Below are 120,734 nucleotides of genomic sequence, written 5' to 3' on the forward strand. Positions count from 1 at the left end.
AAAAATACATTCCTTCTACTCTTACAACACTTCTGACATCAAGTGTGTGAGTTTCCTACACCAAGTCATTCTCCACCTCTCTCGTAAACCAAAAATAAAATTCTAAGCCCCCTATCCAACTGAATAGATCCCCTCTTGGCCAAGAGGACCCCAGAGAAACCTGAAAAATGGAATTCCCAGCCATGACAGGAAGGGAAGTCAGACACACTTCATGATACCTTCACTCTTTTGGAGTTTAGGGCCAGCTGACCAGCATGAACATTAAAATAAAGATTATAAGGCTGAGAAAACAAACTATGGCAGTGAGATGCCAAATTCCAAGCTGACTGGCATAGCATGACATGACAGATGGCAAACCCTGAAGGAAATAAAAATATTTTCCTCCAAAGTACATGTCTTTGAATATTTTGAAATGGCCCTACAAAGCTGTCTTTTGGGGTGGGGGTGGGATTTGCATCTGCAGAGAATTTTCATTAATGTAGCCAGGCCTTCCCTTTCTAGGCTTTTCCTGGACCTAGGAAAGACTAAATGAGGGTCTTGACACCTTTAAGATCTGACAAAGACATTCACCATTTATTCTATCTGAGGGCTGCTACCTAGGAGGCTTCATCTACATAACAAGAACCTTGGCCTCCACAACCCACCTTATCTTAATGCAAGCATTTCTTTCTACTGAGACAAAGGTTAGCTCTTTCAACCAACTACCAATCAGAAAATCTTTGAACCTACCAATGACCTATAATAGAGTCCTCACTTCAAGACATCCCACCTCTTTAGTCTGTATACACTGATTTATGATTTTACCTAAAATTCCTGTCTCCCTAAAATTTATAAAACCAAACCATAACCCAACCACCTTGGGCACATTCTCAAGACTTTTTGAGACTGTTCCCCAAGCCATGGTCACTCGTATTGGCTCAGAATAAACCTCTTTTAATATTTTAGAGTTTGGTTTTTCTGTTAACACTCTGCATACAACTGGGTCTCCCACAATTTAATTCAATTTGACACTACCCAGAGTTAGGGGAGACCCCACAGGTTAGGAGCTTACTTCCCACAAGACTGACACCTCTTTAGATGATGATCACAAGTAGTCGGTCCCCAGGTGACCCACACTTCTGTCTGACATGGCTATAAATCAAGGGTTCCCCTAAGCCCCCTTCATGTTCAATAATTTGCTATAACAGCTCAGACAACTCAGGGAAACACTTTACTTATGTTTACCTGTTTACAAAGGATAACAGATAACAGGTAAATGTTAACTCTTGAATTCCTTCCTGTGCAAAGCCAAGAACTCACGTGGCCTCCTGGGCTGAACTCCATACTTATGTTTACAAAGGATACAAATGAACAGTGAGATGAAGAGGTACGCAGGGCAGAGGTCTCTAGAAGGGTCCCAATTGCAGGAGTGTTTGTCCCTGTGGAGTTTGGGGTGTGTCAACCTCCTGGTTCGTGGATGCATTCACCAACTCCTGACCTCCAGTTATCTGCCTGCCCCGATTGAGTTTGAGGTTTTTTATGGCAGCTTCATTACATAGGCATGCTTAAGGAAAGCATTGATCATGAGTGATTCACTACATCTCCAGCCCCTCTCCCTTCCCTGCAAGTCATGGGATGGAACTGAAAGCTTTAACCCTTTAATCATGCCTTGATCTTCCTAGTGATGGTATGATGTGGCTGTGTCCCCACCCAAATTTCATCTTGAATTGTAGTTTCCATAATCCCCACATGTCATGGGAGGCACCAGGTGGGAGATAATTTAATCCTGGTGGTGGTTACCCTCATGCTGTTCTCATGATAGTGAGTTCTCACGAGATCTGATGGTTGTAAGGGGCTCCCCTCGCATCCCCCTCACTCTCATTCTTCTCCTTCCTGCTGCCATGTGAAGAAGGATGTGTTTGCTTCCCCTTCTGCCATGACTATAAGTTTCACGAGGCCTCCCCAGCCCTGTGGAACTGTGAGTCAATTAAACCTCTTTCCTTTAGGCCAGGCATGGGGGGCCAAGGCAGGTGGATCACTTGAGGTCAGGAGTTCAAAACCAGCCTGACCAACATGGTGAAACTCTGTCTCTACTAAAAATACAAAAAAATTAGCCGGGCATGGTGTCAGGCACCTGTAATCCTGGCTACCTGGGATGCTGAGGCAGGAGAATTGCTTGAGCCTGGGAGGCAGAGGTTGCAGTGAGCCGAGATCGTACCACTGCACTCCAGCCTGGGTAAGAGAGGGAGACTCCATCTCAAAAACAAACAAACAAAAACCACCACCACCACCACCAACAAAATACCTCTTTCCTTTATATAAATTACCCAGTCTCAGGTATTTCTTCATAGCATCGTGGGAATGAGCTAACACAGGTGACTACTCACATGTGGCAAATGCAGATAAGGGCACTCTGTGCTATTGGGATGCTGAGGTGGGGGTGTGATAGGAGTTCGGCAGGACTTGTTTCCCAAGACATAGGTCACAAGGACCCGCCTGATAAAACAGGATGTGGTAAAGGAGCCAGCCAAAACCCACCAAAACCAAGATGGTGATGAAAGCGACCCCTGGTCCTCTCACCACTCATGATACACTAATCATAATCCATGATTTGTCCATGCTAAAGGAAACTCCCACCAGAACCATGACAGCTTATAAACATCATGGCAACATCCAGAGGTTACCCTATGTGGTCTAAAAAGGGGAGGAACTCTCGTTTCTGGGAATTCCCTGACCTTTTCCTGGAAAATTCATGAATAAGTCACCCTTGTTTAGCATATGAGCAAGAAACAAACATAAAAATAGCAACCTGCAACTCTTACGTCTGCTCTTCCGATGGCATAGCCACTCTTACACCTTTACTTTTAAAATAAACTTGCTTTCACTTTACTCTGTTAACTCTTGAATTCCTTCCTGTGCAAAGCCAAGAACTCACGTGGCCTCCTGCGCTGAACTCCAATGTGGGGGTTCACCCTGTGACAGGTGGATGGGCTTGAGTCCAGGAGTTCGGGTCCAGCCTAAGCAACATAGTGAGACCCTCATCTCTATTTTTTTCTCAGACAGTATAAGAGACAGATGAAGCCAAGTGCAAAAATGGCTGTGAGGAGCATGTGGTTTGTCAAAGCTGGAACTTAATTTACAAACAAGTTCCAGCATTATCTGAGTGGGTGCTGCTAACAATCATAGCGTGTTCGTTAAAACTGCAGACTGGGATTAGACGATTTGCCAAAAAGCCACTGAGTACACAAAAGCGAGAATTCTGATTTCTCAATTTATCTTCAGGTTTATCACTCCCTCCATCTGTGCCCTTCTCTGCATCTGCTGTGAGTGTGGAGAGTCCACACAATGTCAGTCTGCACCAGTGGTCTAGGTTTTTAACTACATCTCACTGGTCAAGCATGTTTGCATTCACAGAAGGAACCCTACCCCCATTTTTGTTTTCCTGTTTTATTTTTAGTACATTTTAGGCCTTAAGAATGTGGGTTTGTTGTTTTTTTTTTCCTGTGAGACGGGAGTCTTGCTCTATCACCCAGGCTGGAGTGCAGTGGCATGATCTCGGCTCACTGCAACCTCCCCCTCCCGGGTTCAAGTGATTCTCCTGCCTCAGCCTCCCACGTAGCTAGGAATACAGGCATGCACCACCATGTCTAGCTAATTTTTTTTAATTTTTTTTTTATTTTTAGTAGAGACGGGGTTTCACCATGTTGGCTAGGCTTGTTCTGAACTCCTGACCTCAGGTGATCCGCCCACCTTAGCCTCTCAAAATGCTGGGATTACAGGCATGAGCAACCGTGCCTCACCAAGAGTGTTTCATCATACAGAAATAGAAATTACAAAGCTCTCAGGAAGTTCTTTGGAAGTGCAGCTTTAAAGACATACTTTTTGACCCCCGCTGTTTTCTTTTGCCCAGCTTGGATATGTGTTCTGCCTTCATTATCTCTTCAAAGAGGCATTCACAGGCAGCAGAGCTCTTTTGTGGAGGAACTTTTATAACATTGTCAGTTGCTTTAAGCAGACGTTCTCAAGGCTGATCTGTAGGCTGGATCCAGTGGCTGACAAGGATTTTACTGATTTGTACAAAATGAGAAAAATAAGAACAATGCAATGAGTTTTTCATAAAGGAATTTTTTTTTTTTTTTTTTGAGATGGAGTTTCACTCTTGTCGCCCAGGCTGGAGTGCAGTGGCACAATCTTGGCTCACTGCAAACTCTACCTCCTGGGTTCAAGTGATTCTCCTGCCTCAGCCTCCTGAGTAGCTGGGATTATGGGTGCCCACCACCATGCCTGGCTAATTTTTGTATTTTTAGTATTGACGAGGTTTCACCATGTTGGCCAGGCTGGTCTCAAATTCCTGACGTCAGGTGATCAGCCCACCTCGGCCTCCCAAAGTGCTGGGATTACAGGTGTGAACCACCATGCCCAGCCTCATAAAGGAATTTATTTGTGTCACTTTGATGTATTCTGAGATTGCATGCCCTCTTCTTTTTGAGTTTAAATATCTTTTATAATAGTAGGATAATAAGGGATAGGTGTTAAAAAAAAAACTCATATGTATTTATTTAATAAAATTAACTCAAAGTTAATGCTTAAACATATTTGCAAATTTTGCTACTCTGTGAAATCCGAAAGTCCAGAGAACTACCATTTTAACGAATGCAACTTGAGATTTAATGTGATATAATGGATTTAATAAAATTTAATTAAATTCCATTCTGATGAGAAAGGTTTTAGATAATCCAGCTCTCCATATTCAGAAAAGTCAACCTACCAGCCCAATTTAATGCTTAGATCCACCACAGGGAAGCAGAAATCAGTCTGGATAATGAAGACCAGAGAGCCAGACTCTTAGACCTAAAGGAACTTTGGAGATCACTTCTCATTATACAGCTGAGAAAATAGACTTGATGGTTTGTATTCCTGGTCCTGCCATTTACTTGCCATTGCCTTGAGCTAGCTACTCACCACAACTGCAAAGGGTGCCTTCAGATCTGAAATTCTGAAATTTGAGGCTGGGCATGGTGGCTCACGCCTGTAATCCTAGCACTTTGGGAGGCTGAGGCAGGCAGATCGCTTGAGGTCAGGAGTTCCAGAACAGCCTGGCCAACATGGTGAAGCCTCGTCTCTACTAAAAATACAAAAAGTAGTCGGGCGTGGTGGTGCATGCCAGTAATTCCAGCTACTTGGGAGGCTGAGGCAGGAGAATCGCTTGAACCTGGGAGGCGACAGTTGCAGTGAGGTGAGATTGCACCACTGCACTCCAGCCCGGGTGACAGAGTGAAACTGTCTGAAAGAAAAACGAAAAAGAAAAAGAGATAGATCCTTATGGGTAAAGGGTAAAATCCAGGGAAATTCAAGCTGATGTAGAAAACAATAAAATACTCATTTTTTTCTTATTGCTCCAAATGGCCACGATTTATAAGGCTTTATTGTAGCTTGGTATTGAGGGGAAAACCAGATTCCTTATCCCACCCACCTACCTCTTATTTTCCTAATAAAGGTGTCACGGTATTTCAAGGCCTGTGGATCAGTGGATCCAAATGCGAACAGTTACTGCCCCCTAGTGGACTTATAGTATGGTGCTCATTTATAAATTCAGATTAAAGCTTGACTCCCCTGTTGCTGAAAGAATTCATCTTTGGCGGTGGAGGGACCTTAAGAAGCCACCTTCATTTTTATGTTTTAACATGTTTTAATGCCCTCATTCTGCAGATGGGGACACTGGTCCTCTAAGTCACATAGGTGCCCCAGGGCTTTTTGTTCCAAGTCCGGGGCCCACGCCACTGCACCACAGTTTCATTAGGCTGCAGGAGCTCCAACTATTTCTGGAGTTGCTGGGGAACTACCATGACCTGTCCTTCTGTGGCAGGGAAAGCAAGATACCACCTCATGTTTGGTTTGTCTTCCGCTGCAACTTTTGCTGTGGAGGACAACTCTGACACAGCTACGTGACCTAGTAAGGTGCACAGGGAGAACGCCGTGTGATCATGAATGCAGACTTTCAGCAAAACACCAGAGCCAGGCCAGTGTGGTGGCTCACGCCTATAATCCCAGCACTTTGGGAGGTGGAGGCTGGTGGATCACCTGAAGTCAGGAGTTCGAGACTAGCCTGACCAACATGGTGAAACCCCATGTACTACAAATACAAACATTAGCTGGGTATGGTGGCAGCACCTGTAATCCCAGCTACTTGGGAGACTGAGGCAGGAGAATCATTTGAACCCAGGAGATGGAGGTTGCAGTGAGCTAAAGATCGCGCCATTGCACTCCAGCCTGGGCGACAAGAGTGAAACTCCATCTCAAAAAAACCACAAAAATAACAACAACAAGACACCAGAAGCCACGACAGCTGCACCGAACAGATTCACTCTCATGGCTCTCAGAAGGGACTGACCCAACCAACACCCTGATCTCAGACTTCTGACTTCCACAATCGTGGGATTACACATTTCTGCAGTCTAAGCTGCTCTGTTTGTGACACTGTTACAGCAGCTTTAGCAAGTGAATACAGATTTTGCAGAGATTTATCCCCCAAACACTTTTCAGTGGTTACTTTGATTTTGCTGAACCAAATTAAGTTGACTTCCCCAAAGCAGCCAATAACTGGAAAACTTCAATTTGTAAGGGTATGTGAACTTCGAATCTCCAGTCCAGTGACTCATCCTGAGCAGGAATTCCTTATACAATGTCTTTGTCAGCCAGGGTAGAAAAGGGTGCTGTGCCCTTACAAAGAAAGTATGACAAAGAAACAGAAAGCTAGACTGCCCACAGCCGGACAAACTATTCTGTAATAGAAATTAGGCTGAGAATGCATGAAGAATTAATGTGCTCGACTACCTTCAATACTTGGAGCTACAGAGAGGTGCTCCTAATGAAGCTGGAAATGAGGAAAACAGAAAACAAAATTGTCACCTGGGAGCTCAACTCTGAGATCACTTATAAGGGATCAGAGCAGAGACACGCAAGGTCACCTGAGCGAAGCAAAAGGAAAGTCAGAGAGGCAAATGTTGGCATTTCCTATCCAAGGGCTGTATAAGGGAGAATGAGTTTCAGTCACCAAACCTGAAGTATCTTCTGTTCCAAAGGACAGGTTCTCCTTTTAGGTGGAGATAGATGCAGGGAGTTATGGCTGGAGGACTTCATGTATTTCTGATTCCATCGGCAAGACTCTCTCTGATATAAATGGAATGCACTAAGCTGTCATAGTTTGATGCCATTAACCATTCCTCCAATTGGCCTTCTTCCTTCATGATCACATGGCATTCTCCCTGTGTGCCTTACTAGGTCCTGGCTGTGTCTGAGGCATCCTCCATAGTTTGATGCCACTAGTCATTCCTCTAATTGGTAAATATTCCTCTGAACTATTAGCAAACTCATGCTAACTCCGTGAGTACTGACAACCTTCAGATTATCCGTGGCTTCCATTGTGCCTTAGAGAGAGAACACACTGGATTGCCCCCAGGTTAATTGGCTACTCAGGACAGTAATTCTTCATACTAAACCCTCAATAAAAGCCTCTGGCCAGGTGCAGTGGTTCACACCTAAAATCCCAGCACTTTGGTGGGCCAAGGCAGGAGGATTACTTGAGGCCAGTAGTTTGAGACCAGCCTGGGCAACATAGTGAGACCACATCTCTACAAAGAAGTAAAATATTACCTGGGTGTGATAGCATGTGCCTGTAGTTTCAGCTACTTGGGAGGCTGAGGCAGAGGACTGCCTGAGCTCCAGAGGCTGAGGCTGCAGTGAGCTATGATAATGCCACTGCACTCCAGCCTGGGAGCCAGATTGAGACCCTCTCTCTGGGAAAAAGAAAAAAAAAAAAAGGCTGATTATGATTTTCCTCATGTGCTCTGCTTATGAAAGAGACTGAACAATAATATGCACACAGACATTCTAGTCTGATGAAATTTTATTCTTTACTGCAAGTTGATAAAAGGCACTCTTTTATTAACCTTCCGTCTGCACTTTTTTTTTTTTTTGAGACTGAGTCCCGCTCTGTCACCCAGGCTGGAGTGCAGTGGCGCAATCTTGGCTCACTGCAACCTCTGCTTCCCAGGTTCAAATGATTCTCCTGCCTCAGCCTCCCAAGTAGCTGGGACTGCAGGCGTGTGCCACCATGCCTGGCTAATTTGTTGTATTTTTAGTAGAGACGGGGTTTCACCGTGTTAGCCAGGATGGTCTCAAACTCCTGACCTCGTGATCCGCCCGCCTCGGCCTCCCAAAGTGCTGGGATTACAGGCGTGAGCCACCGCGCCCGGCCAGATGCACATTTTTTAGTTAGTGTAAATGAGCCTCTCAGCCATCATCATCATCATAGGGCAACAACTAACAAGAGGGAGCCTTTGAGACTTCAACACACAGGCCCTCAAATAAAACAGCACGGGTGACTTCTGCTATCATCTATGACTGAGGAATTGGTACAGAATTAGCCTTCCCACCATAAACAACAGAAAAACTAGACAAAAAATATGAGGCAACTCTTCCAGGCACTGGATCACAGGAAGAGAAAGAGTGTAATTCTGGAAAGAAGAAAAACATCTAGGGTTTGAGACCAGCTTGGCCAACGTGGTGAAACCCTGCCTCTACTAAAAGTACAAAAATTAGTCCCGTGTGGTGGTGGGCGCCTGTAATCCCAGCTGGGAGGATGAGGCAGGAGAATCCCTTGAACCCGGGAGGCGGAGGTTGCAGTGAGCTGAGATTGCGCCATTGCACGCCAGCCTGGGTGACAGAGGGAGATTCCTTCTCAAAAAAAAAAAAAAAAGTCTTGTGGAGCTGAGGAGGCAAAAGATGCCAGATGCAAGAGCAGACCATAGGCTACATTATTATTATTATTATTTTGAGATGGAGTTTCACTCTGTCACCCAGGCTGGTGTGCAGTGGCGCGATCTTGACTCACGGCAACCTTCACCTCCCAGGTTCAAGTGATTCTCCTGCCTCAGCCTCCTGAGTAGGTGGGATTACAGGCGCCTGCCACCATGCCTAGCTAATTTTTGTATTTTTAGTAGAGATGGGGTTTCACCATGTTGGCCAAGCTGGTCTTGAACTCCTGACCTCAGGTCATCCACCCGTCTCGGCCTCCCAAAGTGCTGGGATTGCAGGCGTGAGCCACTGCGCCCGGTCTATTAGTATTAGTTTATTATTATTATTATATTTGGAGACGGAGTTTGACTCTTTCACCCAGGCTGGAGTGCAGTGGTGCAATCTCGGCTCACTGCAACCTCTGCCTCCCAGGTTCAAGTGATTCTCCTGTCTCAGCCTCCCAAGTAACTGGGACTACAAGGCGCGCCTGCCACCACGCCCGGCTAATTTTTGTATTTTTAGTAGGGACGGGGTTTCGCTAAGTTGGCCAGGCTGGTCTCGAACTCCTGATCTCAGGTGATCCACCCGCCTAGGCCTCCCAAAGTGCTGGGATTACAGGCGTGAGCCACTGCGCCCGGCCATAAGTATTATTTTAAAAGCAAAGTAAACTATAATGCTTAGGGATGCTGCTTGAATGGTAAAGCAATAATATGATTACCATATTTTTAATTTAAGGAGGGCGGGTATCGGGAGGGCTCAGGAGGCCTCTGGGAGGCTATGGAAGCTTTATTACTTGACCTGGGAGGTGGTTTTTCAGGAATATTTTTGATAGAGTAATAAGCTGCTTAACTGTTTTGTGCACTTTTTAAAAGATGTGTTCTATATTTCGCAATACAAATGGATTTTTTTTTTTTTTAATATAACAATAAAACTTCATTCGGGATAAGCTGGGGCTGTCCGAGAGAAGCCAGGACCCACTCCCAGGCGCACATCACCATCTGCAGCCCGACCCCCTCCTCAGACCGGCTGAGCGGCCTCGCGGGTCACCAGACTCCCAGAACGACGGCTGCAGGCCCCAGAGTCCACGAGGGTGGGTACAAATCCCCTGGGCACAAACAGCCCGGGATGGACACTATCCAGCTCTGCACCCCCTCTTCCCGCACTCCACAGGCAAACTCAGTAGCCTCGGACCGTCTGCGCCTGCGCGGACGACTCGACTGCGCATGCGCCCTCTGCCCCGCAGGAACTGTAGCAGTAGCTAGAGTTTAAAGAGAGGCTGGCTCTGGGGCTGGGACTGCAGTCATGTGTCCCTTGGACTGCGTTGCAGGTTCCTAAAGGGGCAACTATGTTCAGTTCTAGAAATGTTCTCTTTTTTAAATTTTTATTTTATTTTGTTTTGTTTTCTGAGACGGAGCCTTGCTCTGTCGCCCGGCCAAAATGCAGTGGCGCGATCTCGGCTCACTGCAACCTCCGCCTCCCAGGTTCAAGCGATTCTCTTGCCTCAGCCTCCCGAGTAGCTGGGATTACAGGCGCGCGCTACCACACCCGGCTAATTTTTGTATTTTTAGTAGAGACGGGGTTTCACCATGTTGGCCAGGATGGTCTTGATCTCTTGACCTCGTGATCTGCCCACCTCGGCCTCCCAAAGTGCTGGGATTACAGGCGTGAGCCACCGTGCCCGGCCCCCTTTTTTTTTTCTTTAGACGTATTCTTCCACTGTCACCCAGGCTGGAGTGCAGTGGTGCAATCTCGGTTTACTGCAGCCTCCTTCTCCTGGGTTCAAGTGATTCTCCTGCCTCAGCCTCCCGACTAGCTGGAATTACAGGTGCGCCATCACACCTGGCTAATTTTTGTATTTTTAGTAGAGACTTTCGCCATGTTGGGCAGGCTGGTTTCAAACTCCTAGCCTCAAGTGATTTGATGGCCTTGGCCTCCCAGAGTGCTGGGATTACAGGCGTGAGCCACTGCACCCTGCCAGTTCTAGAAGTGTTCTAGCACTGGGGTTAGCAGACCTCTGTAAAGGGTGAAATAGTAATTATTTTAGATTTTGTGGGCCAAGAGACAAAATCCAGGACATTTAAGAGAGAAAAAATTGCCACAATTTTTTAAATTGATGAAATTAAAAATATTATAATAGAGTACATATATTTTTAGTATAGGCCTACTATGAGAAGTATGGAATTCTTTTTTGGGAGTAGGGTATGGAGGATATTTTCCTTAATAGTGGCTCAAAGTTAATGTTCTCTAGCTCTAAAACACAAATTGATTGCAATGTTCATCTGTTAATACAGATTTACTGTGAGATTTTACCCACTTCATTTTTGAAATGTCCTTTACTGCCAAAAACTGGTATGGGGCCCCCAACAACTGACTTCAATTGATCATATTCATCGCCAGGATAGGAGGGAGGCATTTATAGAATTCTATTTGATTCTTCTCTTGATAGTTGCCTTTTTGCAGGTCATTATATTGCAGATTAATCACTGCCAATAGAAGGTTAGGTGGAAGTGCGGTACGAAGTGGAACTCCAGAGATGGGGCTTGGACACCAGACCTAATTGAGGACTAGTTAAAACAGGCATGGGGCAAAAGCACCACCCCATAAGACACATCCACCAGCAAAGGACATGAACAGACACTTCTCAAAAGAAGACATACCTGTGGCCAAAAATCATGAAAAAAAGCTGACTATCACTGATCATTAGTGAAATGCAAATGAAAATCACAATGAGCCATTCTCACACCAGTCAGAATGGCTATTATTAAAAAGTGAAAAAATAACAGACGCTGGTGAGGTTGTGGAGAAAAAGGAACATTTTTACACTGTTAGTGGGAGTGTAAATTAGTTCAACCATTGTGGAAGACAGTGTGGGTGTGGCAATTCCTCAAAGACCTGGAGACAGAATTACCATCTGACCCAGCAATCCCATTACTGGGTATATACCCAAAGGAATATAAATCATTCTGTTATAAAGACAAATGCACATGTATGTTCACTGCAGCACTTTTCACAACAGCAGACATGGAATCAACCTAAATGCTCATCAATAATAGACTAAAGAAAATGTAGTACATATACACCATGGAATACTCTGTAGCAATAAAAAGGAACAAGGTCATGTCCTTTGCAGGGACATGGATGGAGCTGAAGGCCATTATCCTTAGCAAACTAACGCAGGAACAGACAACCAAATACTGCATGTTCTCACTTGTAAGTGGGAGCTAAATGATAAGAACACATAGACACATGGAGGGGAATAACTCACACTGGGGCCTACCAGAGGATGGTGGGTGGGAGGAGGGAAAGGATCAGGAAAAATATCTAATAGATATTAGGCTTAATTCCTGGGTGATGAAATAATCTGTACATCTGTATTAGCCCGTTTTCACACTACTATAAAGAAATACCCAACACTGGGTAATTTATAAAGGAAAGAGTTCCACATGGCTGGGGAGGCCTCAAGAAACTTACAATCATGACAGAAAGTGAAGGGGAAACAAGCAGCTTCTTCACAAGGTGGCAGAAGAGAGAAGAGCGAAGGAGGAACTTCCAAACATTTGTAAAACCATTAGATCAGGTGAGAACTCACTCACTATCGTGAGAACAACATGGGGGAACCTCCCCCATGATCCAATCACCTCTCTCGCTGGACACAAGGGGATTACAGGTCCCTCCCTCAATACTGGGGGATTACAATTCGAGATGAGATTTGGGTGGGGACACAGAGCCAAACTATATTAACAGCAAAACCCCATGACACACATTTGCCTATGTAATAAACCTGCACATCCTGCACATTTACCCATAAAATTAAAATAAAAAGACATGCCCACCAGTGTGCCATGCCAGTTGACCATTGCCATGGCAACACCCCAAAGTTCCTGCCCTTTTCCGTGGCAGCAAGACAACTGGGAAGTTACCACCTTATTTCTAGAAATTTCTGCATAATCTGCCCCTTAATTTGCATATAAACAAAAGTGGTTGTAAGTATGACTGCAGAACTGCCTCTGAGCTGCTACTGTGGGTGTACTGCTTATGGGGTAGCCCTGCTCTGCACACTGCCGCTTCAATAAAACCTCTGGCTGGCCCTTGATTTGTTTCCTAGGCAAAGCCAAGAACTCTCCCAGGCTAAGCCTGCCCTGCAGTAGAAGCTCCTCAGTTGCACAGTTGACTGGAACTGTAGCTTAAATTTGAAAAATGTATCTGCTGTGAATTTGTGTGGGAATGGAGATTTTGATTCTTGTTTTGAGTTTTGACATCATAAGAACCATGTAAAGCAGTTTGACTTGTGATTCAAACAGTGTAGCCATCATAAAAATGACTTTACTGCAATATAAGTTTTGCATATTCGTGCTGTTTTGCCTGGTAATTTTAGGTTGAATTCATTAAGAAACATTACCAAGTCTATAGCAAAAGCTAATTTCCAAAGCCACTCAGTGTTCCTTAATAAGGGTTGAGGGCAGTTCTTATTCAGAAAAAATTCAGCTCTGAGCTTAAACAATCACTGTGAATCCCTTGAACTGCTGTGTAATAGGGCAAGCAAAGATATTCAGTTTCTATTTTGGACAAAAATTCGTGGAGCTGAAGATGGCTATGGCACAAGAGTGAATTAAATTTCCTGTTGAAACTACAGGTTCAATAACACATGATAGATTCAAATATTTTCAGGAAAGTACTGATATACAATATGATGAATAATCACAGGTTTTTAACACCTTATAGTGTCACAAGGTTTGTAAATTTGTCCAATTAACCTTTTATCTGCTCTATACATTTTTACCACCATCAATTATAACACTTCCTAGCAGATTCCACTACAGGTTGTACTGAATTAGTGTTTCCTCAACTTGTATGAAAATATTCCCTCCTATAATTATTCCATGCAGTATATTCAGAGGCTAACTCTGCAGTCATGCCAGCCCCAGCACTGACTCCTCAAGTAAAAAACAACTGAGAAGTATCAGTAACATCTGTCAATTCATGAAGAGCCAAGAAAAACTACCTAAAATCACTTGACTTGTTTTTTTAATTAACTACTGTGTTAGTTTCCCAGGGCTGCTATAACAAATTGCCACAAACGTGGTGGCTTAAAACGACATTCTTCTGGAGGCCAGACATCTGAATCTCATTGTGTTAGCAGGGTCACCCTCCCTCTGGAGGCTGGGAGGCAGAATTCTTCTTTGCCTCTTTCAGCTTCTGGTGGTTGCTCTTCTTCTCTAGGTCTCCTACAAGAAAACTTGTCATTGGATTTAGGACTTACTGAGGTTATCCAGGATGATCTCATCTCATGATCCTTAATTATATCTGCAAGGGTCATTTTTCCAAATAAGGTCACATTCACAGTTTCCAGGGATTTGAAGTGGATAAATTTGACATGAATATATATTTTTGAGGGCTTTTCTTTGGCCCACCACAACTATTGATATTGCTCCCAATGTCCTCAACTCTCTGAGCAACTGTTCTCACTGAAAGGCTAATAGTTTTATTTTTTTAGAGGCAAGGTCTTGCTCTGTCACCAAGGCTGGAGTGCAGTGGCATGATCATAGCTGACCACAGCCTCCTGGACCCAAGTGATCCTCCTGTCTCAGTCGCTCATGTAGCTGGGACTACAGGTGTGTACTACCATGCTCAGCTAATTTTACCATGATCAGTTTTATTTTTTGTAGAGATGGAGGTCTCACTTTGTTGCCCAGGCTGGTCTCAAACTCCTGGCTTCAGGTGATCCTCCCACCTTGGCCTTCCAAAGTGCTGGGATTACAAGTGTGAGCCATCTTGCCTGGCCTAGGCTAAGAGTTTATTTTCTCTGGACACATTACTTGGCTGCTGCAATCAAACACAATTTAATCAAATTACCTGCAGAAAACAGTTTTCCTTGCTTGGTTAACAAATGAGGCACTAGGAAACTTACTTTGGTTGCAGTCACATTTTCATTTTTTATTTCTGTGAAGAAATTTTACTCTGATGAGATATAATGTTTTGTATTTTATAATTTTTTGAACATTGCTTTCCTGTGAGTTGGGAATATTATAAGTGCTTAGTCTGATAATGCTGCTATATATCATATTCCTTTAGCACAGCTTACTATCATTGCCTAATAAACACACTGCTTTGCCATCTAATCAGATAAAATAATCCACACTCCACTATTCTTTAATAGCACAACATTCTAAATCCACTTTTTTGTTTTGTTTAGGCTGATGGGTTTGCACGGGTAATTTTAAAATACTGTAGTATGGCTGGGTGCAGTGGCTCACGCCTGTAATCCCAGCACTTTGGGAGGCCGAGGTGGACGGATCACAAGGTCAGGAGTTCGAGATCAGCCTGCCCAACATGGTGAAACCCCCTCTCTACTAAAAATACAAAAATTTACTGGGCGTGGTGGTGAGCGCCTGTAATCCCAGCTACTTGGAAGGCTGAGGCAAGAGAATTGCTTGAACCCAGGAGGCAGAGGTTGCAGTGAGCCGAGATTGTGTCATTGCACTCCAGCCTGGGTGACAGAGCAAGACTCTGTCTTGGAGAAAAATAAAAATAAAAATAAACAAAAAAAACCCCCGTGGTACGGTAATACGTGTGGCACTTGAAATGCTGTTGAATTATAACTATGCCACTGCAATTTGTAGTGCACCAAGCAGCAGTTCTAAATGATGAATACCAGAAATGGTCTTTACTGCACCTACTCAAAAGCAGCCATAGGTAGCACAGCTTTGTCTAATATTGGCTGTGTTCCAATAAAACTTTATTTATGGATGCTTAGAGTTTTCATCTGTCACAAAATATTTTTGTTTTGATTTTTTTTTTCAACCATTGAAAAATGTGAAAACCATTCTCAGCTTGTGGGCTATACAAAAACATGGTAAGCCAGATTTGACCTAACTGCTCTAATTTGTTGGCCCCTGGTTTAAGATCTAAACTAGGAAAAGAAATGTGTCAGTGTCTTAGCCTCTTTTCTGTTGCTTATGACAGAATACCTGAAAGAGGGTAATTTATAAAGAAAAGGAATTTATTTCTTGACGTTATAGAGACTGAGAAGTCCAAGGTCAAGGACCTGCACCTGGTGAGGGCTTTCTTGCTGATGGGGACTATCTGCAGAGTCCCAAGGTGGCACCGGGTATCATATGGCAAGGGGGCTTAGCACAATAGCTGAAGTCTCTCTTTCTCTTATAAAACCACCAATCCTACTCCCATGATAACCCATTAATCCATTAACCCATTGATCCATGCATATATGAATGGATTAATCCATTCACAGGGGTAAAGCCCCCTCATGACCCAGTCACCTCTTAAATACAGTCTGAGCTCAACTCCACTAACGCAAAGGTGGGAGTGCAGTGCTGCTATATATTGTACATAGGGTTTTTTGTTTGTTTTTGTTTTTTTTGAGATGGAGTCTCACTCTGTCACCCAGGCTGGAGTGCAGTGACACGATCTTGGCCCACTGGAACCTCTGCCTCCCGGGTTCAAGTGATTCTCCTGCCTCAGCCTCCTGAGTAGCTGGGATCACAAGCGCCTACCACCATGCCCGGCTAAATTTTGTATTTTTAATAGAGATGGGGTTTCACTATGTTGGCCAGGCTGGTCTCGAACTCCTGACCTCAAGTGATCCACCAGCCTCAGCCTCCCAAAATGCTGGGATTACAGGCGAGAGCCCCCGTGCCCGGTTGGGTTTTTAAGTGCTGGAGTAAGCTAATAGAAAAGTTCCGGAGCATATGAGGAGGGAGGTTGATCAATGGGACATGTGAATCGCATTGAGTTATTGCACACTTTGCAAAGGTTTTTCTCTGTGATTAGGCCATCTGTGTTTGTTCATCAGCACCCATTGAAGTGGGGCAGGGGTCCTTCCAGACTCTGGGAAATAGGGGTGCTATCTTTCTTGATGGTTATATTTCAAAGAGATGGTACCCATGTTTTTTTTAAAAAATCTTAACTTTTAGGTTCAGTGGTACACGTGCAGGTTTGTTATATAAGTAAATCGCATATCATAGGAGTTTGGTGTACAGATTATTTCATCACTCAGGTAATAAGCATAGTACCTGATAGGTCGTTTTTTGATTCTCTCCCTCCTCCCACACTCCAGTCTCAAGTGGGTCCTGGTATCTATTGTTCTCTTCTTTGTGTCCATGTGTTCTCAATGTTTAGTTCTCACTTATAAGTGAGAACATGCGGTATTTGGTTTTCTGCACCTGTGTTAGTTTTCTTAGGATAATGGTCTTCAGCTCCATCTATATTGCTACAAAGGGCATGATTTTGTTCTTTTTTATGGCAGCATAGTATTCCATGGTGTACATGTACCACATTTTCTTTATCCAGTCTACTGTTGATGGGCATTTAGGTTGATTCCACGTTTTTGCTATTGTGAATAGCGTTGTGATGAACATATGGGTGCATGCATCTTTACAGTAGAATTATTTATATTCCTTTGGGTATATACCTAGCAATGGCATTGCTGGGTTGACATCTCACACCAGGCACCCATGTTTTTGAGAAAGACATTCCTAGATTGTAAAACAGACAAGAGGCTTTTAAAATTATTTACATATCGAAGCAGCACAGAAAGAATCTACAGTTCTTTCTTTATAAAAGTTTTTTTTGTTCTTTTTTTAAACCGTATCTAGCTCTGTCACCCAGGCTAGAGTGCAGTGGCGCAATCTCTGCTCACAGCAACCTTGGCTCACTGCAACCTCTGCCTCTCCAGCTCAAGTGGTTCTCCCACCTCGGCCTCATGAGTAGCTGGTAGTACAGACACATGCCACCATGCCTGGCTAATTTTTTGTATTTTTTGTAGAGAGAAGGTTTCACCATGTTGCCCATGCTGGTCTGAAATTGCTGGGCTCAAGTGATCCACCCTCCTCAGCCTACCAAAGTGTTGGGATTACAGGCGTGAGCCATTGTGCCTGGCCCATGACTCTCACGGCCATTGATGGGACATTCTAAGTCCATAGGCTGTGCTGGGGACTCTCTAGCTTAAAGGTGGGGTGGCTCCGTGGCCCACGTACCAAGAGTCCAGTTAACACATTACCTACGTATTCTTTCTGGTCCTGGAAGTGTGTATCCTTCAGCCAGGTGCCACAGACAGTTTAACCAAGCCCAGAGGGAGGCGGACACAATTCTAGCCTGGTCTTCTGGTCTTACTTGGGCTTATGTGCTTGCTCAGGGCTATTCTCGGCTCAGTGGTCAGACAAAGCTTTGACTGTGGTGAACCTTTGCAGCTTTTACCCCAGAGGCCCTCAATGCAAGGGGAATGTTGCATGCAGTACACTGGTCTGCAAATCAAGAAATACGTCCCCCACTGGGGGTAGAAAGAAGACTTTGGGGAAAATAAAAGGAAAGTTTTAAGGGAGTCAATTTCATATTCTCTTAGGTGTGTCCTGTATGCACTTTTTCTTTTCTTTTCTTTTCTTTTCTTTTTTTTTGTATTTTCAGTAGAAATGGGGTTTTATCATGTTGGCCAGGCTGGTCTCGAATTCCTGATCTCGAGTGATCCGCCCGCCTCGGCCTCCCAAAGTGCTGGGATTACAGGCATGAGCCACTGCGCCCAGCCTGCACTGCACTTCTTCTTTTATCTGCTTGTGAATGTACCTGCCATCAGCTGGTTTTCCTTTTCCTCAGCCCCCCTCCTTTTTTTTTTTTCTTTCTTTTTTTTTGAGATGGAGTTTCATTCTTGTTGCCCAGGCTGGAGTACAATGGCACGATATCGGCTCACTGCAACCTCCGCCTCTCAGGTTCAAGCGATTCTCCTGCCTCAGCCTCCCAAGTAGCTGGGATCACAGGCATGTGCCACCATGCCTGGTTAATTTTGTATTTTTAGTAGAGACAGGGTTTCTCCATGTTGGTCAGGCTAGTCTTGAACTCCTGACCTCAGGTGATCCACCCACCTTGGCCTCCCAAAGGGCTGGGATTACAGGCGTGAGCCACCATGCCCGGCCCCCTCAGCCCCTTTTATAGTTGCTCTTCTCTCTCTTGAGAAAGACGGACCTTAATCCCCTTGGAAACTTGCTACAGTGCATTGCACAGGGTAGAAAACTCTCCGAGGGAACAATCAAATAAACAGTTTGAAATACTCATGTCAGAATTAATAAAGAGAATGATTAACGATTGGGTAACATATCCTTTTATGATTCAGCTGATTTCCAATTATTACATTCTTCAAAGAATAACTCAGAAATGTTTAGTTAATTTGCTCACAAATTATTTACTCACATATGATGGAGTCAGCTGGTAAACTGAGTAAAATAACAAAGGCAAAAGCAGAATTGATAAAGACAGGGAAGAAGGAGAGAGGAAAAATACTACAGAGGACCTGGGAACAGGGTAAACTATCTGTTGGTAGCTAATCGTGGATGTACAAATCTCTTCAAGACTTAACTGCCTTATTTTACAGGTAACAGCAACCTTGACTCACAGAGTAAAGTGACTTTGTCTAAAGCAGTTTCTCAACAGCAGCAATTCTGGTATCTGGGACCGGGTAATTCCTTGCTGTGGGGACTGCCCTATGCACTAGATAGTGTTTAGCAGCATCCCTGGCCTTTACCCACTAAATACCGCTAGCCCCTTCTCCCAAACCCAAATGAATTCACACACTGCCAAATGTGGGGGGCGGGGGTGGGGCAAAACCTCCTCTGGATGAGAACCACTGCTCTCAAGAAATGTCCAGTACCAGGGTAGGTGACCAAGGATTCTGTCGCCCAAGAGATGACAGAAGGCTCTAGATAAACGCGCACTCCGTTGCCATTCACAAGGCGTTTTGTTTTTACTTCTCAAAAGCGCCAGAGATTTTTTTTTTTTTGAAACGGAGTTTTCTGCTTTTTGTGGCCCAGACTGGAGTGCAATGGCGTGATCTCGGCTCACTGCAACCTCCGCCTTCCAGGTTCAAGCGATTCTCCTGTCTCAGCTTCCCCGGTAGCTGGGATTACAGGCGCAACTCACCACGCACGGCTAATTTTTTTGTATTTTAGTAGAGACAGGGTTTCACCGTGTTGCCCAGGCTGGTCTCGAACTCCTGAGCTCAGGCAATCCACCCGCCTCGGCCTCCCAAAGTGCTAGGATTACAGGCGTGAGCCACCGCGCCCGGCCAGAGATTCTTTATAGGACATATTAGTCCTTGTCTTTTTCCCCCCGATATTGGAAAGATGAACTAATTGAAATATGACTTAGTAAAAACATTGTGTCAACTTGAAATCTTGATTAAGTAAAAAATCTCAATGTTTAGATCCTTTGTCCAATGGTAGTATTTATCAGATGTATTCAGCTTGCTCAGAAAACCAAAACGGCATTACAACCACAAAAGCAAAGAAAAATAAGAAAACGTCCCATGTTTGGATCTTGTTCTAGTTGTAAAGATTAAATTGAAATGATTAGGCTTTTCGATTCATGAGCCAAATACCGTAACATCCTGGCCTTTGATGGGTTTGGATTTTTAACATTACTCGTGGGATTTCAGGAAGTGAGATTACAATTACACTCCTTATAGCTGCTAAGTGTGTTAAGTTGAATGTAAGGATGCATAATATTGTTTGAATTGAGCCCCACTACCAATTCTTTAACAAATGGCATGAATTCTTATACGTAAATGATTTGGCGGAACTATTCCATCATAATTTCTAAATTGTTTATATACCAAGGTAGCCTTAATTTGTATATGTTTCAGTACAATGAAATTTTACTCCCTCTGGGATGCTGTTTGGTTTGTATTTTGAGGAATGTTTTTCTCATGGGAAGAGGAACCTATGACTTCTGTACCTAGATAATTTGTTACATTAAAAAGCTGCTCTTTCAGCAATGTAAATATATACATACGTGTTTTTATGAGAAAAAAAAAAAAAGCAGCAGAGATCAGAAGACTGCCACCGTGCTTGGAGAAGAAAGGAAGCCGCGCGTGGCCTTCCCAGTGCTCGCCGGGACTCGTAGTTCCGGGTCTGCGGGCTCCTCCCAGGCGCGGGTCTACTTCCTCTCTCGGCCGCGGCCGGAGCTCCCGGAAGCTGAGGGGGCTTAAAGTCTTTCGCTTCCTTTCCCCGCCTCTTAGTCCCGCAGATTGCTAGTCGACATAGCCAATAGGAGGGCTGATTGGTACTTCCTGTTACTTGATTGGCTTAAAATTTTGCAACCGCCCGGACAAACTTGCCGAGGATTGGCTGAGCCTTCAGTTTTGAAAATCATAGATTTCGCCCGCGCTGCGCCGCCTGGTTGCTCCTCCGGTGAGGTGAGTCCCGAAGGCCCGGAGCCGAGTGGGTCTGGGCAAGCGGGGTCTCAGCTAGGGATACCACCGGACTTGGATCGGAGCAGCCTTCAGGGGACGTGGCGCAGTCGAGTGAGTGCGCGTGGGCGTGGGGATTGGGGGTTGGTTCGCGATTTTTCCCCCGGTCCTCTGCTCCGTCCCTGTCGACTCCGGACCAGGGTCGTGACTCCCCACCCCAACCTCTCGCTACCTGGGCATATGAGGGTCACCTCTTCCAAGTGGCGAGGTCGCCTGCTTTGGTTCTCGGGCCCGAGACGCCTCCCACCCCTTCCACCTAGGCCCTCAGCTTCCTAGAGCATAGCCCCGTCCCCTCGGCTCCCGGCTGCCCGGCACCTTGTTTTGTGCCTGCGAGGATTATTGTTGACTTGGACGCGCAGGAAGCCCGAAACCAACCCGGTTGTTTGGCGGAATGATGCCAGATGGCATTTCTGTGCAGTTAAACCCCTCTTTCAACGCCCCCGCCCCCAGCTGAGCAGCATTTTAAACTGACCATTTCCGGAGGCTGGGCCGTCCCTTGTCACTCCCCAAGCCTGTCAGCAGTTCAGTCTCGTTCAGCTGACATGGGTTGCTCGCGGAGTTGCCCAGCGCCAAGACTGGGCGCCTGCCTTTCGCAGGTTGATATGTAGAAGGCGGTATAGCCAGTGGTTAAGGGCACGGTTCAAAGGCGGTATAGCCAGTGGTTAAGGGCACGGTTCTATTTATGCCCCTGATTTACCGGCTGATTTTGACTTCTCTTTGCCTCAATTTCCTCATCTGCCCATGCATATCCTCAAGGTTGTGGTGAGAATTAAATGAGATGATGTCTGACTCGGGCATGGAGTAGGACTCAGTAAATGGGAGCAGCTGCTATGCGCTTTCTGCACAGAGGTGTGGTAGGCGCCCAGCTTACAGCACCCTGAAAAGGACAGGAGCCATAGAGGAGGACGATGGGGCCTTCAGTCTGGTGTATGGTGTGGAAGAAGTGTTGGAGAGGAGGAAGACTGGAGAGTGTCTCCCTCGGTGAGGTGTTGAGTGCTCTTTATCTGTGTGCAGGTGCTTACATGGGTTGAAGAAGAGATTTTTGCTGCTCTTCCAGGAGCCTGATTCTTGGTACACGATTCCTTCTTTTTCAAGGTCACCTCTGTTTTAACTTACGGTAACCTTTTTTAAATGGTTGCGCTAAGGTCTGCTAGAAGCAAACTTCCCTATGAAAGAAGTCCAATTGCTTTCATGGACTTTGTGAAAGAAGCTGTCATCCACGTTGTCCATTTGAACAAATACTTTTTAAAAAGTTAGCCAGTTGTTGCTTTTCTCTGCAAACCTTTGGCTTCCTTAAACAGTTTTCTCTTTTCTGGCCTGAGGTCCTGCGCTTTGCCAGGGCTGTGGTCTGGGTGCAGAAGGGTTAGGGGAAAGTGAGGGATGGCAGTGAAAAGGGCTTGCCCATGATTGGCTGGCTGCAGAGCCGAGGTTTCACCCCAAAGCCTGTACGATCCTGCCCATTTGGCCCTGCCCCGATTATTGCTGCCCTTGGCATCTAGGAACAGGCGTTTTGAACATGTGTTGGTCAGTTCTAACCTGTGCAGATTAAGTTTATTTGGTGCCCTTTGTGTGGTGGGATGAGCACCTATAGGATGTTTATTTCTAGGTGTAGAGTTGATGGGTGGATTAATTCATTTAACAAATATTCCTTGTTGCCAGGCACTGCTGTGCTCTGTGCATTCAACGATGAGCAAGATAGACAGGGGTTTGCCCTCAGAGAGCAATTGTTTAGTGGGCAGGGACAGGCAGTAAGCAACAGGTAAACAAGCACGCAAGTGCTCTGCAGAGAATTGCAATCAATGGATGGGATCGTGGCTGGGGCTACTTTAGATTGGTGTTCAGGTTTTCCTGAGGATCTGAGATCCAAGCCATGAGGAGTGAGCCATACAAAATGCAAGACAATGTTCCAGACGCAGGGCAGAGCTTGTTGAGGAACAAAGACTCTGTGTCCCTGAATCAAGCCTGAGGAAGTCCCATGAGACTGAAACCTGACCTGGTGCTACGCCCTGTGAGGGATCAAGGGGTCAGCGATTTATCCCTTCCTTCCAAGACCTTCCATTGTAGGTGGGAGGCTGAGAGCTGTGCATTCTTGTTTTTTTTTTTTTTTTTGAGAGGAAGTCTCCCTCTGTCGCCTAGGCTGGAGTGCAGTGGTGTGATCTTGGCTCACTGCAGCCTCTGCCTCCCAGGTTGAAGCAATTCTTCTGCGTCACCCTCCTGAGTAGCTGAGATTATAGGCGTGCACCACCACACACGGCTAATTTTTTTGTATCTCTAGTAGAGACTGGGTTTCACCACGTTGGCCAGGCTGGTCTTGAACTCCTGACCTCGTGATCTGCCCACTTCGGCCTCCCAAAGTGCTGGGATTACAGGCATGAGCCACCGTGCCCGGCCGGTTCTTGGTTTTAAAGAGGTAAATCAGGATGGTGGATCACTGCCATGACTTGAGGCATGCAGTCTGTTGTTATGGCTTATGACCACCACCCATTCATTTGTGCTTTCACTCATTCACCTGTCGGGATATTTAATGAGCTCCTGTTGTGATGTAGTAGAATACAGTTGTCTCTTGGAATCCTCAGGGGATTGGTTCCAGGACCTCCTTTGGATACCAAAATCCACAGATGTTCAAGTCCCTGATATAAAATGACATAGTGTTTGCATATAACCTACACACATCCTCCTGTATACTTTATATCTCTATATTACTTATAACACCTAATGTGATGTAAAAGCTGTGCAAGTAGTTGTTATACTCGATTATTAGGGAATAATGACAAGGGAAAAGAGTCTATGCATGTTCAGTACAGATGCAGCTCCTTTTCAAATATTTTCCACCAGTGGTTGATTGCATCCATGGATGTGGAACTCACAGATATGGAGGGCTGACTGTACTTCTTCCTTGCTTGAGGTTTTTGTAATGGCTATCAAGTTTTCTTTTTTTTTGAGACAGAGTCTCGCTGCAACGCCCAGGCTGGAGTGCAATGGCGTGATCTTGGCTCACTGCAACCTCCCCTTCCTCGGTTCAAGTGATTCTCCAGGCTCAGCCTCCCAAGTAGCTGGGATTACAGGCGCACACCACCACGACCGGCTAATTTTTTTTGTATTTCTAGTAGAGTCGGGGTTTCACCATGTTGGCCAGGCTGGTTTTGAACTCCTGTCCTCATGTGATCTATCTGCCTCGGCCTCCCAAAGTGCTGGGATTACAGGTGTGAGCCACTGCGCCCAGCTGGTTATCAAGTTTTAAGGAGGATACCTGAGCTGCTAGTTTTATAAGAAAGTGAGAAAAAACTGTTTTTGTGTTTTCTCTTGCTCAATGCTTGTAGGCAAGTTTTCTTAAAAGCAAGATATTGCTTACCGTTCCCTTCTTGTTCTATTTATGCTCCATTTGGAGGGCATTTCAGCTCAAGGGAGAGGGGTGTGGGAGGCCCCTTGAGGGCATGTCTCTGGATCACTACTTTCTCACTCATTTCTTTGGAACACAGAATCCCTTCTGCTCACTGGCCTCTTAAAGAGGCAGTTGGGTTCGATGTTCTTTGGCCTGATGTCTGGAGTCAGCTTGTATGTAGTGCAGGGTGGCTGTGTCTTAGCCCTTACTTAACCATTGAGTAGTAAGATGATGGCCTACTGGAGAGCGAGAGCAGGACTGTGTTTGGGCAGGGAGTGAGGGGCCCTGGGGTGGCCAGGAAGGCAGATGGCAGTGCCCTGTTGTCTTAAGCCCAGAAAAGGCCATTTATAAGGAGGACCGTCAATGTCAGAATTGGCTGGGAACTGTGGACTTATGGGGACAGTCATGCTGGCGGGGGGTGGGGACAGGGAGGTATTTGAAGAGTATGAATAGAAGGGCTTCTGTTCGTAGAAACGAGGCTAGGGGATGAGTGTTTGGAATTCTGCAGCTCTGGGGAGTGGCTGTGAGCAGAGAGGGGCCCTGGTTCGGGCACTGGGTGTTTGTGGTGGTTGTGGGTCGGGTGGGTATTGCAGCTTGGAGAAAGCCCCAGACCCCTACCCTGGGCCCCTAACTTGTGCCTCTTGTCCCTGCCTTCACCAGACAGAGCCACCATGGGGACGACAGCCCCAGGGCCCATTCACCTGCTGGAGCTATGTGACCAGAAGCTCATGGAGTTTCTCTGCAACATGGATAATAAGGACTTGGTGTGGCTTGAGGAGATCCAAGAGGAGGCCGAGCGCATGTTCACCAGGTGAAGGCAGGGGCACAGTGAGGGGCTGGGAACACCAGGGCCTGTCTGGGCTGCTTTGGTCTTGGGGACACAACAGCCCCTCGTCCCCACCTACCTGGCAAAACAGACAGCCTGTCAGGGCTCCCTGCTGTATACTCTGTGTGCAGTGTGCTAGGGGCCCGACCTAGTGTCATGGGAAGAGGCAGCAGGAGAGATCCAGTCCCTTGTTTGTTTGCCATCATTTCTGGCTGGACCTCTCAAGGTGTGGGGCAATGGACGTGCGCCTGGGAGCTTGCTTCCCTGCCGTGTCTGCAGGAGGAAGCCCTGAGTGCCCGCAGGTGACTTGCACATGGCCTTGGAGAGCTCGCTTGGTGCTGGACACCCCAGCTTGACCTGTCACTGCCAGGAAATGGGCATGGGCCAGGCTGGGTGGGAGAGGGGACCAGCGGTTCCCAGGCAGCCTCGAGTGACACCCTCCTTGTGCCAAACAGAGAGTTCAGCAAAGAGCCAGAGCTGATGCCCAAAACACCTTCTCAGAAGAACCGACGGAAGAAGAGACGGATTTCTTATGTTCAGGATGAAAACAGAGATCCCGTCAGGAGAAGGTAGGAGGGGTTGAGGGAGAGTGAGCTGAGCAGTGGGCTCAGCAGAGGCTTGGTGCCATCTGGGAGAGTTTGATTCTGAAGGTGTTGATTTGGAAGTAGCAGCCTGTAGGAGGGGTGGTGGGTACCACCGCGGGTACTGCGTGGGCCATGCTGAGAGGGGTTGGGATGCCACAGGGAACTATAGCTTGACCCAAGACCCCGGAGTCCAAATCTGTGGCTGTGTGTTGGGGGTGGGGGTGTTTGATCTGGGCCCTGGAGAATGGGAAAGATTTCCATAGGTGGGATGAAAAAGAGAAGCCGTCCTTCTGTTAGGTGAGTATGACCTGGGGTGTAGACCACGTGCCTTGTCCCAGCCCTCATATTGTCATGCTTGTTTTAGTCCCCCTCAGGAATGATTGGGGCTGCAGAGTGCTAGGGAAAGAGGCTGGGTCTTGGGGTTAGGCTTGGGTGTGAACCCCAGCTCTGCCCCTTAGCAGAGCAGTATGGCTTTGAATTGAATTTCTGCCTCTCTGAGCCTCTGTTCCTCATCCCTAAAATGGGGATAGTGGTCTCTACCTCTCAAGGGCGTGCTCTGGATTAAGGCACAGCGTGTGTAAGGCTTTCAGCAGGGGCTCGGTGCGGTGTAACTTCAGTCAGCTGGAGGTTTGGATGAATATAATCTTCCTAGCCAGTTCTGTGAGGACTGTGGCATGATCCCCAATTTACAGTCAGGAAGACTGAGGCTCTGACAAGAATGGCCTGGGGCCTCATGACTAGAGGTGGCAGAATCTGGGCTGGAACCCAGATCTTTTGCCCTCACATTCTCTCATCATACTCCATCCAAGCTGGTGGCTCTTGGAGAGACTGGGTGCCACCCTGTCCTGCTGCCCATCTCAGCCTCTGCCCTGCTGCCCCTGCCAGGTTATCCCGCAGAAAGTCTCGGACCAGCCAGCTGAGCTCCCGACGCCTCCGCAGCAAGGACAGTGTAGAGAAGCTGGCTACAATGGTGGGGGAGAATGGCTCTGTCCTGCGGCGTGTGACCCGTGCTGCGGCTGCTGCTGCCGCAGCCACCATGGCATTGGCTGCACCTTCTTCGCCCACCCCTGAGTCTCCCACGATGCTGACCAAGAAGCCCAAGGATAACCACACCCAGTGCCAGCTGGTGCCTGTGGTGGAGATCGGCATCAGTGAGCGCCAGAATGCTGAGCAGCATGTCACCCAGCTCGTGTCCGCCCAGCCTCTGCCCCACACTCTGTCCCCGACTCCGGCTTCAGCCACAGCTCCAGCCTCCCAGGGCATCCTGACATCAGATGAGGAATCAACACCTAAGAAGTCAAAGGCCAGGATACTGGAGTCCGTCACAGTGAGCTCCCTGATGGCTACACCCCAGGACCCCAAGGGTCGAGGGGTCGGGACGGAGCGGTCTGCGTCTAAGCTCAGGATTGCGCAGGTCTCCCCTGGCCCACGGGACTCGCCAGCCTCTCCAGACTCTCCATGGCAGGAGCGGGTGCTGGCTCCCATCCTGCCGGATAACTTCTCCACGCCCACGGGCTCTCGCATGGACTCTCAATCGGTGCGGCGTAGCCCGATCGCCCCGTCCTCCCCGAGTCCCCAAGTCTTAGCCCAGAAGTACTCTCTGGTGGCCAAACAGGAAAGTGTTGTCCGCAGGGCGAGCAGAAGGCTTGCCAAGAAGACTGCTGAAGAGCCAGCTGCCTCTGGCCGCATCATCTGTGAGTCTGGGGGCTTGGCAGTGGCGGGTGGTTTTTGGTGCCAGGCTCAGATGGAGGGTTTCTGAGGTATCATCTAGCAAGGAGCTGTCCAGAGAGCTTTCTGCAGTGAGGTAGATGTTCCACATCTGTGCTGTCCTGGGTGCTGGCCGCTAGCTGGCGTCATCTGGCGATTGTGTCCTCAAAATGTGGCTAGTCTGATTGAGGAACTGAATTTTAAATTGTATTGCATTTTACTTCTTTTAGATTTAAATAGTTACACGTAGCTAGTGGCTTCCACGTTCGATGGTGCAGATTGGACCCAACCTACTTGCTTTACAAGTGAGGAAACTGAGCTTCGGGGAGGTCGGCCACCGTGTGGCCGTGGTTACTGGCCATGTTGAGGCTGGCGCCTGGGCCTCTTCCACAGGGCCAGCTCATTCCTCCCAACCCTGTGCTGCAGAGGCCGCTTAAATTCACCGGGTTTGTGCGCCGCCTGTTAGCGACACTTTGATCTGGAGGAGGAAATTATGGCAGCAGGCTCCTTCTGGGAGATCAGATGACTGGGCATCTGATGGGAGCCAGGAGGGGGAACCATGCTGACTCTGGAGCTGGCCAGCCTGGGTCTGAGTGCCAACTCAGCCATTCACCCACCCTGCAGCCTGGGGCAGGTCCTGGAAACTTCACAGGCCTCCACTCCTTACCTGTCAACTGGGGCTAATCGCATCACTTCAAAGGGTCGTCATGAGGTTTTCTTTAGTCACCCACATGGAGTTTAGAAGGGTGCCTGGCATATAGGAAGGACTCGGTAATGTTAGCTGCTCTCTCAGATCTCAGCTTAGGGGGCCGTTGCCCACTGGAGCAGGTGTCTGGAGGGGCGGGCTGCCTGCATGAGGAGGTGAATCTGAGCTGGGAGGGTTTCGAAGGATGGCTGCGCTTTTACTGAGTGGAAAAAAATGCGAGGATATGTATTCTTGGCAGAGGGAACAGCTTGTACGAAGACCCTGATGCCTAAAGCAACAAGTGATGGGTATCTGGGGCTCGTGCTCACACAGGAGCTTGAACTTGACCCCACTGAAGCAAAGAAGTGGCCTGATGACGGGGAAGGGAGGAAAACAGGGAGACCAGATAGGAGGCCGCTGTAAGGATGCAGGCAGAGGACGGGCGAAGCAGCAGATTGGTGGCGAGGATAGGCCAGGATTTATCTTTTTTTTTTTTTTTGAGATGGAGTTTCACTCTTGTTGCTCAGGCTGGAGTGCAATGGCAGGATCTCGGCTCACTGCAACCTCTGCATCTCGGTTTCAAGCAATTCTCCTGCCTCTGCCTCCCAAGTAGCAGGGATTACAAGCGCCCGCCACCACACCAGGCTAATTTTTGTTTTTTTGTTTTTTAGTAGAGATGGGGTTTCACCATGTTGGCCAGGCTGGTTTCGAACTCCTGACCTCAAGTGATTCACCCGCCTGAGCCTCCCAAAGTGCCAGGATTACAAGTGTGAGTGAGCTATTGCGCCCAGCCCAGGTTTTATCTCAACACATATTAAATAGTAGCTGGCATCTGCCTGGCAGTTTAAGATTTATAAAAGGAAAGGTTATTTCATTTGGTCCTTACAGCAGCACTGTTAGCTTGTAAGGAATTTTTCACTTCACAGAGGAGGAAACTGAGGCTTAAGGAGGCCATGGAGTCTGTAAATCGGGAAGCTGGGGCTTGAGCACTGCATGTTTCATTCTGTCCAGAAAGTCAGGTGCTTGCAGAAGAGGCTTTGTGCAAGGCCCCAGGGCAGGGCCTGTCAGGCAGGGGAGGGCACCTCACCTTGGCAGCTTTCTTTCTGCCTGAGACACTGCCTGGGGACGGGCCTGCTCCAGGGTTTGGGGTGACACACACTGGGGCGTGTGCAGATGTGCAGTCTGGCACACTGTCTATTTCTGGATTCTCAGAAGGATCTAAATGGTTCTGATCTGTTTTGGAGATTTTCTCAGGCCTGGATCTGATCTTGGGAAGGGGCTCCAAGGGGGCAGGTGAGCCTGGACTTGTAAAGGGAGGGCCAAGGCAGGGTTGCAGAGAATCTCTGGAGACTTTTGGAGCAGACATACAGATCTGCAGCTCTCATGCCCTTCCATCACTCTTTCCTATCTACCCTTTCCCTGCCCATGAATGGGCTTCTGATTTGACTGGTGCATGTTACCTAGGTCTGTCTGACTCCCAGCCCAGCATCATCTCTCCTCTTGAGGTGGGTGGAAGAGAGAGAGGAGGATACAGGATCTAGGATCTGGAATCACACAGACCCTGGGTGACCTTGGGCGCACCCCTTCTCTCAACCTCAGTTTTTCTATGAAATGGTGATAACACTTGCTTTGAATGTGAATAGATAACTCATCTTAGTGCTTGGGTGTAGTGGATACTTAGTACATCTTATTTGAGTAAACTCACCAACGGCTGACGCTCAGTTTGGGTGTGACAAGGCCGACCCCTAGTGAGGAGCTGCAAGGGTGTCAGGCAGTGGGGCGGTGACAGGGGAGGAGGCTTCCCGGGGGGTCTTCCTGATACCAGGCTCTGGGAGAGGCTCTCGGGCAGCTCCGAAGTGGAGTCTTGGTTTGGGTTTTCCCCATGAGCAGCCCTTGACACAGGGATTTGAGTTCAATTTGTTAATTTTTGGGAAATTAACAAATTTAATTTCCCAAAAATTAAATTCGGGATGGGAAGGAAACACCTGCACCAGAGGAATGGAAAAATGAGATAGGAAAAAAAGCCAGCAGTCAGGGTGGGTGGAGGGGGCCTCTGGAAGCCAGAGTGTGGCCCCAGGGTGTGGAACTGCTGTGTGTCAGCAGGAATCCCCTGCCTCCTGGCCTGGTGCGCACCTGCCTGCGGGGCCCGTTGGGCAGCAGTTCTGAAGTGGATAGGAAGGGACAGGCCCACTGCCTCAGGGCTCCACCTTGGGGCGTTCAAGCCACCTCTGCATTGGAGAATAGCCCTTCCGTCCTTCTGCCAGTGCTTAGGCCACTTCCGTACCACCAGACCAGCTCTGAGGCCTGAATGGCGTGCAGATGGCACTTAGCATTCCAGAGAACACTTGTGCTGGTGGGAGAGCCATGTAGTCACATGGGCGTCTTCATCAGGGAGCACGTGAGCTGGGATGACATGGCATGGGGAGATGCGGGGGATGTATCTTCTGGGTATAGACCCCTTAAAATGGTGGTCATCACCACCCGCCACTGTCAGCCTGGCCCTGCAGCTGCTCCCACCACCTCCCCAAACCTGGCTACTATACCCAGGAAGGGTCCCGGCTTCCCTTCTCTGTGCCTGGCCTGTTGTCTTCCCTCTTTTCCTGAGACCCTGTGCACCCCAACCTCCCGCTGGCCACCTCCCAGCCTGAACTCTGGCCAAGCCCCCATGGCTCAGGATGTGCCAGCTCAGCTACCTTCTCTCTGTTCCCCAAAAAGCCTCTTTTTTTCCTGCCTTGTGGCCTTGGCCCTCCTTCTCCCTAGACCAGTGGCACTGGGAACAGGCAGCTGGGAAGAAGCCGGGGACATAAAGCTAGCAGCTGTGGTGAGGATACCAGAGTGAGTGCTGAGAGTGAGGGCCCCAGGCTTCCTGTTTTTAATGATTAAGCCTCAGCCTCAAAAAGCTTTTGATAGCCTGGACAACATGGCCAGACCCTATCTCTACCAAAATGGAAAAAATTAGCCAGGTATGGTGGCATGTGCCTGTAGTCCCAGCTACTCAGGAGGCTGAGGTGGGAGGATTGCTTGAACCCAGGAGGTCGAGGCTGCAATGAGCTGAGATTGCACCACTGCACTGCAGCCTAGGTGACAGAGTGAGACTCTGTTAAAAAAAAAAAAAGCTTTGATTATGAGGTTATATCTATTGATAGTTACTGTATTAGAAATTAAAACTGAGGAGTTTAAAAGTATTTTAAATATTAATATTTTTATATGAATATTTAGTACTTTAAAGATTTAAAAATATTGTTTAATATTTTAACATTATAAAATGCAAGTACCAAGCCTATCACCTGTTTACATTAAGACTTTTTATGAAAAAATAACTTTTCCAAAACAAAAATGTGCTGAAGAGACTGGCATTATTCTACATTTTGCAAATCTCTTTATTGTGTGACTTTAAGTAAGCCACATTCTGCGTTTGATCTGTTGTTGCATTGCGCTGTTTGGGTTAAAGTAACTGAAGAACTGGACGGGCACGGTGGCTCACACCTGTAATCCCAGCACATTGGGAGGCCGAGGTGGGCGGATCATGAGGTTAAGAGATTGAGACCATCTTGGCCAACATGGTGAAAACCTGTCTCTACTGAAAATACAAAAAATTATCTGGGCGTGGTGGTGCGTGCCTGTAGTCCCAGCTACTCAGGAGGCTGAGGCAGGAGGATTGCTTGAAACCGGGAGGTGGAGGTTGCAGTGAGCTGAATTCATGCCACTTCACGAGATTCTGTCTCAAAAAAAAAAAAAAAAAAAAAATGTAGCTGAAGAACATCTGGCCTCACACAGTGTGTATTGGGAAGAGGATAGTATACTTTTTCCAATAATTGTCAATTTTTTTTATCAGAGAAAAATGGTATTCTTAAAGTTTTTGGTGTGTGAAACTGAAATATGTTTGTGATTCACATGGGTCTACCTTGCACTTTTTTTTTTTTTTTTTTCTGTCGCCCAGGCTGGAGTGCAATGGTGCGATCTCGGCTCACTACAACCTCTGCCTCCCAGTTCAAGCGATTCTCTTGCCTCAGCCTCCGGAGTAACTGGGATTACAGGTGCCCACCGACGCCCAGATAATTTTTGTCTTTTCAGTAGAGACGGGGTTTCACCATGTTGCCAGGCTGGTCTCAAACTCCTGACCTCAAATCATCCGTCTGCCTTGGCGTCCCAAAGTGCTGGGATTACAGGCGTGAGCCACCACGCCTGGCCACTCTTTGAATGGATCTTTTAGATGTGTGTGATTTCATAACCACATACATCGATCATTTGGAAAATATTGTTTCACCAAGTTATGCACGTCTTCCAAGTGTTGACACCCTTCATTGTATAATATCCTAAAAAAGCACATTTGTTTTCTGACCTCATCAGAAAAGTCCTTAGGTATTAGGATGCTGGGACCTTGCTGGTGGTGGATACGTGCTTTTCAAAATTCTACTCTTGGATTCTTTTTGGCTCAATTTTTTTTTGAGACGGAGTCTCGCTCTGTTGCCCAGGCTGGAGTGCAGTGGCGCAATCTCGGCTCACTGCAAACTCCACCTCCCGGGTTCATGCCATTCTCCTGCCTCAGCCTCCCAAGTAGCTGGGACTACAGGCACCCGCCACTACGCCTGGCTAATTTTTTGTATTTTTAGTAGAGACGGGGTTTCACTGTGGTCTCAATCTCCTGACCTCATGATCCACCCGCCTCAGCCTCCCAAAGTGCTGGGATTACAGGCGTGAGCCACCGCGCCCGGGCTTGGCTCAATTTTTAAATTATTGTCAGCACATGGTGTTTTATTTTTGTGATGGATTCACTTCATTGACTTGTGAGAAAATGTCTTCCAGATACCCAAGATTGAATAACCATTGTTTGTCGGTCGTTCTTTTAATTAATAATAGTGTTCCAGGTGAAAAAGTGGCTAGTGCAGCTGGCAGCTTAGAGACGAGCGCTTTTCACGGAGAGTTGGGTTTGCAGCAACAGGCATTGTGCACACTTCTCACCTCAGCACACAGAAGAGTAGAATGGCATGTACTTGAGTTTAGATTTAGTAAAATTAGGACTTTTGCAGGCGCAGCGGCTCACGCCCATAATCCCGGCACTTTTGGGAGGCTGAGGCAGTTGGTTCACTTGAGGACGAGTTCAAGACCAGCCTGGCCAACATAGCGAAACCCTATCTCTACTAGAAATATAAAAAATTAGCTGGGTGTGGTGGTACGTGCCTGCAATTCCAGCTACTTGGGAGGCTGACGCACAAGAATCGCTTGAACCCAGGAGGTGGAGGTTGCAGTGAGCTGAGATTGCGCCACTGCATTCAGCCTGAGTGATAGAGTGAGAGTCTGTCTCAAAAAAAGAAAAAAAATTAGTACCTTTTACACCTTCATCAAGGACATTCCTCAGTGAAACTGGACATCTCTCCTTCCCGTGAGTGTGTGGTCCGAGGATAGTGTTTGATGCTCTGGCCTTGACTGGGTCTGAGGCTTCAGCAGCTTGTTCCTCATTGCTTTTGTGCCATCAGGGCAAATGTCAACATAGTGAAAGGGGAAAGTAACATTTTAGTATCATCATTTTAGTATCATGATTAGTTATGACCTCGTGGATCCCCCATGGGTCTCAAGGACGTCCAGAGGTCAGAGGATGCAAGCTGAGAACCACTGGCCTGGGCATCCTCCTCCTTTGTCTGTAAACTCCAGGCCAGCTCAGGTCCCCCCATCATAGGCTTTTAAAATTCTCTGCTCTGGACCAGGCGTGGTGGCTCATGCCTGTAATCCCAGCACTTTGGGAGGCTGAGGCAGGTGGATCACTTGAGGTCAAGAGTTTGAGACCAGCCTGGCCAACATGGTGAAACCCTATCTCTACTAAAAATACAAAAATTAGCCGGAAATCGCATGAACCCAGGAGGCAGTGGTTGCAGTGAGCTGAGATTGTTCCACTACACACCAGCCTGGGCAACAGAGCGAGACTCCGTGTCAAAAAAAAGAAAAAAAATTTCTCTGCTCTGTTCCATCATTGCCTGTGCCGGTGTTGTTGATAGGACTATTTGATGATTGTTATCTAGACCAGATAGTGGTTCTGTTTTGCTCACCATTGGGGCCCTGGGGCCTGGCCCAGGTCCCAGTACACTGTAGACACTTGATGAACATTTGTTGACAGAATAAGCTGCTTTGTGTTGGGCCCCATGCTGGGGGTTTGGGGCCTGGAGCTGCAACAGACATTGTCCCTCTTCTCAAGATATTCCCAGCCCAGTGAAGGTGCCCAGCCGTGCTCTCAGATGGGCATGGGAAGACCATCTGGGAAGCAGCAGGGGACATGAAGCCAGCAGCTCTGATGAGGACACTAGGATGTGTGCTGAGGGGAGGGTCCTGGGCATGGTGGGGGCTCTGCGGCTAGTGATGGGAGCAGTGGCCAGGCCCTTGCTGGAACCTGGTCCCTGGACCCCTTAGAGTGGGACCTGTGTGGTTTCTGATGAGATCTTTTGTGCCTTTCTTTTCCCCCTCAGGTCACAGTTACCTGGAGAGGCTCCTGAATGTTGAGATGCCCCAGAAAGTTGGGTGAGTTCAGTTCCAGGGCTTTGCAGGTGGGCAGGGCACACCAGGACAGGGAGCCAAGGTGAGCACCAGGCTGGAAGCAATTCCTGGGCTGAGTCTTCCCCACTGAGCCTTGACTGCCCAGGGGCTGCCCCTTTTCCCTGTCTGACCAGGCAGTGAGTGATGTGGGTGTTGGCCGCCTGGTCTCCTTGCAGCGCCCGTCAGTTTTGCTGGTTGCCTGGCCAGACCTGACCCTGGGGCGTGGGCTGCAGAGGTTGGGGGTGAGGCGGAGCTGCCAGGAAGAGCTACATTCAAACTGGCTGGGGTAGGATAGGGGTGCTCCAGGATTACACCCAGTGCTTCGGGCCAGGACACAGACTCCTTTTCCTGGAGGCTGTGTCCTGCCGTCACTAAAACCAGCCCCCTCCCTCCTTCCTGCAGAGCAGAGGGTTTGTTCTTGGGATGGGGAAACAGGGTGACTGGGCAGACCTGCTGGCCTTGCCAGCCCCGTGATGAATAGAGAACAGACCACAAAAGAGATGCAGCTCACCTGGGCCCAAGAGGTGGAGGCGGAGCTGAGGACAGGGCTCACATCCTGAGCCAGCTCTGTGGTGGGGTGCTGGGGAGATGAAGCCACATTCTGAAGCTGATATCCCTTGTCTGTCCATGGAGCCATTGCCTGGAGCTGCCATCCTGCCATCCCGCAGGGGGCTGTGGGTTGGTGGCCCTGGCCACGGCACTTTGTGTTGATCTCTTGGGTCCCCATCCCTGGAGTGGGAGAGGGACTCCCTAGGGGGAGGGCGTGGACTAGCTGGGCAGTCCCCTCAGAGTCCCCCTTCTGTTTTCAGTTCTGAGCAGAAGGAGCCCTCCGAGAAGGCTGAGCCTGTAGCGGCAGCTGAGCCAGAGGTAAGACGGCTGCCTGGGGAAGGGAGGACTCACCTCTGGGGCTCCCACTCTGCCCTGCGGCCATCCTGGGCCTTGGGTTCCAGGTCGAGACCCCTAAAGCCTTGGTTCTTTCCACAGGTCCCTGAGAACAACGGAAATAACTCGTGGCCCCGCAATGAAACGGAGATTGCCGACAGCACACCCAACCCGAAGCCTGCAGCCAGCAGCCCGGAAACACCCTCTGCAGGGCAGCAAGGTGAGGCTTCCTGACCTGCCGTGTGCAGTGCCCGGAGCCACAGCAGGCCTTGGCGGCCTCGGCCTGACCTTCTCTCTTGGGATAAGGAAGCCCCATTTTCTGGGCCAGTAGGCTAAAGAGAAATTAAACCTGGGGGTACAGAGATCCCTTTTGAGTCTGTAGGCTTCACCTCCCACCGCTGGGCTGGAGCCGTCAGTGAGTGCAGCATGGGGGGCTGTAGCTGGTTGGGACAGGAAGCAGCGGAAGGGGCTGCACTGGGGTATGGATATGAAGAGGCCAGGTCAAGGCCTTGACTTTGACTCCAGGGGCCAGTGGGAAGAGCCGTAGGCTGGGGATTGAACACCCACCTGGCCTCCTGCTTTGCCTCCCCCGTCAGCTCCTTTCTGACCTTTGTGTGTCCATCCTTGTCTAAAGAAGGCTGGAGAGCAGTAGGTTTGGGAGTGTCTCACATCTCCCTGAGAAGGGTACCTCTCTCTGGTGGAAAGTGCACTGTAGCTGTGAGATCTTGAACACAGCCCCCTCCTCTTTACGACATGGTCAGGGACAATGGTCATGCCAGCCCCACAGCCCCAAGGGCTGCTGCGAGGAACTTTTGGAGTAAGGTGCACCTTCTTCTAGCAGTGAAACAAAATAATACTGACCCTACACCCTGCATGTTGATCCTGCAGCAGGAGCTGCCCCCTCCTCCTGTCATGGCCACACCAGCTGCATGGCCCAGGAGGGATGGGATTTAGAAGCTGTGCAAGGGGCTTGGAGCTCCTGCTTCTACAAGGTGTCTACACACCGTTCTTAGTGTCAGAGGTGGGTGGGGCACGTCTGGAGCTGCCGCCTCAACAGGACCCTCCCGCCCTGCCTTGCCTACCATAGAGCCAGGCACTCGCGGGGAGGTGTTCATGAGCTGGGGGTAGCCAGGCCCTGGCATCTGTAGATTTGTATTTTTAGTAGAGGCGGGGTTTCACTATGTTGGCCAGGCTGGTGCTGAACTCCTGACCTCAAGGGATCTGCCCGCCTTGGCCTCCCAAAGTGCTTGTAGATTCCTCAAGGCTAGTCAGGGTTAAGGCTGATATGTCTGCGTTTGGCCACCCGGGAGCTGCCAGGAAGGGAGCCTTGCCCACTGCCAAGGCTGCTGCCCAGGGACCTCTTCCCCCTAGACCCCTATTCCCACCCTGCGGCCGCCATCATTTCTGCAGCCTTGCTGAAATTGCTATCTTCACAGAGGCCAAGATGGACCAAGCAGATGGACCCAGAGAGCCACCGCAGAGTGCCAGGTTTGCATCAGGGAAAGGGTGTGTGGGCAACTCTGAGGGCCCTGGAGGACATGGCCTTGTGTCCTTGCTCAGGGAAGGTGCATGTGTGCTCAGGGGCTTCAGAGCCTCTCTGCTGGGGTGTGGTCTGGTGTTGTGGCTTAACCAAGGAGGCGGCTCCATGCTGTGGATGAGCGCCAGCCTGTGAATAGGGCGACCCCGTCTTGGTGTGGTCTCCTGGCCGTGTGACCTTGGACTGTTCACCCCCCTTCCTCTGAGTGGGCAGCAGAGGGTTGCTTAGGCTCTGCAGCCTCTTTCAGTCTAGAGGCCTGTCGCCTGGGCCCGATATTGTTCACCGGGGTGACTTTTGATGGGGCGTGGCTGGGCTGTGGCGGGCTGCCCTGTGATGCCACTGCCCGTGCCTTGGCAGGAGGAAGCGCAGCTACAAGCAGGCGGTGAGTGAGCTGGACGAGGAGCAGCACCTGGAGGATGAGGAGCTGCAGCCCCCCAGGAGCAAGACCCCTTCCTCACCCTGCCGGGCCAGCAAGGTGAGCCAGGCGCCTGCCCTGTCCTGGAGCCCTGACCCCCTTCGGTACCCTGCCCCGCCTGCCCACTCCTGACCCTGGTCCTCGTCTGCAGGTGGTGCGGCCCCTCCGGACCTTTCTGCACACAGTGCAGAGGAACCAGATGCTCATGACCCCGACCTCAGCCCCCCGCAGCGTCATGAAGTCCTTTATTAAGCGCAACACTCCCCTGCGCATGGACCCCAAGGTGAGGGGCCTGTGCCCAGGTCGGGCTTTGTGGGAGCCGGGCAGTGTGGCTGAAGGTCCAGTCTGTCCCCTAAGATACTGGGAGTAGTGTGAGCCTGGGCGGAGGCAAGTATGGCCTGGCACTGTTAGGGGCCAGCTGAAGCCTCTGGGGCCACCGGCTGCCTTGACCTCTGGGGGCACTGTCCTGCACTTGACCTTGTGGGCTCTGGACTGCAGCCTGGAGGCTCAGCTGGCTCAGTGTGAGCCCTGGGGATCTGTGTGGTTAAGGTGAGGGGTACTTGTGGACACCTCCACCATTGGGGTGAGGGTTGGGTGACAGAAGAGGCGGTGGGGGTGCTGTTGGCAGGAGGGCAGGCCCCACGCAGGCTTGCTAGCACAGCTGGGCATGTGGCCTGCCTGGCAGGATGCCCCCCAGCCTGGCATTAACTCTTGCCTTTTCCCTTGTCTCCTCTCCACAGTGCAGCTTCGTCGTAAGTAAAGCCTTTTCCTGTCGGTAACCTCGCCCCACCTAGCACTCACCCGCTGTAGCCCCTTCCCTGCATAGCTGACAGCACCTGTAGATGCACTAACATTGTAAGTGGGAAGGGAGCCTTAGGAAGAGAGTGGGACGGTGAGGGGTGCACTGTCTGGAGGCGCCCAGCAGTTCTGGGCCCCAGCGTCCTTCTCTGCCCTCCCTGCCCTCGACTCTGCTCCTAGGAGGAAGCAAGAAGGTGCGGCTTTTCACCAGGGCTACAGCTTGATGTATTCCCCACAGCCACCTTCCCTCCCTCCTCCCCAGCACCAGGCCCTGTCAGGGTCTCTGGGTCTTTGAAGAGAACAGACAGGTTGTCTGTGGTCCCCAGAGCCACTGAGATTTATTGGTTCACAGACCTGAGCAGTAGCTTTGAGGCAGTGGGGTGATGGGAGAGGGCAAGTGTGGGTCTGAACTGAGGTGGAAATGCTGGGTCTTGCTGTGCTGGGTGACAGTAGAACAGTGGGTGGTAGCTTCTAGAAACAAGTCACAGAAGCTGTTCTCTTCTCAGACACCTCAGAGCTGAGCTGAGCCAGGCTGGCCCTGAGCAAGGACCCTCAGATGGGGACATGTTTAGCCCATAGCCTCAGCTCCCCATGCCATTTGCCAAGGCCACAGTCGCCTCATTCCTTTAGTTCCTGCAAGCCTTCTGAAGGGTCCTCTGCAGCCACACAGGGACACCTGTGACAGCTGGGAGGGCTTCTGCCTCCAGTTGAGGGCCTCGGCAGGTGAGAGGGGCTTCCCAGCAGCTGGCCAGGTGGGCCCTGAACCGGCTTCTCCTCATGGAGGCCTGTTCCCCTCTTGCTGGAGAGGGTGACTGACAGTATACCTTTCAGTGGCCTTACCACCGGTGCCGATTAGAGCCCTGCAGGTCTCACAGGGTGATAGAGAAGACCAGGAAGTGGTCCCCTTTCCTGCTTTCGGGATCCCAGGTCCCTGCACAGGGCATCTAGTGGGTGGGAACAGTCCATAGTTAGGAGACCAGGGGCCTACAGAGTCATTTTGGACTGCATCCTGAACATTATGCTATGAGCCTCTGGGTCTTGTTTAAATCTATGGACAATGTTGATATTGTCTCAGCATTGCAATTTAGCAGCAATTGACCTGGTTAGGTTTAGGCTCTAGGTTCCCATCTGCCTTCTGTGGACTGTGGTTCCAATGTTAGTCCCGATTTTGAAGATGGCAGTGCTGTTTGGACTTTTCCCGGATGTGTGCCAGTCAGCAGTCAGCCTGGGACTTGGTAGGTGGTCTGTTAGTTTGGTTCTCAGCCTTTGGTGTGATAATTAGGGTCAGATCCTAGCATCTGCAGCTTGGAGCTGAGCCTAGGTGTTCGTCAATAACCTGCAGTATCATTTTCCCGATCTCCCCTGGGGCTCCCCTTTCTGTCCTCCAGCCGGGAAGCTGGGGCTTCAGTTACCTTGTTCTGCTTGTTCTACAACCACGTCCAGGGCCACCTGCCAGGGGGACAGGGAAAGAACAACACACAGGATTTGGCCCACACTTTTGGGATCACAGCTCCTCCTCTGAGTTTTGACTTGGCAGCTTTCTCTGTCCAGGGTCACCTGGCAGGTGGACAGGCAGAAGAGCAACACACAGGGTTTGGCCCACACTTTTGGGATCACAGCTCCTCCCTCGAATTTTGACTTGGCAGCTTTTCTTGAACTGCTGCTGCCCCTGGTTGCCGTAGGACTGCTTGTGGGCTGGAGCACAAGGCAAAGAAGAAAAGAGAACAAACAAAAATGGGGTTTCTGCCTTCTCTGAGCATTAGATACTCCCTTTCTGCTGCTGGAGTCAGGACTAGAGGGCTTGTCCTGGAATTCTTTCTGTCCGTGCCCCAGTGACTCCTTTGGAGTTCCAGGCTGTGTTCAGTTAGGCTGGAGGAAAACAATGGGGAACTCACTGCTGGTTGGCTGGTGCTTCCAAGTCTGGTCTTCTTCCCTGTCTGCCTGCTCCTCTTTAGTTTTCAGAGGCCTCAAGTAGCTGCTCCTTGCATTCTGTCCAGGTTCTGTAGCTGCGTTCAGTGGGAGAGAGAGGTGGAGTGTGTCTGCTTCATCTTACCCGTTACTGGGACCCGTTCTCTCCGTCTTTGGGAGGATGGTATTACCTTGGAGCCAGATTTCTAGGTGAGAGTGCTCCTCCAGTTAGGCTCAGAAGCCAAGGAGAAATCGATAGTAACCAGTACAGGAAGAGGGGCAGCTATTGGACACTGTGCCCAAAGGTGGGAGTCTACTGGGAGCCAGGTTGGAGTGATGGGTGTGGAGCTTCACTCTGGGTCCCAGCCTCCACCCAGCCCCAGACTGTTCAAGGGGAAAGCACCAGCCTTGTCCTTGGCCAGGGAGGGTTTAGAGCCCCTGCCCATTCTTGCTGGCTGCCCATTGCTGTGGCTGTGCCCCTGGGGCTTTCTGTGTCTGCCCAGGAGGGGGTGCCAGCATCAGTCAGCTTTTCAGCCAACGAGTACTTTTTAAAAGTTGCCTTCAAAATGAACGTAGCCAGCTGGGCGTGGTGGCTCACGCCTGTAATCCCAGTGCTTTGGGAGGTCAAGGTGGGCGGATCCCTTGAGGTCAGGAGTTCAGCACCAGCCTGGCCAACATAGTGAAACCCCGCCTCTACTAGAAATACAAAAATTAGCTGGGTGTGGTGGCACACGCCTGTAGCTCCAGCTACTCGGGAGGCTGAGGCACGAGAATCTCTTGAACCTGGGAGGTGGAGGGTACGGTGAGCCGAGATCACGCCATTACACTCCAGCCTGGGTGACAGAGCAGACTCTGTCTCCAAAAAAAAAAAAAAAAGGTGCATAGCCATGTCACAGGAAGTTTGGAAAATAAAAGAAAAGTAATACCATCCCTAATCCATCTCACTAGACTATAGTAACATCTGTTAGCATTTGGCAATATTTCCTTTTTTTTTTCAACTATTATGAAATTGTTGATATACACAATAGAATATATGTATACATATAGTATGGATGTTACAAAACATGATAGTAGTAAGTTAACCCTTGCGTCTGCACCACCCCCTTACTAGAACATTCACCGTGACTGGGAGAGCTGCCTTTCTGCTCCTCACCCTTCCAAGCTCATCCTTCATCATTTTCTTTTTCAAAGCACAGTTCATGTAGTTGTCATCAGCACATAAATCCTATTTGGAGCCTGACTTTTGTGCTGCCCAAAACTTGGCAGGGCTCAGTGGAGGGCACTGTGGCTCAGGCCCTTGTGAGGTAGCTGAGTACTCCTGGGAGGAAAGATGGGAGCTGCGGGCCTTGGCTTGGGTGCTGTTGGGCCCACGCTGGGGATACCTCTGCCTAAGAAGCATTCTGATGCTGCCACCCACGTGGCTGCAGGATGCTGGGGACTGTGGGCAGCTTTTGGGGCTGGGTAGGGGGTCGTCCTTGCTCATGTCCCATCTCCCTCGTTCACTGCCACCCCAGGAGAAGGAGCGGCAGCGCCTGGAGAACCTGCGGCGGAAGGAGGAGGCCGAGCAGCTGCGCAGGCAGAAGGTGGAGGAGGACAAGCGGCGGCGGCTGAAGGAGGTGAAGCTGTAAGTGGCCTGGCTCTCTGGACTGTGGTCTGTCCCAGCCTTGGTGGGGCTCCCCATGACTGTCCTATGCCCCGCAGGAAGCGTGAGGAACGTCTCCGCAAGGTGCTGCAGGCCCGTGAGCGGGTGGAGCAGATGAAGGAGGAGAAGAAGAAGCAGATTGAGCAGAAGTTTGCTCAGATCGACGAGAAGACTGAGAAGGTGGGAGCCTGGGCTGTGGGGGCCCAGGCAATTCAGACTTGGACCAAGAGTTAGGACTGGACCCCTCAGGAAATTGCAGATTTGTCAGTGTACCCCTGTACCCATCTCCGGTCTGCCCCACGGGCCCTGGAGTCCACTCGGAGCTCAGCCAAGGGCTGACGCTCTCAGCTCTGGGTTTCCCTGGCAGCCCTTTGTGAGTGGGGTCTGACACTCAGGCAGGACTGGCTTCTGGTGTCCTCTCCCTGGGCGGTGGGAACAAGCCAGGTGTTCAAGGGCAGGTGGGGCCTGTCACGCAGAGTTCTGGGCCCCACTCTGCAGGATTGAATGTGGGTGCTCTAATGGGCACGTGTGGGTGGGCTCTGCAGGCCAAAGAAGAGCGGCTGGCGGAGGAGAAGGCCAAGAAAAAGGCGGCGGCCAAGAAGATGGAGGAGGTGGAGGCGCGCAGGAAGCAGGAGGAGGAGGCGCGTAGGCTCAGGTGGCTGCAGCAGGTGCGAGCGCAGGTGGGCCTCAGGGAGGAGGTGGGGGGGGGTGTGCGCTGTCTCAGCACCATGGGGCCCTACTGGGCGCACCCCACCTTGTGTGGTTGACCCAGACCATCTTGTTGCTTCATGCCAAGGAGGAGGTTTCCCAGAAGCCTCCAGGGCGGGGATGGTGACCAGAACCTGCCTCTCATCTTCTGTAGCAGCAGTAATTTGAGGGTTAAGTGGTCGTACTCGGAGCCAGACTGCCTAAGTCAGCTCTGCCATTTATTAGCTGTGTGACCTTCTGCAGGCTGTTTGACCTCTCTGCTTCCATGTGTTCAAGTAGCAGTGAGGGTTAAATGTGTTAATGTCTGTAAAATGCTCAGTAGTGTCTGATGCCTGCTAAGCATTCTATACAATTGCTGTTATGGTCCACCCCCTGACTGTTCTGTCTGTAAGAGTAAGGGCCCACCTCTTCCCAGTCAGTCTTAGGACTCTAGAGAAGGCAAATCCATCATTAGGGGTTATGTGACTAGTTACCAAGGTCAGTTATTTACTGTGTGCTAGGCCCTGTTCTAAGTGTGTTGTGCATATAAACCCAGCAACCTCATGAAGTGTAGGAATAACTGCGGTCTCCATTTTATAGACGAGGAAACAGGCCAGAGGGTTTAAATGCTTGCCCGTTGTTTCATAGCTAGCGAATTTGGCTCCGAGGTTCCTTTCTGGTAAATCTACAGCAGCAGCAGCTGTCACAAGATGCCTTTTCAGGCTGCTGCTGGTGGTTCTGGCAGAGCCTTGCTCGGGATGTCCCACGGTGCCCTTCCTGCGGTGTCCGTCGTGGTGGCTGATCTGAGGGGCACCTGGGCTTCGGGGGAGTAGGGCTGCTGTCCTGCCTCTCTGGCCCGGGCCTGGCCACAGCACCTGACCTTGCTCTCCGTTTCAGGAGGAGGAAGAGCGGCGGCACCAAGAGCTGCTGCAGAAGAAGAAGGAAGAGGAGCAGGAGCGGCTGCGGAAGGCGGCCGAGGCTAAGCGGCTGGCAGAGCAGCGGGAGCAGGAGCGGCGCGAGCAGGAGCGGCGGGAGCAGGAGCGGCGGGAGCAGGAGCGGCGGGAGCAGGAGCGGCAGCTGGCAGAGCAGGAGTGGCGGCGGGAACAGGAACGGCTCCAGGCCGAGAGGTGAGGGACCTGCTGGCCCGCCTGCCTGCCCTCCATGTGTGGAAGAGAGACGGTGTGAACCTTGCCTGGACACGGCCCCACCTGCATGTGACGGTTTGCAGGTGCTTTCCTTAGCACCAAACCCAGAGGCCTATAGCTAGTGGCCCACCTGAATACACTGCCCATTGGCTATGGGAGATCCAAGGAGTGGTAGGTGGGCTTGCTTAGGGCTTGGCTTGGTTCTGCCTCCAGCTGCATGTGCTGACCTCTTAGGTGTCTTTTTGTAACTGGCAGAGGTGTGGTGCTCAGAGGATGAGTTGATATTTCTCAGCAGGGCCACCATGGGCATTTTGGGCAGGAGAGATCTTTGTGTTACATTGCAGGATGTTTGGCATCCTTGGCCCCTGTCCCCACTAAATGCATGTCCCCTGGTGAGGACAATAACTCAGATTGCCCCCTACTGATATTTTCAGACTATTCCCCTGCCTTAGGAACCGTGGACCCAGGAGCCCTGGGATCTTCCAGCTCTGCAGATGCAGTGGTCTCTGTACAATAAGCAAGAGTTCCATGTTTAGTTTTACAGGCATTTGTCCTGGGCCTACCCTGTGCCTGGTTGTTCTGAGAGTCGTGGGGATGCCAAGGAGGAAAAGCCACACTCACTGTTGGTCATGAGATACGTGGGATCCCGTGTCTGTGCACACAGAAGTAGAGCACAAGGCCCGTGTGTGTGAGACATGCAGGCCCCGTAGCTGTTCCCTCTCCCGCTCTACCTCCTGGGAACCACCAGGCAGCACTTTTTTTCTGTGTCCATCTTTGTGGGTGGCTTCAGGTTTATCAGAGAAGTGAAGAGTCGCAGCCAGAGGGCCGCACTGCGTCAGGGCTGCTTGACGGGGACAAAGCTGTCCTTGGTCCTCTGAGCAGAGTCTAGGAAGGCGAGAAGGCGTAGGGTGCAGGTAATGTGCAGGGTGCTGGGCAGGGCAGGGGGCTTTGAGGGTGGCGGTGTGATAGTCATAGTGTCGGCAGCTTTGGTGGGTACCCGAGCTGCATGCTTTATACCTGTCTCCTTGTTTAGTCCTCAGTTGAAGCCCATGGTGGCATGGGAGCCATCAGCTCCACTTCACACAGGGGGAAACAGGTCCAGAGAGGTTAAATGACATGTTCAAAGTCATGAGCCAGTGTGTTGTGGAGGTGACTCCAGAACTCATCTACAGCTCCTTGTTCATGCTTGGAGCCGGTGTCTGCCCTGAAGGTTAGGATAATAAGGGGTATTGTGGATTGTCCCATTTGATTCTTGTGTTGACCCTGGAGGAAGTGTGTTATGGTCTCCATTGTATAAAAGTGTTATGAGGCTCAGAGACCTAAGTTACAAGGAAAAGTGGGGGGCCAAATGTTGGGCTCCAGCTTGTGTTCCTTGCACCCTCAGGTGTGCACACTTCTAGCTGCTGGGGCAAAAGCGTAGCTCTTGGCTCTAAGCTGGTTGCCCATTCGGCAATCCCACTTTCTAAGGTGTGTCCTACTGGCTGGGCTTGGCTTCCCCAGCAGGGATGGGAACAGGGCTTGGGCTGGGGCTCCACTTCCTATCCTAACAGGCTCTTGCTGGGTCCTCAGGGAGCTGCAGGAGCGGGAGAAGGCCCTGTGGCTGCAGAAGGAGCGGCTGCAGAAGGAGCGGCTGCAGAAGGAACTGGAGGAGAAGAAGAAGGTGAGGGGAGCTGGGTTGCGGGCTCCCCTGGGGCCTGCCCTGAGCTGTGGGCCGGTCTGGACTCCTGCGGCAGGGGCTGCCTAGGGAGGGGAGGGAAGGGGAGGAGAAGGGAGAGGAGGGAAGGGGAGGGGAGGGAAGGGCACCTGCACAGCTCCCTAACACCCCATTGCCACCTGGGTTCCAGGAAGAGCAGCAGCGTCTGGCTGAGCGGCAGCTGCAGGAGGAGCAAGAGAAGAAAGCCAAGGAGGCAGCAGAGGCCAGCAAGGCCCTGAATGTGACTGTGGACGTGCAGGTGCAGCCTGGGCCCCAGTGGAGAGGCCCTCAGGTGGAGGGGCCCACTCTATTCTCTTCCCAGTAGCTGGAGGCACAGGCTGTTAGGCCCCTAAGGAAAAGGACAGATACACTTGGCCCGATTGTTTTTACTATTTTTTATATTCTTTGTTATTCTAAAAGTAGAATTTGTTGAGGTGGGGGATAAAAAGGAACTAAACTTTATAAAAGAGTATAAAGTTTTTAAAAAAGGGACCCTCAGGAAAACTCTACTAAGCCCGTTGTATATCCTTCTAGATTTTTACATATGTAACCCTTTTAACACACACACAGATATCCTCTCTCTCTCTCTCTTTCACCCATGCACATACATATTTAAAATGGGCACATACCATTTGGTGGCTTGATTTCCAGCCCCCCAACCCCCACGGTTTTTTTTTCACTTAGTATATTATAGACATCTGTCTATTTCAACACAGGTCAATTTCTTAGTTTTGATGGCTGTGTACCTTAATTGTGCTGGAATTCAGCCAGCTCCTCTTGATGAGCATTTAATCTATTTTCACTTCACTGCTGTTACCAAACAAAACAATGTTTTCATTGCAGCATAGTTAAGATGTGGAAAACTTGGAAGTTAGTATGGTATCTGTCAATGATGGATGGTTAAGTTGCAAATCCTGGAGTCTCCTCAGCGGTTCCCAGGAGGATTCTAGACACACTGGCTTGGAAGAAAGTTTGCAATACACCTTAGCATGAAAAAAGGAGATACACAGTAGTGTGTGTTCTGTGACTTTTTAAAATTAAAAAGTAGGCCTGGTGCAGTGGTTCTCGCCTGTAATCCCAGCATATTGGGAGGCCAAGGGGACAGATTACTTGAGGTCAGGAGTTCGAGACCAGCCTGGTCAACATAATGAAACCCAGTCTCTACTAAACATACAAAAAATTAGCCGGGTGTGGTGGTGCACACCTGTAATCCAGCTACTTGGGAAGGCTGACGCATGAGAATCCCTTGAACCTGGGAGGCGGAGGTTGCAGTGAGCCGAGATCACACCACTGCACTCCAGCCTGGGCGACAGTGAGATTCTGTCTCAAAAAAAAAAGAAAAAGTGATCCTGCACCTTTTGTTTCTCCTGCGAAATGGGAGGAGGTGAGCAGTGCCCCAGCACTCCTTGGTGGTGAGAGATGGGAATGCCGCAGAGGGAGCTGATGGCCACATTTGTTTTTCCAGTCTCCAGCTTGTACCTCATATCAGATGACTCCGCAAGGGCACAGGGCCCCTCCCAAGATCAACCCAGATAACTATGGGATGGATCTGAATAGCGACGACTCCACCGATGATGAGGCCCATCCCCGGAAGCCCATCCCCACCTGGGCCCGAGGTAAGCAAAGCCCACAGCTCCCCGGGAGACTCAGGCCCTCCCTGGTCCTCACCTTGAGGGCCCTGGAAGCAGTGGGTTGGCTGCTGTGGTGTTGGGAGGCTGCCATGTGCTTGAGTTGGCAGCTTGAGGCTCTGGCCTTGGGCATGCATGTGCCCAGGGGAGTGTGGGGCACCCTGTGGTCATTGCACTTTCCTGAGGACCAGACCTATGAGGTTGGGTTCCTTTGTTCTCAACAAATATATGAAATTGCGCTGGGCTTGGGCATGGCATATGCTGCTGGGTGTCCTGACTCGGACTAGGCCCCTCCTTAGAGTCGCATCCAGCAGGGCTGAAGAGACTTGGACCCAAGTAAGCCACCTGGGGCAGGGGCAGAGCTAGAATGGAGAAGGGTTTAGGCAGAACATCAAGCTGGAGCCTGGGGCTTCCGGCCAGCTGGGGGAGGTAGGAAAGGCCCTGAGGAGTGCATGAGGCACTTGAGCAGGATCTGACCTGGAGTTTACAGGCCCCAGCATTAAACCAGAATGTGGGTGAGCGTGACTGCAATGTCTCAGGCCTGAGTGCAAGGCCAGCTTGAGTGAGCAGGGTAGGTGCTAGAAGTGGGTGCTGCCAGAGTGGATGGGGCCCGTGGGTACCGTGGGTGCCTTGCAGCGGTTGCTGAGCTGGAAGTCAGGGAGGGGCGCAGACGCCCCAGAGAGAAGGGCCTGGAATCCCATAGCTGGTAGGCACTCTACAGAAACTTGTTTTTGTGAGTTTCACCTCATCTGAACCCTACAGTAACTGGCATGTGCTTTAAGCCTCTTAACTACTAGTGTCAAGTCATTTGGGAGATGGCAGTGAGCAGCAGCCAGCTCGCTTGCAAAACCATCTAATCGGAGGTGACTTTGAACAGCTTACTTAAATAGTTTTCTCATCTGTGAAAGCGAGTGAAGATAAGACCCAGCTGAGGAGTTCTATTGAGAGTGACATGAGTGAGCTCACGGCTGGCCCTTAGAGCCGCACCTGGTGCTGAGCAAGTGCTGGTGCATGTCTGGCCTCCTGATCCCCTGGGTCTTCCTCAGCCCGTTGTCAGGACTGCGCCCTCCCACATCCACTGCCCAGAGGCCCCCTCAGCACTGCGCCAGGGCCTGTGGGGTCTGTGAGAAGCAGCTGGCCAAGGTGGTTGAGGATGGCATCCTATGCTTAAGCTCTGGAACTGGGCTTGTCTTCAAACATAGGCTCTGCCATTATTAGCTGTATGCCTTTGGGCAAATCTGCTGAATGGGAGAATACAGAGCCTGCCTCCCAGGTGGTGGTCGGGACAGGTTCAAGGAGTGCCTGGCTCATGCGAGCTCTCGAGGACTTTGTACAGGTTAAGCTGCCAGAGGAAGGTTGGAAGGATGTGACACAAGGGCGTTCTCTGGGTTTAGTGGTGGTGCAGGCAGGGGCAGGGCTGAAGAGGGTGACAGAGCTCTCTGTAGGGAGGTTGGAGAGGGTGACAGGGCTCTCTGTAGGGAGGTTGGAGAGGGTGACAGGGCTCTGTGGTGGGCAGGGGATGGGGAGGTTCATGGAGAGCCCCAAGGCAGTGTCTGGTCTGTTGTCTCCTGCAGGCACCCCGCTCAGCCAGGCTATCATTCACCAGTACTACCACCCACCGAATCTTCTGGAGCTCTTTGGAACCATTCTCCCGCTGGACTTGGAGGATATCTTCAAGAAGAGCAAGCCCCGCTATCACAAGCGCACCAGCTCTGCTGTCTGGAACTCACCGCCCCTGCAGGGCGCCAGGGTCCCCAGCAGCCTGGCCTACAGCCTGAAGAAGCACTGAGGCTGGCCTGTGGCCTTCTTGGCAGCCTCACCTCCTGTCCGTGTCTATCTAGCTGTCTGTCGGTCTCTGTCTTGGTCTGTTGCCCTCCTTCTTGGCATGCCATCGTGGAGGTCTCGGCCAGGTGTATATAAACGTCCTCTGTGCTGGGTGTTTCTGCTGCAGGTGGCAGGTGGCCCCAGGCCTGTTTGGAGGATGGGCTGGGTGGGTGGGGAAGAAACGAGCCCAGTCCCACATGGCCTGCAGACAGTGCTCTGTAAATAGTTGTTTTAATTTAGCTGAATGTTAGCATTTTAGTCTTTGGCATTTTAGCATTTGGGAGGTAGATTAATAAAGTATATTCTTTCAAGCCTGCTGTTGATACCATAAAGACTAGGCGCCTCAGCCCTGGCCCTGTAGCTGTGTGTCTTGGGCCACCAGTGGCCTGCAGGACCAAGGTACTGTCCCATCACCTGCGGTGTGCCTCAGGATCACCAGGTGCAGGCCCCCACCCTCGGAGATGCTGCTGCAGTGGGTGGTTCCACTGCCTGGATAACCCTTGAGGAACACTTCAGTTACTGTCACGATGGGGCAGGTGGAGCTCCTTCCTGTTTTTTGGGGTGCTCCCTGTTTGTAAAGGGGAGCTTGTTCATTGGGAAAGACCTGGGTCTTGACACAGCCCTGCCACTTAGTCCCCTACCCTCTCCATTCCCCAGGCTCCACCCTTGCTGCTCAGGTGCAAATGGACTTGAGAACATCTATGTGCTGGTGAAGAAGCATGAGGTCTGAGTAGAAAAGGGGTATCCCTTGAGACCACCTTGGGGCCAGTGCTTGCAAGCAGCGAGATATTTCCCCAGCAAAACCAGGCAGCTGCTAATGAAATGCTTAGAACCAATGAAAGCTGGCTGTGGTCCTGCCTGTGAGCTGCCTACTGCTGCCTTCTGAATGCATACATCTGCTACTCTAGCCCCGGGATGCTAAACTATGGCCTGTGGGCCAAATCCAGCCGCAGTCGGTTCTTTAAAGTTTTATATCGAAACACAAGCAATGGAAATGTCCATTTCCATTGTTGTCTCCTGTTGCTCTGCTCCGAGGGCAGTGTTAAGTTGTGCAGCAGAGGCCCATCCATGCAAAGCTGAATATGTTTACTATTTGAACTTTTTCAGAAGTTCTGCTTAAGGACAAAATAAAGCCTAAATCCAAGAATACTTTTAAAAATGAGGAAATAGTGAACACAATAGATGGAAGTCTGGAAGTTTCTACCCATGCCAAGAAAAGCATTTTATGTTTTGTTCAAATATGTTGTGCAATTCAAATTTTTTTCCCTATATTCTCTGACTAGACACTTGTACTGAGTAAGTTGGCAAGTGTGTCTGTCTAAAACCACTATCAAAATATCACTTAAAGCATCTTTATATAAAGTGTGTTTAAGAAAAAGTTGTTATTCAGCAGAAAGGTAATTCCAATTGGTCTGCATATTTACCAGCACTTGGTATTATCTGTTTCTTATTTTAGCCATTCTGATAAGTGTGTACTGATATCTAATCATGGCTTTAATTTGAATTTCCCTAATGGCTGATGGTGAACATCTTTTCATGTGCATTTCTGTCATCTGTATGTCTTTGGTGAAGAGTCTTCAAATCTTTTGTTCATCTTAATATTGGATTGTTATATTACCGTTGGGTTTAAGAATCTACATATTATGGATACAAATATGTTGTCAGAAATGTGCTTTGCAGCATTTTCTCCCAGTCTGTAGCTTGTCTTTAAAAAAAAAAATTTTTTTTTTTTTTTTTTTTTTTTTTTTTAGAGATGGGATCTTGCTGCATTGGCCAGGCTGGTCTCAAACTCCTGGCCTGAAGTGATCCTTCTGCCTTGGCCTCCCAAAATGCTGAGATTGTAGGCATGAGCCGCCATGCCTAGCCCAGCTTGTCTTTTTGTTTACTTACCAGTGTTTTTCACAGAACAAAAATTTTAATTTGATGAAGTCCAATTAATTAAATTTTTAAAATAGAGTGTGATTTTTTTTTTTGTAATGTCTAAGAAACCATTGTCTAGTCCTAGGTCCTCATTCTCCTTTGTTTTCTTCTAAATATTTTATTATTTTACATATTGCCTTTAGATTTATGATCTATTTTGAGTTAACTTTAAGCATGAAGTTTATGTTTTTTGTGTTTAGGAGCATATGGATGGATGTCTAGTTGTTTCAGCACCATTTGTTGGAAAGACTATCCTTTCTCTGCTGAATTTCTTTTATATCTTTGTCAGGAGTTAGCCATATTGGTATGGGTCTATTTCTAGACTTTTTATTTTCTCCATTGATCTGTACATCTCTCCTTTTGCCAATACCACATAAGTCAAGATGACTATAGCTTTGTAATAAGTATTAAAATCTGGTAATATAATTCTTCCAATTTTATTTTTCTTTTAAAATTATTTTGACTACTGTATCAAGTGTTACCTTTCCGTTTAAATTTAAGGATCAGCTTAGCTACAAAAGTCCTGCTGGGATTTTGATTAGAATTGCATTAAATCTATAGATAAGTTTGGGGAAAATTCACATATTTATGATCGCCTTTTAATCCATGAACATGACGTGTCTCTCCATTTATCTGCATGTTTAGTTTCTTTCTTCAGCATTTTATAGTTTCAGCATACAGATCTTGTACATATTTTCTTAGATTTATAACTATTTATTTTCTTGGAGCTGTTGTAAATGGTATTGTTTTTCTGATTTTTGGTTTCTACTTGTTCATTGCTGGTATATAGAAATACAGTTGGCTTTTGTGTCGGCTTTGTATCCCGTGATGCAAGTAAAGCAGTACTGAGGGGAATTTATAGGGCTCAATGCCTGTGTTAGAAAAAAAGGTCTCAAATCAGTGACCTCAGCTTCCACTTTAAGAAACTAGAAAAAAAAGACTAAAAGTGTACACAGAAAAGGGTAAATCATGCAAGTAGAGCAGAAATCAGACATTAGAAAGAGAAAATATAGAAAATTAATTAACCAAAAGCTGGTTCTTTGAGAAGCTCAAGAAAATTCTATTTAGACTGATCAGGAGATATATGAACTTTTATGGAATCCAGAAATAGAACTACACATATATAATCACCTGGTTTTTGGCAAAGGTAGAAAGGCAATTCAATGTGGGCAGCATAATTTTTTCCACAAATTGTCATGGAACAATTGGATATGTTTTTAAAAAGCTCCAGCCCTTCTTAACACCATATATCAGGTTTAATTCCTAATGGATCATAGGCCTAAATGTAAAAGCTAAAAATACAACACTCCTAGAAGAAAACAGGGATTGCTGGGAAGATGGCTAAACAGGAACCTCCCCAGCCTGCAGCTCCCAGCGAGATCGACACAGAAGGCGGGTGATTTCTGCATTTCCAACTGAGGTACCCGATTCACCTCACTGGGACTGGTTGGACAGTGGGTGCAGCCCACAGAGGGTGAGCCAAAGCAGGGTGGGGCGTTGCCTCACCTGGGACGTGCAAGGGGTCAGAATTCTCTCTCCCTACCCAAGGGAAGCCGTGAGGGACTGTGCCTGAGGAATGGTGCACTCCAGCCCAGATACTGCACTTTTCCCACTGTCTTTGTAACCCGCAGACCAGGAGATCCCCTCCAATCCTACGCCATCAGGGCCCTGGGTTTCAAGCATAAAACTGGGCGGCCATTTGGGCAGACACCGAGCTAGCGGCAGGAATTTTTTTTTCCCATAACCCAGTGGTGCCTGGAACGCCAGTGAGACAGAACCATTACTCCCCTGGAAAGGGGCTGAAGCCAGGGAGCCAAGTGGTTTGGCTTGGTGGGTCCCAGCCACCACAGAACATTGGTGAACGTGAAAGTGACAGGGAGAATGGAACCAAGTTGGAAAACACTCCTCAGGATATTATCCAGGAGAACGTCCCCAACCTAGCAAGACAGACCAACATTCAAATTCAGGAAATACAGAGAACCCCACAAAGATACTCCTTGAGAAGAGCAACCCCAAGACACATAATCATCAGATTCACCAAGGTGGAAATGAAGGAAAAAATGTTGAGCGCAGCCAGAGAGAAAGGTCGGGTTACCCACAAAGGGAAGCCCATCAGACTAACAGCGGATGTCTCTGCAGAAACCCTACAGGCCAGAAAAGAGTGGGGGGCCAATATTCAACATTCTTAAAAGAATTTTCAACCCAGAATTTCATATCCAGCCAAACTAAGTTTCATAAGAGAAGGGGAAATAAAATCCTTTACAGATAAGGAAATGCTGAAAGATTTGGTCCCCACCAGGCCTGCCTTACAAGAGCTCCTGAAGGAAGCACTAAACACTGAAAGGAACAACTGGTACCAGCCACTGCAAAAACATAGCAAATTGTAAAGACCATCAACACTATGAAGAAAATTCATCAACTAACAGGCAAAATAACCAGCTAGCATCAAATTTGACAGAATCAAATTCACACATAACAATATTAACCTTAAATGTAAATGGGCTGAATGCCCCAATTAAAAGACACAGACTGGCAAATTGGATAAAGAGTTAACACCCATTGGTGTGCTCTATTCAGGAGACCCATTTAACGTGCAAAGACACACATGGGCTCAAAATAAAGGGACGGAGGAATATTTACCAAGCAAATGCTAAGCAAAAAAAAAGCAGGGGTTTCAATCCCAGTCTCTGATAAAACAGACTTTAAACCAACAAGGATCAAAAGAGACAAAGAAAGGCATTACATGATGGTAAAGGGATCAATGCACAAGAAGTGCTAACTATCCCAAATATAAATGCACCCAATACAGGAACACTCAGATTCATAAAACAAATTCTTAGAGACATACAGAGAGACTTAGACTCCCACACAATAAGAATGGGAGACTTTAACACCCCACTGTCAATATTAGATCAATGAGAAGAAAATTAACAAGGATATTCAGGACTTGGACTCAGCTCTGGACCAAGCAGACCTTATAGACATCTACAGAACTCTCCACCCCAAATCAACAGAATATACATTCTTCTCAGCACCTCATCACACTTATTCTAAAATTGACCACATAATTGGAAGTAAAACACTCCTCAGCAAATGCAAAAGAACGGAAATCATAACAAACAGTCTCTCAGACCACAGTGCAATCAAATTAGAACTCAGATTTAAAAAACTCACTAAAAACTGCACAACTACATAGAAACTGAACAACCTGCTCCTGAAAGACTACTGAGTAAATAACGAAATGAAGGCAGAAATAAAGATGTTCTTTGAAACCAATGAGAATGACACAACGTACCACAATCTCTGGGATACATTTAAAGCAGTGTGTAGAGGGAAATTTATAGAACTAAATGCCCACAAGAGGAAGCAGGAAAGATCTAATATCGACACTGAAACATCACAATTAAAAGAACTAGAGAAGCAAGAGCAAACAAATCAAAAGCTAGCAGAAGGCAAGAAATAACTAAGATCAGAGCAGAACTGAAGGAGATAGAGACATGAAAACCCTTCAAAAAAATCAATGAAACCAGGAGTTGGTTTTGTGAAAAGATCAACAAAATAGATTGACCACTAGCCAGACTAATAAAGAAGAAAAGAGAGAAGAATCAAATAGACGCAATGAAAAATGATAAAGAGGATCCTACAGAAATACAAACTACCATCAGAGAATACTATAAACACCTCTACCCAAATAAACTAGAAAATCTAGAAGAAATGGATAAATTCCTGGACACATACATCCTCCCAAGTCTAAACCAGGAAGAAGTTGAATCCCTAAATAGACCAATAACAAGTTCTGAAATTGAGGCAGCAATTAATAGCCTACCAACCAAAAAGAGTTCAGGACCAGATGGATTCACAGCCGAATTCTACCAGAGGTACAAAAAGGAGCTGGTACCATTCCTTCTGAAACTATTCCAATCAACAGAAAAAGAGAGAATCCTCCCTAATTCATTTTATGAGGCCAGCATTATCCTGATACCAAAACCTGGCAGAGACACAACAAAAATAGAAAATTTCAGGCCAATATTCCTGATGAACATTGATGCGAAAATCTTCAATAAAATACTGGCAAACCGAATCCAGAAGCACATCAAAAAGCTTATCCACCACGATCAAGTTGGCTTCATCCCTGGGATGCAAGGCTGGTTCAACGTATGCAAATCAATCAAAGTAATTCATCACATAAACAGAACCAATGACAAAAACCACATGATTATCTCATTAGATGCAGAAAAGGCCTTTGACAAAATTCAACACCCTTCATGCTAAAAACTCTCAATAAACTAGGTATTGATAGAACGTATCTCAAAATAATAAGAGCTATTTATGACAAACCCACAGCCAATATCATACTGAATGGGCAAAAATTGGAAGCATTCCTTTTGAAAACCAGCACAAGACAAGGATGCCCTCTCTCACCACTCCTATTCAACATAGTATTGGAAGTTCTGGCCAGGCCAATCAGGCAAGGGAAAGAAATAAAGTGTATTCAAATATGAAAAGAGGAAGTCAAATTGTCTCTGTTTGCAGATGACATGATTGTATATTTAGAAAACCCCACTGTCTCAGCCCAAAATCTCCTTAAGCTGGTAAGCAACTTCAGCAAACTCTCAGGATACAAAATCAATGTGCAAAATTCACAAGCATTCCTATACACTAATAATAGACAAACAGAGAGCCAAGTCATGAGTGAACTCCTGTTCACAATTGCTACAAAGAGAATAAAATACCTAGGAATACAACTTACAAGGGATGTGAAGGACCTTTTCAAGGAGAACTACAAACCACTGCTCAAGGAAATAAGAGAGGACACAAATAAATGGAAAAACATTCCATGCTCATGGATAGAAAGAATCAATATCGTGAAAATGGCCATACTGCCCAAAGTAATTTATAGATTCAATGCTATCCCCATCAAGCTACCATTGACTTTCTTCACAGAATTGGAAAAAACTACTTTAAACCTCATATGGAACCAAGAAAGAGCCCGCATAGCCAAGACAATCCTAAGCAAAAAGAACAAAGCTGGAGGCATCACACTACCTGACTTCAAACTATACTTCAAGCCTACAGTAACCAAAACAGCATGGTACTGGCACCAAAACAGATATGTAGACCAATGGAACAGAACAGAGGCCTCAGAAGTAACACCACACATCTACAACCATCTGATCTTTGACAACCCTGACAAAAACAAGCAATGGGGAAAGGATTCCCTATTTAATAAATGATGTTGGGAAAACTGGTAGCCACATGCAGAAAACTGAAACTGGACCCCTTCCTTACTGCTTATACAAAAATTAACTCAAGATGGATTAAAGACTTAAATGTAAGACCTAAAACCATAAAAATGATAGAAGAAACTTAGGCAATACCATTCAAGACATAGGTATGGGCAAAGAGTTCATGTCTAAAACACCAAAAGCAATGGCAACAAAAGTCAAAATTGACAAATGGGATATAATTAAACTAAAGAGCTTCTGCACAGCAAAAGAAACTATCATCAGAGTGAACAGGCAACCTACAGAATGGGAGAAAATTTTTGCAATTTATCCATCTGACAAAGGGCTAATATCCAGAATCTACAAAGAACTTAAACAAATTTACAAGAAAGAAACAACCCCATTAAAAAGTGGGCAAAGGATATGAACAGACACTTCTCAAAAGAAGACATTTATGCAGCCAACAAACATGAAAAAAAGCTCATCATCACTGGTCATTAGAGAAATGCAAATCAAAACCACAATGAGATACCATCTCACGCCAGTTAGAATGGCAATCATTAAAAAGTCAGGAAACAACAGATGCTGGAGAGGATATGGAGAAATAGGAATGCTTTTACATGGCTGGTGGGAGTGTAAATTAGTTCAACTATTGTGGAAGATAGTGTGGCAATTCCTCAAGGATCTAGAACCAGAAATACCATTCTACCCAGCAATCCCATTACTGGGATATACCCAACGGATTTTAAATCATTCTGTTATAAAGACACATGCACATGTATGTTTATTGTGGCACTATTCACAACAGCAGAGACTTGGAACCAACCTAAATGTCCATCAGTGATAGACTGGATAAAGAAAACATGGCACATATACACCATGGAATACTTTGCAGCCATAAAAAGGATGAGTTAATGGATCCATCTGGGCTTTTCACAGCACACGCCTAGTCCACATGTTGCAGTGGGATCTGGGACCTTGAGCTGTGGGTACCACTTGCTGCTGAGCAACTGTGGATGCTGGCTGAGTTCTGCTGGGGCAAGACCCATAGCAGCCTCTCTTCCATGATGCAAACATTCCTCCAGGTTTAGGAAAGAAAAAAGAGCAAGCATGAGAAGGAAAGTGGGCTGTAACCTGTATTCCAAGGGATTGCAAACAATGCAGATCGCAGGTTATTGTCCTATCTGAGCCTCTTGGAGCTTGATTCTGAGGCTTCCTTGGACGTCTATAGAAACCTGGGTAGCAGCACTCAGAGCTAAGCTGAGTTACCTGATGCCTGAAGCACCTGTGCTGTACTCCTTACAGTGCTCACTGCTCTGAACCAGCAAAGTAGAAAGTAACTTACATGGCTAATCCCAACCACATCCCCACACCTGTCCAGTAATTTTGAATGTTCTCAATCAAAGAGATCTACCCTGCATGCTGGAAGGAGGAAGTAAACTACAGCTTGCAAAGGGAGCTTTTTTTTTTTCTTTTCCTTTCTGAGACAGAGTTTCACTCTTGTTGCCCAGACTGGAGTGCAATGGCGCAATCTCAGCTCACTGCAAACTCCGCCTCCCGGGTTCAAGTGATTCTCCTGCCTCAGCCTCCTGAGTAGCTGGGATTACAGGCACACACTACCATGCTTGGCTAATTTTGTATTTTTAGTAGAGACGGGGTTTCACCATGTTGGCCAGGCTGGTCTCGAACTCCCGACCTCAGGTGATCCACCCACCTCAGCCTCCCAAAGTGCTGGGATTACAGGTGTGAGCCACTGCGCCCGGCCAGGGTGGCTTTTAAAGTGCTCTTTAAGTAATCATTCCTTCGTGGGGGTATTTGCTTTTATTGCAGTTTATTAAGGCTGAAAGAGCTGACATGAAGATGGATACTTTGACTCAGGTTTGGTTGCCTGATCCATGAAGCTTTAATCTTACTTGCCCACAGATACACACACACATACCCCTACCTGTATTACTTTGCACTTTAAATATGCCCATTCCTCTGCTATTAAGATATAGGAAAGTTGATAGCATCAGATTAATTTCAGGTGAACTGTTCTGGAGTTACCTATAAAAGAATAGGAGCTAATAACCCATGAGTGCTATGACGTTTTTTTTTGGATCTCTATTCTTCCTGCCAGCTCTGCCCCTGGCCTGGCAGGATTGGTTTGAGTGGGCAATTGGTCCTTGAGAATTGAAGTAAGGGATCTTGAGGAATGTGTTTAGTCTTTGAGTTGTTATTTGAGAATAACAGAGGCAGGAGCCCTTTGCGGGGCTCCTGACCTACTTGTCCCTGGGACGCTGTAATAAGACAAGTATGGATTATCCCCAGTGAGGACTCCTATAACTAATTATTTAACTCAGAAAGTGCCCCAGAGGTGCTGGGGGTGCAGCAGAAAGGACTGGAGGGGTGCAGCCACTACTGCGGGAATGGTAGGGAAAGGGGCTAGAGGCCTCCTGCCCCAGTTATCTTATGTGGTTTTTTTTTTTTTTTAAGAAGGAGTCTCACTCTGTCACCCAGGCTGGAGTGCAGTGGCATGATCTCAGCTCACTGCAACCTCTGCCTCCCGAGTTCAAGCTATTCTCCTGCCTCAGCCTCCTGTGTAGCTGGGATTACAGGCACCTGCCACCACGCCTGGCTATTTTTGTATTTTCAGTAGAGATGGGGTTTCTCCATATTGGTTGGCCAGACTGGTCTCGAACTCCTGACCTCAAGTGATCCACCTACCCTCCGCCTCCCAAAGTGCTGGGATTACAGGTGTGAGCCACCGTGCCTGGCCCAAGTTATCTTATGGTGTCATTGCTTGCATGTTTGTGATGGCCTTAGACTTAAGAGATTGAGAGCAGGCTCTATGGCTTAGAGAAAGAGAGAGAAAAGAGAGAGTGATTGATTTGGGGCACCTAGGTAATCTGTAAGCCCAGGGCAGTGATGGTTGCTTCATCTGGTCAGAATTTCATCAGAGACACCTCTGATGAAAAAAGACCAGACTTTTTTTTTTTCTTTTTTTTTGCTACTTGGGCAACACTGGCTTGATATAGGTTACCACTGCGTTCCCTAGATGGACAACTTGTGTGGCCCCCAAACCTCTCCCTCTTACCCCAGTACCCCTTATTATCCTCAGCTACCATGCCACTCTCTTCCACCCCAGCACGCAGTCCTCACCCACCTCTGTAGGAGACCTCCGCAGGGAGGAGCCTCACCACGAAGGCTATTGCAGTCTTTTTAATGAAAGGGACCAACAAAAGGCGGCAACGAGGTCCTGCTCCTACGAGCGCCACTCTCCGGATTGAGACATTGACGCTTGTGGGAGCGGGGGCCACTGAGACCCAGTCCGAGGGCTCAGGTGGGAGAGCATCCACTGTGGCACTGCCAAGCTTGGGACCAGGGGCTGCTGGCCTTCAACAGTCGTGTCTCACGTTCTACTGAAACAGATTGAGGAGAGTGACTCAGGCAGAGAACTCAGGGTGTTCTCTGTCTCCCTCCAGTAGACTAAGGCATGTTAGTCTACATGAGATCAACATGCAGACTGCAACGGAGGGAATCCTCTCTCATTCCTCAGGTGGGAGAGCAGGGCTGGGAATTACAACAGGGACCGCCCCTAATTGTCCCCCAGCTGCCTGGAGTCACTTAGCAAAAAATAAAAATAATGAAAACCCGTGTTTGGCGCTGATGTGGACTCTACAGCTCCTTTTGCCACTCCCTGTGTCAGGGCCAAGGAGATGGGGTTTGTTCTCCAGCTCTGTCTAACCACTTCCCAGGGAATCGTCTGGGAATATGGATGACAACCTTTAATCGCAAAGTGCCTACTGTGTGTGAGGCACTGGGCGAGTTGGGTTGCATTGGCCATAACCTTCAATCGCATTTGCTGAGTTGAGGGGTGATATAATCTTCATCTTCATTTTAAGCCTCTGGAAAGTGACTCAAAGAGTTAAAGCAACATCAAGCCCAAGGTTGTATGGAGTGTGCAGTCGGGCAGGAAGCTCCATTGGACTTCGAACGTGTTGCTCTAAGGCAAGCCTGCTACGACGCATGTCAAGACATCAGAAATGTTAAGAGGCTTCCCTCCATTACCTCTTGATGGCCAAAAGCACCCAGACTTTTCTGATGCCAGTGGGGACTTCCCAGTCCTTACCCTGGCAAAGTTGGGCCCTCTCTCGGACTGCTATTTCCCACCCAGGGTTTCTGGCCCCTGGCCGCAGGACATGGGATCTGGTACCACTGATGGAGCTGTACAGATAACATGTCCCAGAAGTGCAGAGAATTGAAGTTCACGGGATGAACTTTGGCCAATGGCAAACAGGAGGCAGGAGGGGTCTGGACAGGTGAATTCTGCCACCTTTGTCTCTCCAATGCTGGATCCCGACATTGTTTCTCCTTGCAGCCCATTGGGAGAAATCCCACCTGCTGAGCAAACGACTGTGTCTCTTGATGCCTAGGTGTGAAATAACCATCACTTCACATTTTCTTCATATCTGTCCTGTCTCACTTCCCTTTTGTCAGGTTCCTGTGAGGCCAGGGGAGATCTGGTGGGACAGGGGGAACAGCAGGGGTACACAGGGTCGTGGGGTTTGGCAGAGAAAGGGAGTGGCCAAAGGAGCTGTAGAGTACGTGAGGGTCAAACACAGAGTTGTATTATTTTTACTTTTTGCTAAGCACCTCTAGGCAGCTGGGGGACTTTCAGGGCTCTGTAACTTTGGATATTGGGAACTTTACTGGTCAGGCTCTAATGGCCAGATTCTCATACCTGAGCTGCATATTGATAAGGCACAGTGAAGTGGATATCCCACCCTTTGGGCCTCCAGGCCAGTTCCTCTCGGGGTTGTCCTGCCCAGGACTGAGCCCTGACTCAGGACATCACTGTTAGAGAGATGGGCAGAGAGGGGCTTACTACCATTGACTGTTGCTGCTTTCTGCTCAGCTTGCTGGATATCCACCTCCTCTTTGAACTTCTTCAGACCCTCAAAATCAGCACCTTTGAAATCAGGGTCCTTGAAATCAGGAGTCTCAACACTGGGAGAGGACCCAAAAGGACCAGTAGCAGCTGGGAAGCCAGCTCTGGAGCCCTCAAAGAAGCTTTGCTTGACTCAACTGCCTTTTTGCACATGGAGGTGGGAAGAAAAGAGTTAGGCACATTTATCATGATGGGGGAATGGCCATCGTGCCTTGTCCAGGGAACAATGCACACAGAGCATGAGCCCACCTGTGCAGCAAGATGCTGATATCCAGGTATCTGTGTCTGGATGGATGGGAAAAGTCTTGACCCCATGAGCCCAGCAAGTTAACATTGGTTGTATATGGATGACTTCCATGGGCTTTTCTTTATTTCCCCAGATTTATTTTATTTATTTATTTATTTATTTATTTATTTATTTATTTATTTATTTATTTTGGGACAGGGGTTCACTTCAGTTGCCCAGGTGAGAATGCAGGGGCATGATCATGGCTCATTGTGGCCTCAACCTCCCAGGCTCAAGCAATCTTCGTGCCTCATTTTTTTTTATTTTTTGTAGAGCTAAGGTCTCACTATGTCACTCAGGCTGGTCTCCAACTCCTGGGCTCAAGTGAACCTCCTGCTTCAGCTTCCCAAAGTGCTGGGATTACAGGCGTGAGCCATCGCACCCAACCCTGTATTTCCCAAAATTTCTAAAGAATGGCAGGCACAGTTTGAGACCAGCCTGAGTGACATAACAAGACCCTGTCTGTATTTATTAAAACAAACAAACAAAATAGTAAAGTCTCCAAGACACACAGCCTTGCCTAATAACTTTAATTTGTTTGGAAAAGCCCTGCCTCTAAGTGAAAAGCTGTCACATGAAAAAAAATTCCCATTACTTTGTTCAATTATTTTATTGCAGTAAAATACACAAAACATGAAAATTACCATCTTAATCAGTTTTTTAAAATAATGTTTAAATGTATACATCAGTGGTATTAAATACATTTTGTAATGTTGTGCAACCATTACTGCCATCTGTCTCCAGAGTGCTTTTCATCTTGCAAAACTGAAAAGTTACACCCCTTAAACAATAATTTCCTATTCCTCCCTCCCCCGTCCCCTGGCAATCACCATTCTACTCTCTGTTTCTATGATTTTGACTATTTTACATACTTCATATAAGTGGAATCATACATTATTTGTCTTCTTTTGTGTAACTGACTTATTGCACTTAACATGTCTTCAAGATTTATTCATGTTGTAGCATGTAGTTTTCCTTCCTTTTTAAGGCTAAATAATATTCCATTGTATGTATGTACTATATTTTGATTATTCATTTGTCTGTTGATGGACACTTGGGTAGCTTCTGTGTTTTATTATGAATAATGCTGCTATGAACATGGGTGTACAAATCTTTTTTTGAGACTCTGCTTTCAATTATTTTGTGTATACCTTGAAGGGGAATTGCTGGATCATGTGGTAACTCTATTTTTACTTTATTTCTGGCCTTTCTATTTTATTCCATTGGTCTACATGACTGTCTTTATGCCAGTACCACATTGTTTTGATTACTGTCACTTTGTAGTAAGTTCTCCAGCTTTGTTCCTTCTTTTCAAGATTGCTTTCACTATTTGGGGTTCCTTGATATTCCATATGGATTTTATAATTGTTTTTCTATTTCTGCAAAAACCATTTTTGGGATTTTGATAGGGATTGCACTGAATCTTTGGGTGGTATCGACATCTTAACAACATTAAGTCTTCTGTTCTCTTGCCTCAGGCGTCCCACGTCCGCCCATTTGTCCTCCTTCATTGCTGAGTTCTTGGCTGGCATCAGAAAAATGGCTACAAACTTCTCAGTGCATGAGAAGATCTGGTTTGACAAGTTCAAATATGACATTGCAGAAAGGAGATTCTATGAGCAGATGAACGGGCCTGTGGCCAGCACCTCCTGCCAGGAGAATGGGGCCAATGTGATCCTCCATGACATTGTGAGAGCCAGAGAGAACATCCAGAAATCCCTGGCCGGAAGCTCAGGCCCCAGGGTCTCCAGCGGCCCCAGCAGAGAACACAGCAAGCTCGTTGTCCAGATCGCCAGTCTGGAAGTGGAGAACCAGAGCCTGCACAGCGTGGTGCAGGAGCTGCAGCAGGCCATGTCCAAGCTGGAGGCCCAGCTGAACATGCTGGAGAAGAGCTCTGCTGGCCACCGAGCCACAGTCCCTCAGACCCAGCACGTGTCTCCCATATGCCAAGTGGAGCCCCAGCCAAGAAGCCAACCACACCAGCAGAGGATGACAAGGACAATGACATTGACCTTTTTGGCAGTGACAATGAGAAGGAGGACAAGGAGGCAGCACAGCTGCGGGAGGAATGGCTGCCATTTCCCCCAGTAATTAGAAAAGTCTTATTGTGAGGTTTTTGGTACCTTTTTATAGTTTTATGTTGTCTTCTTTGTTTTAAGGAATATATGAAGTTGTTTCAAAATTGGGAACAAGAATTGTCACATTCTTTTGTTTTTTCTTCATATTTTCTCCATATTTTTCTCGTTTTCCTCTTTTGTCCTCCAGTCCTAGGAGGAAAGTAGGTGTCATGGGTGAGGACTTTCCACTTCCTGGACCATTGGAGTCTCTGGGACCATCCACAGTCCCTAAGCCTGGGAAAGTGCTCTGTTCTTTAGCATATTAAAAATGGCCCTAGCCTGCCCTTAAATGACTCTAGAGGGGTCATTCAAGTGTATGTTTGTATGTGGAAAGATGATTAATATGTCAAATATGGCTTAAAGGAGCCAGCAGGATCTTGAGACACAGTAAAAATATCCCCCCGCCACCCTTCAGGGGTGGGGAATTTTGATTCCTCCCTGGTAAATCTCTGTCAAATTACTAATTATCGATCTCTGATAATTACCAATTATTGATCCCTAACTCATGATTTTCTCCTTTACAGCTGGTGAGCAAGCCACTGATTCTAGACTTTCATGACTTTCTGATGACTTCCTACTGACCAAATGATAAGCCGCTCAGAATTTCCTGTTTGCACTGTGTGGGATAGTGTCCCCTGAGCCACCTTCTTTCTCAAATTGCTGTTACATTCTCTTAATCCGCAAGGAAGGTCTTGTGTGGACATATGTATACATCCAGAGTGTTCTGGTAGAATTATAGCTCCCCTTGCACTAAGGGGTGCCCGGGGCACTTACATGATGTGTACTTGTTGTTATCCACCACTCCCCAGGGGCTGGATCTTATCCCCCGTGCAAAATCAGAAGCAGTTTCCCTAGTCTTGGTTCACCTGGTTGCAGTTCTCACCCTCTTCCTAGGAGTCCACTCTGCTGAGTTCCCATCAGGTCTTCTTCTGCACTGACTCTGTGCCAGGTAGCTGGAGGTGAGACCGCTCCTTCAGCCTAGGTACTTTCTTTTTTTTTTTTTTTTTTTTTTTTTGAGACGGAGTCTTGCTCTGTCGCCCAGGCTGGAGTGCAGTGGCGCAATCTCGGCTTACTGCAAGCTCCGCCTCCCGAGTTCACGCCATTCTCCTGCCTCAGCCTCTCCGAGTAGCTGGGACTACAGGCGCCCGCCACCATGCCCGGCTAATTTTTTTTTTTGTATTTTTGGTAGAGACAGGGTTTCACAGTGGTCTCGATCTCCTGACCTCGTGATCCGCCCGCCTCGGCCTCCCAAAGTGCTGGGATTACAAGCGTGAGCCACCGCGCCCGGCCTACTTTCTTTCTTTATCTCTTCATCATGTCCTCCAAAAAGCCTCCTCTGAATGTGTAGGTTGGTTTAGGTGGCCATTTTTTTTTCTTTCTTTCTTTTTTTTGTTTTGTTTTGTTTTTTTGTTTTTTGAGATGGGGTCTGGCTCTATCACCCAGGCTGGAGTGCAGTGGTGCGATCTCGTCTCACTGCAACCTCTGCCTTCCAGGCTCAAGCGATTCTCCTGCCTCAGCCTCCAGAGTAGCTGGGATTATAGGCGCGCACCACCAGGCCTGGCTAATTTTTGTATTTTTAGTAGAGATAGGGTTTCACCATGTTAGTCAGGCTGGTCTCCAACTCCTGACCTCGGTGATCCACCCGCCTGGGCCTCCCAAAGTGCTGGGATGACAGGCATGAACCACTGCGTCCCGCCCGTTTTATTCTTTTAATTACCAAAGCCTAGCTGGTAGTAGGATATGCCTGATGAGTTTTTCTTAAATTGAACGCCAACAATAACGTTTGAGCCTCAAGGTGGCGCCATTTCATGCAGAGTCTGGAACCTCTGAACACTTGCAATAGACCATCGGTCACCATCAAGCAGGAGCCCTTGAGTTCCGTTCCTGGATGCCATTTTCAAAGTGAACACAATGAAATACAAGTTTCACTTGTGTTTGCATAAGGTCGAAACAACTGACAGGGTCGTTTCTTCTTGAGAGGAGAGGACTGTGCATTATCCTAGCAGGTGTATATACTATTTATCTTGTCAGATTTCTTACCAAGGAGACAGAAGCTGAGAAGAAATGAGATTAGGGGTTGTCTATCAAGGACAGAGGGAAAGAAGGGGGTAGCTATGACTGTGTTTGTGGTACGTGGGATGAAAAGGAAGATTTGAAGGATAAAACTAGAAGGGAAGTGAAAAAGACTCCAAAGTGCCTTATTTGGAGAAGAATGAGATTGACTGGATGGCTCATGTTAAAGGGATCATCTCAGCACTGCTGAGGGTTTTTCACACATATTATTATTTAATTCTAATGACTTTCACGTAAAGAAAGTGTAGTCTTTATTTACTGAGACTTAAAAAGATTAAATGGCTTTTCCAAGCTCACACAGTCCATATAACCCAGAGATGGGAAACTCTATCTGGACCCCAAATCCTTGATTTTATTTATCTGCCAGCCCACCTCTTCCCTGTTGAACCTGGGGAGGCATCAGGGCATCCAGTTAGTGGTGTCCCACAGCTAAACAAATTTTAAACTGGATTATGAAAAGCTGGACTAGCTTTCTTACTTAAACAATACTGGGGCCGGGCACGGTGGCTCACGCCTGTAATCCCAGCACTTTGGGAGGCCGAGGCAGGCAGATCATGAGGTCAGGAGATCGAGACCATCCTGGCCAGCACGGTGAAACCCCCGTCTCTACTAAAATACAAAAAATAAATTAGCTGGGCACGATGGCGCCTGCCTGTAGTCCCAGCTACTCGGGAGACTGAGGCAGGGGAATCGGTTGAACCTGGGAGGCGGAGATTGCAGTGAGCCAAAATCACGCCACTGCACTCCAGCCTGGCGACAGAGCAAGACTCTGTCTGAAAACAAAACAAAACAAAAAATAATACTGGAACTTCTTTCCCTGCTGTTGCTCCAATTCCCTTCCCTGGATTATCTTCCTCTTTGTCACTACCACACATCTAGAAAGATTAGCATTTCTATTACAGAAGCAAATGTCAAAAGGAGATTTAGAGGGAGTTACAGTTGCTGAAAAAAAAAAAAACAACAAACAAACCCAGCCCTTTGACATCACAAGCCCATGATCATCACAGTTATCTGTCAGTCAAGCACCTGACCATAATGGAAGTTAACAAATAAAACGCATCACTGGAGATCGGATAAAGAACACAGGATGAGCATGAGTTTAATCCTTGTCCATCCTCTTTAGAAATCTGAAAAAATAACAACTTAAAATGATGGCAAAAGAACAAAGTGGCAAACTCTACAGTGTGGTGGAAACAAGCAAGTGACAATATTTGATGAGAAATATTTAAGATTTTCTGATGGATGCATAACAGATAGGATGAAATCTACAGAGAAATAAGATGAGAGGAAACTGAAGTTCAAACGTGCTGGAGAAAAAAACCTTCAGATAGAGGAGCTTTTGGAAAGAAAGAGGAAATTAGGTTTCAGATAGGTCTTGGATAATTATTGAAATTGAATACAGGCAGGATGAGGGTTGAAATACACAATGAGATGTGGACAGCGACCTCACACCACTTTGCTCTGTTCTTCCGCAATATGTTTTTTTTTTTCACAAAATGTTCTTATTTTTCCCGTCAGTGCAAAGGACTATTGGGGAAGAAAGGTCTTCCCAGTGGGCAGCAGAAAACCATGAGATTAAGCAAAAATAATTGCTGTCAAGGATCCTAGGTGAGTACGAGTTCAGAAGTTTGCTGGTCCATCACAAGTCTTGGGGTTATTCAGTCTGCTTCTCTGTGCAGAGTTCTTCTAGAATTCTGTTTTGAAAAAAAAGCCATCAACTCATTATGGGTGCCAAAGGGGTAACCCCTTTTCCTTCTAGGCTAAACATGAAAGAAATCTGATTTTCATCATCCTAAGTGGCACCTTTTTTTGCAGAGGACACAAACTGCCTCTTTTGGGTGGTCTCAAACTCCCCTTCTTTGGGTGGTACCTTTGATGTGGTTGTGCTTGATGTTCTTAAGTCTCTGGTTTTCAAGGTGAGACAGACTTACCATGAGATGCAGGTATCTCAAGCAACGTCCAGCACGACTTACTAACTGCGGGGATGGTCAAGATGGGGTGTTAGGGCCTGGCTTACTTCGCTGCCAGGCAGTTCTTTCTCTGAAATTCCTTTAGGTAAGATCAGTTCCCCGGGTAGAAGAGATGTATTGGAAAAGAGCCTTACGTTGGTGTCAGCCTTGACAGGAACTTAGGATGGAAGGAGACTCCTTGACTTCCTTCCTTCCTTCCTTCCTCTCTCTCTCTTTCTTTTTTTATTTTGAGACAAAGAATCACTCTGTTGCCCAGGGTGAAGTGCAGTGGCGTGATCTCAGCTCACTGCAACCTCCGCCTCCTGGGTTCAAACAATTCTCATGCCTCAGCCTCCCAAGTAGCTAGGATTACAGGTGCCTGCTACCACACCCGGCTAATTTTTTTTGGGTTTCTAGTAGAGACGGGGTTTCACTATGTTGGCCAGGCTGGTCTCAAACTCCTGACCTCGTGATCCGCCCGCCTTGGCCTCCCAAAGTGCTAGGATTGCAGGCGTGAGCCACCATGCCCGGCCAAAACTCCTGACTTTCAAGGATCTGCTCTATTGCAGAGGACAATTGCTGGACCTCTCCTGGGGCCATGATGATTTCACAGGAGCAGAGCCCCGCAGCTCATTTGAACACAGCCTGCATGTTCATCAAGATATTAGGAGGGTTTTAGGCCACATAAAGTCTGTTCGCTGTAGTTTATGTCACCTCTGTTTTGCCACTGAATTTGTATATAGCCTTGTCAGAACTCTGGGGAGGGTGTGGGATATATGGTTGTAATTTGATGTTTGAGGCTTTGCATACCCGTTGGAAAATTCCATAAAATGAGATCCTTGTCCTGAGTCTTTGTTGAATAGAATTGCCCCAAGGAGACTGTATTACTAAAGCAAATGGAATAAGCCCTCGACAATAAATGGAATTGGGTAAAGCTATACAGACGGATCATTGTAACATTGATCGGAGTTTGAAGTTAATTCCAAATACAAAGTTATGGAATTGTATTGTATTACTGAGGTAAAATGTACCATGATTAAAAAGTGCCTGCTTCCAGAAGCTTCAGGCCATCCAGAGAATGTACATTTTAGATCTGGGTTATGGATGTACCCCACTAATGGGAGATGATGTATGAAGTCAATTTAAAGGTGGATTAAGAAGGGTCCCCAAACTCTCGGTGGTGTCCCAAATGGTATCTGCATTGGTTTGCAGCATTATGAACAGCACAAATAGGGTAGTGCAGCTGGGCACGGTGGCTCCCGCCTGTAATCCCAGCACTTTACAAGGCTGAGGCAGGTGGATTGCTTGAGGTCAGGAGTTCGAGACGAGCCTGCCCAATATGGTAAAAACCCATCTCTACTAAAAACACAAAAATTAGCCTGGGGTGGTGGCATGTGCCTGTAATCCCAGCTTCTTGGGAGGCTGAGGCACGAGAATTGCTCGAACCTGGGAGGTGGAGATTGCAGTGAGCCGAGACTGAGCTCGTGCCACTGCACTCCAGCCTGGGCAACAGAGTAAGACTCTGTCTCAAAAAAAAACAAACAAATAAACAAAACAAATAGGGTAGTGCATACAGTGAGAAAATATTATTTTGGAAAATTCCAGAACAAACTAAGAATCTTTTCCTTTTCTTTCTTTTTTCTTTTTTTTGGGACAGACTCTTGCTCTGTTGCCTGGGCTGGAGTGCAGCAGTATGATCATAGCTCAGTGCATCCTTGAACTCCTGGGCTCAAGCAACTCTCCCACCTCAGCCTCCTGAATAGATGGGCCTACAGGCATGTGCCACCACACCTAAGTTAAAACTTTTTGTTTGTTTGTTTTTGCAGAGACAGGGCCTTGCCATATTGCCCAGGCTGGTCTCAAACTCTTGGCCTTAAGCAATCTGCCCCCTTCAACCTCCCAAAGAATTGGGATTACAGGCGTGAACTACTGCACCTGCCCCCAAACTAAGAATTTCTGATTTCTTTCCTTCATTCTTCTTCCTAGGGTATGACACAGCTAAAGGATTTAGACAGCACAGGACCAGTTGATCACAGCAAGATTTGGTGAATAAAGTGAAGGAAATGACTTCAGAGGTCCTTTTCCATATTGTGGGACTTACAACTCAGAACTTGCAGCAAGAATTCTGAGTATGTATGAGGTCTGCAAGGAGTTTATGACATGATACATTGGTGACTTGGGTCCCAGCAGAGATTCTTGAAGCTTTGACTAATGACCTGACATATATATTTCAATTTTTGATAATCATTAAATAAATGAAGCAACATGTTAATATATCTCTTAATAAGCTGAGGGCTTAATGAAGCCCTTTTTGATTTTATATATTCATGGATTATATTTTTTATTGCTAAAATGAGACAATATTATTCATGTTTCTCATCTTCATAGATGTAAACTCTGTAAATACTTGTTACATAAATGGGCAGATGGGAAAAGAAAGACTATTGTGATAGTGATACCACTTGGTTCTCTGAATTCCTCTGAGCCATAGGCTAAAGATGACATTGTGATCTATCACTCAAAATTATTATTTTTAATAGGCACCTAATACAAAAATGTGATGTTTTAATAAATGTATACATTGTTTAATGATCAATCAGGATAATTAACATATCCATCATCTCAAACATTTATCTTTTCTTTGTGGTGAGAACATTCAAAATCTTCTCTTCTAGCTATTTTAAGATATGCAATATGTTATTATTAACTACAGTCGCCCACTGAGTGATAGGACATCAGAACTCATTTTTCCTAATTGTAACTTTGTACCTGTTGACCAACCTCTCTCCATCCTCTCTCTTCCATTCCCTACCCTCTCCAGTATCTGGTAACCACTGTTCTATGCTCTACTTCTATGAGATCAACGTTTTTCTTTAATTAATTTATTTATTTTTAATTTTTTTTTGAAACGAAGTCTTGCTCTGTCACCCAGGCTGGAGTGCAGTGGGGCAATCTGGGCTCACTGCAACCTCTGCCTCCCGGGTTCAAGCGATTCTCCTGCATCAGCCTCCCGAGTAGCTGGGATTACAGGCACGTGTCACCACGCCCGGCTAATTTTTGTATTTTTAGTAGAAACAGGGATTCACCATGTAGGCCAGGCTGGTTTCAAACTCCTAACCTCAAGTGATCCACCCACCTTGGCCTCCCAAAGTGCTGGGATTACAGGTGTGAGCCACCGTGCCCGGCCAGATCAACAACTTTAGATTCCACTTAGGAGTGAGAACATGTGTTATTCATCTACTGTGTCTGGCTTATTTCACTTTACATAACGTTCTCCAGGGTCATCCATGTTGTCACAAATGACAATATTTCATTCTTTTTAAGGACCCAGTAGTATTTCTTTGTGTACATATACCACATTTAAAAAAAATCCATTTATTTGCTTTTCGACACTGAGGTTGATTCCGTATCTTAGCTATTGTAAATAGTGCTGCAATAAGCATGGGATTGTAGATGTCTCTTGAACATACTGATTTTGTTTCCTTTGCATACAAGGTTGACCCTTGAACAACGTGGGTTTGAACTGTGCAGGTCCACTTACACACCGATTTTTTCAACCAAATGTGAGTTGAAAATGCAGTGTTTGAAGCATGTGAAACTTGTGTATATGGAGGGCTGACCTTTTGAATATAGGGGTTCCACAGGGCCGAATGCAGGACGTGAGTTTGTGTAGTTTTTGATATATGTAAGGAGTGAGTGCCTGGAACCAATTCCCTGAGTATAGAGAGGAATGATTGCGTACTCAGTGGTGGGACTGCTGGATCATATGTTGTTTTATTTTTAATTTTTTGAGGAAACTCCATACTGTTTTTCATGACCGTACTAATTTATATTTCCACCAATAGTGGGTAAAAGGTTTTCTTTTCTCCACATCCTCGATAATACTTGTAATAGCCATTCTAACAGGTATGATCTAATTGTGGTTTTGATTTGCACTTCTCTGATGATCCGTCTATTAAGCTCTATTAAGTCTTATGTCTATTGAGGTCTTTTGCCTATTTTAAACATTATCTTTAATGATTTATCAGCCACTGCTAAATAAAGACCTCCTTTGAGTTTATTAAAAACAATAAATTAGATACCACTTGATATGGAAAAAATGTTGTTATCACAAAACAATACTTTAAATAGTTTCTTTGAAGTCTAGAGATTCCTACCTGCAGAGTCCATGCTCTGTGTTAAGATTCTGATGAAGGATGCATGTGCCTTCTCTCTTTGGTAAAATGGAACGAGAGTGATTATGGAAGGGAGGTGGGAAGGAGAACCAATGTGACCACATGATCCATAAATAGTAAAAGCCTATGTGATGTCAGGATCTCAAAGTGATCCCTTAAAAGTCTCCATCCCTAAGTGTGTGTTCACCAATTTGAACACTGAGTCCCTAGAAAATCCTTGGATGATAACCTCAGCCAAAAGGACACGTGACCAGTACATCCTGCTGAGGATAGGAGTCCAGAGACTCTGTGTGTCTTGAGGATTGGTAATATTTACCCAACTTCCCACCCTTCTATGTCCTTAGGTCCAAGATTCATTATTAAGGATATTAACAGCACAATGATATTCACTTGGACTTGACCATATGTGAGTAATTATCTTAACTGTGAGAAATGTCAATGAAACCTAAGCCAGATTCTGATGCGCACTTTGGTAGCATAGGATAAATAAACATTCCTTATTAATAGACTCAGATTTAGTTGATATTTTACTTTGGGATTGAGATGATTTATTTTATTTGACTTTCCCTCCCCTTGTTGTTACATAATTGTAATCATTGACATTTACTGCTAGGCACTGTACTGGGTACTTTTCCTTTATTAATTCATTTATTCTTCATACAAATCCTATGAGGTAGACACTATTTTTATCACCTTATTTTACAGATGAGGAAACTGTGGCTACAAGGCTAAGCAATGAGCTGAAAAACTCAAAAGTTGGGTATATATCCAGAGAACGATTCATATTCCAAACATCACTTCAGAATTCAAAACAAAGCATACAGCTACCCTATTCGGATTCTGATGGGGGCTGCCTGAATTTGTAGAATAATTGAGAAAAGTTGACATCTTAAAATTTTCCAAAATTTGCTTCAGAACAAGGTGTGTGTCTCCATTTATTTAGATTCCCTTTTATCTTTGTGTAAATTTCATGTAAAATTTCATGATTTTGGGGGGTGGAGCCAAGATGGCCAAATAGGAACAGCTCCGGTCTCCAGCTCCCAGCCCCAGCGACACAGAAGACGGATGATTTCTGCATTTCTGCTTGAGGTACCGGTTTCATCTCACTAGGGAGTGCCTAACAGTGGGTGCAGGACAGTCGGTGAAGCGCACTGTGCGCGAGCCGAAGCAGGGCGAGGCATTACCTCACTCGGGAAGCGCAAGGGGTCAGGGAGTTCCCTTTCCAAGTCAAAGAAAGGGGAAACAGACGGCACCTGGAATATCGGGTCAGTCCCACCCCAATACTGCGCTTTTCCAACGGGCCTGGAAAACGGCACACTAGGAGATTGTGTCCTGCACCTGGCTCGGAGGGTCCTGTGCCCACGGAGTCTCGCTGATTGCTAGCACAGCAGTCTGAGATCAAGCTGCAAGGCGGCAGCGAGGCTGGGGGAGGGGCGCCCGCCATTGCCCAGGCTTGCTTAGGTAAACAAAGCAGCCAGGAAGCTCGAACTGGGTGGAGCCCACCACAGCTCAAGGAGGCCTGCCTGCCTCTACAGGCTCCACCTCTGGGGGCAGGGCACAGACAAACAAAAACTCAGCAAGAACCTCCACAGACTTAAAGGTCCCTGTCTGACTGACAGCTTTGAAGAGAGTAGTGGTTCTCCCAGCACGCAGCTGGAGATCTGGGAACGGACAGACTGCCTCCTAAAGTGGGTCCCTCACCCCTGAGCAGCCTAACTGGGAGGCACCCCCCCAGTAGGGACAGACTGACACCTCATTCAACCGGGTACTCCTCTGAGACAAAACTTTCAGACGAACTATCAGACAGCTGAATTTGTGGTCTCATGAAAATCCGCTGTTCTGCAGCCACCACTGCTGACACCCAGCCAAACAGGGTCTGGAGTGGACCTCTAGTAAACTCCAACAGACCTGCAGCTGAGGGTCCTGTCTGGTAGAAGGAAAACTAACAAACAGAAAGGACATCCACACCAAAAACCCATCTGTACATCACCATCATCAAAGACCAAAAGTAGATAAAACCACAAAGATGGGGAAAAAACAGAACAAAAAAACTGGAAACTCTAAAAAACAGAGCACCTCTCATCCTCCAAAGGAATGCAGTTCCTCACCAACAACGGAACAAAGCTGGATGGAGGATGACTTTGATGAGTTGAGAGAAGAAGGCTTCAGACGATCAAACTACTCTGAGCTACGAGAGGAAATTCAAAACAATAGCAAAGAAGTTAAAAACTTTGAAAAAATATTAGAAGAATGGATAACTAGAATAACCAATGGAGAGAAGGGCTTAAAGGAGCTGATGGAGCTGAAAGCCAAGTTTCAAGAACTACGCGAAGATTGCAGAAGCCTCAGTAGCAGATGCGATCAACTGGAAGAAAGGGTATCGCTGATGGAAGATGAAATGAATGAAATGAAGAGAGAAGGGAAGTTTAGAGAAAAAAGAATAAAAAGAAATCAACAAAGCCTCCGAGAAATTTGGGACTATGTGAAAAGACCAAACCTACGTCTGATTGGTGTACCTGAAAATGATGGGGAGAATGGAACCAAGTTGGGAAACACTCTGCAAGATATTATCCAGGAGAACTTCCCCAATCTAGCAAGGCAGGCCAGCATTCAGATTCAGGAAATACAGAGAACGCCACAAAGATACTCCTCGAGAAGGGCAACTCCAAGACACATAATTGTCAGATTCACCAAAGTTGAAATGAAGGAAAAAATGTTAAGGGCAGCCAGAGAGAAAGGTTGGGTTACCCACAAAGGGAAGCCCATCAGACTAACAGCTGATCTCTCAGCAGAAACTCTACAAGCCAGAAGAGAGTGGGGGCCGATATTCAACATTCTTAAAGAAAAGAATTTTCAACCCAGAATTTGCTATCCCGCCAAACTAAGCTTCATAAGTGAAGGAGAAATAAAATACTTTACAGACAAGCAAACGCTGAGTGATTTTGTCACCACCAGGCCTGCCCTAAAAGAGCTCCTGAAGGAAGCACTAAACATGGAAAGGAACAACCGGTACCAGCCACTGCAAAAACATGCCAAATTGTAAAGACCATCGAGGCTAGGAAGAAACAATAGCAACTAACGAGCAAAATAACCAACTAACATCATAATGACAGGATCAGATTCACACATAACAATATTAATGTTAAATGTAAATGGGCTAAATGCTCCAATCAAAAGACACAGACTGGCAAACTGGATAAGGAGTCAGGACCCATCAGTGTGCTGTATTCAGGAAACCCATCTCACGTGCAGAGACACACATAGACTCAAAATAAAGGGATGGAGGAAGATCTATCAAGCAACTGGAAAACAAAAAAAGGCAGGGGTTGCAATCCTAGTCTCTGATAAAATAGACTTTAAACCAACAAAGATCAAAAGAGACAAAGAAGGCCATTACATAATGGTAAAGGGATCAATTCAACAAGAAGAGCTAACTATCCTAAATATATATGCACCCAACACAGGAGCACCCAGATTCATAAAGCAAGTCCTCAGTGACCTACAAAGGGACTTAAACTCCCACACAATAATAATGGGAGATTTTAACACCCCACTGTCAACATTAGACAGATCAACGAGACAGAAAGTTAACAAGGATATCCAGGAATTGAACTCAGCTCTACATAAAGTGGACCTAATAGACATCTACAGAACTCTCCACCCCAAGTCAACAGAATATACATTTTTTTCAGCACCACACCACACCTATTCCAAAATTGACCACATTGTTGGAAGTAAAGCTCTCCTCAGCAAATGTAAAAGAACAGAAATTATAACAAACTGTCTCTCAGACCACAGTGCAATCAAACTAGAACTCAGGATTAAGAAACTCACTCAAAACCGCTCAACTACATGGAAACTGAACAACCTGCTCCTGAATGACTATTGGGTACATAATGAAATGAAGGCAGAAATAAAGATGTTCTTTGAAACCAACGAGAACAAAGATACAACATACCAGAATCTCTGGGACACATTCAAAGCAGTGTGTAGAGGGAAATTTATAGCACTAAATGCCCACAAGAGAAAGCAGGAAAGATCCAAAATTGACACCCTAACATCACAATTAAAAGAACTAGAAAAGCAAGAGCAAACACATTCAAAAGCTAGCAGAAGGCTAGAAATAACTAAAATCAGAGCAGAACTGAAGGAAATAGAGACACAAAAAACCCTTCAAAAAATTAATGAATCCAGGAGCTGGTTTTTTGAAAAGATCAACAAAATTGATGGACCGCTAGCAAGACTAATAAAGAAGAAAAGAGAGAAGAATCAAATAGATGCAATAAAAAACGAAAAAGGGGATATCACCACCGATCCCACAGAAATACAATCTACCATCAGAGAATACTACAAACACCTCTATGCAAATAAACTAGAAAATCTCGAAGAAATGGATAAATTCCTCGACAAATACACCCTCCCAAGACTAAACCAGGAAGAAGTTGAATCTCTGAATAGACCAATAACAGGTTCTGAAATTGTGGCAATAATCAATAGCTTACCAACCAAAAAGAGTCCAGGACCTGACGGATTCACAGCTGAATTCTACCAGAGGTACAAGGAGGAACTGGTACCATTCCTTCTGAAACTATTCCAATCGATAGAAAAAGAGGGAATCCTCCCTAACACATTTTATGAAGCCAGCATCGTCCTGATACCAAAACCTGGCAGAGACATAACCAAAAAAGAGAATTTCAGACCAATATCCTTGATGAACATTGATGCAAAAATCCTCAATAAAATACTGGCAAACCGAATCCAGCAGCACATCAAAAAGCTTATCCACCATGATCAAGTGGGCTTCATCCCTGGGATGCAAGGCTGGTTCAACATACGCAAATCAATAAATGTAATCCAGCATATAAACAGAACCAAAGACAAAAACCACATGATTATCTCAATAGATGCAGAAAAGGCCTTTGACAAAATTCAACAACCCTTCATGCTAAAAACTCTCAATAAATTAGGTATTGATGGGACGTATCTCAAAATAATAAGAGCTATCTATGACAAACCCACAGCCAATATCATACTGAATGGGCAAAAACTGGAAGCATTCCCGCTGAAAACTGGCACAAGACAGGGATGCCCTCTCTCACCGCTCCTATTCAACATAGTGCTGGAAGTTCTGGCCAGAGCAATCAGGCAGGAGAAGGAAATAAAGGGTATTCAACTAGGAAAAGAGGAAGTCAAATTGTCCCTGTTTGCAGATGACATGATTGTATATCTAGAAAACCCCATTGTCTCAGCCCAAAATCTCCTTAAGCTGATTAGCAACTTCAGCAAAGTCTCAGGATACAAAATTAATGTACAAAAATCACAAGCATTCTTGTACACCAATAACAGACAAACAGAGAGCCAAATCATGAGTGAACTCCCATTCACAATTGCTTCAAAGAGAATAAAATACCTAGGAATCCAACTTACAAGGGATGTGAAGGACCTCTTCAAGGAGAACTACAAACCACTGCTCAATGAAATAAAAGAGGATACAAACAAATGGAAGAACATTCCATGCTCATGGGTTGGAAGAATCAATATCGTGAAAATGGCCATACTGCCCAAGGTCATTTATAGATTCAATGCCATCCCCATCAAGCTACCAATGACTTTCTTCACAGAATTGGAAAAAACTACTTTAAAGTTCATATGGAACCAAAAAAGAGCCCGCATCGCCAAGTCAATCCTAAGCCAAAAGAACAAAGCTGGAGGCATCACGCTACCTGACTTTAAACTATACTACAAGGCTACAGTAACCAAAACAGCATGGTACTGGTACCACAACAGAGACATAGATCAATGGAACAGAACAGAGCCCTCAGAAATGATGCCGCATAGCTACAACTATCTGATCTTTGACAAACCTGACAAAAACAAGAAATGGGGAAAGGATTCCCTATTTAATAAATGGTGCTGGGAAAACTGGCTAGCCATATGTAGAAAGCTGAAACTGGATCCCTTCCTTATACCTTATACAAAAATTAATTCAAGATGGATTAAAGACTTATATGTTAGACCTAAAACCATTAAAATCCTACAAGAAAACCTAGGCAATACCATTCAGGACATAGGCGTGGGCAAGGACTTCATGTCTAAAACACCAAAAGCAATGGCAACAAAAGCCAAAATTGACAAATGGGATCTCATTAAACTAAAGAGCTTCTGCACAGCAAAAGAAACTATCATCAGAGTGAACAGGCAACCTACAGAATGGGAGAAAATTTTTGCAACCTACTCATCTGACAAAGGGCTAATATCCAGAATCTACAATGAACTCAAACAAATTTACAAGAAAAAAACAAACAACCCCATCAAAAAGTGGGCAGAGGACATGAACAGACACTTCTCAAAAGAAGACATTTATGCAGCCAAAAAACACATGAAGAAATGCTCATCATCACTGGCCATCAGAGAAATGCAAATCAAAACCACAGTGAGATACCATCTCACACCAGTTAGAATGGCCATCATTAAAAAATCAGGAAACAATAGGTGCTGGAGAGGATGTGGAGAAATAGGAACACTTTTACACTGTTGGTGGGACTGTAAACTAGTTCAACCATTGTGGAAGTCAGTGTGGCGATTCCTCAGGGATCTCGAACTAGAAATACCATTTGACCCAGCCATCCCATTACTGGGTATATACCCAAAGGACTATAAATCATGCTGCTATAAAGACACATGCACACGTATGTTTATTGCAGCACTATTCACAATAGCAAAGAGTTGGAACCAACCCAAATGTCCAACAACAATAGACTGGATTAAGAAAATGTGGCACATATACACCATGGAATACTATGCAGCCATAAAAAATGATGAGTTCATGTCCTTTGTAGGGACATGGATGAAACTGGAAAACATCATTCTCAGTAAACTATCGCAAGGACAAAAAACCAAACACCGCATGTTCTCACTCATAGGTGGGAATTGAACAATGAGAACTCATGGACACAGGAAGGGGAACATCACACTCCGGGGACTGTTGTGGGGTGGGGGGAGGGGGGAGGGACAGCATTAGGAGATACACCTAATGCTAAATGACGAGTTAATGGGTGCAGGAAATCAACATGGCACATGGATACATATGTAACAAACCTGCATATTGTGCACATGTACCCTAAAACCCTAAAGTATAATAAAAAAAAAAAATTTCATGATTTTATTGTTGACAGTTTGTATATTTCCAATACATATGTTTCAGTATATTTTTATTGCTGCTGTCATTACTATTGTCAATGGTATAATTTTTTTCCTGTTATATAATGCAATAGCTGGTTACAGGAAAGGGATTCATTTCCAAATTGTGATCGTTATTCGGCTAACTTGATAAACTCATCAGTTTCATTATCTATTTTCTAATTAATATTATGTAATTTTTTTCTTAAGGAAAATAAAATACAAAATTATCAGACATCAGAACGATGGACAATGGAATTCATTAAGCATCTATTACTGTACTCCCTAAGTTTCCAGTTGAAATATTTAAAAGCCATGATACATGGCTTTTTTTTCTTTCCAACTTTTTTTTTTTAGGTTCAGAGGGTACATGTTCAGGTTTGCTATGTGGGTAAATTGCATGGCGTGGGGGTTTGGTGTACAGATTATTTCATCATCATGTAATAAGCATAGTACCCGATAGGTAGTTTTTCAATCTTCACCCTCCTCCCACTCTCCACCCTCAGGTAAGCCCTGGTATCTCTTGTTCCCTTCTTTGTGTCCATGCGTATTCAATGTTTAGCCCCCACTTGTGAGTGAGAACACACAATATTTCATTTTCTGTTTCAATGTTAATTTGTTTAGGATAATGGCCTCTAACTTCATTGCTGCAAAAAACATGATCTCATTCTTTTTTATGGATGTATAGTATTCCACAGTCTATATGTACCACGTTTTCTTTACCCAGTCCACCGCTGATGGGCATCTAAGTTAATTCCAGGCCTTTGCTATTGTGAATAGTGTGGTCAATGAACATATGAATGCATATGTCTTTAGGGCAGAATAATTTATAGTCCTTTGGGTATATATCCAGTAATGAGATTGCTGGGTAGAATGGTAGTTCTGTTTTAAGTTCTTTGAGAAATTTCCAAACTGCTTTCCACAATGGCTGAACTAATTTACATTCCCACCAGCAGCGTACAAACATTCCTATTTCTCTGCAAACTTGTCCACATCTGTTAGTAATAGCAATTCTGGCTGGTGTAAGATGGTATAACATTGTGACTTTGATTTGCATTTCTCTAATGATTGGTGATGTTGGACATTTTTCGTATGCTTGTTGGCCACGAGCATGTCTTCTTTTGAGAAGTGTCTGTTCATGTCTTTTGCCAACATTTTTTTTTTTTTTAGGCAGAGTCTTGCCCTGTTGCCCAGGCTGGAGTGCAGTGGCACAGTCATGGCTCACTGCAAACTCAGCCTCCCAGGCTTAAGCAATCCTCCCACGTCGGCCTCTCAAACTGCTGGGGATTACAGGCATGAGCCACTGTGCCTGGCCTTTGCCAACTTTTTAATGGGATTGTTTGCTTTTTGCTTGTTAATTTGTTTAAGTTCCTTTTAGATTCTGGATAGACCTTTGTTGGATGCGTAGTGTGCAAATATTTTCTTCCATTTTGTAGATTTTCTGTTTACTCTGTTGATAGTTTATTTTGTTGTGCAGAAGCTCTTTAGTTTAACTAGGTCCCATTTGTCAATTTTTTTTTTTCAATTACTTTTGCCATCTTCATCATGAAATCTTCGGTAGAGCCTATGCCTAGAATGGTATTTCCTAGGTTTTCTTTCAGAGTTTTTATAGTTTCAGGTTTTACAGTTAAGTCTTTAATATATTTTGAGTTGATTTTTGCATATGGTGAAAGGAAGTGGTCTCGTTTCAATCTTCTGCATGTAGCTAACCAGTTATCCCAGCATGATTAATTGAATAAGGAGTCCTTTTTTCCTTGCTTGTTTTTATCAACCTTGTCCAAGATTCGATGGTTGTAGGTGTGTGACTTTATTTCTGAGTTCTCCATTCTGTTCCATTGGTCTATGTGTCTGTTTTTGTACCAGTGCCAGACTGTTTTGGTTACTGTAGCCTTGTTTGAAGTAGGTAATGTTATGTCTCCAGCTTTGTTCGTTTTGCTTAGGATTGCTTTGGCTAGTCAGGCTCTTTTTTGGTTCCATATGAATTTTAGAATAATTTTTCCAATTCTGTGAAAGATGTTATTGGTAGTTTGCTAGGAATAGCATTGTATCTGTGAATTGCTTTGGGTGTATGGCCATTTTAACAATACTGAGCCTTTCCATCCATGAATATGGAATATGAAATGTTTTTCCATATGTTTGTGTTGTCTCTGATTTCCTTCAGTGGTGTTTTATAATTCTCATTGTAGAGATATTTCACCTCCCTGGTTAGCTGTATTCCTAGGTATTTTATTTTTGTGGATGGCTATTGTGAACGAGATTGTGTTTTTGAGTTAGCTCTCATCTTGGACTATATTGGTGTGTAGATATGCTACTGATTTTTGTACACTGTTTTTGTATCCTGAAACTTTCCTGAAGTTGTTTAATAGCAATTGGAGCTTTTGGGCAGAGACTATGGGGTTTTACAGGTACAGAACCAAATCATCTGCAAACAGGGGTAGTTTGACCTCCTCTTTTCCTATTTGGATGCAGTTTCTTTCTCTTGCCTGATTGCTCTGGCTAGGACTTCCAGTACTATGTTAAATAGGAGTGGTGAGAGTGGGCATCCTTGTCTTGTTCTGGTTCTCGAGGGGAATGCTTACAGTGTTTACCCATTCAGTATGTTGTCTGTGGGTTTGTTACAGATGGCTATTATTTTGAGGTATGATCCTTTAATGCCTAGTTTGTTGAGGGTTTTTATCAAAAGACTTTTCTGCCTCTTTTGAGGTCATTATGTGGTTTTTGGTTTTAGTTCTGTTTATGTGATAAATCACATGTATTGATTTACATATGTTCAACCAAACTTGCATGCTGGAAATACCTACTTGATCATGGTGGGTTAGTTTTTTGATGTGCTGCTGGATTTGGTTTGCTAGTATTTTGTTGAGGATTTTGCATCTATGTTCATCAGGAATATTGACCTGAAGTTTTCTTTTTCTCGTTGTGTCTCTGTGAGGTTTTGGTATCAGAATGGTTCTGGCCTCATAGAATGAGTTGGGGAGGAGTCCCTCCCCTCAATTTTTCGGGATAGTTTCTGCAGGAATGGTGCAACTCTTCTTTATATGTGTGATAGAATTAGGCTGTGAATCCATCTTTTCCAGGGCTTTTTCTCGTTGGTAGGCTTTTTATTACAAGTTCTTTTAGAACTTATTATTGGTCTGTTCAGGGTTCCGATTTCTTCCTGGTTCAATCTTGAGAGGTTGTATGCTTCCAGGAATTTATCCATTTCTTATTGGTTTTCTAGTTTGTGTGCATAGAAGTGTGTAATACTCTCTGAGGGTTTTTGCGTTTTGGTGGTGGGGGGGGTTGGTGGTAATGTCCCTTTGTCATTTCCGATTGTATTTATTTGGATATTCTCTCTTTTTTCTTTATTAGTCTAGCTAGCAGTCTATCAATCTTACTTATTCTTTCAAATAACCAAATTTTGGTTTTATTGAGCTTTTGTATGGTTTTTCACATCTCAGGTTCATTCAGTTCAGCTCTGAATTTGGTTATCTCTTGTCTTCTGCCAGCTTTGGGGTTGGTTTGCTGTTGCTTTTATAGTTCTGGGGATCACGTTAGGTTTTATTTGAGATCTTTCTAACTTTTCGATGTGGGCATTTAGCACTATAAGCTTTCCTTTCAACACTTCTTTACTTATCACTTCTGTTCCAGAGATTCTGGTATGTTTTATCCGTTTTCACTAGTTTCAAAGAATTTCTTGATTTCTGCCTTCATTTAATTGTTTACCCAAAAGTCATTCAGGAGCATGTTGTTTACTTTCCATGTAATTGTATGGTGTTGAGAGATCTTAGTGTTGATTTCTATTTTTATTGCACTATCATTCAAGAGTGTGGCTAGTATGATTTCAGTTGGTTTGAATTTGCTGGGAATTGTTTTATGGCCAATCGTGGTCAATTTTAGAGTATTTGTCATGTGCAGATGAGAAGAATGTATATTCTGTTGTTTTTTGGTGGAGTGTTCTGTAGATGTCTGTTAGGTCTATTTGGTCAAGTGTTGCGTTCCGGTCCTGAATATTACTGTTAGTTTTCTGCTTCAATGACCTGTCTAATACTGTCAGTGGGGTGTTGAAGTCTCCCACTATTATTATGTGGTTATCTAAGTCTTTTTGTGAGTCTCTGAAAACTTATTGTATAAACAGGTGCTCCAGTGTTGGGTGCATATATAATTAGGACAGTTAAGTCTTCTTTTTGAATTGAACCCTTTGTCATTATGTAATGCCCTTCTTTGTCTTTTTTTTTCTTTTTTTTGAGACAGAGTCCCACTCTGCCACCCAGGCTGGAGTGCAGTGGTGCAATCTTGGCTCACTGTGACCTCTGCCTCAAGTGATTCTCCTGCCTCAGGCTACCTAGTAGCTGGGATTACAGGCATGTGCCACCATACCCAGCTAATTTTTATATATTTTTTTTTAGGCAGAGTCTCACTCTATCACTCAGGCTGGGGTGCAGTGGTGCAATCTTGGCTCACTGCAACCACCACCTCCAGGGTTCAAGTGATTCTCATACTTCAGCCTCCTGAGTAGCTGGGATTACAGGTGTGCACCACCACGCATGGCTAAGTTTTTGTATTTTTAGTAGAGACGGGGTTTCACCATGCTGGCCAGGCTGGTCTCAAGCTCCTGACCTCAGGTCATCTGCCTGCCTCAGCCTCCCAAAGTGCTGAGATTATAGGAATGAGCCATTGTGCCTGGCCTAATTTTTGTGTTGTTGTTGTTTTTTTTAGTAGAGATGGGGTTTTGCCATGTTGGCCAAACCCAGACCAGCTTGAGCTGGTCTCGAGGTCCTAACCTCAAATGATCTGGCTGCCTTGGCCTCCCAAAATGCTGGGATTGCAGGTGGGAGCCACCGTGCCTGGCCCTCTTTGTCTTTTTTTGATCATTGTTGGTTTAAAGGCTTTTTTTGTCTAAAATTAGAATAGCAATGCCTGCTCTTTTTTGTTTTCTGTTTGCTTGATAGATTTTTTCCATTCCTTTGAGCCTATGGGTATCATTCCTGTGAGATGAGTTTCTTGAAGACAGCATACAGTTGGATCTTTCTTCTTTATCCAACTTGCCAGTCTGTGCCTTTTAATTGGAGTATTTAGCCTGTTTATGTTCAAAGTTAATATTGATATGTGCAGATTTGATTGTCATGTGTCATTAGCTGGTTGTTATTTAGACTTGATTGTGCCATTGTTCGATAGTGTCAATGGTCATGTAATTAAGTGTGTTTTTGTGGTGGCCAGTAGTGGTTTTTCATTTCCATGTTTGGCATTCTGTTAAGGACTTCTTGTAAGGCAGGTCTCATGGTACTAAATTCCCTTAGCAGTTGCTTGTCTGAAAAGGATTTTATTTCCCCTTCACTTATGAAGCTTAGTTTGGCTGGATATGAAATTCTTGGTTGGGATTTATTTTCTTTAAGAATTCTGAATATAGGTCCCCAGTCTTTTCTGGCTTGTAGAGTTTTTGCCGAAAGGTACACTGTTAGCTTGATGAAGTTCCCTTTGTTGATGACCTGCCCTTTCTCTCTAGATGCCTTTTTTCTTCCATGTTAACCTTGGTTAACCTGATGATTATGTGTCTTGGGGATGGTCACCTTGTATACTATCATCTAACAGGGGTTCTCTGCATTTTCTGAATTTCAGTGTTGACCTCTTTAGCAAGGTTGGGGAAATTTTTGTGGAGAATATCCTCAAATATGTTTTCCGGCCAGGCACAGTGGCTCATGCCCATAATCCCAGCACTTTGGGAGGCCGAGGTGGGTGGATCACCTGAGGTCAGGAGTTCAGGACCAGCCTGGCCAACATGGTAAAACTCCATCTCTATTAAAAATACAAAAAATTTAGCCAGGAGTGGTGGCGGGTGCCTGTAATCCCAGCTACTCGGGAGGCTAAGGCAGGAGAATCACTTGAACCTGGGAGGCAGAGGTTGCAGTGAGCTGAGATCATGCCATTGCACTCCAGCCTGGACAACAGAGTGAGATTCCGTCTCAAAAACAAAAAATGTTTTCCAAGTTCCTTGCTCTCTCCCCCTTTCTTGCAGGGATGCCAGTGAGTTGTGCGTTTGGTCTTTTTACATAATCCCATATTTCTTAGAGGTTTTGTTCATTCTTTTTTATCCCTTTTTCTTTATTTTTGTCTGACTGAGTTGATTTGAAGAATTGTTCTTTGAGCTCTGAGATTCTTTTCCTCAGCTTGGTGTATTCTGTTGTTAATACTTTCAATTGTATTACACAATTTTTGTAGTGAGTTTTTCAGCTCTATCAGATCAGTTTGGTTCTTTCTTAAAAATGACTATTTTCTCTTTCAGCTCTTGCATCATTTTATTGGATTCCTTAGGTTCCTTGAATTGGGTTTTGGCCTTCTCCTGAATGTCATTGATCTTCATTCCTATTCAGATTCTGAATTCTGTGTCTGTTGTTTCAGCCATTTGAGCTTGTTGGGGAAACCAGCCCCACACCACCTGGCGAGTACCCCGAGACCAGCGGAGACAAAGGATTTAGAAAGAGACAGAATAAATGTTTAAAAGGCGGGTCCAGGGGACCAGCTCCGCCTAATTTATTGGTTTACAAGCTCTTTGTTCTTAGGGCAGATGGGAAGGGTAGGAAGGGATGACGAAAAGGATTAATCAACGAAGGAGAACTTGTGAGTCATTCAATAAGATGTATAGTAGTGGCGGTTTCTGTAAATTCCCTTGAGCAAAGCGGGTGTCTAACTACTTAAGATCTTTAACTTAACCGGACTGAAATGGGTGGGAGTGGGTTTCAGGAGGAGCCAAGATGTTTGATTATACTCCACTGCTTCAGGGGAGTGTTATCTCCCCAGCAACCTCTGGAATGCTGCTGAGCGGTTATGCTCTAGGGGCAAAAATACATGAAGGCAATAAGGAGACTTTTCTCCTCTGAGGCCGCCCATGGCTTCCCATGGGTGTCTCACACAGGGGAGACCAACTCATCTGGCATCCCAGAAACTCTCTTTCCCACAGAGCTGATCAAGAACCATTGCTAGGGAACTAGTGTGGTCATTTGGAGGTAAGACGACACTCTGGCTTTTTGAGTTGCCAGAGTTTTTGTGCTGATTCTTTCTCATCTGTGTGGAGTGATGTTCTTTTAATCTTTGAAGTTGCTGTCCCTTGGATGGGCCTCAGCCTCCCGAGTAACTGAGACTACAGGCACGCACCACCATGCCCAGCTAATTTTCATATTTTTATTAGAGACGAAGTTTCACCATGTTGGCCAGGATGGTCTCGATCTCTTGAACTTGTGATCTGCCCGCCTCGGCCTCCCAGAATGCTGGGATTACAGGTGTGAGCCACTGCGCCCCGCCCAGTTTTTTTCTTTTATATACTTTGATGCCCTTGAGGGTTTGACTGTGGTATCAGCTGGGTTCAGTTCACTGGGCTTTCTTTCTGGAAGATTTCAGAAGGCCAAGTTTCAGTTCAGTTCAGCACTCCTGGGCTGCTTGCTCTAACCCTGGAGGCCTGGTACCAGGCCCATGGCTTTGTTCTCTGGCCCCTTGAGGTTAAGCACCTGCTGTGCTGGTGAAGTGGAGGTATTCCGAGTCTGCTGGCAACAACACTCTGCCAAAGCACTTCATCAGGGCAGTGGCAGCAAGGTCTGTGCTCATGTGAATGCATGCTGGCAGCTGTGGTGGCAAATCAATATTGACAGTTTTTCTAGTGGATTGTCTTAGATTTCCCTGATAGTTGAATAACTATCTATAAATAATGACCAATTTATGTTCATGGATTTATCTTTTAACATGGATTTTGCCCTCTGTTTGAAGAGAATATAGTTAACATCATGTTTCTCTCCATACAATTTTTTTATTTTAAATTGACAAATAATAATTGCATATATATTTTTTTTTAATTTTTTTTTTGAGACAGAGTCTCACTCTGTCATCCAGGCTGGAGTGCAGTGGCATGATCTTGGCTCACTGCAACCTCCGCCTCCCAGGTTCAAGCCATTCTCTTGCCTCAGCCTCCTGAGCAGCTGGGATTACAGACACCCAGCACCAAACCTGGTTAATTTTTGTATTTTTAGTAGAGACAAGGTTTTGCCATGTTGGTCAGGCTGGTCTCAAACTCCTGACCTCAGGTAATCTGCCCACCTCAGTCTCCCAAAGTGCTGCGATTATAGGCATGAGCCACTGCGCCCGACCCAAAATTGTATATTTTTATGGCATACAATATGATTTTTTGATTTATATTTACAATGCATACATGCATACATCAAATACAATCAAATTAATTAACAAAGCCATGACTTCACTTACTTTTTTTTGCATTAAAAACATTTATTTTATTTTATTTCACGTTTTTAGAGACAAATTCTTGCTCTGTTGCCCAGGCTGGAGTGCAGAAGCATAATCAGGGCTCACTGTAGCCTGAAACTCCTGGGCTCATGCAATCCTCCCACCTCAGCCTCTTGAGTGGCTGTGAATACAGGCACCCACCACTATGCCTGGCTAATTTTTAAAATTGTTTGTAGAGACAAGGTCTTGTATGTTGCCCAGGCTGGTCTCGAACTCCTGGCCTCAACTGATCCACCTGCCTCAGCCTCCCAAAGTGCTGGGATTACAGGTGTGAGCCACTGCGCCTGGCCAGACCTTGGTAAATTTTACACACACACACACACACACACACACACACTCATTTGAACATCTATCAACCCAATGATGTAGGCACCATTTTTAACCTACTTTTACAAACGAGAAAACTGAGTTTACATAAACTGAGTAATTTTCAGAGGGTTCAATAGCCCGTAGACATGGATCTGAACCCTCCTAGCCGTGGGCTTCGCCACTGGACCTTCCACTCCTTAGGACTGGAGGCAGAGGTGGCATCACTGATGGGGCTTCCCCACCATTTTTGGGTGATGGAAGTGAGAGCCGTTGTCGCCCTCAGCTGGGACTCAGCCAGACCTGCCAAGGTGTCTCTGATGACAAAGACCATAAGTTCCCCTTCCTTCATAAAGGTCTTTCTGGGTGATTCTCAGCTCTGCTGCCCATCAGACCCACCAGAGCAGTTTAAACAGAAGAGGAATGGGATCTCACCCTAGAACTACTGAATCAATATCCCCAGAGAGGGAAGCCTGCAGGGGGCTCAATATAGTTTAAGGGCCCCAAGTGATTTGATTGCACAGCTGAGAATGGAAAGCTCTGGCCTGGGCTGTGACTCTTCTCAAATGTGTGTTCACTTAAGAGCCAAATGTCTGGTGATTTCCTGCTCACCAAATGATGGCACTGCAGTGGAAGGGCAGAAGGGTGTCTATTGCTTTTGCTGGCGGTGGCCTTCGCTTTCCATCAACATTGAGATGACCCAGGCAGCAGAGCTAGGTTAGAAGTGGAAAACTTGAGCCCGGGGGTTAGAGGGAAGTGACCACCCACCCTGTTCATCCGTCTCTTCCTTTCCATTATCGTCCCTGCCTAGAAGCGAAGACAAGTATCTCTGATGCCTGTTTGCCTCCAGACGCCCCAGAAGCTCCTTGGGTAAAAAAAAGTTGGGCAATTTAATCATCACATCAGCCCTGTGAGGAGATATTGGTGGCTAGAGGTCACAGGAGGCTTTGCTTTTAGTAGACAGAAAATTTGAACCAGTGTCTTGTTGACAACTCCACCCATAAATGAAGACACAGATCTTGGAGTGAGACAGGGTAGAGGACAGGGAGAGCGGTTGTTTTCCCCAAGGAAATCTTCCAAAGGTGGGGTGTATTCAGCTATGTTTTAGGTACCTATGTGGTGAAAATGGTGGTGATGGAAGGGGCAGAGTGGGAGGATAGGTCTGGTTCAGACTTGATCTATGTGCAGCTGAAACACTTGTGGCTGATTGTCAGACATGCAGTGGAGGTCAAAGTGAGGTCCTTTCCGTGCCTGCTCTCCTATAACCAAACCACAGACCCTAGCTTCCTGCACCCCTGGTTTTTCTCCTCCTGAAGTGAGAACTCAGATTTGCCCTTGCACTGATATAAAGAACAGAGAGATAATCCTCAAAAGCCTAAAAGCAAACTGAGGTTCCAGGAAACATTGCCAGAGGCACCTGGACACTCACCTGGAGCACAGAGCAGAGTTCTTGCAGGGCTGCTCTCCTGGGCTCCACCCACTCAGGATGCAGGCAGGCATGGGGACATGACACTGATGGATGGCAGCAGCTCTGGCTAGGAAGGGAGAGCTGGAAGCCAGGCCTCATCACCTGCCAGATGCCCACGTGGACAGGACCAACCAGGCTCCCTAGGTACAAATAGCCCTGGGCTCCAAGGCTCCACAGGCTCCTGGGGTTGAGTCAAAACCACTCATCATTGGTTAAAGCTGAGCTCACAGCAGAATAAGCCACCATGAGGCTGTCGGTGTGTCTCCTGCTGCTCACGCTGGCCCTTTGCTGCTACCGGGGTGAGTACATCAGTCATGAGTCCAGCACCAGCCCCTGGGACACACCCTTCTCTGAGCATGAGGTCACCTATTTGGGTTAAGGTTGGGGTCTGAAACAAATCAAAATTCCAAACCTTATCCTGTGCTAGTTGAAGGAACTGCTCATAAAGCTCAGGCCTCATTTCATCAAATCCGCAGCACCTAGGAAGTTTTGCAGAAAATCAGTGCAGGCAAACGTTAGGAATTCTGCCTGAGCTTCACTCTTGGATGGGATCAGTGTCAGATGTAATGTGAGGTCTGGGGTGACTCTGGGCTCAGCCATTTCTCAGCTCTTTCACCGTGGGCAAGATGCTCACCCTCCCCGCGCCTCCTCCTATCACTGGTGCTTAGAACTTCTGCCGGGAATGGCAATGGGAATGGAGTGGGATTATTGTGCCAAGGGTCTAGCTGTGGATGTGAAGCCGATCACTGTACTCTCAGACATTCTCCTCCCCAGACCTCTAGGTGCCAACTGAGCTCACAGCCTCTTACATTGTAAATTCAGACTCATAAAATGTTACATCTGGAAGGATCCTTGAAGAACTCTCAGTCCAAGAAGAGATGGTGCTTTCTGATTCTCTCAATAAGAAGCCTGCAAATGAATTCTTAGAATAAGCAGCACTCAATATATCTTCTAGGGGTCCTAGCAGTAATGGTGGTAGGAATACTACAATGGTTAGCATCAGAACTTCTATTTTTCTAAAATTAATTATGGCTGTTTTTTCCCCAGTTCATTTGGGTACTTTCCTTTCCCCTGTCAGGACCAGTCCAGACTCTGATTTTTCTCTTTCCTCTTCTTTTCTGAACCTCTCCCTGTTTCCCTGTGACACCCCTGATCCTACCCTCTCCAAATTCTCCCCACAGTTTGAAGTTGCATAGTCAGGGGTCATGTTGAGCCTGGTGGGGCGCTTTCTGGATGCACAGTGTTTGCAAAAGACTTAGGGGAATGGAGATCCCAGACCAAACAAAATGATTACTCCAGGTCTTTCCAAAATTCCCAGTGGGAGCAGGAAGGATCCTCAGTTCCCTCCTCTCATCCTCTCCAAATAGTCTAGATGTTGCTGCAGAATATGGGCCAAGTACAATTTCCTGTATAAGCTTCTAATGTGTGTTAAAACTGATTCACATGATTTTATTTTGTTTTGTTTACCTTTTAGCTCTGTGTTGAATCACATAAGCCTAAATTCTACAACTTATTCTCAAAACATCACCTTCAACATTTTAATAATTTTAACAACTTCTTTTACAGATTTACTCATTTCTCTAATTTCTGATAGGATTCTGACTCTACCATTCACTTCAAAATTTGATTACCCAAAACCTCCTCTTCACCAATGTCCATGACTAATAAAGTGTCACTTAACTGGCAGAAAAAAGTGATTATTTTCAAATCTAGAAAAGAGAACATTGGCCATTGATCCAGAGAAGCTTTGGAAAGTAATGGGCGTGCTTTTTTTTTTTTTTTTGAGATGGAGTCTCGCTCTTTCACCCAGGCTGGAGTGCAGTGGCGCAATCTCGGCTCACTGCAATCTCCGCCTCCCGGGTTCACACCATTCTCCTGCCTCAGCCTCTCGCGCAGCTGGGACTACAGGCGCCTGCCACCTCGCCCGGCTAATTTTTTGTATTTTTAGTAGAGACGGGGTTTCACCGTGTTAGCCAGGATGGTCTCGATCTCCTGACCTCATGATCCGCTCGCCTCGGCCTCCCAAAGTGCTGGGATTACAGGCGTGAGCCACCGCGCCCGGCATGGGTGTGCTTTAAAAAAAACAGAGACTGAATGAGTGATCAGGAAGTTGGTTCTCCAGTTCTAGCTCTGCCCTTTGCTGTGTGACCTCAAGGAAGTCACAACCTCCTGGGTCTGACATTGTCATTGGCATAGTTATTAAATAGAAGCCTAAAACCCTGGCGTTCCTGTCTGGTCTCACACCAGGGAGGCATGGGAGAAACACTGATTTCCTTACATAAATTATATTTTTATTATTTTGCTCCAGCAAATGCAGTGGTCTGCCAAGCTCTTGGTTCTGAAATCACAGGCTTCTTATTAGCTGGAAAACCTGTGTTCAAGTTCCAACTTGCCAAATTTAAGGCACCTCTGGAAGCTGTTGCAGCCAAGATGGAAGTGAAAAAATGTGTGGATATGATGGCCTATGAGAAGAGAGTGCTGATTACAGAAACATTGGTAATTTCTTTCTCTTTCATGTGTCCAGGCTTCTGGTCAGCGGCACAGTGTGAAGTGAGGTCAGCTAGCTGCTCTGTGAGGGACACAGGTGGTGGGGCACCTGCCTTGCTGGTCACCGATTGAGAAGGTCACCTGGGGCCACAGGGTGGGTGCTACCATTTCACCTGCAGAATTCAACTCAGCTGCACACAGCCTCCTGCGTGTTTCTCCTCCTCAGGTCACCTGCCTGGATGCCGTGTCCCCAGAGTGTGCTGAGGACATGGGGAGTGAGCCCGGGGCCAAGGCAGGGTGATGAAGGGCCAAGCATGACTGCCTTTCCACCTGGGGACTTCCCTGAGGCCAAGTGGCCCTCACACAGTCACTGTGGAATGTCCTGGGGAGCATGGGAGCCTTGAGCAGGGAGAGGAAGGCAGGGAGGGACCTAGAGCAGGGGCTCCTGTAGTTGCTGCGCTGGAGGGCTGGGCTTCTCTGCAGCTTCTGCAGAACCAGGAAGGAGCCCCTCCCGGCTCCTCAGACTCCATGCTCCCCTCCTCACCCACGATGCTCTCCTGACCACGGCCAGTGTGCCAAGACCCTCGCTACTCTACCTCCTGCATTGCCGTGGAAGCGGGATGTTCTCACTCTGTCTTTCTCAAGAAATCAGAGGTTTTCCAGGGGCCTCTCAGCCTGGCTGCCTCTGGGTTGCTGTCCTGAGGTTTAGCTGCAAATGATCATGGAAGCTGCAGGCTCAGGACAGAGGTGCTCGGGCCCTGAGGCAGAATTCCCACATGGGGAGGCTGGAGTCTCCTGGAAGCCAAGCTTCCCAGAGGCCCTCCCAGCCCTGACCAACCTCTCAGCCCTGGGTCCCTCATTGCAGGAAACAGGAGACTCCAAGCCCTGGGACAGCCCAGACAATAACCTCTTGCTGCTCTGCTCTTACCCCCCTCTATGAGGACCCTGGGCCTCAAGCTTGGGTCCCCCCAGGGCTATTGGCCTGGCAAGGAAAGGCTGCTCCCTCACCGGCATGGGTGCTGGGAAGCCACCAGGCCTAGGCCCTGGTTTCCCGCACATGCTGAGTTCCTGCCTCTACCCTTGCAATTGTCTTTGGGAGCAGAATTCCGTCAGCCACTTGGGTGTTAACCTGTTGTCTCCAGGAGCCGCATGACTGACCTCACCTTCCTTTCTTTCATTTTCTATTTCAGGGAAAAATAGCAGAGAAATGTGATCGCTGAGATGTAAAAAGTTTTTAATGCTAGTTTCCACCATCTTTCAATGATATCCTGATCTTCACTGCAGAATGTAAAGGTTTCAACGTCTTGCTCTAATAAATCACTTACTCTGAACTTCTCCACTGGTCTTGTTATCCTGCAGTCTTGGGCCTTGAGTTGAGAGTGGTTTCCATAGGGGAGTGGCCTTTGGGCATGGCTGACAATCAACTCCAGAGAACCAGCATCCCGTTATCAATGGGGTCTGAGTCCGGGCATCCCAGAAGGAAATATTTGGTAGGAATCATCCTGCGTTCTTTACATATTTTCCATCCTGCAGCCGTAAATGAAAACCATGGTAATGAGGACACAGGAATTACAATATTCCTGCTGGTCTTGTACTAAGGGAACCCCCAGCCTGCCTGAGTGTCCAGGCCCAGGGTTCCCACCTAGCAGGGACCCTAGTGGATGTACCCTCAGACCCACAGTCAGCCTGCTTGGTGCCACCTCTGCACTGTGGTTTCTCTCCTCTGTCATGTCCAGTATACTTTCTTTTCCATTTACCATAATTTGAGGACATCTCCAGGTTTCAACTTGGATTTCACATTTGTTCACTCCCCACACTCAGAGGACTCCTCAGTGTCTGCATCACTCACAAGCACCTGAGGTGAATGCTTCTTTCCTCCCTCAAGTCACCCCAAGAGCTCCAGAGACCAGCACCTCCTGCCAATTGGACAGCTCCAAGAGCACACTCCACAGTCATTTCAGGAGGAGGATGTAAAACTGAGCACAGGGTCTGCCCCCAAACTGCTCTCCCTTCCATGAGCCCATCCAGGCTAAGGCACCCACCCAGCAAGTTCTCTGACCAGGACACAGGGAGACGCCACAGGTTCCTGGCTTGGTGTCCTGTGGCTGCTGCAAGAAACCTCCGCAAGCTTGGTGACTTAAAACAACTGACTTGACTGGGCGCAGTGGCTCACACCTGTAATCCCAGCACTTTGGGAGTCCGAGGCAGGCAGATCACAAGGTCAAGAGATCGAGGCCATCCTGGCCAACATGGTGAAACCCTGTCTCTACTAAAAATACAAAAATTAGCTCGGCATGGTGACGCAAGCCTGTAGTCCCAGCTACTCAGGAGGCTGAGGCAGGAGAATTACTTGAACCCGGGAGGCGGAGGTTGCAGTGAGCCGAGATCGTGCCACAGCACTCCAGCCTGGCGACAGAGTGAGACTCCGTCTCAAGAAAACAAAACAAAACAAAAACAAAACACCAACTGATTTTCTCGCACATCTGGGGGTCAGAAGCCCAACATTAGTGTCACGCTCAGGAGGTTGGAGGCAGGAGGGCTCCACTTGCACTGGAGACTCTCAGGGAGAGTTCACTAAGGGCTGCTTCTGGCTTCTGGGCCGCTGACCATCCTGGTCCTGTGGCCACATCACTCCAACCTCTGCCTCCATGATACATTCCCGTCTCCTTTTTCTTCCAGGTTAACGCCCACCCCCGCGACTTTTAATTACAAAATATAGGGTTTGGGTTTAGGCACCACCAGAATATTCAAAATAATCCTGCCATCTTATGACCCTTACCTTCATCATATCTGCAAAGTGCTGTTTTTGGGTCATGTAACGGAACATAGATTCCAGGGATTAGGAAGTAGATATCTTTGGGGGAATGGGGGCAAGAATCAGCCAACCACAGCTCCCCTCCCTCCTGCCCCCAACAGTGCTTTCCATTCTACTCCCTCCACGGCCACAGCGTCACCTCTGGGAGTCGCTCCATTCCCATCACACAGTCACATCACAGCCCAGTCCACATTCCTTCCCAGCTCAGACTAAGTCCCTAAATTGTCTTGCAGCCTCCGAGAATGCTTCCTGTAATACATCCTCCTCGTTCACGCCAAAGTGAGCCCCCTAAATCTGAAATGTGACACTATCCTCTGTTCAACAACCCTACATGACCAGAAGGCACTGGTTCTCAAGGGTTTCAAGTAAGGGAACACAATACTGAAAACGCACCTTCATAAATAGTGGTTATTTTTATACAGTGGAGAAAATAGATGACAGTTATTATTATTATTATTATTATTAATTATTTGAGACAGAGTTTCGCTCTTGTCGCCCAGGCTGGAGTGCAATGTCACGCTCTCAGCTCACTGCAACCTCTGCTTCCCAGGTTCGAGCATTTCTCCTGCTTCAGCCTCCCGAGTAGCTGGGATTACAGCCATGCACCACCACACCCTGCTAATTTTTTGGTTTTTATTAGTAGAGACGGGGTTTCTCCATGTTGGTCAGGCTGGTCTCAAACTTCCGACCTTAGGTGATACGCCCACCTCGGCCTCCCAAAATGCTGGGATTACACGCATGAGCCACCGCGCCTGGTCGATAACAGTTATTATTAGGTAAGCATTGATCTTAAGGGAAATTCGTATTTTTAATCACATCAGGAAATACGTACACTTAGAAATAGAACCTAATGTGTGAAACTCATGACCAGTTCAGCCTACTACACACTATGTGTGCTGGAAACAAGGATTCATGGAGTTCTTCCAGCACTCAGAGACACCTAGAAGGAACCACTGCCGGGGGAGCAAGTCCACACCCTTGTGTTGCACACAAGGACTTCCAAGGCCCTGCTCCTGCCAGCCCCTGTCCCTTCCTCTCCTTTCTCCCGGGTGCTCCATGCTCAGCCATTGTTGTTTATATCTCATTTCTTAGGCCTCACGTGAGTCACACCCTTGCACCAGGATATATGGGTTTCCTTTCCCTCTATAGCTTTTTGTGCCTATGACATCTGACAATCCCACCTTTAGAATCCACTTCTCCTCCTCTGTAAAGCTTTCTTGGATACTCACATATTACATCAAATCTTTACACACACATGCATTCACATGCATAGATATCTGTTTGTTTTTTTTTTTAATTATACTTTAAGTTCTGGGATACATGGCAGAACGTGCAGGTTTGTTGGATAGGTATACATGTACCATGGTGGTTTGTTGCACCCATCAACCCGTCACCTACATTAGGTATTTCTCCTGTTATGCCTCCCCTAGCCCACCGCCCACCAACAGGCCCCGGTGTGTGATGTTCCCCTCCCTGTGTCCATGTGTTCTCATTGTTCAACTCCAAATTATGGGTGAGAACATGTGGCGTTTGGCTTTCAGTTCTTGTGTTAGTTTGCTGAGAAAGATGGTTTCCAGCTTCATCCATGCCCCTGCAAAGGACATGAACTCATCCTTTTTTACGGCTGCATAGCATTCCATGGTGTATGTGTGCCACATTTTCTTTATCCAGTCTATCATTGATGGACATTTGGGTTGGTTCCAAGTCTTTGCTATTGTGAACAGTGCCACAGTAAACATACATGTGCATGTGTCTTTATAACAGAATGACTTCTAATCCTTTGGGTATATACCCCGTAATGGAATTGCTGGGTCAAATGGTATTTCTGGTTCTAGATCCTTGAGGAATCACCACACTGTCTTCCACAATAGTTGAACTAATTTACACTCCTACCAGCAGTGTAAAAGCGTTCCTATTTCTCCATATCCTCTCCAGCATCTGTTGTTTCCTGACTTTTTAATGATTGCCATTCTAACTGGCGTGAGATGGTATCGCATTGTGGTTTTGATTTGCATTTCTCTAATAACCAGTGATGATGAGCTTTTTTTCATGTTTGTTGGCTGCATAAATGTCTTCTTTTGAAAAGTGTCTGTTCATATCCTTTGCCCACTTTCTGATGTTTTTTTTTCCTTGTAAATTTGTTTAAGTTCTTTGTAGATTCTGGATATTAGCCCTTCATCAGATGGATAGATTGCAAAAATTTGCCTGTTCACTCTGATGGATATCCCTGTTTTATCATCGCTTTTCCTTCCTGTGATACAGGACACATATCATAGTATTGTGATAAGAACATATTACATTAATACTAGAAAGCATTCAACAAATCTTAGCAATCTTTACTATAATGCTTACAAGTAATACCTTTCTATTTATTGAGCACCCTAATATGCATTTTGCCGGAAGGCTTCCAAGTTCTGTGTGACTTAGTCCTCACTAGTTCCCAAGAAGGTCTGAGATTGTTCCCACTAATGAACCTGAGAATGACAAATGCTCCACCCAGTGCCCCTCAACCTCGGCTCTGTTTTAGAATTCACTGGGAAGCTGTCAAAAGCAATCAGTGTCCAGGCTCCATCCGGGGTGCCTGTGTCTATTTGTGTGCAAATAGAGTCCATGTGGTCCCTGGCCTGGGACCTCCTGCTCCTATAGGTGCAGGCATCCAGTGACCTGGGGAGGCAATAGCTGGGACAGGAGTCCCCCATGATACTCACAGGACTCCGGACATCACCCGGCTGTTACCTTGAGGCCTTTCCCTCAGCTACTTCCATAGCCTTTAAAGCCTGGGGATTTCAAGGTGCCCACTCTAATCACATGGGGGTCACATATGGTAAAGTTTCCTTCCTGAGTTGCTGTTAAAAGAGTGTGAAGGCCGGGCATGGTGGCTCACGCTTGTAATCCCAGCACTTTGGGAGGCTGAGGTGGGCAGATCACGAGGTCAAGAGACTGAGACCATCCTGGCCAACATGGTGAAATCCAATCTCTACCAAAATTACAAGAATTAGCTGGGCATGGTGGCGCACACCTGTAGTCCCAGCTACTCAGGAGGCTGAGGCAGGAGAATTGCTTGAACCCAAGGGGCAGAGGTTGCAGTGAGCCGAAATCACCACTGCACTCCAGCCTGGTGATAGAGTGAGACTCTGTCTAAACAACAACAATAACAACCACAAAAAACAAGAGTGTGAAGTGAGATCCAGCAAGACTGCTCAGGCTGGGGCAGGGAGGGAGGGTATTGGGAGTCATTGTTTAAGGGGTATAGAGTTTCTGTTTGGGATAATGACAATGAAAATGAATATTTCAAAGGCATCATAAATGCTCCTAAGGGGGCTGAACTGTACACTTAAAAATGGCTGAAATGAAGAATTTTATGCTTATTTTACCACAATAGAAAAAAATACTGCAAGGGCTGCCATTGCCTGAGGGGCAGCAGGAAGATACCTGCAAAAGGGAGCTAGGCCTGTGTTTTACCCCCTGGACCTGTGAGCATTCCAAAGTCAGCACGTCTCTAGGTGTCCATGCTCTCATTGATTCATCTTCTGGATGTCTTCTTTGTTGAAGATATTGCTAATTTTTAAGAAACCCTCATTCAAAAAGCTGAGATTGAGGTTTGCCAAGGACATAGAATTCACTCATGCAGGGTCTGTTGACTTTATCCCTTAAAGCCTCTCCCATGACTTCCGAGCTAAGTAGAGTCTCATAATTTGCCTCCTGCACAAATATTATCAATCTCTGCCTAGGCCCTTTTCCTCAAATATCTTCTCCTTGTGATCCATCTGACACTTTATGACAAGCTCAACACTCAGAACACAAAGCTCTCGTTTTGTCATCAGATTCATTAAAGTGAACTTTCAATGAATCTCCATTTTTTTGAAATAAAGCTCAATATCTCAATTCAGAAATTAGAATATTAAAGTTTGTATAATAATCTAAGCTTTGGCCAGGTGCGGTGGCTCACGCCTGTAATCCCAGCACTTTGGGAGGCCGAGGCGAGTGGATCATGAGGTCAGGAGATCAAGACCATCCTGGCTAACACAGTGAAACCCCATCTCTACTAAAAGTAAAAAAATTAGCCAGAAGAGGTGGCGGTCACCTTTAGTCCCAGCTACTCAGGAGGCTGAGGCAGGAGAATGGTGTGAACCCCGGGGGGCGGAGCCTGCAGTGAGCTGAGATCGAGCCACGGCACTCCAGCCTGTGTGACAACAAGACTCCGTCTCAAAAAAAAAAAAAAAGTGCTTTCCTTTCTATCCTTATTCTTTCACTTTTTTTCTCTCAGCTAACTGTTTTCTAACAGCTTAGGGGCTAGAAAAAGAGAAGAGAAAAGGAAATAAGAAAGTTCTTAATTGACACACTATTTTGTAATTCATTCAGGTTCTCTGGGTCTCACAGATATTTTATGTCATGGATAAGTTTCATGAGTGCTTTATAAAGTCCAGATTACTAAGATCTCTCCTTCCTTTTATGGTTTAACAAGTATTCAGACAACAACAAAGAACTTTAGAGAAATTAAAACATGATAGCTGGAATAATTAATAGAATCAAAAGAAAAAATTAAAATAGTGTCATGAAAAGCAGTATGTATGTGGTGGAAAAGATAAAGAAATAAAATATATGAGAGAAAAGAAAAGAAGGCTGGAGGATGAGTCCATTATGTCCAACTGAAAGAATTCCAGAATGACAGAGATCATGGTGGGAAGAAAGTCACTGAAGAGGCCAATTGTGGTGGCTCATGCTTGTAATCCCAGCACTTTGGGAGGCCAAGGCAGGCAGACCGCTTGAGCCCAGGAGTTTGAGACCAGCCTGGGCAACATAGTGAAAGCCTATCTCTACAAAAATTAGCCGGGTATGATGGCACGTGTCTGTAGTCCCAGCTACTGGGGAGGCTGAAGTGGGAGGATCACTTGAGCCCAGGGGGCAGAAGTTGCAGTGAACCGAGATCATGCCACTGCACTCTAGTCGGGGTGACAGAGCAAGACTCTTGTCTCAGAAAAAAAAGTCACCAAGGAAATAATACCAAAAAATTTCCCAGAAAAAAATATGGTATTGAAAAGTCCATAGACATCCATCTGTTTTCCATACCAAAAAGTATTTTGCTAACATTCTGGAACATTGTCTTTAAGAAAAGGTCTTTCTTTCCCAGAAAGAAACAGTGAGACACATACAGTGATGGGGAATAATAATGGAACTAACACAAGAACTGGTGGATGGAGGATAAATACTAAAAATCAGACGATTGATAACCTCTAATTCTATACAAATATGAATCTGTAATCAGCCTTCTCATTTAAACATAAAGATAAAATAAAGATCCTCAAACATTTTATGACCAATAAACTTTTTCTCCAAAATGTACTGGAGGACAGACCCCAGCAAAAAAAAGTATAACAAGAAAGAGAAAGACATGGGACTCGGAAAACAGCAATGAAAATAGGAGTTAGTGGATAAATCAAGAGAACAGTAATAAAAAATTATATGGAACATGGAAATCCTTCCACAGAGAAAGAAGGTCTCAGGTCAATGCATAATCGACACCACACCAAATGGGGGAGGGTGATACATTTTGTTGAAAAGATTACTAAATTTCCTTAAGGAATTAATTAGCAAGTTGAATGGGAAGACACGATATAGAACTGAAGAAAGATACAACGTATATCCCTGAGATGAGATCTTATTATGCAAATTAAAAGCCTATAGGAATCCAAGGATATAGAAAGGACAGCTTGTGGAAGAGGCAATGGCTGAGCTGGACCATGAAGCACCTAGAAGATGAGGATGACAGGCAGGGGAAGCAGGGCCTCCAGGTGCATGCAGCAGCCTGGGCAAAGGCATGGACATGAGGCTGACTCAGCCACCTGGAGGACAAAGATGCCCACATTCCTGCTGGCACCTTGCCAGTCTGGGGCTACACTCCCTGTTTGCTGAGTATGAGGCTCATGAGTGCTACCGGTCATTCGTTACAAGAGCAAATGTGTGCAGGTATTTCTCTAGCACTTGGCAGTACTGACATCAAAGGTAAGTAATCCTTTTTTCTGTGGGATCTGCCCTTTGCATTGTAGAAGGTTCAGCAGTACCCCTGGCCTCTGCCCCCTGGGTGCTGATAGTACCCCCACCACCATCCAGCTGTGACAACCAAAACTGTCCAGACTGATGTCTTTGGGAATAGGGAGGAGATGGGAGTAGATGTGCCCTAGTTGACAATCGCTGATCTACAGTGGAAAACTTTATGTCGGTTCTCCTGTGTGACTCTTGCAATGGCCCTAAGGCAGGCGTTCACAACTTTGGGATCACTACAGTTACCAGCAAAACGAATGGGGCATTGAAAAGAAAAAAAATCGCGAACTTAATGGAGAAGGTGTTAGTGTAAATATCTAAAGAACCAAATCAGTTGTTACGTGGGTACAGGATTAAGCTTTTCACCACACATTATAGGGAAATGTCAAGTTAAGTAAAGTTCATAGTTTTGGTTAAGGAGCCAAGGAGAATTAGCCAGGGGCTGACATCTGACCTCGGCTCTGCTTCCTAATCCAGCTTCATCTCCCAACTCATTAGATGAACCCAGGTCAGATCACATCGTGGTAATGGTTATTTTTTGAGAAACAGATCACTGGGCTGGTGAGGTGGCTCATGTTTGTAATCCCAGCACTTTGGGAGGCTGAGGTGGGTGGATCACTTGAGGTCAGGAGTTTGAGACCAGCCTGACCAAAATGGCAAAACCCCATCTCTACTAAAAATACAAAAATTAGCTGGCCGTGGTGGTGCGCACCTGTAGTCCCAGGTACTCGGCTGAGGCACGAGAATCGCTTGAATCCAGGAGGCGGAGGTTGTGGTGAGCTGAGATGGAGATCAAGCCACTGAACTCCAGCCTGGGCGACAGAGTGAGACTCTGTCTCAAACAAACAAACAAACAAGGAACACTGAGGTGGCCCCATCCCAAGTTGGCATAGCTTCCAACTACCTCCTTCCCTCACCTGTCTCCTCCCACCCTGACCCCAAAGCCCTCATCCAGGAAAGTACAACATTAGTGTTAGTGCCCAGGATGTCACCCAGATGTGTGGTTAGTGTTGTGTGCAATCCCTGCCTTTACTAAAGATTCAAATATCGATGAGTGCCTCTTTCTAAATAGACCTGGTACTAAAACATGAGCGATATCATCAATGAACTCTTGTAAAGCACCAAATTTTGACCCAGAAAATAAATTACAAAATTATTGATTAAGCGCTTATTGTATGATGTTGTCATACAGAGGCAGGACATGCAGACAGGCCATGTTCTCCAGAAGCATGAACAGAGAGGACAGGTCAGTGTCAGGGGATGTCAGGTCAGAGCTGCCCAAGGAGAGCTACAGGTTCCTGGGAAGGGGGAGATCCAAGGAGTTGGAGGGGCCAGCAAAGAACACAAGGTGTGAGCTGCTCTGATGTGGCTTCCAGAATGAATGAAGCATTTCAACCCAGAGTGACTAATGCAAGGGCAGTGGAGACCACAGGGAGCAAAGTAAAATTGTTAAATTACTGTAAGGGTAAAATTGCAAAGTAAATGTAAATTATTTCAATAATTTCTCAAGCAGAAAACTGTGGGTCTTGTGCAGAAATCCACACGGAGTTCCCACAGGGCAGCAGTGGGTGTCAAGATCACCAGGACCCACTTGAACCATGGTGTGCAGGTTTCTCAGTGTCCAGCCAAGGAGGGAAATAGTGTTGACAGCAGCTTATGGAGCCAGAACACCTGGCTTCATATCCTGTTTCTGCCACTTCCTAGCTGTGTCCCGAAAAGTTCTATGGAATCTCTGTGTCCTGTCTCCTGTAGCTGGGGTGAAATTATCTGCCCACTTCACAGGGTGGTGATCACACATCCAGTTTGCTCAGGACAGTCCTGGTTTACATTGTTATACTGGCATCCCACTCATTTAGGGTTCCCTTTTATTCTCCAAAGTGCCCCTCATTTACAATCAACAGTATGGTCACCCTGCTCATAGGATGATGGCTGTGAGATTCAAAGGGGCTTACAACAGTGCCTGTCATTTAGGAACTGGTGTGGAATTGTTTTTCATTCATATTTTACTGAACATTTCCTGAAAGTTGCTAAACAATGAGATCTTCAATGTTCTTATCACAAAAAAAAAAGTATGTGAGGTGATGGTATGTTAATTAGCTTGAATTAATCATTTCAGAATGTATATATACATCAAAACATATATTATAAACCATAAATAAATATAATTTTTATTTGTCAATTTGCCTTAGTAAAGCTGGGTAAAAAATTTAAAAATGTATCTAAACATGTTAAATAAATTGGAACTGGTTTCTGGGAAGATTAATATGGTAATACTAAGTAGAAGATGCTTGGGTGAGAAGTTATTTGTAAATTATTTCAATAAAACTCTGAGGCCAGGTGTGGTAGTTCATGCCTGTAATCCCAGCACTTTGGGAGGCCAAGGTGGGTGGATCACTTGGGCCCAGGAGTTCAAGACCAGCCTGAGCAACACGGCGAAACTCTGCCTCTACCAAAAATACAAAAATTAGTTAGGCTTGGTGGTGTGTGCCTGTTATCCCGGCTACTGGAAAGGCTGAGGCAGGAGGGTCGCTTGAACTCAGGAGGCAGAGGGTGCAGTGAACCAAGATGGCACCACTGCACTCCAGCCAGGGCGACAGAGCAAGACCCTGTTCCAAAAAAAAAAAAAAAAATCAAAAAACCAAAAAAACTCTGAGGAAACGGGAACACTGAAAAAAAATCAAATACATATGGATCAAAACACAGAAATTTGTTTTCAAACTTAAAAGTTTTAGCTTATACCTGAATAGTTACTCAAATATTTTAGAGAATGTTATGTGGAAGCCGAGGTTTCAGTGGTGTCGAACAGTCCTAGTAGTCCTTGGAGTTTACCCATAAATACATTTTCTTTAATTCAAAAATAATGGCTACCAGCTGACATTTGGATAGCACCTGCTTTGTGCCAAGCACTGTTCCACTTTTTACTTGTGACCCACAGCAATTCTATGACTGTTCCCATTTTAAAGGGAACACACAGCATTAAGTCTCCTGTCCAATGTTGCAGTCAGCAAACGGAGGAGCTGGGATGTGAACACAAGTGGTGGTCAGGCTCCGAGTCCTCACTCACCACCCATCTGCCATCCAACCCTTACGAGAAAGGGCTGCAGAACCTGCCGAGACGGGACCCAGCAGTGCGACACAGGGGCGCTCAGCAGAGCTGCAGCTTCCCAGGCCCTCCCTTCCCAGGTCCTTCCTTGGAGTCTCGGGAATGTCCAGCTGGGCTGGGACTGCCCCATGGAATAAGGGATTTTATCCTTTCCTTACCTTTCAATCATCTGACTCCTCTGGGAGTCATCTCCCCCATCTTCTGAATTTATCCACCTTTAACCTACCTGCTCCCTACCCACAGCCTCCCCTCATCCTCTGAGCCAGAGGACGTTTCTCCCACTTAAGGGAAAGCACCCTCTCCCTCCCTTGGCCTTCCAGAGCCCTTCATCCATCTCTCTCTGCACCTCTCCTTTCCCATCCAGGCTTATTGTCTCCTGTGTGTGTCTCCCCAGGCCTCTCAGAGGTACGAAGGGTCACAGGTCTCTTCCGACAATTGAGTATGAAAAAAGTACCACTGTCACATGCATCTTGGGTGTGTGTAAGGGGAAGGGGGTTCTTCCTTGGTTGCCGTAGACTCCCCATGGAAGCTACAGCCTCTCCTTTCCTCAGCCCCATTTCAGAAAGGAGAGGCCAGAAAGCGTTTCTGATGTTTGCAGTCTCTTTAGAGGATTCACACTGTTCCCTTCACTCAATCCCAACCCTGTGTCACCAGATGTATTCACCCCCACGTAGGCGGAGGCCAGTCTTTGCAAGCTTCTGACACATTTTGGGACACTGAGCTGGAATATGGGGGTGCTGGGGTGGACTGAACACTGAGCAACTCAGACTTGGAATCCTAGCGTGAGGCTCGGGCACGAGGGAGGCGCCGGGTCTAGACGAGGCCTTGGTGACTTGAACAACAGGCATATTGCCGTCAACCAAGATGGCTCCAAGACCAGAGGCCTTTCCTGAAGTTCTGTTCTGTGTAAGCAGGTGACTGACAGGGCAGGGCCATAAGGATGGGGCACCAGATAAAGCCCCAGTAAGTACTGGCCAAGGAGACAGTCTCACATTTCGTGATCAAGGTCCTTCACTACCCTTGGGAAACAAGGCCACCAGCCAGGGTCAGTGGTAAGTAAACAACACTTCTCCTTTCTGTCCTCCCCAAAATTAGGTTTGTTCTTGGCCACTGAGGCTCCACCTGAATGGTGGAAAGAAACATGTCACAAGTAATCCAGAGAGCAAACAATGCATTCACAGGGAATTAACAATGGATTCATCCCTCTGGCTGTTTCATCGACTTCTTTTTTTGTCTTTTTTCTTTTTTTACCTGAGCCAACTTTGTTTTTCTTGTTCCTATGACCTTCACTGTGCCCCTAATTAAACAGGGGTGGATTTTCTATCATGTGAGGCTGTCCCGTTGTTTTCCTGATTCTATGTGGCCACGTTCCTTCCCTTCCTTACCTTGCCAGTGACATCTGTCCTCAAGCTTCTGTACTTGCAGTTCCCTCTCCCTGGAATGCTCTTCCCCAGATGTATCCCTGGACTTCACCGTCCACTCATCCAAGTCTCAGCTGAAACAGCACCTGCTCTTACAGGCTGCCTTGGGGGGCTTACAGGCCACTGCCCCTGGGCAGGCCATCTATGACAGCGTTCAGCGGTTGTGAATATTTTGTCTTTCTTTGCAGCAATGACCACTTTCTCATACCTCTGATATATCTTTAGTCTTGTTCTTTGTGTCCTTCATTAGCAAATAAGGTCCACAGGAGCAAGCACCTGGTCTAACCTGTTTCTATGACTGAATCTAGCACAAGGCCCAGCTCACAGGAGAAGCGCAACAGTGATGTGTACAACAAGGGATCCATGCATGAATGCAACTGCCATTTATTCAGAATTATCTCATGCTTGGCTGTGTGATTAAAAATTTACAGAGCGTCGGCCGGAAGCAGTGGCTCACACCTGTAATCCCAGCACTTTGGGAGGCCAAGGCGGGTGGATCACGAGGTCAGGAGTTTGAGACCAGCCTGGCCAACGTGGTGAAACCCCATCTCTACTAAAAATACAAAAATAAAAAATAAATAAAATAAAAATTAGCTGGGCACGGTGGTGCACACCTTTAATCCCAGCTACTCAGGAGACTGAGGCAGAAGAATCGCTTGAACCCGGGAAGGCTGAGGTTGCAGTGAGCTGAGATCACGCCACTGCACTCCAGCCTGGGCAATAATAAGAGTGAGACTCCATCTCAAAAAAAAATTTACAGAGTGTCTCTCATCTTTACAAAAATTCAGCATCACGGCCGGGCACGGTGGCTCACACCTGTAATCCTAGCACTTTGGGAGGCCAAGGTGGGGGGATCACCTGAGGTCAGGAGTTCGAGACCAGCCTGGCCAACATGGAGAAACCCCATCTCTACTAAAAATATGAAAATTAGCTGAGCGTCGTGCCAAATGCCTGTAATCCCAGCTACTCAGAAGGCTGAGGCAGGAGAATCACTTGAACTCGGGAGGCGTAGGTTGCAGTGAGCCAAGATTGTGCCACTGAACTCCAGCCTGGGCAACAGGGCAAGACTCTGTCTCAAAAAAAAAAAAAATTCAGCATCACTTATATCCAGTTCACAAAGACAGAAAGGAAGCCCAGAGGGACCAGCATTGTAATTTGCCCAAAGACACAGCATGACTACATGTGGCCTCCAGGATCCACGCCCACACCTGCCCAAATCTCATCACCTAAATCCCATCATCGCCCAACCTCATTGCCACCCACTGCCTAGCACTGCCTGCCCAAGCAGTCAGTTACTCCACTCATTCACAGCATCCCCTCAATCAGTGGACGGAAAACCGTAAAAGGCTAACAAAGAACTAAGCACAAATTAAATTAAAAATATATTGTAAAATAAATTTGTAAAGTTGAATTAACTTAGTGTTGTAATTCTTAACAAGAATAACAAGAAGTTTTCAGTAGAGGTTAGATACTAATGTTTTCCCTAAAACTTAAAGCACTTTTCTGGGCTGGGCATGGTGGCTCATGCCTGTAATCCCAGCACTTTGGGAGGCTAAGGCGGGTGGATCTCCTGAGGTCATGAGTTCGAGACCAGCCTGGCCAAAATGGTGAAACCCTGTCTCTACTAAAAATACAAAAATTAGCCAGGTATCTTGGTGCATGCCTGTAATCCCAGCTACCCAGGAGGCTGAGGCAGGAGAATCTCTGGAACCGGGGAGGCGGAGGCTGCAGTGAGCCGAGATCGTGCCACCACACTCCAGCCTGGGCAACAGAGCAAGACTCTGTCTCAAAACAACAACAACAACAACAACAACAACAACAAATCTCCGAAAAACAAACACAAAAATACCCACTTTTCTGAAAAATGTCTATGGATTAGGATGGTCTGCCTCCCAGAGGAAGATGCAGGTATTGCCTGTAGCCCAAATACTTGATTCCAGGACGGGCAGATACACAAGTTATGAAACTGTTTGTACCTTGAAGCATGAGGAGAAGAAGAGGAAGAGACAAAGAGAAGTAGGAGAAAAAGAATAGAAGGGGAAGGAGGAAGAAGGGAAGGAGGACTAGAAGAAAACTACAATAATAACAACATTGTGGAGACCACAAGATCACACCACTGGGTTTTGCTTTATATTTTGGAAAACACTGTCACATCCATTTTACTAAAAGCCATGTGTCATTATTGTAGTCCCCAAATTGTCAGGGATACAAATATTACTGCCTTCTTGGTTTCTACAAACAGAGCACAGGCTGGCTGTGTTCCCCTTGGTGTACACTATTGTGTCCTGGTCCCGTGCCAGGTTGACACATTGCCTCATTCCTGGGAGGGACTAAGGTGCCTCCCTGGGGAATAAATAGAGCAGGGCTGGGTACTCACCTCTACAGCAGCTTTCTTGATCCTTGCCACGCACGACTGAACACAGACAGCAGCTGCCTCGCCATGAAGCTGCTGATGGTCCTCATGCTGGCTGCCCTCCTCCTGCACTGCTATGCAGGTGAGTTCTGGGCAGACAGGGCTCCTTCTGGGCTAGGAATTGTCACCTGGGCCCATGTAGAAGAACTCCCAACCTCTAATCCCCAGCACAGACGAGCCCCAGTGTGAAGGGCCTGGGTGTGATAGGCCTTAGGATCCCCTTGGGTTCCTGACAATCAAGCAGGCAGTGTCCTCACGGGCTGTCTCCTGCATTGGAGCTGCACGCAGTGTTATCATGGCACTCAGGGTCTCACCATGGTCATGGCAACCACAGAAACCAGGATGAGTCTCAGGATTAAATATTGAAATGAACTATTTCAATGGGGCAAGGGAGAGATGGCATCTACACCTAGAAATCACGAAATAATCATGGGTCTCCTTGAATGTGGAATGAAATAGGAAACCTCCCAGGACAGAAGGCCCAGGCTGCAGAGAGTGACCCAGTGTCTCTCACCCTGTGTGGCTCACTCTGTGTTCTCAGAGCTGATCTGGGTCCTTCTGGGATGCCCTTACCCTCCCAGTTGCTTCAGGCTCAAGGCAGACCGGTGAGAACTCACAACCTCTGGAGTCTCCTTCCAGCACTGAAGATCCAGCGGGAGGAAAAAGCCCTGGCTGCTGGAATCAGCGCTAATAGTTCCATAGGTAGCCTGCCTTGTGCAATTCACAAAGGTGGATTCCAAACCATACTGTATTGGTGTCCAAGGTAGGTGCAGACGCGTAGAAGGGTGACAAGCTCACAGTCAACTAACTAGAAAATCACAAAGTCCAGAGCACAACCAGCCCACGTCCTAAGCTCGTTCCTCTCCCTTACAGTGGGGGGTTACCTCAGATCCCCTCATGAACAAGTTCTATTTCATATTCGTGTGTGTGTGTGTGTGTGTGTGTGTGTGTGTGTGTGTGTGTGTGTGTTTGAGACGGTCTTGCTCTGTCACCCAGGCTGGGACTGGGACTAGTGTACAATGGCACAGTCTCAACCTCTTCCTCCGAGGCTCAAGTAATACTCCTGCCTCAGCCTCCCGAGTAGCTGGGACTACAGGTGGACACCACTATGCCTGGCTAATTTTTAAATTTTTTGTAGAGATGAGGTCTCCCTGTGTTGTCCAGGCTGGTCTTGAACTCCTGAGCTCAAGCAATTTGCCTGCCTTGGCCTTCCTAAGTGCTGGGATTACAGGCATGAGCCACCATGCCTGGCCACACATTCCCTTTTATTGCAGTAGAGTCAACAGAACTAACGGACAATGTCCTAGACCCATTCATCTGAAATCCTTGGAAACCCTACCTGATGCTGGACATGATAACAGGGAAGCATTGCATGACTTTGAATGGAGAAAGCCCAAGCAATGTTTGCTATATCCCCCCCATCAGAGCACCTCATTTCTCGAGGGTCCTCTTAGCCAAGGATACACAGGGTTGGGTTTCTCTGGGTTTGGGAGGTCAGAGAGAATTTGCAGAGCCTGAGTTTACACTCCCAGAGTTGAGAACTCTGCATCCTGCACCAAAATCTTTCTGAACCTCGGTCTGTTCCTGGAGGTACGAAGACAGCCAGCTTCCCAATTCATCTGTAAAATGAATCACACTTCTGGTAATGGCCCATGTTCTTGTGTCTTTTTTTTTTTTTTTTTTTTTTTTTTCAGATTCTGGCTGCAAACTCCTGGAGGACGTGGTTGAAAAGACCATCAATTCCGACATATCTATACCTGAATACAAAGAGCTTCTTCAAGAGTTCATAGACAGTGATGCCGCTGCAGAGGCTATGGGGAAATTCAAGCAGTGTTTCCTCAGCCAGTCACATGGAACTCTGAAAAACTTTGGACTGATGATGGTAATCTGGGTTTCTTCTTATGTACCCTTTGAAAATCACTGATCGGAACCAGTGGGTTCTAAACTTGGCACCAAGAATGCCAAGCAACTGGGGAACAAATTTTCTTTATATATCAATTCATTAAACTTTGTCTCCAGGCTGCTTTGCCACTTCACATTGTGAATCTTTAGGGAGTGATAAATGGAAAAGGCAAAAAGGAGAAAAGAAAGCCTTAGAGATCACCCGTCTACCTCTGACCTTACCAGTCCATTCTCAGACACAGACACACATAAGCACACAAGTATAGACACACACAGACACACAGGGACAGGCATCTGCATTTTTTTTTTTTTTTGAGACAGAGTTTCGCTCTGTCACTCAGGCTGGAGTGTAGTGGCCTGAATCTCAGCTCACTGCAACCTCCACCTCCCGAGTTCAAGTGATTTGCCTGCCTCCACCTCCCGAGTAGTTGAGATTACAGGTGTGCACCACCATGCCGGGCTAATTTTTGTATTTTAACTAGAGAAGGAGTTTCACCATGTTGGCCAGGCTGGTCTCAAACTCCTAACCTCAAGTGATCTGCCTCCTTTGGTCTCCCAAATTTCTGGGATTACAGGTCTGAGCCCCTGCACCCAGCCAGAACATGCACATTTTTATCAAGAGAAAATATCTGATTCTCAAGAGGTCACACAATTGTAGGAGAAATCTACTAAGAAATTTCCTACTTTCACAAAAACAAATACTCAAAATATTCTTATTATTTTTTATCTAGCTCAGAAAATGCAATTTGTGCAAATTCTGCATTTTCCAAAATAAAAAATTTTTTTTGAGATGGAGCTTCACTCTGTTGCCCAGGCTGGAGTGTAGTGATGTGATCTTCGTTCACTGCAACCTCTGCCTCCTGGGATCAAGCAATTCTTGTGCCTCAGACTCTCGAGTAGCTGGGACTACAGGCATGTACCACCATGCCCAGCTAATTTTTGTACTTTTGGTAGAGATGGGGTTTCACCATGTTGGTCAGGCTGGTCTTGAATTTCTGACCTCAGGTGATCTGCCCCCCTCGGCCTCCCAAAGTGCTGGGATTACAGGTGTGAGCCACCGCTCCTGGCCTAAAATAAAGAATTTAAAATACAAGTCCATGCAACCAAGATTTGTTAGCATACATGACTGGAAATCATGCACCACTTAATTAAGTGCCTCAAGAAGTGGGAAGTGCAGATCATGGGTGTGAAACAACACGAGTCCTAGAATTGTTTAAAACAAAAGTCAATGTTTATAACAAGAGTATTTCTGTCTGTTTATAAAGATGTGTTGGTTACGAGGTTTTTTTGAGGTGGAGTTTAGCTCTTGTTGCTCAGGCTGGAGTGCAATGGCATGATCTATGCTCACTGCAACCTCCAGCTCCTGAGTTCAAGTGATTCTCCTGCCTCAGCCTTCAGAGTAGCTGGAATTACTGGTAAACACCACCACACCTGGCTAATTTTTGTATTTTAAGTAGAGATGGGGTTTCACCATGTTTGCCAGGCTGGTCTCAAACTCCTGACCTCAGGTGATCTGCCCGCTTTAGCCTCCCAAAGTGCTGGGATTACGTTTTTTTTTTTTTAAGAATTTATCTAATATCCCCAAATTTTATTTAAAACATTCCATAATAGAAAATGTAAAGATATATCAAACGCTCAAGGATAAAAGTAAATATTAACTGCAATTTGGGATGGTTGAATCATTTTTTTCTTTAAAAACTCAGATTAGCCAGGTGCATCCCTCATACCTGTAATCCCAGCACTTTGGGAGGCCAAGGCAGGCAGATCACTTGAGGTCAGGAGTTCAAGACAAGCCTGGTGAACATGCTGGTACCCTGTCTCTACTAAAAATACAAAAATTAGCTAGGCGTGGTGGCGTGCACCTGTAATTCCAGCTGCTTGGGTGGCTGAGGCAGAAGAATTGCTTGAAGCCAGGAGGCAGAGATTGCAGTGAGACAAGATAGTGCCACTGCACTCCAGCCTGGGCAACAGAGTGAGACTCCATCTCAAAAACAAACAAACAAAAATCCTAAACAAACCAAAAAAAACCCTTAGATTAATCATTCATATTGTAAAGCTCCAATGTTTCTTGTTGCCTTTTTTTTGTTTTCATTTTTGTTTTTGTTTTTGGGACAAGAGTCTTGCTCTTTTGCCCAGGCTAGAGTGCAGTGGTACAATCACAGCTCACTGCAGCCTCGATCTCCTGGGCTCAAATGATCCTCCCGCTTCAGCCTCCTGAGTAGCTGGGACTACAGGTGTACACTAGCACACCTGGCATATACATATATATACACACATATATACACACATATATATACATATATACACATATATACATATACACACATATATACATATATACACACATATATACATATATACACACATATATACTTATATACACATATATACATATATACATATATACACACATATACATATATACACATATATACACACATTATATATACATATATACATATGTACATATATACACAAATATATATATACACACACACTTTTTTTTTGGTAGAGATGGCATTTTGTCATATTGTCCAGGCTGATTTAAACTCCTGGGGTCAAACAATCTGCCCACCTTGGCTTCCCAAAGTGCTGGGATTACAGGCATGAGCCATCCCACCCAGCCCAGCTCCAACATTTCATAGGCCTCAAAGGTAATGGTGAAGAGTCTCAGATTGTTACAAAATTTCCAACTTTTATGCCTGTGCAGCAATTGAAAACCATCACATTCTTGTATCTAAGCTGAGATTTTTTAGTAATTCTGTGTTGTAAAATTGGTATCAGAAACAGTCCAAATGATCAGGTCTTCAACAAATAGTATATGCAGCATATTTATTGGATAAGTGATTTCAAGGAATAGAATTTTTGGAGAAAAAAAGTGTTACATGGATCCTTGGTAGGGAAGAGGTCCTACAACCCTGGCCCCTGTTTCGCATTATGAAGTGTTTCCTAGATGACAGAATAAATGGAGAGGGGATGCTGGCTTTGCTTCCACTGCAAATTTTCCTGAGAGTTAGCTGTCTGTGGACAAATGCAAGAAAAGAAAAGTCTTAATATTTGACTTAGTAAGTGAAGTTTGCAAACTTAAGCAACCTGTTTTTGTTTTCCAGCATACAATGTACGACAGCATTTGGTGTAATATTAAGAGTAATTAACTTTACCCAAGGCATTCGGCTCAGAGGACTACAGACTATGGCCAGAACTCATCTGTTGATTGCTAGAAACCACTTTTCTTTCTTGTGTTGTCTTTTTATGTGGAAACTGCTAGACAACTGTTGAAATCTCAAATTCATTTCCATTTCAATAAACTAACTGCAAATCACTAAAATTCCTTCTTGTTCTTCTATAAAATAAGAGGCTTTCCAGGCTGCACAGCTAGGCTGTAGGTTGCAGACAGAGACAAGCCTCGACGGAGTTGAGTGAGGGTCCAAGGTTTCTGGGAAACTATTTCTCATCATCTCGAGCCCAAGAGTTGGACTTCTCTCTCTCTGAAGAACAAAGTATTAGCTTTTGTTGCTTAGCTAATTTTTCTCTGAAGAGTGTTTCACTCTCTACATCCCACTACCTCCCTAAGCCACTTTCTCTGGGGACCTCACACTCTTGGAGTCGTGCTCAGAAGCCCTGATTTTACCCCAGTCCCATCCATGCTGAGCCCTGCTGGTTATGCCAGGCTCCTCTGGGTTGTCTTTGGGCCTCCCCCAGGTGTGCAGGGCCCAGACCAGAACCAGCCAGGGAGGCGAGGCCTGCAAAGCAAGGTGGATCCTGTCTGGATTTTAAATTTTGAGTTTTATTTGTCATTCATGGATGTTGGCATTAATTTTGAACTTTTTAAGTATTGCATGAAAATATTACTTACCCTGATGACTGAGTTTGCTAGCATAGAAACATCTTAAATTGTGCAACTTTTCTCAGTCCAGTCTCTGCCAGTGGGTTCATCCTCCCCTGCCCCACAGTGAGCTGCAAAGGCAATGAGGGTTGGAGGGGAGTGATTGTGCTATGCAGGGACCCAGCACAGAAGGGGATGTTTAAATGGAACCGGGGTCTCCATCGTGTCCTGTCCCCAGCACTCCTGTCACTAGGGGTAGGTTATTGCCTGTCCCTCTTTCTTCTGGGGCTATCCCCTCACCCAGGAAGACCCTGTCTATGTGTCTGGACAACTCAGCTTCACCAGGGCTGACTCTTCCATCAGGCAAGGCAGGGGCAGGGATCCAGGCCCACAATATACATAGGGGTATATGGAAATGTTATAATTTAAAGAATAATTTCCTGAAGTGATTGTAATATTAATGAACATATATCAATGAATCTAGCCTGGATTCTATACTTCATCTTACCAATACGGTTGTAAAGTATGTTTAATATGTTCTTATGAAGAAGTGGTCTATGAAGGTAATATAATACCTGTGACCTACAAAAGTCATGCAACAGATGATAAAATATTGCTGTTTTATTTGGACTCAGAGACCCATCCTCAAACCCTCAATCTTCTGGCCAAAGTTTAGGTCAAATAAGGATGTGATGTGTCAACTTTTAATTCAATATGTAAATGACAAAAATCTAGTTTCTCAAGAAGAACTGGACTATATTCCTTTTTAGAGACAGAGACCTATTCTCCTTTTTCCCTTAAAGACAATTAGGAAAAAACTCAATCAAAAACCCCAAAATAGTCAGAAAAGCCAGTTCTCATGCCTAAAGACTCTAGCACATGGGATCCCCTAGACCATCTTCCCCTGCTAAATGCTCTTAACCCTTCCCCTCAGACAGCCCCTCTGTCCCAGATCCTGCCCCAGATCCCTCCCTCGCTTCCATTATTCCTCCTCCTTACAATCCAGATTCCTGGGAATCATCATCCCATAAGCCTATTTCTTCTCAGCCCATGTATCCTTCCCTAAAAAGACTCCAGCATTAGATAAAACAATATAAAAAGGATATTCAAAATTTCCCATTTCCCTCCACACCTAAGGAGTCAGCCCCAACTCTCTTCCCCTTAAAAGAGGTGCCACAAGGAGATGGAACGATTGACTTTGTAAATACTCCCTTAAACAGTTCAGAGGTCTGAAGTCTGAAGAAGAAACTTAAGCCATTGTTAGATGACCCTTATGGAGTGACAGACTAGGTTGATCAGTTTTTGAGACCTCAATTACACACTTGGGTCGAGTTAACGTCCATCCTAGACATCCTCTTTTCAGAGATGGAAACAAATGTGATCCCTAGGGCTGCTATGGCAATTTAAAAATGTAAATATCCTCCCAGTCAAACATTCCTAATGCAGATCAAAAGTTTTCCACCCAAGAGCCCCGGTGTAGGGAAAAGAAAGAAATCAGACTGTTACTGTGTCTATGTAGAAAGGGAAGACATAAGAAACTCCATTTTGACCTGTACCCTGAAAAATTTCTTTGCCCTGAGATGCTGTTAATCTGTAATTTTCCCCAAACTTGAGCTCACAAAAACATGTGTTGTATGGAACCAAGGTTTAAGGGATCTAGGGCTGTGCAGGATGTGCCTTGTTCACAAAATGTTTATAGGCAGTGTGCTTGGTAGAAGTCATCACCATTCTCCAGTCTCGATAAACCAGGGGCACAATGCACTGTGGAAAGCCACAGGGACTTCTGTCCTGAAAAGCCGGTATTGTCCAAGGTTTCTCCCCATGTGATAGTCTGAAATATGGCCTCGTGGAATGGGAAAGACCTGACTGTCCCGCAGCCCGACACCCATAAAGGGTCTGTGCTGAGGTGGATTAGTAAAAGGGGAAGGCCTCTTGCAGTTGAGATAGAGGAAGGCCACTGTCTCCTGCCTGCCCCTGGAACTGAATGTCTCGGTATAAAACCCGACTGTACATTTGTTCAATTCTGAGATAGGAGAAAAAGAGAAAAACTGTCCTGCGGCGGGAGGTGAGACATGTTGGCAGCAATGCTGCTTTATTATTCTTTACTCCACTGAGATGTTTGGGTGGAGAGAAACATAAATCTGGCCCATGTGCACATCCAGGCATAGTACCTTCCCTTGAACTTATTTGTGACACAGATTCCTTTGCTCACATGTTTTCTTGCTGACCTTCTCCGCACTATCACCCTGTTCTACTGCATTCCTCTTGCTGAGATAGTGAAAATGGTAATCAATAAATAATGAGGGAACTCAGAGACTGATGCCAGTGCAGGTCCTCCATATGCTGACCACTGGTCCCCTTAGCCCACTATTCTTTCTCTATACTTTTTCTCTGTGTCTTATTTCTTTTCTCAGTCTCTCGTCCCACCTGATGAGAATTACCCACAGGTGTGGAGGGGCTGGTCCCCTTCATCTGCCACCCAACGTGGGTGTCTTTCTCTAGGGTGAAGGTATGCTAAGAACATGAGCACTGAGGACAGTCAACGAGTTTCCCAAGTACGTCCACGGTCAGCCTTGTGGTAAGCATGTGCGCTCAGAGGAACCCAGGGTAATGATGGGACAAACCGAAAGTAAATAATCCTCTTATCTCAGCTTCGTTAAAATTCTCTTAAGAAGAGGGGATCCAGAATTGAATAGTAAGAGAACATTAACTCCAGAGGCAACTAAAAAAATTGAATTAGTTGGAGAAAAAATTTGGTCTGCACAAGTAAATTGAATAGATCACTAAGCCCCACTCCAACTTTGGATTTTTGCTACTGCACATTCTCCAACAGGCATTATTGTTCAAAATACAGATCTTGTGGTGTGATCATTCCTTCCTCACAGTAGAATTAAGACTTTTACATTGTACTTAGATCAAATGGCTACATTAATTGGTCAGGCAAGACTATAAATAGTACAATTGTGTGGAAGTGATCCAGATGAAATCATTGTTCCTTTAAACAAGGAACAGGTTAGACAAGCCTTTATCAATTCTGGTGCATGGCAGATTGGTCTTGCTGATTTTGTGGGAATTATTGATAATCATTACCCAAAAACAAAAATCTTCCAGTTTTTAAAATTGACTACTTGGATTTTACCTAAAATTACCAGACATAAACCTTTAGAAAATGCTCTGACGGTGTTTACTGATGGTTCCAGCAATGGAAAAGCAGCTTATATCAGGCCAAAAGAACGAGTCATTGAAACTCAGTATCACTCAGCTCAAAGAGCACAGTTGGTTGCTGTCATTTCAGTGTTACAAGATTTTAATCAGCCTATTAACATTGTATCAGATTCTGCATATGTAATACAGGCTACAAAGGATGTTGAGATAGCCCTAATCAAACATAGTAAGGATGATCAATTAAACCAGCTGTAAACAACAAACTGTACGAAAAAGAAATTTCCCGTTTTATATTACTCCTATTCGAGCACAGACTAATTTACCAGGGCCTTTTTTTTTTTTTTGAGACGGAGTCTCGCTCTGTCACCCAGGCTGGAGTTCAGTGGCACAATCTCGGCTCACTGCAAGCTCCGCCTCCCAGGTTCACGCCATTCTCCTGCCTCAGCCTCTCCGAGTAGCTGGGACTACAGGCGCCCCCCACCACGCCCGGCTAATTTTTTTTTTTTTGTATTTTTAGTAGAGACGGGGTTTCACAGTGGTCTCGGTCTCCTGACCTCGTGATCCGCCCGCCTCGGCCTCCCAAAGTGCTGGGATTACAAGCGTGAGCCACTGCGCCCAGCCTCCAGGGCCTTTAACTAAAGCAAATGAATAAGCTGACTTGCTAGTATCATCTGCATTGATAGAAGCAAAAGAACTTCATGCTTTGACACATGTAAATGCAACAGGACTAAAAAATAAATTTGATGTCACGTGGAAACAGGCAAAAAATATTGTACAACATTGTACTCAGTGTCAAGTCCTACACCTGCCCACTCAGGAGGCAGGAGTTAATCCCAGAGGTCTATGTCCTAATGCATTATGGTAAATGGATGTCACACATGTACCTTCATTTGGAAAATTGTCATTTGCCCATGTGACAGTTGATACTTATTCACATTTTGTATGAGCAACCTGCCAGACAGGAGAAAGTACTTCCCATTTTAAAACACATTTATTGTCTTGTTTTGCTGTCATGGGAGTTCCAGAAAAAATTAAAACAGATAATGGGCCAGGATACTCTAGCAAAGCATTTCAAAAATTCTTGAATCAGTGGAAAATTACACATACAATAGGAATCCCTTATAATTCCCAAGGACAGGCCATAATTGAAAGAACTAATAGAACACTCAAAACTCAACTGGTGAAACAAACAAAGGAAAAAGAGAATAAGGAGTATAACACTCCCCAGATGCAACTTAATCTAGCACTCTATACTTCAAATTTTTTAAACATTTATAGAAATCAGGCCACTACTTCTGCAAAACAACATTTTACTGGTAAAAAGCACAGCCCACATGAAGGAAAACTGATTTGGTGAACAGACAACAAAAATAAAACATGGGAAATAGGGAAGGTAATAACATAGGGGAGAGGCTTTGCTTGTATTTCCCCAGAAAAATATCAGCTTCCAGTTTGTGTACCTACAACTTACAGAAGAAGTTGCCATCCACCAAGGAAGTGGAGCTGCTGACTTGGGCCCAATAAAAGAAGCTGACACAGTTAGCTGAAAAAAGCCTGAAGAACGCAAGGGTAACATGAACTCCAGAAAATATGCTGCTTGCAGCTTTGATGATTGCATCAATGGTGGTAAGTCTCCCCATGCCTGCAGGAGCAGCTGCAGCTAATTATACTTACCGGGTCTATGTGCCTTTCCCGCCCTTAATTCGGCAGTCACTTGGATGGATAATCCTATTGAAGTATATGTTAATAATAGTGCATGGGTACCAGGCCCCACAGATGACCATGGCCTTGCCCAACCTGAAGAAGGAATGATGATAAATATTTCCATTGGGTGTCATCATCCTCCTATTTGCCTAGGGAAGACACCAGGATGTTTATTGCCTGCAACCCAAAATTGGTTGTAGAAGTACCTACTGTAAGTGCCACCAGCAGATTTACTTATCACATGGTAAGTGGAATGTCACTCGGGTCACAGATAAATAATTTACAGGACATTTCTTATCAAAGATCATTAAAATCTAGACCTAAGGGGAAGCCTTGCCCCAAGGAAATTCCCAAAGAATCAAAAGGCCAAGAAGTCTTAGTTTGGGAAGAATGTGTGGCTGATACTGCAGTGGTATTACAAAGCAATGAATTTGGAACTATTATAGACTGGGCCCCTCAAGGCCAATTATGTCATAACTGTACAGGCCAGACTCACTCATGTTCACAGGCCGCATCCATCTGGCCCATTAATCCAGTCTATGATAGTGATTTAACTGAAAGGCTGGGTGAGGTTTATAGAAGGTTAGAATCACCCTATCCATGGAAATGGGATGAAAAGGGAATTTAATCACCTTGACCAGAGTTAGTTAGTCCTGTCACTGGTCCTGAACATCCAGAATTATGGAAGCTTACTGTGGCCTCGCACCACATTAGAATTTGGTCTGGAAATCAAGTTATGGGAACAAGAAATCATAAGCCATGTTATACTATTAACCCAAATTCCAATCTGACAATTCCTTTGCAAAGCTGGGTAAAACCCCCTTATATGCTATTTGTAGGAAACATTGTTATAAAACCAGATTCCCAAACTATAACCTGTGAAAATTGTAGATTGTTTACTTGCATTGATTTGACTTTTGATTGGCAGTACCATATTCTGCTGGTGAGGGCAAGAGAGGACGTGGGGATCCCTGTGTCCATGGACCGACCGTGGGAGGCTTCCCCATCTGTCCATATTTTAACAGAATTATTAAAAGGAATTCCAACTAGATCCAAAAGATTCATTTTTACTTTGATTGCAGTGATTATGGGTGTTAATGCAGTCACAGCTACTGCTGTGGCTGCTGGAATTGCTTTACACTCCTCTGTTCAAACTGCTGAATATGTAAATAACTGGCAAAAGAACTCCTCAAAATTACGGAATTCTCACACCCAAATAGATCAAAAGTTGGCAAACCAAATTAATAATCTTAGACACTCTCATTTGGATGGGAGATAGGCTCATGAGATTGGAATGTCTTTCTCAGTTACAGTGTTACTGGAATACATCAGATTTTTGTATTACACCTCGAGCCTATAATGAGTCTGAGCATCACTGGGACACGATTAGACACCATCTACAAGGAAGAGAAGATAATCTTACTTAAGATATTTCAAAATTAAAAGAACAATTTTTGAGACATCCAAAGCCCATTTAAATCTGGTGCCAGAAACTGAGGCAATCGTGAAAGCTGCTGATGGTCTCACAAATCTTAACCCCTTCACATGGGTTAAAACCATCAGAGTTTCCACTTTTGCAAAGTTTCTATTAATCCTTGTATGTCTGTTCTGTTGTTAGTCTACAGGTGTATCCAGCGGCACCAGAGAGTCAGCGACCAGCAAGAACAGGCCATGATGATGATGGCGGTTTTGTCAAAAAAGAAAAGCGAGATATGTAGGGAAAAGAAAGAGAGAACAGACTGTTACTGTGTCTATGTAGAAAGGGAAGGCATAAGAAACTCCATTTTGACTTGTACCCTGAAAAACTGCTTTGTCCTGAGATGCTGTTAATCTGTAACTTTGCCCCAACCTTCAGCTCACAAAAACATGTGTTGTATGGAATCAAAGTTTAAGGGATCTAGGGCTGTGCAGGATGTGCCTTGTTCACAAAATGTTTACAGGCAGTGTGCTTGGTAAAAGTCATCACCATTCTGCTGTCCCGATAAACCAGGGGCACAATGCACTGTGGAAAGCCACAGGGACCTCTGTCCTGAAAAGCCAGGTATTGTCCAAGGTTTCTCCCCATGTGATAGTCTGAAATATGGCCTCGTGGGATGGGAAACACCTGACTGTCCCCCAGCCCAACACCCGGGAAGGGTCTGTGCTGAGGTGGATTAGTAAAAGAGGAAAGCCTTTGCAGTTGAGATAGAGGAAGGTCACTGTCTCCTGCCTGCCCCTGGAACTGAATGTCTCGGTATAAAACCTGATTGTACATTTGTTCAATTCTGAGATAGGAGAAAAAGGGAAAAACTGCCCTGTGGCGGGAGGTGAGACATGTTGGCAGCAATGCTGCTTTATTATTCTTTACTCCACTGAGATGTTCGGGTGGAGAGAAACATAAATCTGGCCTACGTGCACATACAGGCATAGTACCTTCCCTTGAACTTATTTGTGACACAGATTCCTTTGCTCACATGTTTTCTTGCTACCTTCTCCGCACTATCACCCTGTTCTCCTACTGCATTCCTCTTGCTGAGATAGTGAAAATGGTAATCAATAAATAATGAGGAAACTCAGAGAACGGTGCCGATGCAGGTCCTCTGTATGCTGAGTGCCGGTCCCCTGAGCCCACTGTTCTTTCTCTATACTTTGTCTCTGTGTCTTATTTCTTTTCTCAGTCTCTCATCCCACCTACAAGAAATACCCACAGGTGTGGAGGGGTTGGCCCCCTTCACCCCGGTAAGACAATAATAACACAGTTCACAGGGAAAATATACAAGACCTAAGAAAAATGATAGTAAAGAAAATTAGAGAATCAGTACCCCAAACCCAAAACGTCTCTAAAACACTTGATACACAACAAGAAAAAGATGAAGGGCCTGTGAAATTTCTAGACAGACTAAAGGATCAAATGAGAAAATATACAGGTCTAAATTTAAAAGATCCCCTCAGACAGGGAATGTTAAAGCTCCACTTTGTCACTAAAAGTTGGCCAGATATTTCAAAAAGTTACAAAAATTAGAAAATTGGGAGAACCAACCTCTAAATAAACTTCTCAGAAAAGCTCAAAAATTGTATGTGAGAGGCC

General features: G+C 46.1%; 3 protein-coding genes and 1 pseudogene across 10 annotated transcripts; all 4 read left to right on the plus strand.

The window, feature by feature from the left end:
- Positions 1–9,846: 9,846 nt before the first annotated feature.
- INCENP (inner centromere protein) lies at positions 9,847–51,658 on the plus strand. 8 transcript variants are annotated; one of them, XM_058438799.1, is made up of 20 exons: positions 20,925–21,079; positions 22,040–22,120; positions 25,068–25,218; positions 25,689–25,802; positions 26,703–27,511; positions 34,668–34,719; positions 35,544–35,601; positions 35,719–35,836; positions 37,053–37,104; positions 37,511–37,628; positions 37,720–37,851; positions 38,309–38,320; positions 41,789–41,898; positions 41,976–42,096; positions 42,462–42,596; positions 43,501–43,730; positions 45,318–45,408; positions 45,593–45,700; positions 46,907–47,057; positions 48,644–51,658. In XM_058438799.1, the coding sequence occupies exons 3-20, from the start codon at positions 25,079–25,081 to the stop codon at positions 48,856–48,858; spliced, it is 2,766 nt and encodes a 921-aa protein (XP_058294782.1). In that variant the 5' UTR covers positions 20,925–21,079; positions 22,040–22,120; positions 25,068–25,078; the 3' UTR covers positions 48,859–51,658. The 8 variants fall into 8 exon arrangements, with proteins under 8 accessions (XP_058294784.1, XP_058294783.1, XP_058294782.1 ...); XM_058438801.1 differs by lacking the exons at positions 20,925–21,079; positions 22,040–22,120 and adding an exon at positions 9,847–9,865; XM_058438800.1 differs by lacking the exon at positions 22,040–22,120 and having other exon boundaries at positions 20,894–20,971.
- An 11,135-nt stretch (positions 51,659–62,793) lies between these two features.
- LOC116467880 (elongation factor 1-delta-like) lies at positions 62,794–63,952 on the plus strand (annotated as a pseudogene).
- A 25,012-nt stretch (positions 63,953–88,964) lies between these two features.
- LOC116468877 (secretoglobin family 1D member 1) lies at positions 88,965–92,607 on the plus strand. The gene is made up of 3 exons (XM_032153084.1): positions 88,965–89,088; positions 91,098–91,285; positions 92,467–92,607. Exons 1-3 carry the CDS (start codon positions 89,034–89,036, stop codon positions 92,494–92,496), a joined length of 273 nt encoding a protein of 90 aa, XP_032008975.1. The 5' UTR covers positions 88,965–89,033; the 3' UTR covers positions 92,497–92,607.
- A 14,431-nt stretch (positions 92,608–107,038) lies between these two features.
- LOC116468232 (mammaglobin-B) lies at positions 107,039–112,300 on the plus strand. Its single transcript, XM_032151836.2, has 3 exons — positions 107,039–107,152; positions 108,765–108,952; positions 112,083–112,300. The coding sequence occupies exons 1-3, from the start codon at positions 107,098–107,100 to the stop codon at positions 112,125–112,127; spliced, it is 288 nt and encodes a 95-aa protein (XP_032007727.1). The 5' UTR covers positions 107,039–107,097; the 3' UTR covers positions 112,128–112,300.
- Positions 112,301–120,734: the final 8,434 nt, after the last annotated feature.

Source organism: Hylobates moloch, unplaced genomic scaffold (genome assembly GCF_009828535.3).
Source record: "Hylobates moloch isolate HMO894 unplaced genomic scaffold, HMol_V3 SCAFFOLD_5, whole genome shotgun sequence".
Taxonomy (NCBI): domain Eukaryota; kingdom Metazoa; phylum Chordata; class Mammalia; order Primates; family Hylobatidae; genus Hylobates; species Hylobates moloch.

Bases quoted from the DNA above. Each gene is read 5' to 3' on its own strand.
- INCENP (XM_058438801.1), top strand. From the start codon at position 25,079: ATGGGGACGACAGCCCCAGGGCCCATTCACCTGCTGGAGCTATGTGAC. The intron at 37,629-37,719 runs GTGAGCCAGGCG...CCTCGTCTGCAG, and splicing joins CACCCTGCCGGGCCAGCAAG to GTGGTGCGGCCCCTCCGGAC. The intron at 41,899-41,975 runs GTAAGTGGCCTG...TATGCCCCGCAG, and splicing joins CGGCTGAAGGAGGTGAAGCT to GAAGCGTGAGGAACGTCTCC.
- LOC116468877 (XM_032153084.1), top strand. From the start codon at position 89,034: ATGAGGCTGTCGGTGTGTCTCCTGCTGCTCACGCTGGCCCTTTGCTGC. The intron at 89,089-91,097 runs GTGAGTACATCA...ATTTTGCTCCAG, and splicing joins GGCCCTTTGCTGCTACCGGG to CAAATGCAGTGGTCTGCCAA. The intron at 91,286-92,466 runs GTAATTTCTTTC...TTTCTATTTCAG, and splicing joins TGCTGATTACAGAAACATTG to GGAAAAATAGCAGAGAAATG.
- LOC116468232 (XM_032151836.2), top strand. From the start codon at position 107,098: ATGAAGCTGCTGATGGTCCTCATGCTGGCTGCCCTCCTCCTGCACTGC. The intron at 107,153-108,764 runs GTGAGTTCTGGG...TTTTTTTTTCAG, and splicing joins CCTCCTGCACTGCTATGCAG to ATTCTGGCTGCAAACTCCTG. The intron at 108,953-112,082 runs GTAATCTGGGTT...TTTGTTTTCCAG, and splicing joins AAAACTTTGGACTGATGATG to CATACAATGTACGACAGCAT.